Source organism: Oryza sativa, chromosome 1 (genome assembly GCF_034140825.1).
Source record: "Oryza sativa Japonica Group chromosome 1, ASM3414082v1".
NCBI lineage: Eukaryota > Viridiplantae > Streptophyta > Magnoliopsida > Poales > Poaceae > Oryza > Oryza sativa.
This window is the reverse complement of record NC_089035.1, coordinates 25,383,267-25,522,420: the sequence shown is the minus strand read 5'-3', so window position 1 is coordinate 25,522,420 and position 139,154 is coordinate 25,383,267. Positions and strand designations below refer to the sequence as shown.

Here is a 139,154-nt window from a genome sequence, read left to right as displayed (position 1 = left end):
CAAAAGACGTATAAATTGCACACCTTACAAGTCTGCAAGAATTGCAGTAAAGAATATATACTCCAAAATTATCAAGTGGATTCATTACTCGTCACCATTTCTCATGAAGCATTTACTATCTCTGTTCTAAAATATAAAAGATTTTGTCCATGCACTTACATAGATATGACATATCTATTATATTTTTAGAACGAAGATAGTAGACATTAAGCTATTATCTTCTTTGTGCTTCGCTAGTTGCCATCTACTGATCCACGTCTACAAATATCCGATGATATCAACAAATACATTAAACGAGCACATCTTTTTTGAATCAGTTGCATACATACAAGGGGAATGCACGGGTCTCCAACCACCAGTGCTGCAGGATCGGAGAGAGAACAGGGGAGAGGGAAATATGGCTAGCGGAGCATAGATTATTAAAGGGGAACAATCGAGGAAAGAGTACTGAAGAACCTGCATGCTGTACGTAAGATACATTAGGTGCTTGTTTCTAATTTTTTCTTCAAACTTTTAACTTTTTCATCACATTAAAACTTTCCTACACACATAAATTTCTAACTTTTTTCTTCAAACTTCCAATTTTAGCGTGAAACTAAACCAATTTTGGCGTGAAACTAAACACAGCCTAGCCTGCGGAATTGATTATTTTTCGATGGAAACTGAGCAATTATTTTTCGATCGAAACTCAAACAATTATTCTAACACTCATTGGTTGCATATATTTGTGTTAAGTTATTTTATTTTTGTTGTATGCATATGTACGTTTTTTAATCTAAGTCTTTGTCTATGTTACAATAAGATGAGTTTTTTTTTATATTGGACATAAAAAAAATACTCTAGACTTTCAGATGGGAGAGTAAACAGATAGTCAACAAACTAACTGTGAGCATTGTAGAGGCTACAATTAAGACGAACATCGCATTTCAGGGATGATAGGAGATACAGCACTACTTTGCAATATTAGTAAAACGACAGAGCATTCTGCACTTCGGAGCAAAGATTCAGATAACGTATTCTTGTGTCCAGATGTATCTTCCAAAACTAGGATAAAGTCTTAGACAAGCTAGCCTGTCACACAGAGAGCTTACAATATGGAAACGCAACGAAGAGCATCACACAAAATCCAACTTGACAATGATGCGCGAAATCTCCAGCCAAGTGATGACTCACGACGATAACGAATTTACAGCATGCACGAACCGAGATCTTAGTACTCCCATTTCTTAAGCTCCATCCCATCAGGTGGGCTTCCCTCTACCTTCTTCGAGCCAACATCTTTCCAATTGGTCGACAGAACAGTACCGTTAGATTCAACCTGCAAACAAGCACATCGTTGATGTATAAGTATACAAAGTTCAAACTTACTAAACGCACTTCTGTCAGCAAGGTCACTAGTTATAAACATTTCATCAATTGTGCTAAAGAAAGACATACAAAAGATTTCATCATTGCTCGTCGCATGTCTTCATCAGCATCACTGTAGATGTCACGGAAAAATTTGTTCAATGCAGCATCGCCTTCAAGCTTCTCCTCCTTCTCCTGTTGGAAATTCAAAGTCATGGCAATTCAATAATTACCAGAGTTCAAGGAATGTCCACAGGCAGTGAAACGTTGAACCATGTGCATCATACTAACCTCCTTTTTAACTTCAGCTTCCAGTTTATCCCAGTCTTTCTTGGATTTTGAGGAAGGATATGATGGCCTCTGGGCCGATTCAGCTGATAAAAGAAGGGCTATCAGTAAAACTGTAGGAGAGATGGGGAAAGAATAACAATTGAACCCCAAAAAAAAGCCAGACTTGATCTTGGTTGTATTCCAGTCATGTACAGTTCATGCTTAAGCCGATCTGGCAGTAAACCATCAGCCTCAACAAGGTATTAGCAAGATAACACTCAGAACCCTCTTCCATTTTCATTTAAATTCGATTACCAATTTTTTGTGACATTAATGTGTTCAACAAGCACAGGAACCAGCAAAATGGAAATGACTAGCCTGACATGTGAGCCAGCGATCAGCAAGTGCATAGAACGGCAGACCTTATTGATAACTACCACATGAATGGAAAAGAAGTCATTTCTTTCCATGGCTATAAATCAGCTCACCAGTTACTAACATAAAGCAGTAAATAATTATACCCAGCAAAGTACAGATATTTAAGGGGAACCTCTTATAATAAGATTGAACAGTGCAACTTTCAACTAACCACAAGAAGCAACACAATAGTAGGTTCAACAGTTTTCTGGAAATCAACTGCAATAGTTTTGCTTAGTTTGTTACCTGGAGGGATTATCTTTTGTGGAACAGCCTTTGGTTTTTTATCATAATCAAGTGAGGTCCATGTAATCTGTTCAGCTTTAGCCAGTCTTATTTCAACCTTCGTGGATAGCACTTGGTATCTGCTTTTCTCAGGGATGATCTGATAGTCAAGAGATTAGCAAAAGTTAAGAGGTGAGATGATTGGTACTGTGCATAGAAATCATAATAAACAGATGCTGAGTATTGGTTTTCAAAAAGAACTGTATGTATGGATCAACAGCAATGCAACCAAAGAAAATAGGCAAAGCAGTACACCCAGCTTTATTAGGTTTGGAAGCATATTTCAGGTAAATACCTTACAAATTAGAGGAAATGCACAAACATATTCAGGTCATAACAATATGCACTGTTTCCATTTCCAATGCATTAAGAAGAGAAATAATCCTGGTATTGCAGGGATTGCATACCTTAGAAAACAGACGAGGCTGAAAATGGTACGGCTCCTCTCCAGGGACTTCAATCGACACACTTAACTAAAATGGAAGGCTTAATTAGTGAGCACAGTAAATTAGTAAATATAGATGATTTGCAACAATTTATTGTTAAGGTACACACCATTTGTTCACCAAAATCAACAACAACATTCTCAGCAGGAACACCCTTTGCAAAAATTGTCAATACAACTTCTGTAGCACTGTTGTAGAAGTCGTGCCTGCAACACCAGGTGCATTTCCAGAAAATGTCAGTACCAAATCATTGGGGTTAAAATCCAGCCCTAAGAAGCACTTGGTTTAGTGTCTGAGAAAGGGTGTGGGACATTATCCCATATATTCATGTGGATTCTGTCAAGTGGTTTCCAAAATATAAAGTGGACCCCTCAATTCAGAATAACTTGATACTTGACTAAAGAACTGTATTGGGAAAAGAAGCACAGTGTTAAAGGATTCATGAACTGGTTACCTGTATTTTGGCTTCACTTCTACCATTGGTGGTGTATTATCCATGTTTGCAGCATCATCCTTTTCCTCAACAAAAGAAGCAACAGAGGGGGCAGCTGCTCCATCTTCAGCCTTCTTAACAGGGACTTCACTAAGCTCCTCTGAAAAGAAAATGCACAGCATCAAAGTATGAGAAAGATGTCTCGTGCATACATTTCACTTCAACTTACAGGACTGCTGTGGATATTCATCCCAGAGGACAAATATGTGTGAAAATGCATACTATAATATGGTAGTCTCACGTAATGGTATGCCCCAGGTAAAAATATAACACAATACTGCAAATGTATTAACCAAGCAATGGACTCAAAGGGACAGCTTACCAGCAATGCGCTCATCACACTCCTTCATTAGGCGAGTAAACCTTGAGTCACCAGATGCGAACGAGTAACCCAATTCAAGAGCTGCTTTTGCAGTTTGATACTCCTCCAGTCGTATACATGCAGCGCTAAAGATCATTTGCTTATCAGCCATCATAATAAATTAATGTGCCTAGTCTTTTTTCATAACATTAAATAATTTAGTCAAGACTGACCCTTTACGAAGATAAGCCTTGTGCATTGATGGGTCAAGTTCAATGGCCTTGTTAGCATCAGCTACAGCCTCTGCAAGACAAAGTGCAATTTGTTGCTTTAATATGAAACAGCATGATAATGTCTTTGCAAACAAAACAAAATAAACATGCAGCTAAGTCATTTTAGCACCAGCACCCTTATACTGAGGTATTTTAAGATATAGCAGTGCTGATAATTTAGGGCTACAGGCTACAAAACAACTTACAGCTATTACTGATAAGGATGATTAATGCCTTGTTTGGCAATAAAATTTTGCAACATTTCGGACAGAATTGTCAAAGATATGTGCAACCTGACAAATTTTTACAAAGATCAGAACCAAGGGGAATGATCAAACACTAGTCCAACCTGACTTTTTTTTACAAAGATCAGAACCAAGGGGTTTTCTGCTGGCAAGCAGCAAGTTGTCGCCAGATATCATTTTAGCACCAGCACTCTTATACTAATTCAATACTATGATAACAGACAGAAAACAGTAATCAGCAAACATGCAGGAGTATAGCATTTCCTTGAGTTGGCAAATTTAGCTGGGAATTCTCAGTAAGTAATAGCTGAACAATAACAACAGGTAGACCCATCAAAATCTGCCACGGCTAACTATTGCTCTAAAATAAGAGTAGACCTACTCTCCTACATAGCTAGCTAAACAGTCAAGCACACATATCTTTATAAATTTCTTGTTTTATCTTACTTTGTAAATCAAAAGGAACAGGCAAGATCAGCACACTAAGGAGTTAAATTTGATTGTTTCATCAAATTTTAAATATCTGTTTTTGTTTGCTATATGCAATCATTAGGCATGATATGCGGTGCAGATGAAATTTGGATATATAGAACAAGGGAAATTTTAAACAATCATTAACATGCATCATCTTGGATCATTAGTTGTCAATTTTTTCTACAGCGCACACCAGCTTTGTCATATACTCCCTCCGGTTCTATATTAATTGACATTTTGAACAAGATTGATGTCAAACTTTTATAACTTTGACCATCAATAACTTTAAAAATATTTAGTTTAAAGGAACTAGAACAACATATATAGATTTGTCTTTTAAAGCACTATAATAAAAGTAAACATGCATTTATTTATTATATATATTATAATAGAAAAATAAGATCAAATATATATCTTGTAGACCGTGTCATTGTCCAAAACATCAATTAAAATGAAACCAGAGGGAGTACAATAACTAGAAATAAACAAGCAACTAAGTATGGTTCACTTAATGAAGTCTGACTTCCATACAAAATGGTTAGTGGGTTCAATCAAGTATACTTTAACAGTTGAACAATACTTTCTCATCCTTTGATTTTTAACTACTCCAAATATCTCTCACGCTTCCAAACTCAATTTACCCCCTACCAATTCACTACTGCGCACCATCATCATTCATGCTTGACGTAAATCATTTAAAAGCCCTCTGAATTGTGCCTAGGATTCTGGTCAGAAGTGTCAAGTGTTTAGAAAATGGAGTATAGCAAGTCAACTCTCACCTATCGAACAGATTTCCCCAGTCCAATAACCCCCGACCTAGACCAAATCCAAATCACACAGTACGGCACGCGAACGGAATGGTTCGAATTCGAAACATGGTATTTGTGGCGTCCTCATATCCCCCACAAACAACTATGCTGCTTCTTTCGACTAGGATGGTACCTGCCACAATGCAGCTATGCCCTCCTTGCGCTCAATATCTCCTCCTATCAGCAAGTCAACTGTCACTAATAAAACTTATTTTGGCCCATCCCATGACCTTCACCCTAGATCCTTCTCCAAATCACGAAGCGCGATCACACACACGCACACGAATTGCTTGAACACGCAAAACAAACACCGGTTTGACGTAACTCCCGCAAATAGGCGCAACAAACCACGAATCAAAAACGCACAAAACCACACACCCCACGCCTCACGATCTCATCTACATCCACACAGACTCCCCAGACCACCACCACCACCACCGCACACACGGCAAACCAATCTAATCGAAGGAAGGGGAGGAAGGGGGAGATTGCGAGAGATGGATTACCAGTGTAGTTGCCTAGCTTGATATGGGCCTGGGCGCGGTCGGCGTAGAGCTCGGCGGTGGCGGGGCTGGCCTCGATTGCCTGCGTGTAGAGCTCGGCGGCGAGCTCGAAGTCGTCGTCGACGAAGGCCGCCTTGGCCTTGCTCTCCAGATCCGACGCGGCGGCGGTTGCCATGGCGGCTTGGCTTTTGCGGCTGCGGTGAGGAGGCCGGGGGATGCGGGTGGGGGAAGACCAGACGAAGACTTCGCGGAGGGGTAGAATAAGATCACGGTGAAAGGCCTTTTTAAGGGCCCGTGTGGCGAGTTTCTAGAGAGTTCGATGCGGGAGAGGCCGGGCCGACGCTTGGAATTTCATTTTTCTTCTCTCTCTTTTTTTCTTTGCCTTTTTTTTTCTCTTTATCTTTTTTTTTCTTTCGTGTGGGTCAAGTCGTCTCTCTGGTGGTTTGTTTTTTGTTATCCGGAAGCCAGGAAGTTTCCGGAATCATTTGGGTTTCATTGATGTTTAAGCGTTGCAAGTTGTGTGTTTAGTGCACTTATTCGGATTGTGATTAGGAAGCGACTACTAGCTGGCAGACCATCCTCCCTTGTCATCATGGTCTCATACTCTCATGTGGCGTTGAGAATTTGAGATCAATATCCAAAGTTCTAAGCGGGTTTTCCTGGTGGCTGGTGATCAAGTCGGTGATATGGATAATTCCCGTCTCCCGATCACAGCCACAAGCCATGCCAAAATTCAGCGTGTCGATCGGAGTGTCTGAATTCGTAGAAGTTACCACGATTGTGGAACTCAATTTCAGAGGACTTGTATCAAAAAGTAGCACACTTTTCGGTAGGAGCCACTAGTGAGTACTACTCCCTCCGTCCCAAAATATAAGAATCTAGAACTGGATGTAAAATTTACATGTCCAGATTAGTAGTACTAGAAAATATCACATCCAGTCCTATGTTCTTATATTTTAAAACGGAGGGAGTATCTATTTGCATAGAGCAAACTTTTTTTTAAAGATTAAGGTGGCAGGAGCTCTGCCGACTATATTAGAAGAAGTAAAACAAAAAACAAACAAACAGGTCCGAGAGTATATATTACATAAACATTACAAAACAGAAATTAATAACTTTAGGCCATGTTTACTTCCCACCTGGAACGTTTGAACACATACATAAAGTAGCTAAAAAATTAACTAATTGCACAGATTGTGACTAATTTGCGAGACGAATCTTTTAAGCCTAATTGCTCCATGATTTGACAATGTGGTGCTACAGTAAATATAATTAAAGGAATAGAAAAAGGAGCATCCACGTTCGCTCTCATGGCCTACAAATTCTCACATTAATCGGAGAAAAAAAAACAGAGTCCATATAGAAATACAATTTAGAAATAGCTGAAATTCGGAATTAAAAAATAAAGAATATTAAAAGAGGAGACTAGAGTCCATATAGAAATACACTTTAGAAATAGTTGAAATTTGGAATTAAAAAATAAGAAATATTATAATAGGAGTATAGAGTTCATATAGAAATACAATTAGGAAATAATAGAAATTCGGAATTAAAAATAAGGAATATTAGAAGAGGGGTATAGAGTCCATATAGAAATACAATTAGGAAATAATAGAAATTCTGAATTAAAAATAAGGAATATTAGAAGTAGAGTATAGAGTCCATATAGAAATACAATTAGGAAATAACCAAAATTCGGAATTAAAAATAAGAAATATTAGAAGTAGAGTATAGAGTCCATATAGAAATACAATTAAGAAAAAAATAGAAATTTGGAATTAAAAAATAAGGAATATTAGAAGTAGAGTATAGAGTTCATATTGGAATTTAAAACCAACTAAAATTCAGAATAAAAAGGAGCCTCCACGTTCGCTCTCATGGCCTAGAAATTCTCACATTAATCAGAGAAAAATAAAAAGCAGAGTCCATATAGAAATACAATTTAGAAATTGCTGAAATTCAGAATTAAAAAATAAGGAATATTAGAAGAGGAGACTAGAGTAGTTATTACACATTAGTAGTTTTGAAAAGTTATTGCAAAATTTAAAATTATGTTGTCATTGTAATATATTTTATAATAATATAATGAGAAAACATATATGCTTTTATATGAGAAAATATAATGATGCTAGCCGCGCAATCTACGCGGGCCACCATGCTAGTTTTGCTAATGATGAATTAATTAGGCTTAATAAATTCGTCTGCGGCTTACTGATGGATTCTGTAATTAGTTTTTTTATTAGTGTCCGAACACCCTATGCGACACTCTATATAATATCTGATATGACACACCAAAACTTTACAACTCTAAAGCTATACAACCCCTTAGACACAGAGTAAAAGAGGCTAGTAGCTGACTGGAAGCGTAAACGCAAGTACGCTTTGTTCTAGGTCTTCTATGATTAAGTTTATTGTCAGCTTCCTTGAATTCTCCCTGAAAAATTCTACTATTTCGTTGCAACTAGATATGCCACCAGGTTGTGAGTAGTGCCCCCGTCCTCTGGCGGGATTGTGCCTTTGTGGCGCTGTTTGTTATTTGAATCACCCAATCTATAATATTTTGGGCTTGTGCAGCCACGGACAGTGGTGGATCTAGAAAGAAATAACAATGGAGTATGAGTAAACTAGATAGCAATAGAGTCTCAATAAACTAGATAGAGTTACTAGATAGAGTTACAGTTCCCCCTTTCATCTACATATGGTAAAAATTTTAGTAGGGTTTTTTTTGGAGACTCTTATAGTTTTCACGCCAATAGTGAGGGTTCGAGACCCGCCATCCCATGCTAGATCCGCCCCTGGCCAGAGGATTCCTTCTTTTTAGTGAGTGTATTCCAGACTTGTCTTGTGTATGCGCAGTCACGGTACAGGTGGTCTACATCCTCAAAAGCTTCTCTGCAAAGGGAGAAAATCCAATCACAGGCCAATGCCTAATTAACAAGTTTTCTTCTATTAGGGTCTTTTGGTGCAGGATCAGCCAGCCCATGAAGCGTTGCTTTAGCTGTGCCGGCGTTTCCCAAACCGTGGTCACGAACTGTGTTTGTATTTGCATAAAACAAACTTAAAATATATATACCACTTCACAAAAATGTTGAGTCTAAACTTCACTCACATATCAATATTATTTTCTAAAAGAAGTCTAGCATTACGCATTTACTGTAATATTTATGCTCAGATTTATCTTTTCTTTTCTTAATATGTAGGTCAAATTTAAACTTAATTTTTGTGAATTAAATAAGTCATTACACTGCACATCATTAATTTTTTATACAACCATTTGCACTTGAATTTGCATTAATTCATTTTTGGAGTTTGAAATAACCAACACTCAATTAATCATGTGTTTATCTCGTTTTACGTATCTTATCATTTTTTTTCTTTTCATGTTCTATCAAACAAACCCTTTAGAACAGATACAATAACAGACTATAAGACAGCTATAAACACATATTGAGGAGATAAAAGAAGAGAGAGATAAGCAGCAGGCTATAAATCTGTAGCCAACTGCAATACGGACTATAAGACACAATGTGTGTATGACAGGTGGGACCAGATAATATGTGTATGACAGGTGGGACCAGATATTAATAATGTACTATATATTTATAGGTAACTATTGCATGAATTAACTATTAAATTGGTTGTAGATAATTTGGAGCTAGTGGTTGACTAGTATACAATTAAACTTGCTCTTAGTGAGCGAAGGTTGTGTTATCTAGTCTAAGTTCATAACTCATCTCTTATTTTCTGTATACACGTTTTCTAAATTGGTAACAATTTATAAGATAGTCCGATGGATGATGGGTCTATTCGCTGCAACTTTTCGGCAGCTGCAGCCGTTACAGTGACTATATTGTTTATACACATTGGTACTGTTGATGTAGTTGCAACTGCTGCAGCAGCAAGCTGCACCGAACAGAGCCGATAAGTCCAATGGATGAGAAGTCCGATGGGTATGCAATCTATCGAATGATTGTTCCTGTGAACTTTTATGGGGATGTTTTGCAAACTAGTATAATGGGTATAATGGGTTTATAGATGTTATTGTTCCTTCCAATGCCTAAGATTAGACAAATCGTCACAACCACAATTTGTGAGCAGATAAGAAACACGGTTGCATGGGCTGATGGGCAGCATCACCAGAGCCTGCCAAGAAAATACAGGGCCGGAGTACACATATCGAAGATTGGCACCAACTAGCTAGTATAATCTGAGCAATCCTAACGCCAATTAAATGGAGCAAACAGCAAACAACTGACAATGCTGCAACAAGATTTTCACCGTACGTACATTCCTTATTACACGCAAGTTAAATTAACAAACCACTTGGGCTATGCCCCGATGAATCAGAAAGGTTTTCAGAAGAGGAGGTCCCGGAAGGTGGGGAGCTTCATCTCACCCTCGGTGGCGAGCGGGATGGTGAAGCTGCCGACGACGGGGAGGTCGATGGTGATCCCGACCTCCAGCACGTAGTCGATGTCCCAGTCCCCGCTCACGTCCTTGATCAGCGACACGATGAAGTCGTACGGCACCTTCACCGGCAGCTCCAGATTTGTCGTCCCGCTCGCCGCGATCCACCCTGGGTCAGGCATCGTGCCGGACGCTATCACCCTGCAAAAATTGACGCAAATCGCGCGAGAACCAGCCAGCTGACTCTTTTTTAATTTGCTTCGGATAATTTGAACACGAACTAACTGGATGCGCCGGCTAACAATTATGTAAATAATGCACGCACTTGTCGCCGCTCTTGAAGGTGTAGGTGAGCTCGCAGATGGGGATGCGGTGCGAGTAGGGGTTGTTGACGTCGAGGTGGCTGTGGAGCGTGATGCACTCGCGGCTGACGCCCTTGAAGGAGACGCGGTCCAGCGTCGCGTCGGGCTTGGGGATTTTCGCGATCTTCTCCGCCACGAACCCCTTGGCCCTGTCCACCAGCCCGCCCACCCCGCCTCGCTCCCGCCGCTCCTCCTCTCCACCTTCCCCATCGTCCCGCTCCTGCCGATCTCCTCTCTCCTCCGCCGCGCTCATCCTCTCGCTCGCGCGCGCGCACGTCGTGACGGATCGGTACACGTCTCTGTTGCTCGTCGCGGCTGCTGCGCTCTCGCGTACGCGCGGCGTGTTCTGCCTGCGTTACCATTCCGGCCGTGTGCATGCGCACGGGTCGCGGGCTCGCGGCTAGGCGCGACACGCGGGGAGTGTGTCTGTGTGTGTGGATCGATGCACGCATGCGCGCGCGCGCACTGGTGCACGGCCACCACGGAAACGTTTGGTCCGCGAAGCGTGCACTGCGCGCGGCCTGTACGGCAGATCGGGCAATGATTGTTTACGCTGTCTTGCGCGAAACCTGGGAATAAAGCGGCGCAGGGAGCTGGAATCTTTGGACGTGAGATCCAAGGCAAGCTCGCGTGAGGGAGGGACCACTGTTCGTGTTGGGTGATTGGGTCGGCCGCTTTGTAAGATCGAAACAAATCTGCAAACCAGGGCCCGGGGGATTGTGGGCTTGTGATATTATTGTGTACATGGGTGGGTACAAACGAAAACAAAAATATAAATGAGAAAAAAAATGAAATTGAAAATGATTTTGCTTCAAACTAACCATATCCGACTTTTATTCTTATGGTAATTACCATATTTCATATTATGATAATTATCGTATTTCTAAATATGCATTTATGATCTATTTTCTTATTTGACATAGTTTAGAGGTCTATCAACTTCACAACCAAATCCTTAACTCGAGTACAAGATTAAAAGAAGATAATTTATAATTTACATAGCATAACCTTGAATTTATTTTAACATATTATATAGTTATGCAAAGTTAAATGTGTGATTTTATAGTTCAATATTTCCAATATTTGTTATGGCTTCCTATTGATACTGATATGTTTCTGTTCGTATAGTTCATTTCTGGTTTTTTAATTGTTTTTGTTTCCGCTTTTACCATTTTTTATTCAGTTTTTGGGAAAAAAACATGGCTATGGAAATAATCGAGATATTTTCCAACCGTTTTCATCCCTAATTGTGCAGCAGCAAACTAGGTGATCAAATCTGCAAGGGAGAAATGGATTCACATGAATTGAAGAGTGTACTTCCTTTAATAAGAAAAAGAAAAGCAAACATGCATCTGATGTCCACATTGTTTTGGTGTTGGCGCATCTCATTGTTTACTGTTTAAAGTGATTATAGCTGGTCATTTTCTGAAGAGAATAGTGATCTCTGAATTCTGGGCCGAACTGTCATATGTTGCATATTATGGCCGAGAACATGATGAGTTTGAACTACAGAAACAGAGCATAAGGATCACATCTTTTGCCTATAACGTATATGCCAATGTTAAAATTTAAATTTTAAAACTTACTAGTTGATTTTGAGATATTTTATTATATTTCATTTTTCAGCATTGATGTTTAAGTTATTTGTAAAAGTTTTAATTATAAATTATTTTTTCGCTAATACACTCTTTGGTGTATTATCCGTAATTGGCCAATCGATGGCATAGGATGAAGAAAATCTTCTAGCGTTGCGCTGCTCCGGGCCCAATACAGAATGGGGCTCAAAATGGATCGCGTTATCAGCCTCCATATACTTAAAATGGGCCTTCTGCAAATGGGCGTCTGACTTTCTGACTTGTAAACTCATAGATCGTTTTTTGTTCCATTTTCTCATGTAGTAGAACCCGTTCATGATTACAGGCTTTCAGCGTTGATCAACAAAACGTTCTTGCCCTCTTGATAAATGATAATCGACCGACTTGCCGCATTTGCGGATTGAGGGCTGCTATATACCGAAATCCCACTCCAAAATGGGATGAGGTATCGGGTGATACTTATCAGGTATCATGTGATACTTGCGAGGTATCATATGGTACCTATCAGGTATAATACGATTCTTACCACATAGAAGGAGATAATTGCGAGGTATCATGTCCTATAACCTAACCGGTATAGGGTGATACTTATAAGGTATCATGCGATTCTACCACGTATCAGATGATACTTGCGAGGTATCAGATGATCCTCGTCGTCTCCACTGCACCGCATGCCCATTCCTTCCCCCGGCGGCGCTCCACCACCACCAATGCATCGGCGCCCCAGCAGCAGGAGGAAGGATCCCTTGGAGTACAAGGAGTACATCGTCCTCCTGAGGCCGTGGCCGGACGCTGCCACCACCGGCATGGACGATGACGGCGCGTAGTGGAGCTAGTACATGCCCTTCCTCCCCGGCAACAGCACTGCTGGCGGCAAGCCGCAACTGGTCCGCTCGTACAAGCACATCGTTGACGGCTTCACCGCAATCGCTGTGTCCAAGAAGCCCGACTTCCGACGCTGCTTCCAGGACGGCATCGCTTGCTTGCATTGCTGGTTTAAACAGGAAGGAGGATGGCAACCTTGCCTGATCCGGCCATGGTGACGACACGCTATGCGCGCGGCGAGAGCACTCGAGGCAGAGCTGCTGCGGATGCACCAGGGCAGAGGCAACGGCGACGCGCCGCCTGCGCGGCGGAGTTCGGTGAGGTGGGAGGACGCGAGGGACGACGACGCCGCCATTCTCTCTCCAATCCAATCCCTTCGTCTCGCGCTGCAGGGTGGACGACACGGTGGACAAAAGTGGATCCTATCCCGTCCCGACGGGATCCCGCTGTTTAGCATTTATGTTGCGGATTTATCGGCAGCATCAAGTATTAGCCATTTTGGACTCGGTTCGTGTAATATGTTTTCAATAGGTTGTTTGGAACAAAGAAATGTCGACCAAAAATTCGTTGAAAGCTCTCGTACTATTTATCTATTTAAAAGAGATTGGAAATTTTAGAGGATAATGACAAGGAGGGCCTATACAGCCATTCGCTCGCCCGCGTAGCCTCCCGCACAGGTGACCCGGGTGGAAACCCTAGCCGCCGCCGCTGCCGCCCCCCTCCCCCAACCCATCCCTTGCCTCACCGCCGCTTGAGCGAGTGGCTGGCAAAGCCGACGGCCTGCAAGGACAGCGGTAGCAGGGCTCGCGGCTGCGACCACCATAGTTCCAGCGCGGGCAAGTCCATGGTGGAAGCTGGCCGAAAAGACGACAGCGTCGAGGCGGGGTGCCGGCGCTAGCGGGGCACCTGGATCTGGCACCCCCCACGTCGGATCCAGCCGTGGCGATGGCGACAGAGGACCAGTGGCGCTGGCGGCGACCGTGGCTGCGGCGGCTGTCTGGCGTCGTGGCCGTCAGATCTGGGCCACGACGTTGACTGCGGCGGTAAGCTGCGGGTGGTGGCATCAGCGGGGAGGCGTGGGAGATTGCGGTAGGCGGCGGCAGGAGCGACGGCGGCGCACGAAGGAGCAGGCGCCTGGCCGGCAGCAGGCGCGACGAATGTGCTGGCCGGTGGGGCTGGCGGCCAACACGGTGAAGGAGACTCGGCCGGCGCCGGCTAGGCGAAGGAGGTGTGGCCGGTAGCGGTGCAGCGCGAGGAGGAGTGGCCGGTGGCCGCGGAGTGAGGAGGTGCGGCCATGGCACGCCGAGGACGGCCAGTGCGCGAGGGCCTCCGCAGCGGGAGGTGAGGCTGGTGGAGGTGGAGCCAGTGAGGTGGTAGCACATGGAGATTGGCCGGCGGGGGGCACCGGTGCAATGGTGCCCACGTGCCAACGGAGGCTTAGATGACGATGGAGCAATGGTACACCTGTGGTAGATCGGTAGGTGATGGATGGCGTGTGAAAACCTAGCCTGGTCTTGACCGGGCTGGCAATGATGATGTTCGAGCGTCATTCCCCTCCTGGGAGCGTTGTTGTGTTGTCTCATCCCTCAAGTGTGGTTGCCTGGCGAAAGCCCAGTCTCGGCTCTCTTTGAGACCTTGACGGACGGCGGTGGCGGTGTTTTTCGTCACTTCTCTCCTTGGCGACGTCGTTTAGGCACCTCCTTGCCGAAACCCCCAACCAATTGGTGCAACCTTGCTCTAAATTTCATGCTCTTGTAGTGACATCCTAGTTTCTATAAGTTGGCCACGTCGGAGGGCCTTAGGGGGAGAGGAGTTCCATTCTTCTCTCTCACCCTCTCTCCCTAACTCCTGAAGACTTGGATAGAGTGGGGCTTTGTGTTGGTTGTAATGGTTTAGGTTTTGGGCGATCTCGGCTGTGTTCCGTTGTTGGCCTAGCGGCGGTCGTTCACGCTTAGCAGCGGCTGGTCCGGTGCTAGCCTTCTCCTGTATCTGTGAGTTGGCACTGTCAGTGTATGGGTAGTGGTATACCTTTTTCCTTTTCCTGGTTACGACCTTTCAAGTTTGTAATCTTGTAATTTTTTTTCTTGTTCTATCCATAGAATTTCGCACCATATCGTGCGAGTCGTTAAAAAAAAGGGAGAGGGGGGAGCATACATGTTTGGAAAGATAACAGCAGGGGGGTTTCCAGAAGGGATTAAATATTAAACATCTACTAATGCAGTCGCTTCCATCATTGTAGAAGAATAAAACGGTGGGACATAACACGACGCGAAAACAAACTCCAACCCTATCCACCATTGTCCCCATGGACCCCCATACTGTTTCTTGCTGCTAATAGCAGCTAACTTCGTAACTGGATAGGGACGCTAACTCCCCGCCGATTCCTGTAATGTAAAATATAATCTTGTTTATACTAGTACTGTTTTTTAGGGGGACATACTCAACAAATACCATATTCACGGTACCAATCAGGCACACTCACTCATGTACTGATGCACATGCATCTAGTACACATGTTCGAAAATTACGAGACACCAAATCCTATGTGAGCGCCGCAAGGATGCATGCATACCCAGACATACGCAATTATGCATGTTCATCTCTCTCAGAAACAGTGAACATGAATAATTTCTCTGTTTCACGTTATAAAACGTCTGGGGTTTTTAATATATTCATGTATGAATGTATGTATGAGTTTGAATTTATATGCATATCAGCGAATTTAGACGAGCATCTTATAGTGTGGATCGGAGGGAGTACTAGATATCCATGTTTGATGTTTCTAAAAAAGAAAAAGAAAGAACATAACCATGTTTGATGTAAAATAACATCACCTGACCATTTGGATACTATTTTTTTGAAAAAAAAATGATCATGTTCCTACTCCTACCTCTATGAATGAAAGGAACAAACCCACTGCTTATTTTTTTTCTAGGAGAACACGGAGACAGAGAGCGTCTCAACCTCCGGACTCCAGAGAGGTTTCTTGTGCTTGCAGGGCCACGTTGAGGATTTGCCATTGGCCCTGTTTTGATCCAAGGGTTAGAGTTAGTTTCTAGCTCTCAACTAACTCTGAACTAACTCTAGCCCTAGAGGTGTTTGGATGGAAGGGTTAGATTGACAATAAATATACTTTTCCAATCATTTGGCTCCTTTCCAACCGGATTTGGTGTGGCAGACTCATGTGTAGCCTCCTCCCTCTCACAAATGACACAAACAAATCATATTTCAACCCCTCCGCCGCCGGCGCCTATGAGTTGAGGTCGAAGCCGACGCCGGCAGAGGAAGCGGTGGCAGGGCCACTCGCCGACGGCTGCGAAGCCCACGCGCTGAGGTCGTCGAAGCCGTCTTCGTCCATGCGTGGCCGGCGGCGCAGATCGGTGGAGGCGGCGACGCGGATGGTCGGAGGCAGCGCGGCTCGGGGTTGGCGGCGGCGCGGTTGGAGGGAGGGCGCGGCGCGGGTAGTGGGGGAGGCCACGCCGCGAGGATCGGCGGCGGAGGCGCGGATCGGGGACGGCGGCGCGGATCTGTGGCGGCGGCGGCGTGGATCGGGGAGGCGGCGGCGTCCAGCGAGAGGATCCTGTGCGGGATCGGGAAGAGATGGGGATCCGGTGCAAGCAGAGAGAGAGAAAAGTGGCTTCTACGGTGGGCCCCACTCAAACTAGCTCCAATAAGCACCTCTTGAAGGGGCTAGTTTTTTTGTGGGTTAGATGCAACTAGCCCCAATCTAACTCCTCATGTTTGGATCCTTTAAGGCTATTTGAGCCTCAACTAGCTCAAACTAACTCTAACCCTTGGATTTAAACAGGGCCATTGTCTTCATTGTAAGTTGGAATAGGTGGTGTGTGGAGTGTGGACTGAGGAGTGAGGACTACGAGATGTGTACGCTGCAGTGCACGCAATATATTGCGAGGGTATATGGCGGCTTCGTGTGGAAGTGTGTGATCACACTGATGGGCTGATGGCGATCGCGAACGAAAATAATCCAAGATCTGGATCGGCCAAAAACCTTCATCACATGTTGCTTGCTCTGGATGATTGGTACGCCTGCTGCCAAGACGCGAAAGGGCAACTGGTGCTAGAAAATTCAACGATATTAAGGGACCCTTAACTTAAGTACTCTTATCCGGCATGTTTGCAAATCGGTTACTCCCTCCGTCCAAAAATATAAATATTTTTAGACTCCGACACAATCTTTGAGATACTACTTTGACCAATATTATTAAAAATATAAATGTTTTAAATAAAAATAGTTACATATTATGATTTTGATTAACGATAAATCTAGTAACACCAATTTTACATGATTGATCTTTTTTTTACTATTAATAGTTAAAATTAAAAATAGTTGACTTGACACTATACTTAAAAAAGCTTATATTTTAGGACAGGATATATATAAGTTAATATAATATATAGTTGCAAATCGACCGCGGTGCTGACGGAAGGGTGCGTCAAGTGACAATGCAGCTCTCGCTTTCGTTGTACTTCCTCCCTAATGCACAGTATAAGAGTTTCATCGGTTGTCTATATTCTCTAATAAATCAAAACGACTTATTAGATAAAAAATAATTCATAGATAAAAATTTTATGTGTTACATAATGATTTAAAAGCCAACGCTAAAAAAATAGGTTAAAAGAATCTTAAAACCAATCTTAAAATCATCATTAGGCAATCCAGTTAGTCACGACGACATGATGCCAGAATCAGTCCGCTCCCGCTTCACTCTACACGTTGCTGCACACGTCGCCGAACCCCCTCCAGTTTGTCCGAAATAAAAGGGCCTACCCACAGGCCACCGCATCGAACAGCAATCTAAGAGCAGTTCAATACTATAGTCAATCCATACAATATTTACCTATAAACATATACTACACATATCTGATCCAACATGTCATATACATACGTCTTAGAGTTCGTGTTGTAGCTAGCTACAAATCTATAGCTCACTCCTCTTCTCTCTATTCTTTTATCTCCTTAAAATATGTTTATAGTTGGCTTATCCTAGTCTGTTCCAAAAAAAAGCCAAACTCTAGCTATGAACCTGGACACATGTGTGTCCAGATTTGTAGCTAGGATTGAAACTTTTTTGGGACGGAGGGGTAGTTTACTATTGTACCTGTTCTAAAGATATCGTCATTGCCATCTAAAACTATAGTACACATCATTAAAGCTGCTCTCCCTCTTCAGAGATGGGCATCATTAACAACACCCACATTAGAGATGGCAATGGCCCCGAAACCCGACAGGTAATTACTCCATTAGGTCATTTCCAATCCAATAATTAGGATGGTGTCTATAGCATTAAATAAACTACCACATAAGATGAAAGATGATGTGGCAAATAAATAAATGAGGAAAGAGAAGAAAACCAGGTGTTGTATGAGACATAGTTTCTACACAACACCCACTAGTAAAAAAACACCCATAGGTGTCGGCCACAAAGGTGCCGGTTAGCCAAAAACCGACACCTATAAGTCATTTCCCGCCAATTTAGCAAAAAACCGGCACCTATAACGATTAATAGGTGTCGGTTTTGTTGGGAAGATCACTGGTGCCGGCACTAAAAATACTCCCGCCAACGGTCTGAAAATCTCATAGGTGGCGGTCATGGACAAAACCGGTATCTATACGAAAGGTGGTGGTTATTTAACCAAACTGACACCTTCATATAGGCCGGCGAGGGAAATATGTGCCGTTTTTTTATCCGAACCGGCACCTATATATTCTCACTATTATAGGCACCTATAATAGTATAACCGACAACTATATTATTATAGGCGCCGGTTATAGAACCGGCACCAATGACTTTGATAATAGGTGCCGACCAAAAGGTGTTGGGCTTGAAACTGGCACCTATAGGGCTTTAAAAACTGGCACTAATGACTGTTCTGTTTTTGTAGTAGTGATCCAAGACATCATGTGAGATAAGTAGCATTAAATTTAGGTATGGAAATGTGATGTTTGTATTGGAAGAGTAGTGTCTAGTACTAGTTTCTTGATGACGTGGAGTTTATAAAAACTATTTCTAGTGTCGACTGGTCTTAGTTTTTATCCACGTGGGTCTCTTAACGGGCAAAAGTGTCACCCGTCGGGTGGAGCGGGTGCGGGTCCATTATCTTGCCCCTGTACCTGTTAACCCTTGGGGCTGATATGCACTGCTTGTTTAATATGTGGCCCACCAGAATTTTTCACATGCATTTACTTGCCCAAGGCCCATGCGGAGAAGAGCTTTTCAGCAAAAATCAACGAACCCTACTCTCGTTCCTCTCTCTTCTCGCTGACTCGCTGTAGTTCACACGCGGACACGCCGCCGCCGCCGCCTCTGCACCACGCCGCCTGCCCACCGCGACCCCGTTTTGTCCGCCCTCCGTGCTACACCGCCGCCTCGATGCTGGCCAATAGATCGACGACCGGCGGCCCCAGGCGCACTGCGTGCTCGACCACACCGCTTCCTCCCGTTCTGCGCTGCTCCTCTTTTGTTGTTGGCTTGCTGTTGTGGTTGCTGCAGTCGGGTGGGTGTGTAGTAGACTCTGCGGGCCTGGACGGGGGAAATCTACACTTTTACTGCTACACCCGTATGCGGGGATGGGGATGGTGACGTTCGATTTTTTCTGCTGCGGGGATGGGTACGGGGTGGTCACACCCGACGGGTGCAGCCCGTTACCATCCCGCAGCACGAACTGGTTGACAGACAGCCCACGCCGGCGCGCGCCCGCATCAGGAGCCGAGCCCTCCACTTTCCCCGCCGCTCGGGCCGCTTTCTCCATTGCCAAGCCGTACCTTCGACGCTTCGCCTTGTCAGTCACTGTCCCCTTCGTGGTCGTCTTCGCCACTTCTCCCCCCGTCTCCACTTGCCCCATATCTGCGGCAGCCTCCCTCCTCCTCGCGGAGATTTGACCCCTGCGGGCTCGCCTTAAAATAGAGGCGCATCCCATTCCCAAGTGGCTGCTTCCTGCAACCACGAGGTCCGCCGCTCTCGGGAGCTCCAGCGAGCCGCGTCGCCTTCTGCGCCCGCCGCCCGGTGGCCGGCTTAAATTTGTGCGCGGAGGCGAGCCGTCGTCGGTGCCGCGGGGCTTCCTAATTCCTCCCGGGGGAGTGTGGTCGAGTGGGGGTTTCTGGGGTTCTTCGCCACTTCGCCGCCCGCCGGTGAGTTCGCTTCCTCTCTTCCAAGTTCCAGTAAGGGCTTGGGTCACTCGATTGATGCTGATTCGGCGCGTTTCGCTTGACTGGGAAGTTCGTCACGCGATTGTCATACGGTTCTCGCGTAATTGGTGGCGTGTTTCGATGAGAATGGCCGTTAGGCTTAGCTTGTAGACTGTGCAAGACTGTTTTTAGGCTGTTGCTACCGTGGTCTGTTTGGTGAGAAAATGGCTGGCCTTCCTGATTCCTTGTGGTGTTCGTAGTGGAATTTGATGGGGGTCTGATCGTTGTGGGGGGTCGCTTGCCGGTGAAGGAGGCTGCTCTTCGGCAAATGGTTGGGTGGGTGGGTCACTGGGTGCTCACCGTTTTCCGGATCTGGGATTCTGAGGTACTGAAGGTGGTGTCGTCTGTGGTTGGGGAGTGGTGCGGTTTTCAAGTTTAGGGGCGTGTTTAGGACCTGATGATGCAATTGTAAATTTGTAATACGATTTGCAACGTCCATATGTCCACAGCAACCCAAATTTATTGGTATAGCTCTGATGAAACTTCGGGAGTTTCATTTCAGTATCCCTGTTGGTGAAAATTATCTCTTCTTTCTTGTATTTTGTTCATGAAGAGTGATACAATTAATAGTATTGCCACTGTTACTGTTTTTTTCTGAAAAAATTTGGCGCCTTCTTTTGTCTTAACCTGCTTGGATGATACGCATAGTTAATCACATCATTAATCCATTATGCTGTAATGATGTGTGAATTTTCTTACAAACTTTGTTTTCTTTTGCAGTTTAGTAAATTCAACATTTTGGACCTACATGAGTTGATTAACAAGTCCATTCCATTGTCCTTCATGGAGGCTTCATCTTGGTTGTGCTACCAAGCTCGTGGTTTTGGTTCATCCAGAGTATGGTTATGGCTTCTTCTAGCTCTTGTTCTTCTGAATTGCAGCCTGGTACTCTCAGCCTCGCCGTATCTGGTCGGTATGGGGAGCTTCGACATAACAGGACCTGCAGCAGATGTTAACATGATGGGATATGCAAATACTGAGCAGATTGCATCGGGAATTCACTTCAGGCTGAAGTCACGTGCATTTATTGTGGCTGAGCCTAATGGAAAGCGTGTTGTGTTTGTTAATATCGATGCTTGTATGGCATCACAGATTGTGACTATAAAGGTGCTTGAAAGGCTAAAAGCAAGGTAAGAGTTAACATTTCTTGCGACCTTATTAATGCTTGCATGTTTGTTGCAACTTTATGTGATATGCGCTTATAGATCGTGTATAAAATGATCCATCAACCTTTCTACATGCATGGTATGTTCCCCAAAAAAGCAGACCCGTAACTCATTGTCAAGTTACTCATCATCATGGATTGAGAATTTGAGATCCTCTGACTTACTTCCCTTTGACTTGGAGTCACTGACATGTGGGCCCGCTACCTAAAGGGCCAACATGTCGGTGATCCCTGTCAGAGGTAAGTAAGTCATAGGATCCTCTTCCTCACCATCATTTGTTGATGGCCGTCTTATTGTTTTCAAAGATTGTTCAAGTGAGGCACTGCCTCAAAATCATTGGCCATTTTGCAATGCATGTTGCAGAAACATTGAGGAACCCAGATGCCCTCATGTTCACTGGTATGATCTTGTTTGAATCTGTTATGTCCCAAAGCTCAGTGAGGCATTATAGCACGCCATCATGTAGGCTGGTGCTGACAATGCTGTAGCTAAGGTACTCATGTTGCTTGTCTGTTGTAGCACGCCTAGAGTCTCAGTCGAGTCACTTTGTTGGAAGTTGGAACATTATCTCTTAAATCGACTACCTACTCAACATGGTATTGTATTTCCTATGGGTAAATAAACCAAATTTCTAGTTTATATTTTGTCCAACTGAACCTCAAAACCTTGACTTACAGCATCAGGATTCTTCCCAGTGCTTCTGGCCAGCCTTGAGACCCTTATGCAGCCATGCACCTAATAAAGTCTGCTCAGTAGTTTTTCATAACATCAGGGATCCTCAAATTTGCAGGTATGGTGATCTTTATAATGAGAACAACGTGGCTATCAGTGGCATCCACACTCATGCTGGGCCTGGAGGTTATCTTCAGTATGTAGTTTATATTGTCACGTCTCTTGGGTTTGTTCGCCAATCCTTTGATGTAATTGTTGATGGCATCGAGCAAAGCATTGTTGAAGCTCATAACAACCTCCGTCCTGGGAAAATATTTGTGAATAAAGGTATAAAATTAGCTTTTGCTTGGACTAGCCAAGGTTTTCCAAAACCGCCTCCGGAGCCAATTTTTGCTGCTGTTTAATTAATGAGTAAATTACACTTTGGTCCACCTTTTATTACCCAAGTTTCACTTTGGACCACCCTTAAATCTATCTTTTCAATTTGGACCGGATAAATTTACCATTGTTGCGGTTTGAAATACCATGAAAAACTTTTCTTGTCATGTCTAACTTCCCTTTCGGCAAACATATGAACCATACATAGAGGTGTTCGCCCGTATACAAGAGTTGATGTGTTTAAGGTTGTTGATTGTACTGAAAAAAAATCGTTTGTGGTGGTCCAAATCGCAACAATGGCAAATTTATCTGGTTCAAAGTGAAAAGATTTGTTTAAGGGTGGTCCAAAGTGAAACTTAGGTCATAAAATGTAGCCCAAAGCGTAATTCACTCTTAATGAGTAAATTACAATGCACCTGTTTTCTGTTATTTGTGACGGTTTTAATCTCACATATATGCATTTCATTTAGTTGCAAGTAGGCCTTCAAATGTCATTACTTGAATTCTGGTTATTTCTTTCTTATCATTCAGAAAGCTTTATAACAATAGATGACTTGAAGCCTGATTTTAGATGTATGTTGTGCACTTACGCTCCCCATATGATGCCTACTGAGCATACGTTGTTACTGCAGTGGTTCTTTTTTTAAAAAAAGGGTACTTGATTTCAGGTGACCTCCTTGATGCTGGTGTGAATCGCAGCCCAAGTGCATACCTAAATAATCCTGCCGAAGAGAGAAGCAAGTACGAGTATAATGTTGATAAAGAAATGACCCTCATCAAGTTTGTAGACGATGAACTGGGTCCAGTTGGAAGTTTCAATTGGTTTGCAACTCATGGAACATCAATGAGCCGTACAAATTCTTTGATAAGTGGTGATAACAAGGGAGCCGCTGCACGCTTCATGGAAGACTGGGCTGAACAAATGGGCTTGCCCAAACAGTCAGCTCATGCAAATTCTGATGATTTGAGATCTTTGCACAAGACATCTGTACTTCCTCGGAGAGTTTCTACTATAATTCCTGAACCAAATGAGATAAGTATGAACCTGAACCATATGCCCCTTGATCTGTTCACATATATCGGTGAAACATGTTGGGTCATGCCTGAACTTTTATTTTCTTCAATTGCTGTTCAGCTGATGACTTGATACAATTGGCATCATCCTATGAGGCCTCAGGTGGCAGGCGGTTGGCAGGTTCAAGTATCACTAGGCGCATTAGAAGTACTCAACAAAACAAACCTAAATTTGTTTCTGCATTTTGTCAGTCCAATTGTGGAGATGTTAGTCCAAATGTCCTTGGAACATTTTGCATAGACACCAATCTTCCCTGTGACTTCAATCACAGCACATGTAATGGGAAAAATGAACTTTGCTATGGACGAGGCCCAGGGTATCCACCATGCCTGAAAAGTTTAATAACCTTCCTGTACATCTGCTAGAAACTGTTATAAATGAGGTTCTTCTTTGCTGCTTTGCAGATACCCTGATGAGTTTGAAAGTACCCGTGTTATTGGGAATAGGCAATTTCTAAAGGCTAGAGATCTCTTTGATTCAGCTTCTGAAGAAATACAAGGCAAAATTGACTATAGGCACACTTATTTAGATTTCTCAAAACTTGAAGTTAAAGTTTCTACAAGTGCAGGCGGTCAGCAGACCGTGAAAACATGCCCAGCAGCAATGGGCTTTGCTTTTGCTGCTGGAACCACAGATGGCCCTGGAGCTTTTGATTTCAGACAAGGAGATGTCAAGGTTTAGCATGTCAATACATAGTAGCTTCAAAATTTGGGTAACATGCTACTCACTGGTTTATATATCTCTTACCAGGGAAACCCTTTCTGGAAGTTAGTAAGGAACTTGTTAAAGACACCAGGGAAGGACCAAGTTGAATGTCATTCTCCAAAACCAATATTGCTAGACACTGGTGAAATGAAGGAACCATATGATTGGGCGGTATGGCTTCTCTCTCTCTCTCTTTTAATAATAGTAGGCAGGCACATGTGGTACCTTTATATTTGAAACACCTAGTTCATTTACTCTTTGAGTTTTGATAGCAAAGGTCGAAGGTGGCCATTATTATAGAGCAAATGTTGCTGCATGAAATCAGTACTGCAGGTACTGATATAACATATAATTCTTAGTAACACTGATGACTGGCAAATGCTCTAATTCAATGATTCGGTTTGTTTGACCTTTTCTGGAATATTCAGATAGTTTCAAAGCTTAAACCATAGCCAGTATCATGATATTTATGACCAGCATGATTTGTTGTGCTAGAGGCAAAGCAATGACATCAAATGAGTTGTCACTTCCAAACCCAGTCATGAGTGAGCTCCATGACATGTGGACTCAGAAGCAAAATCTACAATTAAACTACTTAGTGAATTTACAAAAAAAATAAAATCTGTTTGCTGGTCCTGTACTGACTTCTGTAGTTTTATGCAGCCTGCGATACTTCCAGTTCAAATGATTAGAATTGGTCAGCTGGTTATCTTGTGTGTTCCTGGAGGTATATTCCCAACTCCTCGCCCCTAGAATTTCTACCAAGCTAAAAGTGCATATGATGTCTTATTCCAGTGGATTGTAATATGTTATCTGATACTCACGGTACAATAATTACTGTCATGTTTGGGTACAGAATTCACAACAATGGCTGGCAGGCGTCTACGTGATGCTGTGAAAACTGTTCTTACAAGTGGAAACAGTGAATTTGATAAAAATATTCATGTTGTTCTTGCGGGGCTAACAAACAGCTACTCTCAGTACATTACAACTTTTGAAGAATACCAGATCCAAAGATATGAGGTGTGTATAAACTTGGCCATCTGGTCTATACATTGACAACAGTATTGAATCAGGCAAAATAGACTCATCTCATAGACCAATTCATTTATAGCTATCTATGTGCATGTGGTGTGTTTATTAATTTAGCTTCTTTGCTACGTTAAGTTTGTACTTAATCTGCCATGCTTACATATGTCCCTGCTCAACTAGAAGCCTTAGAACAACTAGCTGGGTGGCCCGCGCAATTGCGCGGCTGGCACCCATACAAAATTATCTATTTTTAATATGATTTTACTTATAATTTATTCAATAGATATTTCATTGTCTTTAAGACTTTGAAAGACCAAACCATATCATCCCCGTATTTCTAATGTTGTAACTTTTATAAAAGTCACATCAGTTGTTACCCCTTACTTTTTTTGTCACCCTTTCTTTATTTGCTTGTTCGATCTACCATGGCTTATATTCATTCTCCTTTTAACCTTTAAAAATTGGATCTTATAGTTTTTTTGAGTTTATTGTCTCATTGGGTTTCATTTTTTTATTTTAAGAAGTCCCGTTAAAAGCTGCCAATATACTTCTCTACGGCCCATCTGCTGCTTCCTCTCTTTATTGTCATTGGGATTTTAAAAATCGAACATAATTATCGTTTGAGTTCAATTTTTACTTTCTAGAGTCCCACCAAACCGTTTGTACTCCTCTACGGCTCGCCCGCTTCCTCCCACTCTTTATTATATTTGAGATTTTAAAATCGAATGTGATTATCATTGAGGTTTATTTTTTAATTTTTTGGAAATCCCGCCAACCGTCGTGACCATTCTGCTTAACGGCATGTCCGTCGTCACTCCTTTTAATTGTCATTGGGATTCTATATGGGGTTTTGTTAATAGTTCTTAGATGTCTCATCAACTGTCACCACTCTACTCCTTTACAACCCTGTAACTTCTTCGATATTTATTATCATTTATCATCGTTGTGTTCTAGATGATTTTTTTTTGAAATTTCCATATTTTTCGTTCCGATAGATTTTATTTATAAATTATATTCCTAGTTGTTTTACTCTATTTTCAGAATTTATTTTATTAATTATTTGGAATTTTAATTAATCTCGTTATGTATTCTAGATGGTGTATTCTTTAAATAGTCTTTATTTTTTATTACGAATTTCAGTTACTTTTAAATTGCATTCCAAGTTGAACTCTTCTTTTATTTTCTTATTTCTAATTTCGGATTTTGTTTTATTTTTTATTTTAAATTTTAATTAATCTCGTATTGGGTTCTTATATATGGACTTGTATGAAATGAGGGCACTGTATTATTTTTCTGCTGCTGCAGCCTAAGCATGCTGGCTTGGTATCTCCACCCTATATATGTGCGGGAATGTATGTTGGTTTAGAACTCTATACTGTACAGTTCTGCAATTGATTTTTCTAAACGGACAAGGACTCCTAGTACGGATGGTATGATCTATAATTAGATTGATATGATTATCTTTTGTACAGTAAATCTATTTAGTAATTTTAAATTTGTATTCCTACTCGAACTCTCTTTTTTCTTTTCTTCTTATTTCAGCAATTTATTTATTTATTATTCTGAATTTTAATTAATCACGTATTGGGTTCTTATATGGACTCCTCTTTCAATATTGCTTATTTTTAATTCCAAATTTCAGTTATTTTTCAGATTGTATTTCTACTTGGACTCTTTTTTTTCTTTTTCTCTGATTAATGTGGGAATTTCTAGCCTCCACAGCGAACGTGGTGCCTTCTTTTCGAGCTGTCTTAATAATATAACTAGCTAGGTGGCCCACGCAATTGCGCGGCTAGCACCCAAATAAAATCATATATTTTTAGTATGATTTTAATTAAAATTTATTAAATAGCTATCTCATTGTCTTAAGACTTTGAAAGACCAAATCTTATCATCGTCGTGTTTTTAATTATATAGTTTTTTAAAAGTCACACCAGTTGCTACCCATTATGTCATTTCCTTCTTTATTTGCTTGCTCGATCTACCACTATTTCTAATCATTCTCCTTAGAACCTTTAAAAATTGGATCTTACAGTTTTTAGAGTTTATTGTCATGTTGGGTTTTGTTTTTATAATTTCTAGATGTCCTGTCAAACGTTGCCATTATACTCCTCTATGGCCTGTCCATTGTTTCTTTTCTTTATTGTCATTGAGATTTTAAAAATCGAACATAATTATCGTTTGGCTTCATTTTTACTTTTTAAAAGTCCCGCCAAACCATCAGCGACTTTGCCATTGTACTTCTCTACGGCTCGCCTGCTGCCTCCCTTCTTTATTGTCATTGAGATTTTAAAATCGAACATGATTATCATTTTTTTTTACTTTTTAGAAATTCCGAACCTTTAAAAATTGGATCTTGTAGTTTTTAGAGTTTATTGTCTTGTTGGGTTTCATTTTTTATAATTTTTAGAAGTCTCGTCAAACGATGCCACTATGCTCCTCTACGGCCCGTCCGCCGTCTACTATTTATGGTCATTGTGATTCTAAAAATCGAACATAGCTATCGTTGGAATTCATTTTTTATTTTCTAGAAGTCCCGTCAACCGTCGGCGGCTCTGCAACTATACTCCTATACACCCCGTCCGATGCTTCTCCTTTTTATTGTCATTGAGATTTTAAAAATCAAATATGTTTATCAATGGGGTTTATTTTTTTTTACTTTCTAGAAGTCCCGGCAACCGCCTTGCTCGTCTGCTTCACGGCCTGCTTATCGTCCCTCCTTTTAATCGTCATTAGGATTCTATTTGGTGTTTTATTAATAGTTTTTATATGTCGTATCAACCGCCACCACTCTACTCCTTTATAGTCTAGTTAATTTATCTCGTCATGTGTTTTAGATGGTCTTTTCTTTCAATAGTCTTTATTTTTATCACAAATTTTAGTTATTTATAAATTGTATTCCTAATTAAAATCTTGTTTTTCTTTTTCTAATTTCAGAATTTATTTTTTCAAATTTTAATTAATATCGTATTGTGTTCTTTCAATATTCTTATTTTTTATTTTCAATTTCAGTTGTTTCAAAATTGTATTCCTACTTGAACTCTCTTTTAATTAATCTCGTATTGGGTTCTTATATCGATTTTTCTTTCAATATTGCTTATTTTTAATTCCTAATTTCAGCTAATTTTAAATTGTATTCCTACTTGAACTCTTCTTTTATTTTCTTTTGCTAATTTCGGATTTATTTATTTTTATTCCGAATTTTGATTAATATCGTATTGGGTTCTTATATGGATTCTTATTTTAATATTCCTTATTTTTTAATTCCGAATTTCAGCCATTTTTGAATTGTATTCCTACTTGGACTCTCATTTCCTTTTCTAATTTTGGATTTTATTTTATTTTTATTTCGAATTTTGATTAATCTCGTATTGGGTTCTTATATGGAAACTTATTTCAATATTCCTTATTTTTAATTCCGAATATCTGCTATTTTTAAATCGTATTTCTACTTGGACTCTCCTTTTCTTTTCTAATTTTGGATTTTATTTTATTTTTATTTCGAATTTTGATTAATTTCGTATTGGGTTCTTATATGGAAACTTCTTTCAATATTGCTTATTTTTAATTCCGAATTTCAGCTATTTTTATATTGTACTTCTACTTGGACTCTACTTTTTTTTTCTTTTTCTCCGATTAATGTGGGAATTTTTAGCCCCACAACGAACGTAGTGTCTCCTTTCAAAGCTGTTTTAATAATATAATAGATAGATAGATAGGCCTATGTGTCAGCCTGTCAGGTACTCTACTGCTTGTTTGCATGTCGGCACTTAAATTACCATATCTTGATCATGCCCCTTATGGTGCAATATATGAAGTTTCTTAAGGCGATCTGTTCTGTTTGGTGCCAGAAAAAGGGTAAAAAATATGTAACTTTTTTATATATTAGACTCTGGACAATTATATCAGTTGGCAGTTATTGATGTTCTGAAGCTGAATATGCAATTTTTGTTTTACCCAAAATTTTCATAATCCTTCTGGCAGATAGTGTACTGTAGGATCGCTTGAATGAATTTTGGATACATAGTGTACTGTAGGATCGCTTGAATGAATTTTGGATACATGTTGTCTCATGAATCATTCGTTCAAATGAATACCTTTTTCACAGGGAGCATCAACGTTGTATGGTCCCCACACCTTGAGTGCCTATATCCAAGAATTTCAGAAACTTGCTATGGCCATGATTGCAAACAAAGAGGTCCCAACAAATTTCCAACCTCCTGATATGTTGGACAAGCAAATTGGACTACTTCCTGGTGTTGTTTTTGACTCAACTCCTCTTGGTGTCAAGTTTGGGGATGTCAACTCGGATGTTCCTGGTAACTCAACATTCAACAAGGGTAGTACTGTGAATGCTACATTTTATTCAGCATGCCCAAGGAATGACCTTCTTACGGATGGTACCTTTGCACTCGTCGAGAAGCTAGATGGTAACAATAATTGGGTTCCTGTCTACGATGATGATGATTGGTCATTGCGTTTCAAGTGGTCAAGGCCCGCAAGATTGAGTTCAAGAAGTTTTGCAACTCTAGAGTGGACAGTTCCTGAAGACGCTGCTGCTGGTGTTTACAGATTGAGGCATTTTGGTGCCTCCAAACCAATGTTTGGTTCGGTCAGGCATTTTACAGGAACCTCTCGTGCTTTCGCGGTGCGTTAGTTGATACGCCTTGAGCTTTTTATGGCTTATGAAGGTTTACAGCACCAACTTCATACATGGAAACCCTGCCATTATATCCATAGGGCTTATCTGCTTCTTATTTACTTGTATTTGAGGGTAATAACACTGTTCAATCTTATGGAAGTGTGAAACTGCTGTCCCAGTGCATGAACTAAGAATGGGAAATATACAGAATGTACATAGGTGCTCTTTTTATGTAAACATGCATGCTTCTTGTGATTTCCCGTGGGATTTTGGCCAAGAGATCTTGCATCCATTGATCTTCCTTTCTATACGCATCCCCGATCTGTTGTGGATTGATATATGCATGGTTTTTATAGAACATCCTTAAACTGATACAGATCTACTTTATCAGAGGGAGTTACAATTGGCGGTGATTGAGTGCAATTTTTTTTACACTGACTTCATACATGGAAACCCTGCCATTATATCCATAGGGCTTATCTGGTTCTTATTTACATGTAATTGAGGGTAATAACACTGTTCAATCTTATGAAAGTGTGAAACTGCTGTCCCAGTGCATGAACTAAGAATGGGAAATATACATATATTTCTCTGAACTGAACTCTGTCTAATCATCAGAACGGTCCGTGCAAAGTTGTGCGTGGAGCTGCACACGGCACAGGTCTACAGATTGGATGGGCTCATGAAAGCTTTCGTTACGGGCTATGGGCCATTTACTTGGGGCCTGTTTACAGATCCCTGACAAGTTTTTTTACCTTGTCAATCGAATGTATCATCGAATGTTTGATACATGCATGAAGTATTAAATATAGAAAAAAAAACTAATTACATAGACTGTGTGTAAATTGCGAGACGAATCTTTTAAGCCTAATTGCTTCATGATTTAACAATGTGGTGCTACAGTAAACATTTGCTAATAACGGATTTATTAGGTTTAATAATAAATTTGTCTAGGCGGATTCTCCAATTTGTTTTGTTATTAGACTATGTTTAATACTTTAAATGTATGTCCATATATCCGATGTGACACGATAAAAATTTTTACCCCTAGATTTAAACACAGCCTTTATGAATTATCGTCTTGACAAACTTCATCTCCGTGAAGCCTAGCATACCTTTATCATTTCACACTCGAAGAGGCGGCAAGCCAGCAAACTAGCAATGCACTGATGTCAACGAACTATGTCAAAAAGGAATACGAAGACATTTTTTTTATGAGAAAGGAGATGTGTTGGTAGGACTAAAAATGAAATCATATTCCATCCTTTCAGTTCTAAACAAGACTAATTCAGCATGGTCCACTGGAACGGCAATCATTCTTCATTATGCAACGACTAAGAGCAGGTACAATAGCAGGCTATAAGCCAGCTACAAACATATTTTAAGCAGATAAATGAGGAGATAAAAGGGCAGCGGGTTACAGATTTGTAGCCAGCTGTAGCATAGACTCTAAGACACAGTGTGTATGACAGGTGGGACCAGATATTAATAGTGTAGTATGTAACTATTGTATGAATGAGCTATTAAATTGGCTATAGATAAATTGGAGCTAGTAGTTGACTATACTATTAAACTTGCTCTAAACAAGATGTAAGTACAAATTTCCCAGAGCCTTCGTGTTATCCTTTACTAGGATCATTTGACTAGCAATGCCATCCTACACTTCTGTCTAGCGAGGAAACCGTATCTTACACAACCAAAAAAATTCATACAATACAATTTTATGGTCGGTAACTCGGTAATGCATCGGCTGTGACCAACTGACCAACATTCAAGGAATTTGAGTCCAGCAGTTGACCCCTTGCAAAGGACAAAAACTATAGCACTGTAAAGCGTTCATGTTTACCTATTGAAAGAGTAAAGAGTAGCCTCTGCCAAAGGAACCATGGAAAAAAAATTAGAAGACACTTTGGGAAAGCAAAAGCATAAAAAAGAAAAGAACTAAAAAATATGTTCCTTTTCCTAGGCCGAAGGTGAAATGCTGCTTCTTGTTCTTCCATGTGGAGAGCATATGTACGGTTGCTGCCTTTGCAAGCCATACAGTGTAGGAAGGCGCCATGTAATCTCACTCCAAAGAACCTGTGTGCAATTTCTTGGCATTGGGAATACTAGATCCCCTTATCATCTCGGTCCCATCCTTGTCCGTGATTTAGAGGCACGTTTGATACCCTAGAACCACGAAACCGAATAGTGATGTTCTTGCCCGATGTGACATGTGTTCATGCACCTCTGGACCCTCAAAACATGAACAGAAAACGTAGAACCCAAACAGTTCGTTATCTAAAAAAAGAACCCGAATAGTTCAGGCAACAGCAAGAGGCATATCCAAGGAGGCTGCTTGTTGTTCTGCAACAAGGTGAAGAGGTGATAGATCTCCCTCTAATTAAAATCTCTCTAAACCATCGTGTCTTACGGCTCCTGTCGAGAACGAGCAAAACGGGATTCATGCATCCAAATCCAAAGGTAGCAAACGTGGTGCAGTCTCATAATTAAGCTAGATATTCACAATCTGAAGAACTCATAGTTTTTTCATGGGAAAGATGTGTGTTGCTATGATCCAAAGCAGTACGAGTACTACTACTAAACTACTAAAACAAACCATTTCCCGTTGCTGCTCAAATAGCGCACGATTGTGAATGAGTGTCCGTAGTAGCAATCTCAGTTGCATATGCCATTTGCCATGATAGCCCAACTCTATGCTCACTAGGAAGACTGAATCGATTGCCTTGCCCCAACTCTACTGAAGTTCAGACTACTACTGCTATGCACAAGCACAATGAAGGCCCTATCTATCTACCGCAAACGAAGCATCTCTCCCCTCCTCTCCAAGCAGTCAAGATCCGCGAAATCCTGCACATCGCGTTTCATCATTGCACCCGCAAGTTTCTGCAGAGAGGGGGATGCAGTTTTGTCATCAGTACAAAGGCCAGCCAAGAACAAAAGAAGCCTCCTTTCGCAGAATATAAGATTAGAGACAATTTTTTTTCCATTGGGCATCATGGCCATGGCCCCCACATTAGATGCACGCTAGGCCTCCTCGGATTCGCTGCTAATGCTGACGACGACGATGCACGGCGTAACTCACGTTATCAGCGTAGCTTTTGCCAAGCTTTTGCGTTAGTTATGCCATGGCTTTCCTAACCCGAACGAGATTAAAGTCCTAAAGCCAAGCAAAGGTCAGACTAAACAATGCTCTATCTCTCTCTGGGCGTCGTCAAAGCTTTGGGCCATTCTCGTGGCCTTTTTTTCTCACCTTTGCTGCCTCGCACACAGGTGAACTCAGATGAGAAGGTACTGAAGGTGATGGGAGGGGCGGTAACTAGCAGTAGTGTGGTTGCACAGTAAACTGGTAGTGGTAAAACGGGAGGAACAGCAGCGGCAGAGCAGCAAAAGAAGAGGGGGAAGGGGAAAAAGAAGAGGAAAGAGAAAGGCTGCAGCGAGTTGCCGTGGAACGGCAGTGCGTGCTGGGGATAAACAAAGCCGAAAGAAATGGGCTCTCGCGGCGCGGCTCGAGAGGAGCGAATCATGCGCAGATCTTTGTCCCGCCCAAATGCCCACCCACCCCCACACAGCCCACAAATCGTACGTATCGTCTCTCGCCACCGTCCTGATCATGGCCGCCCCTGCTTCCTCCTAAACACATCTTGCAAAGCTACATTTTGGTGTATCGTATCATGTTTCTGAGATAACTGGTCATGTTCTGAGAAAACGGGCATGTGGGACACGGTTCGATCGAGTCAGAGAGAAGAATGCAGTGGATTTCAAGTGCCTAATTACAGGTCGTGTTGCGAGTAACAAAATATGAAAAAGAGGAGTAACAACAAGTGACATACAGAGCTGACAACTCCACGCTTGTACGTGAGGAGGGGAGTGGCTAAAGGAGCCTAAAAGGAGCTCTTTCCCCGCGCCTAAAACTACACAAAAGAACGAACTCAACTCACTCACTCGCACCAAAGAAGAAGAAAGGTTAATAAAAGAGAATTCTCTCGCTCGCTGAACCACCGCGTTTTCTTTTCTTGAGGCTTTTAACAAGCAATTCGTACTTGAAGGTTCCCTCGTCTTCTTCTTTTTTTTCTTCATCTCGCCTTCCTCCGCGAAATTCAGCGCGAAGCTTCTTCGGAGGCCTCTGCTTCGTCGAGAGAATTCGAAGCCGATTGGTACAGCTAGCTTCGTGGATCGCTCCGTGACCGCAGCAATGGCGAGTCGAACTCTGACATGGACGCTGCACGACGCAAGTGAATGAACACGGGGCGTCAGGATTCAGTGCACTTCGAGACGAGATCACGAAATGGAGGATCACAAGTGACAATGTGGCGCGGGGCGCGTACCACGGTGGAGCGACTCCTTGCAGTGCGCGATGGCGCTCGCGATGCCGTCCTGCTGCTCGAGGAGCGAGTCGTCGCGGCGAGGCGGCGGCGACTGGCACGCCGCCGTCTGCGCCGCGGACGCCGACCGGCTCTTCCGTAGCCGGAGGTCCGCGCCGGCGCTGGGGGCTACCCGGCGCAGTTGCCTCGAGATCTTGCTGAGGTACCGCCTGATCACGTCCCGCGAGGGCGTCCTCCTGTTGGCCTCGTCCCCCTGGTCCGGCGAGCCGTAGCCGAACGCGGCGAAGAGCCTGGCCGAGCGCGCGCTGTTGGAGCTCCTGGAGAAGCTGGCGCGGCCGCCGTAGAACGCGGCCTTGGCGGACCCGAAGCTGAGCGTGCGCAGCTTGCCGCGCCTGCCGGAGCCGTACCGCGAGGCGGCGTCGCTCGGCTCGGACGCGCAGAACTTGAGGTGCGCGGGCGCCGCCGCCGCCGCGCGCGCCCACCCACTACCGCCGCCAACGTAGAAGACCCGCTCCTCGTACGACGGCGACGCGGAGCGGCTCCGCTGCAGCGAGATGACGAAGTCTGACTCGCCGGCGCACGACGAGTAGTCCTCCGACTCGGACCCCGACTCGGCGCTCGACGCGGGCGCCGAGGCCGAGCAGCACGACAGGTCGAGGTCAAAGAACGGGCCCTCGTCCTCGCCATACCAGCCGCCGCCACCGCATGGCGTGGCCGGCGCCGTCGCCGTGATCGTGGACACCGCGCGGCGCCGGAACCGCCGCGCCGCGAGCAGCCGTAGGACCTTCATGTGCGCAGCTGCTGGTGTTCGGGACGGTGGTGCTCGTCAGGTCGGTGTTATTAGTGGGAGATGTGGAGGGGTAGTGGTGTTGGTGGGGGGAGGCAGGAGGCGGGGCGGTGGCTCGCTTTTAAACGGGAGCGGCAAAGGCCGCAGCGGCGGTGGAGGACGTGCGCGAGATTTAAGAAAGGCCCTACTGGGTTTTCTTGGGGAGTTTTTCCATGTTTCGGCGGTGTTTGCGGTGCGAAGTGTTGAAGCCGATGGCATCCGCGGCGTTTCGCGGTTTCGCCAGGCAACTTGGGTTGGGTGGCTCGGCGCGGTGTGGGTCGCGTCGCGTGGCGTGGCGTGGCGCGGCCGTTGCGTTGCCGTGGTTGTTGGCGTGCGCCGCACGGGCCGTGGATGGCAAGGGGAGCGTGCGTGCGCGCGCGCGGCGCGGTGCGTGGCAGTAGCGGCCAGTTTCGAGCGCGATGCCGCTCGGCTCCGTGGTGTCGCCGGCGTGCGTGCGTGCGGGCGCGCTGTTGCCCTGAAATCTGTGAATTAGTGGTAGTATCGGTGGGTAGGTTTCGTCAAGAATTCCGGATTTTTACTTTTGTCTCTTGCTTACCAACCCGATATCCAGAAGGATGGCTACCCCGTACCATTTTCGCGTTGTTAATGACGTTGTTGTGCCTAGTGTCTATGTAAAGTATAGTGAGCGCTAACAACTTATTACCAACAAATTAAGCAGAGTGAATAATACTTCTATGTACTACTAGTATCTTCGTGCACGTGTCCAATCAGTCACGGGCGCTCTCCTGTCAACATTTCTGAGCTTCTCTCGCACAAGATGAATTTTCCTTTTCAGAGAACAGCTGATGGTTATAACTCATCACTTCATGATCGATACTAATGACTAATGTCAACTACTCTCCCGTACAAATGAAAACAGCATATTACCCTCTCCAGGGGCACTTACATACTGTCATGCTGACAATCATGGTGCCCAGCCCCTGGGACTATTCGATGAACACCAAGCCTGGGAAAAGAAACATGAAATCAGGAATCATTCATTCCTGAGCCAAAAAAATTTCATGGCCTCACTAACAGAAGCTTCACAAAAGTCTGCAAAAACCATCCACTAGCTAGCTTTGCTTTCAAAGAGACTGTGGAGTGTGGGCAGCAAAGGAAGGGAGCTGCCAGATGGGAACTGACGGCTGTGAACAACAGCGTCGCTCAAGTGCAATGCAGTGCAGCGCCGTTGCAGCTAGTAGCTGCAGCAGAGGCAGCAGCAGCACTCGATGAGTCCAACTCCATGGCGCGAGCTTTCACTGTTTTCACAGCCTTTTTCACCGGTGGTCTTCGTCTTCTACTCTTCCCTCTCCTCGTCTGGTCCAACCCATCTACAGTAGTTTCAGGTCAAAAACCGCCATTATTCGGCTTGACCGGACCAGTCTTGAGAATGGCCTGCACTTGTCATATGTGACGAATAGATTCTGTAAACTGTTACCATAGTGTACTATATACTGGAGTTGCAGTACATTTATACTGTTATCTGAAAATGCTTTTGCCAGATTTGTTTAAGCTCTACCATTCCGTGTTAATGGCCGCTACATTTGCCGTTTTCTCAAGAAAGATGTGACGTGATGGATCATGGACGATGACTTTCAGAGCTAGATTTTGGCACCCTGTGCCAGGTAGGTCAGGTCAGGAGACCTGCCCGTGCGAGAACACATGTCGCCATTCGAAATAGAAGCAGCAGAGTTATAATCAGTGAAGTGTGATTACAAGAAAAATAATCCAAAATGGATCCAATGGTGTGCATGTGCTTGACTAACTAGTCTCATCATCGATTCAGAGCATAAAAGGCTTAAAGCGTCTTACCCTTTCTTTCCTGCAGATCTCGAACAAGTGTTTGCCCGTCTGTCCATGAGAGTTCAGAGAATGCGTCGGCGAGACTACCACAAAAGTTTGAACAGAGTTTCATAAATTTCTGTTTCTTAAAGCCAAGTACTGCAGGAACAGCAGCGCCAACGGCATGTACCACGTCTGAATTCTGATGGATCATTTCCCTGGACTGCAAAGCAGAGCAATAAATACTAGATCAAAGGACCAAGTTCAGATGAAATATTGATGGTTCAAAAGCTCGTCATCCACAGTCCACCAAAAGGTTCTTACATGGTGAATGGGTGATACTAGCAGTAAATCCCGTCATTCATACTGTGTAACATTAGTGCCTGAATTCCTGCCAATCCTGTTTTGAATGTGAAAGGAAAAACGTGAGGAACTGAAAAGGGGTTTGTCTATGGCTATTTGCAGAGTGAAGTCCAGAAGAAAATTTCAACGCAAGGAGTTCACATAACACAGAAAATAAACATACAACATCAATGTTTTCTTAACATATCAGAGTAACGATTCAAATGATTGCATGTATACGATGTTTTACCAAGGAAAAGTTTTACTTTGGCCCTAATTGGAAATTGGAAATTGCATGTATACGATTACAGATAAAGTATGTCCTTTATAATTTAACCTTACATCTATCCTCTACAAAACTACCCAAACTATTGCAGTCTACTACTCACATAGAATGTGTGCTTAATTCCGGGAAGCTGCATCCGGAAGTTTTGCTTCGACGAGTCAAGGTCATCCTGCGATCGCCTGACTGAACCTGTTCAGTCAAAGGCAACGATAATGGCAAGTGACAATATTGCGGGTCCTGCTCCAAACGGTGACCATCGTACAAGGATCCTAAGTTCCTACCACCTCCCGAACCAGAGAAGAAAGAAACGTCTTCACAATCCCATGAAGCCATGAACTACTACTGCTGACTACTGTATCCGTTGGACCCGCAGAATAGTTGGGATTAAGCAACTCCAACAATTGTTATCTTATGTATTTTGGAGCTGGACTTAGTGCTCTTGCTGACGTTGGCCAGTCCACACGAAGGGCAAAATTTCGGTTTATGAGTCTTGCAATCCAGTCAGACGCGTGCTGTACTGGTGTTGTATTTGTGCACTGAAGTCTACAAGTCAGTGGACAACTGAACAGGGTTTCAGTTCAGTAGACTGGCCAGTACAGGCTTTGAGGTTTCAGCATCACGACGTCTTCGGGTTCATGTATCTTCTTCGCTACAGAATTTATCATTTTCGCTTGTGGATTTATCCACCATTGGATTCCATATTCCAACTTTCGCTGTGTTTAGTTCTTGAAATTGGGAAAAAGTTTGGGGAAAGTTGGTAGTTTGGAAAAAAAGTTAGTAGTTTATGTGAGTATGCAAGTTTTAGATGTGATGTGATGTAATGGAAAGTTGGGAGTTTGGGGGAAGTTTGGTGTCAACTAAACATGACCTCATTAACTTCAGTACTTCAGTTCTGATTCCATGACGGCCCTCGGAGTTTGATCAGGTTGGGCGCCAAGGGGAAAGGTCCCCTGTTTGTTAGATATCTTGAGGTCCAACCGCGAGTGTTGGGCTTATGTACACTTTTCTGCGGCCCTGTATAAAAAGCCCATAATGGACACACTCGTTGCACGCCAGGAATAAGTTCACCTGCCGTCCCTCAACTTTACACCGAGTTTGTTTGACATCCCTAATCCTTAATACCAGAAATCGTCATCCGTAAATCCTAGTCAGCAAAAAAATGTATATGGGACCCACATGTCAGCCACCCTCTTATTCCTTATCTTTTCTTCCCAGACCTTCCGTTCGCCGGCCGCTCAAGTGGGCCAGTAGCAACGGCCACCCGGCGCTATCTGCTGCCGCTGTTGGTGCCCCCGGGAGCTGCCCCGACTCCGACCTCAGCGACTCTAGCCACCACAGTCTCCCCTCCAACAAGCCATCCTCGCCTCCACACCACCACCTCTCCCTCCCTCAATTTGTCTATCACCCGGTCGCAAGGGCCGGCGGGGTTGTCGACCCTCCTCCTCCTGCTCTTCTGGTGACGTCCCTCTCCATTCCCGTCTATGCCGCGCGTGATGCGCCTCCCACCACCGCGTGTCTCCGCCATGGAGGGACCTTTCCACAGCAACCTCTTCGGAGGTCGACCACAATGCCGCCGCCTCCGCCACGGCGTCCACCAAGGCCCCCACGCCACAGGAGCAGAGGTGGAGGGCAAGGGACGCCAAGCTGTCCGTGCTCGCGTCGGCCACCCGCCCTGTGACCGCCCGAGCCGCCGTGTTCTAGGGGCCGTCGGACGTGTCGTCGGCGGCGGGGTGCGGCGTTGTGTTCTTGCCCACGTGCGGCTGCGACTCGGTGGCAACCGGCTCGCAGGCCTCCTCTTCCCCCTCTCCCGCCAGCGCAGCCTGCCGCCTTGAGGGGCTTCATCAACATCCTCATCTTGCCGCCGCACTCGCGGCACCCATGCTTCCCCGACCATGATGCCACCACCTCCGCCACGGCGTTCGCCGAGGCCCCTGCGCCATAGGAGCAGAGGCGGAGGGCGAGTCCTCGGACGCGTCATCGGCGGCGGAGGGCTGTGACTCGGCGGCAAAAGGCTTGCCGTCCTCCTCTTTCGCCCTCTCCCGCTGGCATGGCCGGGCGCTGTGGTCTCCTCCTCCGCGGCAGCGGCGGGGGCCTCCTCCCCCGTGGCAACTGCAGGAGGACTCCGCCTCCCCCATCCGCCGCCGGCCGAGAACAGAAGCAAGGAGAGAAGAAAAGGAGAAGAAAGAAAAAAAAAAGAATAGACTTGGGGCCCACATCATTTTCTCTCACTTACATGTGAGTCCCACATACTTTTTTTTTTCTGACTAGGATGCCACATCAGCGAAACCAGACATCTAGACCTAAATTGCATGGTTTTGTATAGTTTAGTGGTGAAGATTTCTCATATTGTGAATTAGGGATATCAAACTAACTCGGTGTAAAATTGAGGGACGGCAAGTGAACTTATTCAGTGCACGCAACTGTATAAAAGCCCATAAGTTGCATCTTTTCGTTGGGCTATTATTTTTGCTCACTGCTGCAAAGTGCCACTATTTTGGTGTGGTAGCAACAAGTTTTACCACTCCACAAGTCCACAGTTCAAAACGGTAACTCTGATTGTTCAGTAGTGTTCTTTGCTCTAACATCTTTCTTTTTCCAACCAGTCTACCGATAGCGGATTTTAAGCTCTCAAAGTAACGTTTTTCGTTGTTTGTATATCACTTAAATAGTTATAAAAAAATTTAAAAATAAATTAGAGTAAATTGCACCCACGGTGTATCAATTGTCAGGTGGGTGTGCAATTTGATGCAATAACTTGAGAAATAAGCGTTCTAATGTAATAACTTGGCACGTATGTGCAATTTAGTATAAGAGTTTTTATAAGTGATCGCATAAAATACAGCAACTTGCAAGATATGTGCAAATTTGATATAATAAATTAAGAAGTTATGCGACAACTTAATTATTTGGAGCACTTTTTTTTATACATATTCAATTTTTAAGTACTTATTTTGACGATATACTTGTGGATTTGTATAAGCACATTCATATTTTTTATCCTCATAACTAATGACTAAAAGTGAATTAAACATCTAATTATTATAGTTCGGTTGAGATTTAGAAAGGTGAAGGAAACAGAAATTCTTAAAGGTAATTAGATGTGCGGTATAATTCTTAAAGATTAAATTCAATATGATAAAGTAATATCCGTAGGATTGCTATGTAATGGCATATTGACATCGTAAAGAAAACTCACATAGCATATGTTTAGCCAAGTTGATGCACAAAAATACTAAATTGTCAAGTTTTTGTACTAGAACGCATCCATTTGTCAAGTTGTTGCACTCGGACGTTCAAGTCTCAAGTTCTTGCACTTTATCGCACCCACATGCCAAGTTGTTATATGGTGGGTGTAATTTACACAATAAATTAAGATGTATTAACATGTGATATATTACTATACCAACATCTAACTTAAAATTCAATTTCTACATATTAAAAAAATAAATTTGACTATTAATATACGTTAACTAATTGTTATTTAATTTATTTTTTTCGTTACAACATGTAGAAGTTGAATTTTAAGTTGCATGTTTGTGAAGATATATCACATATCAGTACGCCTACTTAATGTTTTTTCAAATTTTTTCATAATTGTTTAAGTGATATACAAACAACAAGCGAATATCCCCTCGAGAATTTAGAATAATTTCCCCCAGTCTACCCTCAATCCCATCTCCCCTATATTCTTCCCCAATCCGGGCGACTGAGCTCAGAGGCAGTTGCACATCACTACGTCACCTCCCAAAATGATCCTAGTAATTTCCTAATCCATTTGGCTATTGGTGCGGCCGCCTAGTCCTGCAGTTTTATTAGGAATAGCAATTCCGTTTATTAAACTCCCCCGCACGAGTGACGAGATGCCGCTGCGCCTTGCTTCTCCGTGAAACAACCCCCGGCATGACTCCCCAGCGATACGTCCACACACACATACCACAAGTAGAGTTCCAAACTTGCCATATTTCCCGGTTGCTGATCATCAATCATCACTTCATCAGCGCATACGTCCGGGACGTGGATGGGAATTTGAAGCTTCGCTACATTCCACCCTGTTTCTCGCCTCTTGTCCCCTGCATCAACGCGACGACACGCCCAAATCTCTATCTGCTAACGCGATGCTACTCCTCCCGTTCTCCTGAACTCATCAGGCCAGGGCCAGCCACGCATGTGAGTTGCAGCCGCCAGTCAAGCCCAGGTTTCGGCTGCACTGCATGGATCGAGCCCGACTGCCGCAAGCAATCTCCTGACCAACACTACCACATGCCGACTTCGCCGCAAACCGCCCCGGCTAGCTAGTAGTAACATGGTGTCACGTTCGCGATGGGAGCTAGTGGCTGCGACTTTGGACTTCGTTACTGCAATCTCGCCAGGATTCTGGGGAAATCCGTTACGTGACAGTTGACACGCACCGCAACCTAGCACGCACAGTTCACATTCAGTTGCACCTCGAGCTCTATAAATGGCGTGATGCAGCGAAGCGAAATATGTCAGTAGCTAGCAGCGATCCGATAAGTGATAATTTAGTGGTGTTTTCACGCATGGCTCGGTGCAGCGTCTCCCGTGTTGTCTTGTTGCTCTTGTGTTGCATGCATCTGTCGGCTGCAGCTGCAGGAGCAGCAGTGTACAACGTCGAGAGTTACGACGCGAGACCTGACGGCCGGACGGACGCGTCCAGGGCATTGGCGTCCGCCTGGTCCGCCGCATGCCGGTCGCCGGAGCCGGCCACCGTGTACGTGCCAGACGGCGAGTTCTTTGTCAGCCACTCGGCCTTCGCTGGCCCGTGTTCCGGCGGCAGGATGACGGTCCAGATCGACGGCACGCTGGTCGCACCGTCCGGTTACACCGGCAGTGCCAGCTCTGGCGGGGAGTGGATTGTGTTCGACCACGTCGACGGCCTCACCGTGTCCGGCGGCACCCTCGACGGCCGCGGTGAGTCGCTGTGGGCGTGCAAGGCGGCCGGCCACGGCGGCTGCCCGGACGGCGCAACAGTACGTACATACTACAGCGCACAGTGTACTGATGAGCTTAATTGCAGGGAAACTTAAAAAACATTTTTGTGTTAAACCGACGTGTGTTGATGTCGACGTGGTGCGTGGCGTGCAGTCGATGAAGGTGCTGAACTCGAGGGACGTGGTGATAAGCGGGGTCAAGTCGGTGAACAGCGAGCTGTACCACGTCGTGATCGACGGGTGCGAGGGCGTGGCGGTGCAGGACGCCCGGATCGTGGCGCCCGGGAGCAGCCCCAACACGGACGGCATCCACGTGCAGTCGTCGTCCGCGGTCACCATCACCGGCGCCAGCATCCAGACCGGCGACGACTGCATCTCCGTCGGCCCCGGCACCTCCAACCTCCGCGTCGAGCACGTCAGCTGCGGCCCCGGCCACGGCATAAGCATCGGGAGCCTGGGGAAGGAGAGCGAGGAGGGCGGGGTGGAGAACGTGACGGTGAGCGGCGCGGCGTTCGTGGGCACGGAGAACGGGCTGCGGATCAAGACGTGGGGGCGGGCGGCGCGCTCGGGGGCGTACGTGCGCGGCGTCGTCTTCGAGCACGCGCTCATGCGCGACGTGAGCAACCCCATCATCATCGACCAGAGCTACTGCCCCAACGACGGCGGCCAAGGCTGCCCCCATCAGGTACCGTACGCGCCGCCGCCAACACATCGTATCCCATCGCCGTCGTGTCTAATGAGGAGGTGTTTAGATAGGGGTGTAAAGTTTTAATGTGTCACATCAGGTATTATATAGAATGTCACATCTGAGTAGTACCCCAAGGTCCTGGGTTCAAATCTCTTATGGAGCGAATTTCAGATTGGGTTGTTTGCGGGGCTAAGTTCCCTATTTCAATGGCCGTATATATCAGTTGAATGTAGAGGCCGGGTAAAAAATACTCTTCTCTAAAAAAAATATAAAAAAAATTATATAGAATGTCACATAGGATGTTTGGGCTAGTATAAAAGAACTAATTACAGAATCCAACAGTAAACCGTGAAACGAATTTATTTAGCCTAATTAATTTATCATTAGCAAATGTTAATTGTAGCACCATATTATCAAATCATAGAGCAATTAGGTTTAAAAGAATCGTCTCGTAAATTAATCGCAATCTGTGCAATTAGTTATTTTTTAGCCTATATTTAATATTTCATGCAGGTGTTCAAACGTTCGTTGTGACATAATATAAAATTTTTGTGTGGGAACTAATCAAGGGCATGAGTTGTTTTTTTTCTTGCAGAGCTCCGACGTGCAGATCAGCGGGGTGACGTACACCGACATCCAGGGTTCGTCGGCGTCGCAGGTGGCGGTCAAGTTCGACTGCAGCGCGAGCAAACCCTGCAGCGGGCTCGGCCTGCAGGACATCAAGCTCACGTTCGACGGCGGCAAGCCGGCGGAGGCGACCTGCCAACACGCCGACGGCACGGCCTCCGGTGTCCTCATGCCTCCCAGTTGCCTGTAACGCTTTACCGCCAAATTGGAGAAACAATTCTTGTAAACCGAGTACTCACTATTTACACATGGACGAAGATACAACGGATAGTATAGTGAATTAGTGATATTAACAAGATATTTGATTCGGTCCAACAAAAAACGGATAGTATAGTGAATTAGTGATATTAACAAGATATTTGATTCGGTCCAATAAAAAGTACCTCGACGTACCGGTAGTCCGGTAACTCACAGTACTAGATCCAACGATCGGAAATAATTTGGTACCGTGAGGTCCTGTACCTCGAGGTACTTTTTGTTGGACCGGAGCAAATCTCTATTAAGAAACTTCAACGATTCCAGCTCTAATCAGTAATCGACCAATTGTATTCCCGAATCAAGAAGGTTCAGCATTATTATTCAATAAATCAACTAGGGAATGACAATCAAATTATCGGGTCTGACGACTACTACTCCTAAATGCCTCTTTTTTCCCTATGTTCTTCTCTGCTTCAGTACATCCAGTCATCCGGGGGCCAGATGCCAACCACAAACACTACAAATGTATATACAAGTAATGAATTCTTCACTACAAGAAGTATGTCAGTTGCTCCCGCTTCCTCGACCCGCCTTTGCCGTAGAGCTCATTCCATTCCTTGATCTGATTCATCACAACGCCTTCGCTAGCGAAGCTAGCGGCGACCTGCATAGTGTTCAATGCGCAACAGCTTAGCAATATGTTCTTGCTGTGAAAAGGATAGCTAAGATAAGTACATTGCGTGTGTATCATGAAGAATCCGTCAGTGACTTACTTCATCCTTTGCCTTTCTCAAGTCCTCCATGTTTAGCGGTCTCAGGGTAGTCTCTCCAGCATCGCCTTTGTCTGATTTATCTTTCTTGTCAGCAGGCTTGTCTTTCTTACCTTCCTTGTTGTCAAGCTTGTCCTTTTCAGTCTTACTATCCGAACTTTTTGTCCCGTTTTCTTGAATTTTGGTCTTTTCTTTTGGTTCTTGCTTCGTTTCTGGTGCAGTTTCCTTCTTGACCTGGAGAATCAAAATTGCCATTAGTCACTGTGAGATGATGATTCGCTTTATCAAGCACCCGGTAATGGAGTTTGCAGGTTTCATCAGGGAAAAGTTAAATTATAGTTATCCGTTCCTCTTGGGTCTTACCTTGTTCTTTTCTTTCTGAAGTAGCTCTCTGACAGGATGATAAGCTGCCGTCACGCAAATATTCTGAAGAAAAAAAAGTACAGATTTAATATTTCAGAGAGTGACGACTGAATAAATCTTCTTTATAATACCAAAAGTCCAAAAGCAGTGTACAGACCTTCAAGTCACTGCTGGTGTATCCTTCAGTCATTTTGGCAAGCTCCTTGAAATCAATATTTTCAACCGTCTCTTTCGACAACAATGTCTTCAGAATCAGCTCTCTACTCTCCAACGTTGGGAGGCCGACCATGATTCTATTTAACACAAATGACTCATAAAAAAACTCATCTAGAGAAGCTGAATTTAATCAAATAGAAGTTTAGATACACATAAACGAAACATACCTGTGCTCAAATCTCCTTATCACCGCATCATCAAGGTCAAAGGGCCTGTTCGTTGCAGCAAGGACTAATATCCTTTCGTTGGACTTAGACAAGAGTCCATCCCAGTGAGCCATGAACTCATTTTTTACTCTGCGGGATGCCTCATTTTCGCTATGGTTATCTCGTTTCCCTAGCATGCTGTCTACCTCATCGATGAAAATGATTGCTGGTGCAAGTTTAGCAGCAAGGCTGAATAAGGCTTGGATGCACTTCTCAGACTCCCCGTACCATTTTGATGTCATACTAGCCATAGAGATGTTCAAGAAGCTAGCTCCTGCTGCGTTTGCTAGGGCCTTGGCGAGCATTGTTTTCCCCGTACCAGGTGGCCCAAACAGCAGAACGCCCTTGCATGGCTTCAAGAGACCACCTTTGAAGAAATCAGGTCGTTGAAGAGGAAGCATGACAAGCTCGTGAAGGCATTCTTTGATATCAGCCAGTGCTCCAATGTCATCAAATGTCACTCCTATTTCATTGGCTGGTATAACCGTTGGTCGGATCTTCTTTTCATACTCATTGTCTGGAACGACCTGTAAGTTAAGAATAGCAAAATTTTAAACATGTAATTAAACTAGGAAAATTACTTAATTATAACTTATTGTAGTTGAAACAATGTATTACCATCTCTGTCTCATCCTTTGCTTCCACTGTATCTTTCCCAAGGTCGTTGCTCTCTTGGAATATGCGTAATCCATGGGATAAGCTGTGAAAGTGCCATGTTAGCAAAAGCGAGATAAAGCAACAATGGACCACCTCAAACTCAAAGTAAATTTAGCTAACCTCTCCGAAGATATGACAAGATTCCCGTTTCTGTATTTAGGGTTCTTGTTATTCATCAGATGGTAAGAGACAGATGGGGTTATAATTTCTTCTAAGTAAGCCACAATGATTTTACAATCATCATCTGCATTGATCGAGCTCAAATCTTCACACTCAAGATTGTTTTCTGCGAGCACTTCCGCGATGTAGTTTTGAACGACTTGATTATTGTTATTATTCGAATCTTCCTCCATCTGGGTCTTCCATTTCTCAAGAAGGACCTTGTCTTTGGGAGGCTTTGTCTCCAGAATACAAGGGAAAAGAGCACACACAGATTCTTCAATATCTTCTCTATCCTCATCATCATCGAGGAATTGTGAACCAATCACGATTACCCGTCCAGATAGTTTTTTCAACATTTTCTGAAACATACAGTATGCTTTTTCTGAACTTCCAAGCAAGTCATCAACATCCCTTATGTAAAGAATGACTGGACTGATTTCAGAAGCAGAAACTATAATCTGCAAAAGCCATCCAATATCAGCTTGTACAAATAGGGCACGTAAATTTGGACTATACTGCTGAATAACTGAGTTACCTTGTAAAGGGATTGTATGAGAACCTTCTCATTCAAACTCCAGCATGGTTTAACTGATGCTGCATCAAAAGAGAGGGTGATCTACAGATAGCTAAAAACTAGGCAGGTTAGGATAACTGCAGATTTCAGTTGGAGGAACCCTCATGGGCAGGCACATTTGAATATACAGGTAAATGAGGATGTTGGGTTGTCTGAAACTAGTTGAAGCTGGCAACATATGCATTATACATCTAATGTGCACATGTGCAATTGGGGCATAAATAAACAAGAGAGCATAAAAAAATGGATTTCACTCACCAAGGTATTTAGAAGATTCGGGATCATGGTCCTTCTCGGGAGGTACCAAGGATAACTGAACCCGTACTGAAGGTGTGTTATGAGGACAACAAGTGCTGCAAAAGCAATAGCATAAAATGCTCAGAAAATCAATATCTAATACCTCTAGTTGCATATCCAGGCAGAGATATTACCTAGTCCTGAGATCAAGGATGCCTGTTTCACGGCTCAATGGTCCTACATTAGTGTTTCATGAAGACACAGTCAGAACATCAGAAAAGTTGGAGCATGGGCATCGCTTCAAAATCATGATTGAGAGAAAGAAGGATAAAGCATTGCAGAAAGTAAACAGGCAAAGAAACGGTGAGTGCACAACAGGAAGAAACAGGGTACCTGTTCCAGTTGGTTCTTCCTTCTTGCGAAACAGATTGAAAGCTCCAACCAAACTAGACACTCTATCGAAGGCTGCCTCTGTCATGGATCTCTCACGGGTCTGTGTTATGAACAGATCAGAATTGATTAGGTAAATCATCAGACAAATCCACGCCACTTCACAAAATTGTAACAAATGCTCCTGTTCGAAAAAAACTGCACATTCAGCAACTCTACTAGCTAAATTGTTCAGTGTGGACAGAGTAGACTAGGTTCTATCCTCCTCAAGTACCCCGTTTAAGTTGTGCAGAGGCCGGAATCGTAAAACGCTATTCCATAATCTAAAGAAAAGTACCCATTGTTTCAACAGGGACACCATGTTTTACTTTGACTCATTAAGGAAAAAAAAAAGGCCAAACTGATAAACAGAAATGAAAATCCTGAATTTCCCATGTCGCTTGGTATATCAACCAAATGTGCTATACAAGATGGAACTACCAGTTACCACCTAGAAAAAGAAGGCAGAAATAGGATACAGACCTGTGTATTGCTTGGACCGCCGTACTTATGATGGAGCTGCAATGGCAATCGGGAAAAGAACAGTTTAGGATCATAAGAGGCCAGGGCGACAACAAAGCTAAAATTTCTCAAATTGCATCTAACTGACCTTGCACGCGAAGTCGATGACATCGAGCAGCAGCAGGCGAGCACTGAACTGGTTTGCGAGAGCCTTCGCGAGCGACTGAAGGTACGCCTCTGCAACAGAGAAACAGCGGCTGTGAGAAAAAAAAAAGATCGCGCTTTTGGCGAAAACGAACAACGCACATTGCGGTTCAGGAAGCGGAGGGCGAACCTGATGGGCCGCAGAGCAGTATGGTGCGGCTGGACGCGGAGAGGACGCGGATGTGATTGGGCAGGATCGTTGGGCTCAGATGCACGAACGCCGTGCTGGTGAGGGCCAGCTTCGACTGCTCGCTGCAAGAAAACCATGGGAAACACATGCTCAATTAGCCGCCCTTCACCAAACACCGCATTGATTTCTACTGACGACGCAACGCGTATCCATGGGATCAGTAATTAAATCATGTGATCCTACCCGAAATATACCAGCAAAGTCATAAACTAATCGATAAAGCTACCGGTCAAAATAAGGGAAAAAAAGGTTTGGTTTTTTTTTTCCTTCTCCCACATTGGATTGGGGGGTTTTTGGCTCTGAGGATTCGCATCGACGACGGGACGAACCTGAGGTAGTACGGGAAGTCGTCGAAGGAGACGCCGACGTCGCGGCCGTCCACCACCAGACACCGCAGCTCCGCCTCCACCTCCGCCGCCGTGGCGCCGCCGCCAGTCGCCAACCCGGTCAGCCGCGACGAGACGAGGCCGATGCCGACCCCCACCCCGACGCCCACCCCCACGGCCGACGCGATGATGCTCCCGTGCTCCATGTGTCCTCCTCGTTCCTCCTCCCGCCGCCGCCGCCGCCGCCGACACGACGACCACACCTACGCGGAAGCCGACTTCGACAGCGGCATGCAAAACTTTCAGGGGCGCGGATTCGGTACGGGTGCGATCGAACGGCACAGACACGGAGGGGCGGTATTTATAGAGAGGAGGGTTGGAGAGAGTTCGGGTCGGTCCCGTCGCGTCGCGGCCAGGATCGAGCCGAGCGAGCCCACGGCACGGGGCACGGCGGCGTCACGGGGCAGGAGGGGGTGGTGCCGATTGGGATTGGGACGCCTCGCGGATGCCGATGCCGACGCGGATTTGGCCCAAAAAAAAGAGGGGTGAAATTTCCGGTGCACAAACACCTCTCGGCGGCGGAATCTCGTTGTCGCGGATCGAGTGGCCGATTCCTATTGTTTATTTCTATTATTTCGCTATACTAGATAGACTTGGTCTATGTGTAAAACTCAAGTCTATGTAAAATTCTCCTTTCATCACTAGGGTAAAAGTAGCACCTTTTTTTTCTCCGCCTTGTAACTCCGTCATGCCGTCATTCGATTCCCTCTGGGTTTTTTTTTTCTTTTTAATGCTTTCTGATTTGGCCGAATGTTAACGGTGACAGAATAGTTGTACGCTTTAGCACCACGGCAGATTGGCGAAAGGCGTGTGACACTTGGGCCTTGGGCTGTCAACACCACCAATAGCAGAGACGCGTGGGGGCGGCGGTATTGATGGATGTCATGAGATCATGGTTTTTGCCGAGTTGGGGACCACTAGTTCGCTTCTCGCTTCCTTTTCGAGCGTAACGCAGACAAACGTGCATCACGGCTGGTGTTTGAAGGTTGCGAGATTTCCCTTTCTTGCTATAACGTCTTTGGATGGTTGTATCAAGACTATTATGTGACACTGATTCTTATTCATCGAAAGTTCGAAACTACCGTTGGTTCCACACTTCCACTGTTTAACCACGGCGGGAGCAGGAGCGACCCAGCCCAGAGACAAGTCCCGAGCCAGCCTATGCTAATTTCTCAGGGTAATTCTAGGCAGAGGTATCTTCCTTGTAACTATGAGGGTGTTTGGGAGAGGTACTAATAGTCCCTCTCTCCAAAAAAATAAGTCCCTAGATTTAGTCCCTCTCTCCCAAACACTCTCTATATATCTCAACATGACATGATGAGTAGTCGGACTTCTGATCCTATTCAAAAACATCGGACGGTGTTTCATGGTTTCTTCGAATTGTGTTAGCATCGATGGCAAGGGGTGCTCCCTGTGCACCATCTTTTTCTGAGGCAGACATTGTGTCCCTTTCTTAAGAATCAGTGGACGACATGGCATGATCCACATGGCGGTGGACCCACGACGAGGTCCAATCATAACCATGACTAGTCGAGCGTGTCTGAAGAAGACCACCGAGCAATATGGCGATGCGACCCTTTTGTCACGTCATTGGGCTTACCACCCCTAGACTCTCGATGGTTGAATAGCTAGCTCGCTCAATGGTCTCCCTCAGCCACACCTAGTTAGTCATGGTTATGGTTGGATCTTACCATGGGCCCATTATTTGCGTGGACCACATCGTATGTCAATCACTATTAAAGAGATGCAAATTCTGTCACTCTCAGATAAATAAGAGATGAACATTACATATCTATGCCTGTGAAGCTGACATACACGCTATTTTTTAATCATCTATCGTCATGGATAGCCGCAAACCTATACAATAACCCCTGTGTATGCATGGATGAACTTCATTTCACTTCCGTATTTGTTGATCTAATAATGACACTACAGTTGCCCATGACATCATCATTATTTTTTTTTACCATGCATGACATCACTATTTCACTAAGATGATGTTTAATAGAGCTCCTGGGTGGGTCGGGGGCTTTACCACAGGATGAGGACATGAGAACTGTGGCAAATTACGCCGACAGGATGGGATGGCCACTATGAAGGGAAAAGGTGAGGAGGGCATGGCTAGTGTGCTTCTCGATGTGATTAACGGCTAAGCTAATATAACGTGAATGGCATTTAAGAAGAAATTTTAAAACAGTGGCGACCAGATAAGAATACTACTCCCGATAATATAACAACCTAAAATCAGGTGAAACATTTCAGAGTACAATGAATTTAGTCACGAGCTTGTCAATATTCATTGTATTATAAGGTAGTGTTTGGTTTTGGGACTATGTGGGATGGGATAGAACCATCCCTGATTTTTGAGTTGGGATGATTCCACTTACATGTTTGGTTTGTAGGATGGGATGATCCTAAATTTTTGTTTGGTTGAAGGGACGAGGGGATCAACGATCACCTGATTTGCCCCCACAGTCCTCCCCATCGCCGGAGGAAGAGCAAGAGGAAGAGCTGGCAGCGAGCAAGAGCAAGAGCAGGAAGAGAACCATGGCTTGCTCACCTCCCCATCACCGGATCCGCCGCTGCCCCTCGACCTCCTCCTCGCACTCCGCCGCCGCTCCTCCCTATCGCCGAATCCGCCGCCGCCCTATCGTCGGATCTGCCGCCGCCCCTCAACCTCCTCCTCGCATGCCGCCGCCGCTCCTCCCCATCGCCGAATCCGCCGCCGCAGTCCTCCCCATCGCTGGATCCGTCGCCGCCGCCCTCCCCACCACTGGATCCATCGTCGCCGAGTCCCCCGCCATCGCTGTCGCTGTCGCCCGAGCTGTTTGCCGTTGCTCTCGAGGGCGAGCGCGCGAGTAAGGCGCCGTCACGCCGTTCGCTCGTCCCAGGTGGGACGAGTTCGTCCACCACATTTTCCCGGATCGGTTGGACCCGGATCTGAGAGGAATATTCCTCTCTAGGGACCAACCCATCTTACTCACCCCTCAACCAAACACCCTTAAAAGTGGGTTCGTCCTATCCCATCTCATTATTGCAACTAAACACTACCTAAAATGTTCCATCCGATCCTAAATTGCTATATTATGGGACATAGAGTAGCAACTTTTAGGTCAAAAATAAGAAAGCTTGCCAAGTTTGAGAAGAAAAAGAAAAGATATTTCTCTATTAAATAGTAAAGATAAGAGTTAAATTGTCTCATTAAATTGACTATATTTCAACTGATTAAGTTTTTCTTTGGTGGAACATACCATCTGAATTTAAGTAATAAACTTGATAGTTGACATGAGTACTCGCATTCTGACTTTACCAATCTTAAGACACGGGGTCTAGCACCCTTCCTAGAAAGACCCGAGCTTATTTGGAATGATTTGGGGGGAGGGGGGGAGGGGGGCAAGTAAGGGTAGGGTGTAGTATTCTTCTCTACTCTGCCACTGTTTCTAGCCAATAGAACACATGTGCATACGCATGCGCACATCACACACGCGTGCGCGTGCGCGTGCACGGCAATGATGAGATATGCTAGTGAGCGCCGGTATTAAAGGGTTGTCTCATTTATTACAGGATCTATTAAGGTAAGGTAAGATATGCTAGAGTGTCTGAATTTATACTGATATTTTTAGAAGTAAAAAAGTTGTCTCATTTGTTGCACGATCTATCAATTGTTTAAAGGTTTTCTTTATAGTACTTCCCTAATATATGTCGTTTGAGGTATCACCTATAGAATTTATGGGACCCATCCTTTTGCTTAAGCCAAATGACATATTTGCAAACGAAAATAATGTGTGAATAAAACTTTTATATTTATATATATATATATATATATATATATATATATATATATATATATATATATATATATATATATATATATATATATATATATATATATATATATATATATATATATATATATATATATATATATATATATATATATATATATATATATATATATATATGTTTTTAGCAATTTAAAAGCAAAAGCTGAAAAATAAACTTCGATGAGAAAAACCCCAAAATTATATCGTTGATAATTCAAATTTTGACTGATAAGCATAAGCGAAAAGATGAGGTTATGTACTACCATATAATTATTTTCTATAATATATATCTCGTGATTACCAGTTTGTCACTAGAAACATACTTTTATCTCTTAACACGTACTCTCTTCGTCGCATAAGGAATAGGAAAACTTGAAAATGCGTAGTACACTGTGATTATTACTAGTACCTTAGTCCTTATCCGGTCAGAAACACCAACAAAAAGACATATAAAAGAGAGATAAGTGCGATATTCTGCACAAGCCTCCGACGTGGCAGAGCATGCATGTGGAAACCTTTCCGCAAAAGGCTCCGACGATGATGTACAGACGGACTCCAACATTCACCTCCACCATCCAATGAAGTAACAAATGCAACGAAATTTCGCCTGCAATCATCCATGTTCTTCCATCCCAAGTTTACTTGAGGGATCGGAAGACTTCGTTTGTCGTGTAGGTTTCACATGCGTACACATACACCGAATCCCTATCACCTATCATCACCATCACCCCGATGCTATCCTACAGCCGCCCGGTCGTTTACCTCCTCACCTCTCTTGTGCACGCTAACATACAAGTAGCTTGTTTTAATATTACCCGCGACGACCAGAACACGGCGAGTCAGTCAGTCAACGTGATACGGATGCGATTTTCTCCTGTAGTTGAGTAGAAAAGCTAGGAACAGAGACTAAGTTGGGTGTCGTGTGTGGTGGAGTCCACCATGGATCCATGATGCTAGCGCTGCTTGCTAATCCTGCAACGTTTGTTCGGTGCGTGTCCACGGTTGTTGCCCCGTTGGAGCTTAGCTAGTTGGCGACCACTCGATCGACATCCGATCAGGATGATATGTGTCATACGTGGTCCTGCCTGCCCCTGTAAAACCCCATAGCGGCAAGGGCCATCGACCGACCGGCCGCGTCCGCCGTACGTACTACGTTCGTGCGGCCGGCCTGCCGTCTCCGGCAGGAATTCTCCGCCGCGCGTGGCGGGTGCGCACGTACGTACGGGCGCGGCCGCTGGCGTTGGCATATTGGCATGGTCCATCGCGCGGACGAAACCGAGTCTTCGCTACCGTCGCTGTTGCGGTGGGGCTCGTATACAGTTTTGTGCTCGTTTCTCCCTCCGATCGAGTGCACGTTTCCCGAAGCAACGATCGTCTTTCATTTGGTGGTTGTTGTCATGTTGGGCTCGCAAGTGGGGGCGGCTCTGGGAGATTGTGTTCTCTTGGGCTACAATACGCTGGGCCACCATGAAAGGGAGGTCGGTTTTCCGGTATGGATCCGGACCTGGCCTGGCTGGCCCAGCATGTCATATGGTCCATGGCGCGGTGTGTAGTCCAGCGAAAACCATCACCCACCCATCCACCCACCGCACTTAGGGTTAGGGACGCGCGTTTAGTTAAGAGCCATGTCACTAAGGAACGCGTTAATTAATTTGTTGGTGAACGATTGAAAAGCCATAATAACGATTGCGTTCGGAGTTGCGGTTTGTCTGTATATCCAAATTAAGAGTTTTGTATAGGTTGCGTCAACTAGAGTTTGGTGCCCGCTCGCCTAAATAGATATATAGGTGTCTGTTTAAATGAAGTCAAGCGTCAACAACAAGAAACTGGAGTGTACTCTCTCCCCGTATCAAAATAAACCAATATATCATTGGAGGGAAGTAAAACTTGATGATAATAAAGAGATGCTCCCCTGCGAAATCACGCATGATTGCAGGACGGGATGCTTCAGCACGACATGGAAGCTCCAACTGATTGTCGAGTTCTCGATTTAATTAAACGGAGCACGGGAGCAGGATATCTCCTAACAGGACGGTGGTATATGAGACCGGAAATGGACCCTCTGACTTATTATCCTCTGACTTAGAGTGACTTTTGAATCCACATATTAGTGACACAAGTTAAAAATAAGTAAGTTTGAGGATTTTAATCCCTATTAGACGTGGGACGTTAGCTAGATGCTAACGAACAGTTGATCTCAACTCCTCAAGTCGAAGTCACGGTGTTGTGACTTTGTTATTCCCTCTGCTTGCATCAGAGGATCTGCGTTCACGGCACGCGCGCATGTTCGGCCATGCATGTGTGCACGGTGCAGGCCCTCAGGCCACACGTACGCGGTACGCGTTAACAGCTCGATCGATCGCCGTCGCGTGTGCGGGCCGGACATCTGATTGCGAGGTTGGCGATAGATGGGCCGTGTCCCGTGGGCGTATGTGACGAGATCGCTAATTAGTTTTTTTCCCACCACTTTCCTTTTTTTCTTTTGGCACATATAGTTTTTTTTCAGGTTAATTTAAAGTTTACGCGCCAAAATTTTATAAGTTAAAAGTTTATATATTCGATTCAAATTTAAATTTAAATATTTTTTATATAGAATATATATATATATATATATATTTTATACGTACGAAATTTACGGTATATATTTATAAGTTCTATGCACGTGTATAAGGGTATTATTATTTTTATTTTATTTTCTAACTTGTTTTTTATTAATTTATGGTGCATGAGGAGGAGGAGCGTGGGGGTTAGGGAAGGGAGGGGGGAGGGGGAGGGGGAGGGATCGCTGTGGGTGATCATCCGCCTATTAGCCCTCTCCCGTACGTGAGGCGTGGACTAGTCTCAGCCCGCGCGCTCGTCTCCACGAGTGTTTCGGCAGCTCTAATGTAACAGTCTATACTATAGTAATGGTGGTGTCTATTCTCACATCATTCCTACCATTAACATTTGGCTCCCATAATATATATTATTACACCCTTTGAACAAGTCCTCTCTCATTTCATTATAGGCTCCTCAAATTTTAAAATTATCTACTTGTATAATAAGAAAAATCATAGTACTACTAAGACTAAATAAGTAAGCTAGAAACTTAATTTGTTTTCTGTTGCAACTCACGGACTCTAGGCTTACTAGCTAATTAACGTACCCTTACGTCACGTAGGATCAAGTTATAGTGCTTTCACAGCCTACTATATAGTCCTTAGTTTTTTTAAAAAAATGTGTATTAAAACTTAGTCCATCCTATCTAACCCTTGAATTTTCACTAAAATTTGAGACCTATTTCCACACCCTAAGTACAGTATGCACGCTTGTCCATTCTCCCTACTCATGAGGGAGGGACACAGTAGATAACGGTATCCATGTCGACCCGGTTTAAGACTTAATTGTTTGACTTATGCTTGTGCTTTTAAGCTAAATTTTGAATTTTACAACTTAATTTTAAATTTATTCATTTTCTTATCATAGTTTATTTTACAATATTTATTTTTGAGTCATTAAGAACACGTACACAAAAGTATTACTCGCAAATACTTTTTTATTTGCTAATAAGCTGTTTAGAGCATCACCAACCGTATCTCTATATTCTATCCCCAAATAATTTTTATGGGAATCCTAAATAAAATTTAAGATATAAAAATAGTGTTCCCTCAAACAGACTTGCTAAAACTGACCTCCTAAGAACTAAAAAGTGGACCCATGAAAAATTACCAACTGAAATTGGCTTCTCTCTCCCTCCCATGAGATCATACCAGCCACGCGTCCACTGATCGTGCTAGATCACCGATCGGTGTCGGCCCTCTCTATATGATATAGCATGATCGATCCCATCCAGTGGCGTAGCTACCTAGGTGGCACTGTGGTCCATGGACCACCTAAAAATTTTATCGAGATTAAAACTATAGTATATGTGCTAGTTAATATAATAAAAATTATATAGTGTACTACCTATTAAATTGACCTATTACATATAGATGGACCACCTTTACTCTAAATTCTAGCTACGCCACTATTCCCAACTCCAGTTCCCCTGTAGCTTCCCTTGTTCTCTGCATGTCTTGTGTCTTCTGCTCCTTGCCCTTGCTGGGTAATCTTCATTCCCCTTCAAAGGAACAAGGAAAGATAGCCAAATGCTATGGTCAAAACCTTAACACCTATAGGAAATACATCACCATTTACTTCCTTTAAATATTTGTTGTTATAATATTCTTGTTCAGGCTGCAACTTGCAACCATCAACAGGTCTGCTGTTCCTCCCTGGTCTTTGTCGCCAAAGTTAATTGTTTGATTAATAAGATGCAGCTAGCACAATTGTACTGGTTGATCATACAATTTACTGCAAAATGACATGGCAGTGGGTATAGCCAGCTGCTAGCTATACTATTGACCTTGCTCTAAGTGATTTCATCATCTAAACACCAGCACACATCGCGGTTGGCTAGGAAAGGGAGGAGCCAACCCAACTCGAGAGTCAGGCAGTGGGGCACCAGGCTGATTCACACCGGCGCCTCGAATCGAAGCGGCAGTGGTGCTTGGGGGAGCGATGACGGCTGTCCACTGCCAGGCTTCGGCTGAAGTGCAGTTGCCACCATATCATGCGCCGCCACGAGGAAGAAAAATTGACACTAGGGAATCATGGGGGAGCTACAGACTTATTCCAGCCAGCCACGGGAAGACAATGCTGGTGACGGGATAGATCGACACGGCGGTGTACGAGAGCGCGAAGAGGAGAACATGTCGCCAACCACGCGCGAAGGAGTGAAGTACGATGTATTGGGAGGCAGACCTCGTCCCTAGAAGTGGAGAGCAAACAATCCAGAATCGGGATTTCCAACTATTGGGAGCTTCGCTAGGGACTCTGTTGGAGTCATTTTTTGAACAAAAATCTGATTGGAAATCATATACAGACACTATTGGTGATGCTCTAAACAACGTGACACTTAATAATAGCTTGTCAAGTAGCCTTCTTCCTGGAATAATGCTATCTTTTTCTCGATCGCTTCGTACGTGCCTACCACATAGCTGTTCTAAGAGATACTTAGGTTGTGTTCTTCCCCTATTTTCCCAACCCACATCTCTCATTTTTCGCACGCACGTTTTTCAAACTGTTAAATGGTGTGATTTATAAAAAACTTTCTATATATGAAAGTTGTTTTAAAAAAAATCATATTAATCCATTTTTCAAAAAATATAGTTAATACTTAATTAACCATGCAATAATACGTGCTTTGTTTTGCGTGCCGGGAAGGAAGGGTTCCAGCCTTAGGGTGTGTTCAGAATCCCCCTTTCCCAACTCACCTCTCTACTTTTCCGCGCGTAAGCTTTTCAAACTGTTAAACGATGTGTTTTTTTAAAAAAGTTTCTATACAAAAGTTGCTTAAAAAATCATATTGATTTATTTTTGAAAAAAAGCTAATACTTAATTAATCATGTGCTAATGGACTGCTCCGTTTTCGGTGCAGATATTTTAGTTCCAAACTCCCCACAGCGAACACAGCCTTAGATACTCCTACTCTATATCCATTCAGTTTTTTTTTCTTTTTGAAAACTATAACCATTCGATCAATCAGCGATTCAACGGTTACACGCACAAGTAATAAAGAAAACAACGTACGAGATCTAGTACTGCGTACATACACGGAGTTCCCAAATGTTTGGCGATCTTATCTGGGCCGTGCTTTGTGGACGAGAGCAACTATTCAGATGTACTCTCTTTTTTCTTTTCCTTTGGAATGCCAGTACAAACTTTATATAGCGTGAAGGAATCAATTGGGCTGTGTGGACATGAGTAGATCATGGGCCGTATTCGCCGCACTCTGTTGGTACTGTGGTGCATGGCTCATAAGCTTGCCAGATAGGACAGGTGAGAACGATACGAGACATCACAACTCGATCGCAAGTTGGCGAAACGAACGGTGGAATGGGCATTCGAATTAGAGGTGGAGCATGCGCACTACACTAAAGTGCAATAAGCTCCAAACTAAGTAACAGGCTCATCGTTTGTCCTATACTCCTATATGAAGTCCAGGCGTTGCTAAAAAACAAAATTCAAAACTTAGCTTTGAAGTTGATTTTAGGATGTTTTTCACGTAGTTTTTTATATTACCTTTTAAGTCAATCAATGGTACATATATAAGTAAGTCATTGGTTTCTAATCAACTCATGGCTAATCGATGGGGCTTTTGCCGCGCTGTGCTCGCCTAGTCGCCTTGCCGTTCATGCGTTCACGGTTGGAGCTTTGGTCCGATTGGGTTTCACATCTTTACGCAAGTTAGGTCATGTTTGTTTCAGCTTATAATTATTATAATCTGAATTATTAGAAGTAAGCTGAAACAAACAAATAGCTTATTATCTATAAACTAGATTACTATAATATGATAATCTACTCTAAAAATGTTTTTTTAATTATTGGATGGTTAACAGCTAACAAACATCTAATAAGCCAGAGAAACAAACAGCTAACAATTTATTCTATATCGGCTTATTATAATTCAGCTTATAGTAATTTGGATCAATAATCTAGATTACAATAATTTTAAATTGAAACAAACAGTGCCTTAAATGTAGGGCCGGGTTAAGACGGTTTTAATTATTTGAATCGAATTTGTGGACTCTAAAATCCTCACGTGTAGGACGGTTCTCAAATATGAATTCAGTAAGATCCCAGGACATAGTAGTACTAGTAATTTGTTATTAGGTACTTGAGTTATTTTGTAATTTTTTGAATAAGACGGACAATTAAACGTTATACATAGAAACCCACAACTGCACTTAAAATGAGACGGCGGGAGTAACAAACTCTTTGAAATATTGGAATTTCAAATGTCGATGAAAATTGCCCAAAAACCTGTAAGAGCAAATAAAAATTCAATTAATGTTCCCAGAGGAATCTATTCTGCACGCTAAGAACATATTCTGCACGGTCAGCTCCAGCACAGTGGCACAGCATTTCGCGTAGGCATGAAGTCCTAAAATACTTTAGTATTTTTCATCTTTTAAGACATGACTAAATCTTTTTCATACCCGTTCAGCATGGATAAAAATCAAAGTCTCTAGAATCTTCAAGGCTCCCAAAAGGCACGACGGAAAATAAGCAAAAAGGTGGTAAAAAAAAAGAAGAGGATGCAAGGAAAAAAAATCCTCTTGAACCTCGGAACGTGCCATGTGATGTGGACCGCAACATATTGTGTTCCGTACCGGCGATGTGATTAAGATGGTTTTAGGTCAAAATTAAGGGGCCCATTCCGTCCACTACGTGACGTCCAGATCAGAGGAGATCACGCACCTGTTCTCGTGTTGGCGTCACCACACATGGAAAAGGAGAATACGAGTATCACAGAATAAAAACGAGAGGACTAATAAATAGTTTACTGTTCTAAACATGGTTTATTAGTTCGTGAGTAAATGTAAACAAATATGACCCAGAGAGCATCACTTGTTGGAATTTGGAAAGTGGCTTGACTAGTTAAGAGCTATGACGTGCAGTACTATCGGATTCGTCCAAGTCTCTCTCTCTGTTTTTTTTTTGGGAAAAAAAATGGGGGTAAAATGAGTGTTCGATCTGTAGTACCCACCGTACGCATAGTCGTCAGTGTGTGCTACGCGTGCTACAGCGGAGACTGGAAAGTTGCACGCTCAACCGTGTGACGACCGTAAGTCTTCGGGACCCAGGAAAGTGAATTGGATTACTACATCGATGATGGGAGTCCAGGAAAAATCTGTTCGATAAAAAAGAATTGGCCACTCTCTGTTCGCCAGATTGTATTAGGCAGGTGAATGTAGGTACAAAGCACATATTCCAATCGTACGTATCTGCAACAGCATTACAGGTGCAAAGGTGGTTAGTTCTGGGTAATTTTGTTCGATTGTTCTTCTTTTATCCTTGTAATCAAGTTGCACCGACTGAACAGATATGTACGTAGACCATTATCTAAAGACAAAACAGATAATGTAGACAATGCAATTATTCTGGCCTCTCGATATATGCCTCAATGTACTACCTTGCTGCTAGCGATGGATCTGATTAAAATGATTATTTTGTGCTGTTTGGGAATTCTCGGTGATGCCTCACATCTCATCCATAATAAATTTCTCGGTACTACCTTGCTGCATGCTGAAGTCTGAGTACTATACTCCGTACTTCATAATTCATAAACTTCATTGGCAGATTAGGTCATAGACAGCGAAGCGGTGCGGACTACAGAAACATATACAGAGGACCCATGTCCTATAATCATGCATGAAAGGAACCAATCACTGGTGGAGAAGTGCTTTTTAGTTCCGGTTCGTAACCCCCCTGTAGTCCCGGTTTTCCAACCGGGACTACGAAGCTATCTTTAGTCCTGGTTCAAATCGATCTTTAGTCCCGGTTGCACACCAACCGGGACTAAAGATTTTTTTTCTTTTTTTTCTGTTTTTAATATTGAATATTGATTTCACACCATCCCCTCCCATATCCAAATCATCACATATCACAGAACATCTCCAAATCCTCAAATCCTCAAACAAATCATCTCCAAATACATCACAAACTCTTAAAAAAAATTATATCACAGGGTTCTAAAAAATTCATCACAGATTCACATCTCACACAAAAATGCATCACAGATTCACATCTAAAAAAAAAATCCGGCCGGCGGCCACTGCCGCCTCCCCTCCGCGCCAGCCGGCCGGCGCTGCACCGCCGCCACCCGCCGCCGCGCCGGTCGCCGCCGAGCGGCCCCCCGCGCTGCCGCCGCGCAGGCCGCCTCCGCGCGGGCCCCCGCGCCGGCCGCCCGCCGCCACCGCCGCGCAGGCCACCTCCGCGCCGTCCCCCGCGTCGCCGCCTCCGCGCCGGCCACCCGCCGCTGCCGCGGCGCTGGCACGCTTCTGCACCATGGGTGAAGGAAAAAAAGGAAGGAGAGGAGGGGAGTTAGAGATAAGGAAAGAGATAAGAAGTTAGAGAGGAAAAAAAGAGATAGAGGGAGGAGTTTGTTGTGTGGACGGGAAAAGAGGATCGGTACTATGGATTATATAGTGTGTTTTAATTTTTATTCCCGGTTAGTATCACCAACCGGGACTAAAAATAGGTTTTTAGTCCCGGTTGGTGTTACTAACCGGGACTTAAGATCCTAGGGCCCTGACACGGCCTGACATGGAATCAACCGGGCCTAAAAATGAACTTTAGTCCCGGTTGGAGTTACCAACCGAGACTAAAGATGATTTTTAGTCCCGGTTGGTAACAACAACCGGGACTAAAGATCTTCCTCTTATTAACCGGGACTAAAAATTATTTTTAGTCCCGGTTTTTAATGGAACCGGGACTATTGTGAATTTGGGTCGACCGACCAAAGATGGTTTCTCTACCAGTGAATTTTTAGTCCCGGTTTTTAATGGAACCGGGACTATTGTGAATTTGGGTCGACCGACCAAAGATGGTTTCTCTACCAGTGAATACGAACGGAGTAGACCAACACGAGATAGCATGTGAAGGAAAGGCTAGAGCGCGAGTCGATCACGAACGGCATACTACATCACATTGTTTTTTTGTCCCCGGAAAGAGAAGTGAAAAAAAAAGCGGTAACAATGGTTAAAAAAAGAAAAGAAATTAAAACAGAATGGACGGAAGTTGCTTTAGGGCTTTATTTGTCTAGTCTATATCTACATTTATGTATACTGATATATATCCCACATAGATATATAAGTAGAGCCCGGCCAGAACTATATATATATTTCATACACATGTCACGTAAAGTCGAAGCATATAAGGTCATCATATGCATATATTGGCAAAGGTTAACAAGGTGATATCGCTTTTCTATTCAATTCTACAAGTTGATCTTTTCTACTCTCAAGAAAAAGTTGATCTTTATTTTATTTAGAATTTATCAAGGAAAAGATATGCGGAGCGTTGTGCTTAAAGAAAAAAAAAAGGAGGAGCTTTAATTTCTAGTAGGAGGTTTAGCGCGCTGTCCACTTGTTCAGGGTTCATTTAGGATTTAGATGACTCATGCTTTGTCACAGTGACATGTAATTAAGGTGAGTTCCCCCAATTAACCAAGCAAATTTGTGTTAGATAATGAAATTCATCCATGCTTTACTTAAAAAATATATATAACCAATTATTATAATATAGGTTGCAGGAAGAACGTTTATCAATTACAAAACTACGCGGCTTAATTAAAAAACAAGAAAACTACAAAGCAAATATATATATATATATATATATATATATATATATATATATATATATATATATATATATATATAGACACACACACACACACACTAAAAATACGTGTATGCATGGCATCAGGAACAGGAATCAGGATGCTGAAATATTGGCACAATAAACTATATCTAGTATTTCAGCATGTGACAGTATGACAAGTTTACTTTTGAGAAACTGATTCCTGTATTTAAGCATACGTATGGAAATACAAGTATTTTTAAGGCAACCATACGTGTGTATATTAAGCATTTGAGAAATTATTATTGCTCATATTTCCAAAAGTTAGATTAGATCTGATTTTAAATGTTAAATATTTATAACTAGATGGAGTATCACATTTTTACGATGCAAATGGACATTTCATTACACATAAAAAAACAAGAGGACACAAAAATATCATGGTCCCTAGTGACAGCTAACACTCTTATAAGTAAGATGAAAAGGTATATAGCTCTCCATAATTGCGCTTTCAAGAAAGACTTAACGTTTGTTGTTGATATCATTCGAACCAACCTAAAATTAGTAATGGATTTTCGTCCATAGGCCTTTAATAACAAAATAACAAATAAATGATAATGCCGTCAACCCAGATAATTACCAGACCGGTATTTCTACCCCACTCAGTACCTCGCTAACATCCACGAACAAAGAGAGCATGTTGATATCTTCCACCCACCATAAAGACAATCAAAGAAAACCTCACACAATCTTCCATAACCATCTTAGCCACTTTGAACCGACCTCGAGTAACGCTCCAAATAATGATGGAGGGCACCACCTGTGTAGTTACCTCTAAATGATTGTCATTGGTTTGGTTGTTTTTGTAGAATCAGAACCCAAACACTAACTAGCGAAGTGCTTCACTCGCCAATTCACCTCCATTCAGGCCTAGGCGGATCGTGCTCGATGAAGGCACTTTGAATTTTCCTTGACTAATATTTCAATCATAAACCAAGGCACTACCCATACAGTTGCCTTCGATGGTAATTGGTTCGTTTCTTGGTAGAGGTTGAGCATGACCATATACTAGCGAAGAGCTTGACTCACCAATCCACCTCCATTTAGGCGTAAGCCGATCATAAGTGCTGATCAGGCGCTACCATTCCCTTCGATCATCATGCACGCTCCGATGGTTGGAGCGAGCTCCGCATCTCCATGTGCCCTTGTCGATCGAATTGAGAGGATGCCACTCCCATGGATGAAGAAATCAGTAATACCATTGGAACCCTAGAGACAATGATGTTAACGGCAAGAGAATGAGGCACTGATGGCACTAGGTTGGCTATTGTATTGAGTCACCCTACCGATAAGTGATGCAGGAGTTGTAACTAACATACTTGTCACTACATGCATGTGGTACACATTGACTTGAATACTTGGCGACATATCTTTCAATCCGCAATCATACCGAAGTTTCTAGTGTTTTTTATTTAAAGGGACTATAAAAAAATTGCCGCAATTTTTTTTGAATGACAAACTTTTAAATGTAACATAGTTGTAATATAATTCCACCACAAGTATACTATAACTACAATATAAATTAATATAAATTGTATATAAGAATTAAAAATATATATGCAATTTTATACGTAAGTTATACATATATTACAATATAGTTACATTGTAGTTAATATAAATATAGTGCAATTCTAGTGTAACTTACTACAATATAATTACACTGTAGTTACATTTGAAAGTTTTTGAAAAAGAATTCAACAGTTACTTTTTAGCAATTTCGTTATTTAAATTTGCATCTCTCACATACCAAGCTTACGTACCTGACGAGCAGGGGCGGACCTAGGGGTTTGCCGGTTGGCACTGGCATACCCAATTTTTTTTTTGGAAAAACACTAGGATGTAGTATGCAATCAAAGGACATAAAAATAAAATCCTACCAGAAAATAGAATATAACAATGATCACGAATGATCATGAATTGTCTGGAGATTTTGTAATCGTCAAAAAAATCAAATCAAGGGAAGAGAAAAGGACTAGATGAAGAGAAACAGTGGGGAAAAAGAAAAACAGCTAGATAGATTAGGACATGGATTGATTGTTCTAAATTTTATAGATTTTTCATGAATAGAACTTTGAAAAATTCGATCAAAATCTGCCAAAATTCTTCTATCAGAATTGGGTGTTTTCTTTTAAAAAAAGCTAGCATGATGGCCCGCAGATTGCGTGCCTAGGATCGTTATCTTTTTTTCTCACATACTAAAATATATATATTTCACATTTTATTATTAAAATATATTAAAAATGACAACATAATTTTAAATTATGTACTAACTTGACCAAACTGGCCAATGTGTAATATTTATATTGTATTGTATATGCGTGATAGTTATTAATTATTTTTAAATTTTTAATTTTAGTTATTTCTAAATTGTATTCTTATATATACTCTTAGACTCTTTTGGTATTCTTTATTTTTGTGAAGGTAATTATAGTTTTGTGAAACTTAATCAACTTGTTTTTACTACTCCGGAAAATGCATTAGTCGTGTTGCTTAAAGCCATCGAGACCATTAGCCTCTCCATGCTGTCGGGACAGGCGGCCTAGATGTGATCGCTAGTCACCCCTTCAGTGGTGCATCAATTTAGTTCATCTCAATTCATTGATCCCTCTCGATTTTCACACTGCTGTGTATGACCATTGTTAGGCTGGTCTACATGACCGAGAGCTAAACCTGCTTACAAAACTGATTAAATCTCAGCCATTAATCTAAACTGACCATAATCTATAGTGCTTCATTAGAGTTTTTTAATCCCATATAAATCTATAGTGCGATTGGTTTGTGTTTATTTTGTTTCACACGGTTTCCAAAAATTATTTGTCCGTTTCCACACAATCCTATAATTATATATCTTTGGATTTTTGTTTATTCTTGTCCGTTTCATATTCTAATCCTAGTATACTTAGGTTTTTCTATTTTCTAGGCTATGAGAGCGAACGTGGGGCTCTTTTTTTCATTACTTTAATTAGTTAATAGATATATGGTAGCGTGATCGCTAGAATGAGCACACCCAGTATAATTTTAATTTTCTGGGTCCGCCCTGACGAGTGATGACAAAGGTCACCCATTCACGTGTAACTGTGTAAGGCCTTGTTTAGTTCTCAACTTTTTCTTCAAACTTCCAACTTTTCTATCACATCAAAATTTTCCTACACACATAAACTTTCAACTTTTTCGTCACATCATTTCAATTTCGACAAAACTTCCAATTTTGACGTGAACTAAACACACCCTAAGTTAACTCCCAGCTCCCCGCAAGAAAAGAAAAAAAAATCCCAGCTAGCTTATTAATAGTGTCCATTTGCCGAGTCAAAAGGTTGCAAATATACCACCACGATCCCTACGCAAGCATACCGGCCGGACCAACGAAGCGATCGTGGTTACTTGCCGACTATTCCATCGAAACTGCTAATGCGCGCGATCACCCGGCGCTCTCCTCCCCCTATAATCCCTCTTCTCCCCTTTCCTCCTCCCCTTCTTCTCTTTCTACACCATAAAATTTTTTAAAAAATAAAAAGTTAGAAAAATTTATGTATAGAAATACTATATATAAACAATTTAAATTCAAATTCAAATTTGAATCAGGTATGTAAACTTTTGACTTATAAACTTCGGGTCTATAAACTTTAGGTGTATAAACTTTAGATGTATTGAAATACTATATATAGATAATATTTGAATTCAAATTCAAATTTGAATCAGATATAATTCAAATTCAAATTTGAATCCAGTATGTAAACTTTTGACTTATAAACTTTGGATCTATAAACTTTAGGTGTATAAACTTTAGATGTATAGAAATACTATATATAGAAAATATTTAAATTCAAATTCAAATTTGAATCATATATAATTCAAATTCAAATTTGAAACAAGTATATAAACTTTAGGTCTATAAAATTTAGGTCTATAAACTTTAGGTGTATAAACTTTAGATGTATAGAAATACTACATATAAAAAAATATTTGAATTCAAATTCAAATTTGAATCGGATATATAAACTTTTGACTTATAAACTTTTGGTCTCTAAACTTTAGATGTGTAAACTTGAGGTGTATAAACTTTAGGTGCTAAAATTTACTAAAATAGGAAAGTAACCTTTTCTCATTCGCATGCTTTGATTTGCCGAATCAAACGCTAGCTTAAGACACCAACAAGAAAGGCGAAACGCAAAAACATCTGCGCCGGAAATTTCCGATACGGAACTTTCTCCGGACCGGAGAAAAGCGCAGAGTCCGGGCCGGGCGCCGCGCGCCGAAACGCTAGAGGATGAGAGGTTGCTGTCCGCTCGACCCACTGAACATTCGATCCATCTCTCTGTCTCTCCCACCCCCATTGCTCCCAAGCATCCGACGTCGAAAGCGTGTGAGACAAAAGCGTAAAAAGCGAAGATAAAAGGGCACGAAAAGAAACGGAAAGTATTTTGCCGATCCATGCATCCATCCGCGCGCTAGTGGTGTAGTGTTGTACGTACGACGGCCGTGTACAACTACTGCGCACGATCCATTCTCGAGTGCGCGTCCCATTCCGGCGAAATTAGCGGATAGCATTCATGGTACCAGTTCTTCGATCTCCTGCGGATGAGCATGGGATTCATCGACGAGACGCAAAGCGCCAGGCCAAATGCCGGTGGCTGTCTGCCTCTAGCTCGCGCTTCGGCGCTTGTCGTTTTACCGGAACGCGCCGCGCACAAGGAATGAGTGCTTGATCTGCCAAGCACGAGTAAATATGGGTGCTTGATCTGCCATGGCTGTGTTTAGTTTCTTTCGAAGTTGGAAGTTTGGATTGAAATTGTTACAATGTGACTAAAAAGTTGTGTGTGTATGACATGTTGATGTGATGGAAAAAGTTGGAAGTTTGGATTGAAAGTTTGGGTTGGTTGTGTTTAGTTGGATCCAAAGTTTAGATTTTAGTTGAAATTGGAGATGATGTGACTAAAAAGTTATGTGTATGATAGGTTGATATGATGGAAAAAAACTGAAGTTTGGATACAAACTTTTAGATCTAAACACAGCCTATATCTACCGTTGTTGCTAAGTACGGGTGTACACACCACTGAATTGCAATCATATCTGAAGGAGTGGTCCCACTCCTAGCCCAGTTCGACGCGGCTGTGTGGTTCCAGTTCAACACGGCTGTGTCAGAAACTCGTCGTTAGAAGACGCGGCCCGGGCCCAACGGGCAGGTTCGATCGTACGCAGAGGGGACCTACCGTACATACGGCGACCACAGGTATCACGTGAATACACGCCATTCTACGAGATAGATTGGATGAAACATGTGCTTCACCATCGCCTGTAGGAGTATGTGTACACACAGTGTGTGCACTCCAAGACTCGCCTGTCGGTGCTATCCCCGACTCGCAATCTCTCTCGATGATCAAGATAATATATCTATATGGCATATACACGCGGCCGTCGTCGTCCCTGAAACCCTCCGGCCGCGACGAGGGCAGCGGCGGCCACGCGCAAACCCGGCCAGCCACCGCTCGACGCGCGCCTGCTCTTTTTCCCCCGTGGAAAACCAGTCAAAACCACGTACACTTTTGCACCTGTAACGCATCACGATCGAGGACCAACAAGTGCGACGTGATCGATCGAGCAGCACGCGCGCGCGCACCGGGCCGCCCGGCCGGTTTAGTATATCTCGTCGCACGAAACGCTCAGGGTTCACAGCCCAAACCAGCCATCAAGTTGTGGCGTCGCCAGAGATTGTGGCGAGAGAAATAATCGCCACAGCTGTGGCGAAAATAAGCATACAAATGAACTAGCAAAAAGTGTGGCTGCCACAACTCACGTATTAACCAAACATCAGTCAAACTGTTGTGGCAGCCGCATGTTTGGCGAGGCAATGTGTGGCGGGGATCCAAACACCAGCTTGGCTGTCGATCGATTTCTCGCGCGCGACGATATACACGCCGCATGGGCTAGTGTCTTTGTGCCGGCCGGGACGCCACCTGTCCACAACCCTCGCGACCGACCCTCACCTATACGCGCACGTATCTGCTTATCACCTCGTTATCCTGCAATATCTGCAGAAACTAACGTTGGCATTGTAGTACTCCACTAGTAGTACTCTATTACTGTATAGTATTATTATTATGTTTGTGCGGTCACATGCATCTTGCTACCCATGCATCGATATATATGACGTTCGATTAATTAATTAATTGAGTTTTGTGGCACATGCATCTTAACTTGTTTACTGATCGATCAGATCTATAATATATACTCATCCTCCATGGTGCACTTACACGTACCGGCCGTTACACGGGATGGAAAGTAGGCTGGAAGTAGATCATATCCATCGGATATGCATACGGCGTCGTCATGTTTTGATCGCTTTATTATACTCCCATTAGGTTTTAATAAATGATATGGTTGATTTTTATTTGATTATTCTTTTCATTTAAAAATGTTACGTAAATATGAAAAATATAAATCATTCTTAAGGTACCTTCGATGAAAAACAAGTAAAAAAAATGATATGCAATATTTTTAATAAGACAAATGATCAAATATATGTGTAAAAAGGCAACTATATCATCTATTTATTTAAGACTAAATGGAGTATTTGTACATATGGTTAACGCCACCTGTTTTTGGATTTCTTAATTCATGAGTTGCATGATTAATCTTATTCCATTATTTATGTTGAATGGTTTAAATTGTATCAAGATCCCTATCTCACTTTGTAACCCTATCTCAATCCATTTCCTCCACCCGTTGCTCCTGACCTAGACCCCACCGCTACTCATCGTAGATGTGCACGTCATTCACGTTGACTCACTTCGCCTTGCAAGCATGTATCGGTGCCAACAAGACTTCATCGCCACCCCATTCTACTATCTTTCATATACTTCCTCTTCCTCCTATTCCGTGGCGCCACCTTCACCCTCTAATAGTATTGGCAGGTTGTCTTGGGCTACCTCACCACCCACGCATCTCCAACAGCTCGCGCGGTCGAGGGAGTCACCATTGATAGTGAGTATTCTCATCCACCAGCTCCACTTTTCCATGTCTTGTGCGGGAGGTTGAAGATGAGTCCCTAACCGTTAGATATCAATCCAACAGCTAGGGTGCAAGTCACTGAGATCTGATTTGGCGAAATATTATTATAGACAAACGTATTACTAATGAATGATTTTTACAGTTTTTAGAAGGTACCAAAAGATACCACATTTTATAGCGTAAAATTTAGTATCTCTTATTATCTTTGGTATTAAAAAATACCAAAATTTGCACTACAGATATTAATACTTCTTGGTAGTACCTCTCAAGCAACCGTAATGTATCCTACTAAACTAGATAATAATGTGGGCCAAGGGTTTAGGTGGTAACAGTTATTACAAAGCTCACAATGTGCTATGCCTATTAGAGCAGGTACAATAGCAAATTATTAGCTGGCTACAAATATATTTTAATGAGATAAAAGATGAGAGAGAAGAGCAGCGGGCTACAGATCTGTAGCCAGCTGCAGCATGGACTCCAAGACACAATGTGTGTATGACAGGTGGAACCATATACTAATAGTGTAGTAAGCAATTATTGGCTATTAGATTGGCTATAGATGAATTGGAGATAGTAGTGGGTTATTATACTATTAAACTTGCTCTTATGCAAGTTAAGGTGGGGTCCATCTTAAAAAGAATCATTGTTAAACTATCTCTTCTAACCATGCTAGCACAAAAAGATTCACATATCTAAAAAAATATTGTTCTTTATTTTGTTACCGGCAGTAGCACAATAGCCCAGTAGCAGTTATTGTCTCTACCCACAATGCATCTTACCTTCTTTTGTTTAACATTGTGGTAGCCCTAACACACACTGTACACCTGTAGGCTATAGCCAGCTTGTCCAATACCACATGGCACTTTGATCACCCCTTCATTCTTACTTTGCATCATGGGTTTGCACCACCCAAATTGAAGTTTACGTGTGATTCCATTACGATTTACCCAGTCCTAATCTAAAATTGCCCTTTATTGATTTGTTAAAGCACCGGCTGGTCACCACAAATGTGAATATATATTGGTAGTTTAAAGTGTGCAAAAAGCAGGGGCAAGCAAACCAGGGCCTAATAATCACCTAACTAGTTGAGGTGTGCATCCACATGCACGGAACTAGTGGTCTACATGGGATCCCATGCAGACATATACGATGATATTTCAGAGAAAGAATAAGATGGTTGATTAATTAAACTACCAGCTTCATATATAGTAGGGATTAAGTAAGCGTCTAGGCTGCTTTGATCCTGGGTCTGTTTCGGTATGTCTGGCCAGTGGCCAGGTTAATTGGGTCGCCCACTTCTTGTTGGCGTTGTTGGGTCAGATCGATTGCTTTACCTGTTCTGGCCGGGCCCCGGTCGTATCGTAGCTAGCAGAATGGGAGCGAGACACTAGCAGAGTTCACAAGATCATGGTATAAACCGCGCGCTATATAAGCCGGTCAACTAAAAAAAATCAAACTAAAGTAAAGTTCAATTTTTTTAAAGAAGAATATCTGAATTTTCACCGGTTTTCATGAATTCTGATGAAACCACTAAGTAGTGGTTTTGGATCCAAGTAATGACTTTGTGAACCCTGAACCAGTAAAAACTAAGGAATTTGTCTACTACGTAATGAAAGCTCTTTCACATTGCCAACATAGAAAATAAGGAGAAAACTCATTGATTTTATGGAGACTCCTGCATGGCTGCATCTAACACACACACGAAAAAAAAAACATGCATGCTGTATGTTCTTCACATCTAAAGACTGCTAGTAAACAATCTCGCATATAAACATATAAAGTCATTGTTTTACTTATTCTGATACTGGTGAAATCAATTATAGTCTCTTAATTCTATAAATAAAAAATATAAATTATTTATTCAACGAGAAATAGAGAAAAAGTTACTCACTCCGATTTATATTATAAGTCGGTTTGATTTTTTTAATAGTTAATTTTTTTTATCTTTGACTAAGTTTATAAAAAAACATAGTAGTATATCCAACACAAAATATACATATAATAAAAAAAATCAATGTTACATTCAAGGGTACTAATTTGGTGTTTCAAATGCTACTAAATATTTTTATGAATTTAGTCAAACTTAAAAAAGTTTAATTAGAAAAAAATTAAAACGACTTGTAATATGAAACAGATAAAAGGCAACCGAAAAAGCTTTCAACCATTGAACCATACTAATGCAACACAAACTTATCAAATATTTCGATGTGGTCAATTTTCCACGCCAAAAAATCCATCAACCCTACTCCCCAGCTAGCTGTACGTACGTGCCATCTTTGTGCAACGCGCACCAGGCGCGGCCTTCCAACTTTTGGCCAGGTCTGCAGCGCCTGACCACTGCCGGGTTCGGGGGCCATCAGGCGGACGCCCGGTCAGGTGGGCGATCGACACGGCGTCCCTGGCGCCGTTCCGTGAGCGAGCCGCCTTGTGACCCGATCGACAGATCGACTGATGAATCGCACGAAGTGGTTTTCGGTGACTCTCTTTCGGTCGGGTCTTGAGTCAGGCGCGTCGGGCGCGGCATGCGATCAATGGCAATGTGGCTTTTACAATGTCGTGTGCTTTCCGGCCGTCTCGGTCCAACTGCGACGGCCGGCCGCCTCTTCCGCCGTGCTGGCCGCGCCGGTATGTTGGAAAGGTGCCGGTGCACTAGCTAGCTAGTGTGGTTAATTACCATCGGAAAGCAGACACGATTTCTCATCTCAAGAAAAAAAAAGAAAAGCAGATATACATTTTCTCATGCATTTTCACACACACCATATGCATCGGTCGGCCGGGGAGAATAAGGAAAAGGAGAAAACATTTCGGTGAATTTTCACAGGATCATATCAAATGCACAGTCGTACTGTTTTTTAACGACCACATGTGTCCAATCTGTTCCTTGGAATTTGGTTCCATTCTGACGTGTTATATGCGCTGAAGTACGTACTCCCCGTGGCTGTTACGTACGCCGCACTAGCACATATGGTTCGATATTCCTGTTCTAAACTTCAACAACATCCTGATTTTTCCTCGGTTTTCGTTAGCACGTTTTTCAAACTACTAAACGGTGTATTTTATGTGAAAATTTTCTATATAGAAGTTGCTATAAAAAACAAATAAATCCATTTTTATTTTTTTTTAATAATTAAAACTTTATTAATTATATGCTAATAACTTGTCTCGTTTCACGTGCGCACTTAATCTTCATCCCTAGCTCCCAAGCTAGGGCTAACCATGCCGGGTCGGATGGGATCCAACTTGGGCTGAAAACGGGTGTTTCCCAGGCAAATTTTCAGCATTATATTGACCACCATGCAACATACAAAGCCAAAGCTAGGCTGCAGAGTGGCGCCTTTTGGACCGGTTCTGGCGCATGCTAATTGCAAGCTAGCCTCCTCTCCTCCGGGAAAACCCATGAGCCGGACCCATGCCCATGATCGAAATCAATCGATCGTAGCTAGCCTCCCCACTTGCAACAGTTGCGGTGCACACTCTGCAGTACAGCACGCAGTACGAACACCACCTTTTACACATCGCTCCACGACGCACTTGAGTACTACTTGGCGGTGATCATGTCAGGATCACCGATGATTCCTCTTCATCAAAAAGAATCACTGATGATGATAACCTTTCCTTGGCCCTATGTCCGTGTCCAACCGATCGAAGAGCGATCGCCGATCGGAATTCACCTGCCCGAGTAGAAGCCTCGTCGCGAGCACAGGCTACAGGCGTGGTAGTATAGGGGCCGGGGCTAGATCCTGACCGTTCCTACATGGCACTAGCTCAGATCACAAAGTCACTGACCAATGGCCGCTGACGAAGATGGTGGCCACTATCTTTGCCGACTGGCTGACGCATATCTCCCGTAGCAGAGGGCCCCCCATCCTCCTTTTGTGCGTGAGGTAGGAGTAGATCGAAGGATCGGCAAGCATATGGCTGCCATCGTGCACGACCTAATTAAACCATCCCTCCATCCCAAACACACATCAGATACACACCACCATACACGTCGAGACCAGTTGTGGTAATTCAATTTCTCCTCGTCGTTTTAAGTTAATTAACTACTTTAATTAGTTCACCTTTTTTTTCCAAGCTACCCTATAAAAACGGCGGCCTGTCTCGAGCTCCCAGAGTGCGAGAAGCACTACGACCACTGCCTAGCTCGGACTAGCTAGCTGCCTTTTGCTTCGCTTAAATCTTTCCGCATTCACCGCGAAATAATCCCATCCATAATCCGGCATCTCTCTAGCGATCTCGCGGCGGCGCCGGCAGCAGCTAGCAGCAGCAGCAGCAGCCAAGAACTGCACACGCAGCCAGCTACCAACAGCGGGGCAGGTGGTCGCTGATTTGTCGTCGAGGTCGCGTCGTTTTCGCGCATCTGGCGCGCGGGCAGGGCACCGCGCCGTCGTCAACGTTAACCGCAGAGCAGCGGCGGCTACGCTTGGAGGCTAGCGGCCGGGCGGCGACTAGCCAGGTACGTACGGATATACGCCGAAGTATATTACTTACTGACTTCATTCATTCCCCAGTTTTTCTAACTCCTCTGCCGCTAAGCTAGCTATAGCTAGCTAATTTATCTGCCGTTTGCTTACGCGATAAGACATGGACGTGAACCTCTAATTTATCTGTGGTATGTATTGTACCATACATGCATGGCTAGATGAGGACGGCCCCCGCTTGTCGCTTGCCGAGTTCTCGATTTATTAGTCCGTTTTCACAAAAGGATTTGGTCGGCTTGTTGTCTGTTTGCTCGATCGTGCTGGGTTTACTTCCAGGCTCTGGAGCCTAGTTAAGTGTATCGTACGGCAATTGCTCTTAAGTTAATCCCGTGTCATAGCTGTCCACAACTAGCTGCGTACGCTAGCTTAGCTAGTATAGAAGCTACGGCTACCACTGATGTTTATATAGTGTACGGGTAGGTGATTTTTTTGTTGCTACTAGTCATGTTTCAGATGATGTAGCTAGGTCGATCCGGAGTATATATTTGCTTGGTTGGATCTATTCAGCTGCTGACCTTGCTCCCATTGTCAGCTAAGGAAAAAGAAAAAAGCTAGCCCTCCGTTCTTAAAGATAAATATAGTATTTCTAGGTTATTTAGTAAAATTCAAAGTTAAAAGAGAACTATAGGCTAAATTTAAAATTACATGATTTTTCTCTTTTAAGCACTTGATTGGCTGAAAATGTTTTGGATATCCGGAATCAGCGTAAATAAAATACTCCATATACTTATTTGTAACTAAAAAGCCAAAGCACTAGCAAACTACTAAGTAACTTCTAAATTAGAAGCCTAATTGGTCCCATGCTGGCTTTTGCCGCCTAAAATAACCTCGGCAACAATATTTAATGAGAACGCACATTTTCAATTTTCGACTAATAAAATACTTAAGTAATTATATTGTAAGCTCCTTGGAGACTTCGGAGTCTGACTCTGATACTGTAGTAGTAGCATTCACCTTGTCTCTACGTATAGTACTACTAGTCTTACCGAAATACATAGAATAAATTAATTAGAGATAGTAGCTTCACGTTGTGGTCAAATAGTTTGTTTGCGTATGGTTGGTCGGAGAGCTACGTATTTTTATATCCGCTGAATTCAAAGATGGATCGACTCAAGGGTCCTTCTTTCATATTTAAATTGATCCAGATCTGTTTATGTTCCAGCATTAAAAAATATATATGGGCCTGACAAGTGCCAGCAGATTTTAAGTTGCTTAATCAGTTCATATGAGTTTAGCAAGTATACAAGCTATAATAATTAATAAGTCCCCTTCTTGTGTTGGTCGACGTCTATGACGGTAACGTATGACATATACTCCATAGTAGATCCATACTACTTCCTCCGTTTCACAATGTAAGTCATTTTAGTATTTTCCACATTTCATATTATTGTTAATGAATCTATATAGATATATATATCTAGATTCATTAACATCAATATAAATGTGATAAATGCTAGAATGACTTACATTATGAAACGGAGGGAGTAGCTAGTATACTAGCTTACTACACTAAACCATCTCTTTTTGATGTTGTATATAAATTTTGTACTAAGTTTTGGACGGTATATACTCCTCGCTGATTTTTATGTATTTGCAGTAGTACCATAAAGGAGAGACATTGGTATGTATATTTTTCTAACTTAATTAGTACTCCAGGGTATACATACTCTTCGCTGATTTTTATGCATTTGCAGTTAGTACCGTAAAGAAAATAAATCGGCATGTATATTTTTCTAATTAACTTAGTAGTACTCCAGGTCCTATGCATTGGAGTTCATGTGTGCCACTTGTTTTTCAAAGAATGCATGCTGGAATTCCTTCAGCATATTTAAATATTGGTCACACAAAAACTGCGACGTGAATGTTTGGAGGGTCATTTAGGAACAAGGTACAGATTGAAAGGATTGGTTCATGATGGATTTGGAATTCCTTGTTAGACTGTTGATTTCCTTCTAGAGCTTGCAACATTTTTTTTCTCTATTTCCACAAGTATTTAGTGGAGGAAGATTACAGACCTGTCCACTGCATCATGGAACACACAACTATAGACTATTAAGGTCGGGTCTGAGTGAAAGCTCATTCAGGACAAACCGAGGAAAAAAAAACTGCTACAGTATATGCAGATAATATCGAGTTTACCCCAAATCTGTTCTTGAAAATACCAACACTTTTAAATACACCCCCTCCCCTCCGGAAAAAAAACAGCTAGAAAATGTACTCCAAGGTTAAGACCAAGTAAAAAAGCTCCTATCAGGACTTAATTAACAAGATTTTTTAAAAAAATTGTGTAGGACAGAGTACAACAACTATATGCTATCAGAATAGATTTGTCCCACGTTTTCCGAACTGTCCTTGAATGGACAATTAATCACAATTTTGACATAATGGCAGAATGAGTTCACAACAGACGCACTAATCGTACTTTCACTTATTTTCAAGCTTGAAATGACATAAGGGACCATGTAGCCAAAGACTAATGAAACCACGCAGCCTGTCCGGCTAAAATGATGTACGTGGACCGTCGTTTGCCGCAGGCACGAAGAAAACATTATTCTTATTTTTCTGGAGCCAACGTGAACCCTTGTTCCCAGGCACAAATTTCCTCGACTGAAAAGTTTTGCTATTTTTTTTCAAATTAAGACGAAATAACTATCAACCATGTACAATATTCCAGATCAGTCCAAAAAGCAATCACCCCTAAAGTAATAACCCAAAACACTACGGCTCCGGCTGGTTCAGCTGCGTATCGATCATAATCGAAAGTGATATTTTCTTTCAAAGTTTGATTATTTCTTTTAACAAAAAGATAACTTGCTCCGAACACCCCTGAATCCCTGATAATAGAAGAGTCAGAAGCAGCGAGATGCGAGGAAAGCTGTCGTGGGAACCTAGGACGATGTAAACGATCGAGAGAAAATATACAGTGCAAACCATATATACAGTGAAAACTTGGAAACTATCGTTGGATCGAGAAATTGATGTCCAAAATTCATCCACGTCACCTTGGAAGTTCACTGTATATGTGGTTTGCACTACATATTTTTCCAACGATCCAACTGAAAACATCATCGCTTAGAGCTTCAGTTTCTACTTTCCACTGCCCCTGTTACTGTAGCAGTCTCACCCATTTTTCTTCGGGGGCGGCGATGGGACACCAGTGCATTCTCCTCCCAAAATTCTCGGGAGAGGGTACGATGAGTACGTTACGTTTGCCTCGGCCGTCGTGGTCGCGCGCGCGCCTCGGCCCTCAGTTTTTATTTTCCTTTCTCTCTCTCTCTCTCTCTCTCTCTCTCCCCTCCTCCTCGACGCGACGCCCCAGTGACATCTCGGAAACGAACCGGCTCGCGGTCGCCTCTCGTACCCCCTTGGCCGGTGCCCGGTACACGGGCAAGCAGAGGCTACGCCGCGATCTCTCTCATTCTCTCGCGCGCTCGCGGATGCACGGGAGACGGGGACGCTGCTACGGCGGCGGAGGAATCGTAGGAAAGCGTAGGGAGCACGTGGTGGTGGTTTCGTCGCGCGGTGCGAACGGTCGCTCGCGATTGGTCAAGGCGGGGGCACGGGGAGGGAGACTGTGCCCGACTGTGCGTGGGCCCCCCCCCCCGAGGAGTACGCGGGTTGTTGTTCGTCCGTGCGTGCGCTCTCGCTCGCGCTTTGACTCGCCACCTTTTGTATTTCCACGCTGTCTCTGCGCCCTCTTATTCTTTTCTCTCTTTTCATTCTGTAGGTCACTCATTTTTTTTTCTCCCATTCTTTTTTTTCCGTCTTTTATTAAGAATGGTGAGGACACCCTGGGTGCCCTGCTTGACTACTTCTATATATACTCGGTGAGCTGCGGTTGCGGCTATCACCTTCCTCAGCAGCACATAGCAAGCAGCTTCCTCTGCTGAGTGCTGGGCTAGAGGCTCTGCTTCCTTTGCGAGCTCTTTCATCTGTGTTCATCCTCTTCCAGTTCCAGCTTCATACATCGTAAGAGATCCTGCCGTGGAGTGTCGCACTGACGAACAGATTCTTAGGCCCAAGGTAAAGTATGCAGAGGAGTATGTAGTATAGTATGATTTTAGGAACTCTGCAGCGGCGTTTTCCCGTGTTTCGGTGTCATCCCTGTCGGTAGAGAAGATGAAGTTTATCTTTGCCTGCGCTAGCTTTGAGAGGTCTAATTTGGTTTTAGAAGCTGCTCTAATTCTAGCACGGGTGTCCATGTCCTCATGTCCTGTAGAGTCAGTTCTCTGTTCGTTGTTGCATGGGCATGTCTAGCTCAGATATGGCTGTGCAAGAACGACGTGTACGCGATGGATAGCTTGCCAACCTACCCCCAGCATCCAGGCAAGATGTTTGGTGGTGTCCGGGGGACTCTCGGTCACATCTGGGGGAGGGTCCCGGTTCAACACTTTCGGTCGGTCCAATGCTGCCCCGTAGCTTAGACTGCGACGTTAATTCGCATGTTGTTTTCTTCCATGGCTAGTTTATTGCGTCACATAGTAACAGCAGCTAGTTTTCCGGTAATCTGGCGGCTCAGGGAGTCAGGGAGATCGACCGCAAAAAAGTCGTACTGGTGATCTACATATTCTCAGCGTGATCGATCTCTGAGATTGATGTGTCCGTGTGTCACAATCGTGTAGGACGTACTGGCCGGTCCGCCTATAGCCGGTCGTACATGTTCGGTTTCCACACGAGTCCGTCTAGGACCACACATTCTCATCTTGGTCTCCGGGCTCATATCTGTAACGAAAAACCTTTTGGAATTAGCGATATGTCATAATGTCAAACCAAGCAGAGCCAGCGACGGAGGCCGATCGTACGTTCGTACCCTGCTTGTCCAAGCCGATTAGTTATTGACTGATTTATTCCGGTTTTGATGTACTGTACTGTACCAGGGGAGACTGTAAGATTTTTTTTTTTACTCCTACTTTTCAGTCAAGGAGGAAGAAGTGTCGAATTTTGACAAGAAAAGACAACTGTTATTATTTTTCTTTTTCATTTTTCCCATTGCCGACGGCGATGTGCTTATTGGCGGTACACTGAACCTTCACGAACAGTGGAGACGAAAACGGCCGTCACCGTCCCGTCGCCGTCATCCGGCCGGCGGCGTGCTCTGCCGCTCCACTGGCATGCACCCACAGTAGCACACCCCGGCGCGCATGCGGGAAAGGAGAATATCGTAGCCAACGTGCATTCCGGCCTCGTGCTTCCCCTTACTCGCGCGCGTCTCTATAAATCGAGCACCGGTCGCGCCGTGCCGAGCTGAGCCAAAATCGAGCCCGAAACTCCGGAAGCGTACGGGAGAAAAACTTGTTGTTTGCGTTTAGCGAGCTGTGAACTGTTTTGATGGTGCATGCTGAACGCGTGTAGAGAAGTAGAGAGAAATCCAGGTAAGATTAACTGTAGGTAGGATAGGTTGATATGGCCAGGATCGCCATACGGGAATGCCCACCCGTGCTTCGGCCGAATTGGCGTGTGATCTGGTACTGCGGTACTTGATGATTACGTTCTTGAGAAATTATTAAAACTTTGCTTTTTTTTTTGTTGCTTTACTTGGGAGATTGATCGCTAAACGAGTCAATCTGTCGTTGTATGGTGTGCAGGTTTCGTGAACGGTATGGAGTTCGGCAACGACGTCCGGATCAGAATGGACGGTGGTGTGTACGGGGAGAGCGAGCAATCGTCCGGGGAAGCCGCTCTCCCGCGGCTGCTGATCGAGGTCCCCTCGCAGGTCATCGACGGCTTCGACTGCGTCGGCGGCGGTGGCGACGCCACGGCCACGGCCACGCTCAGCGAGCAGAGCAAGGAACTCGAAATGCTGGGCGAGGAGAAGGACGTCGTGATTAGCATCCCGGCGCCGGTGTACGCTCCACGATCCGTGTCGGTGTCGGCGGCGTACGAACACGAGGGCGCGCAGATACCGTACTCCGTGTCGCTGAGCATGCCGGCGTCGCCATCGGGGTTCCACTTCTCGCAGTTCGGGATGGCGGCGGCGAAGGCGAAGGCCGTCCACCGCGACGAGGCCCGCGTGGCGCCGGCGGAGACCAGGTTCGACGACGCGCACCCGCCGGCGGTGGGGCGAGTGCAGGCGCACTCCCCGCGGCTGCTGCTGAATCAGACGCGGTTCCACTCGCAGCCCATCCTGCACCTGTCCAAGAACGACGAGACGACGCGGCGGTGCGACAGCACGCGCGACAAGCGGTTCGACCAGTTCAAGACCTTCTCCGGCCGCCTCGAGCGGCAGCTCTCCACCCTGCGCGGCCGGCCGGCGCAGGAGCACATGACCAACGGCGAGGGCGCCCCCGAGCCGAACATCGCCGAGGAGGAGACGGAGCAGGTCCCCGGCGCCGACCGCTACTTCGACGCCCTGGAGGGCCCCGAGCTGGAGACGCTGAGGGCGACGGAGACGACGGTGCTGCCCAAGGACGAGAAGTGGCCGTTCCTGCTGCGGTTCCCGATCAGCGCGTTCGGGATGTGCCTCGGGGTGAGCAGCCAGGCGATGCTGTGGAAGACGCTGGCGTCGGCGCCGCCGACGTCGTTCCTGCACGTCAGCCCGGTGGTGAACCACGTGCTGTGGTGGATCTCGCTGGCGCTGATGGGGTTCGTCTCCTTCATCTACCTGCTCAAGGTCGTTTTCTACTTCGAGGCGGTGCGGCGGGAGTTCTACCACCCGATCCGCGCCAACTTCTTCTTCGCGCCGTGGATCGCCTGCCTCTTCCTCGTCCAGGGCGTGCCGCGGCCGGTGACGGAGGTGCACCACGGCGTCTGGTACGCGCTCATGGCGCCCATCTTCTGCCTGGAGCTCAAGATCTACGGGCAGTGGATGTCCGGCGGCCAGCGGCGGCTGTCCAAGGTGGCGAACCCGTCCAACCACCTCTCCATCGTCGGAAACTTCGTCGGCGCGCTGCTCGGCGCCAAGATGGGGCTCCGCGAGGGCCCCATCTTCTACTTCGCCGTCGGCCTCGCCCACTACATGGTCCTCTTCGTCACGCTCTACCAGCGCCTCCCCACCAATGTCACCCTCCCCAAGGAGCTCCACCCCGTCTTCTTCCTCTTCGTCGCCGCCCCCAGCGTCGCCTCCATGGCCTGGGCCAAGATCCTCGGCGAGTTCGACTACGGCGCCCGCATCGCCTACTTCATCGCCCTCTTCCTCTACATGTCACTGGTACGTAACACTTACGTGCAACGAGCACACTAGCTACTACAGTACGTAATTAATTAGTATTACTAAGCTCTGCATGCGTACTTAACAATGTCTTAATCCTGTGACCAGGCTGTGAGGATCAACTTCTTCAGGGGATTCCGATTCTCGCTGGCGTGGTGGGCGTACACGTTCCCGATGACCGGCGCGGCGATCGCGACGATCACGTACGCGACGGAGGTGACCAACGTGCTGACGAGGGCGCTCTCCATCGGCCTCTCCGGCATCGCCACCGTCACCGTCGCCGGCCTGCTGGTCACCACCATGTTCCACGCCTTCGTGCTCAAGGACCTCTTCCCCAACGACGTCTCCATCGCCATCACCCGCAAGAAGCCCAAGTTCAGCAAGATCCTCGCGCACTTCCGCTCATCCAGCTCCGACATGAAGGAGTATGTGCTCTCCATCTCCAAGCCGCCCAGCTCCGACTCCGACTCGTCGGTGTCGTCCAAGGCCACCACCGTGACCGATCCGTCGGTGACCAGAGTCAAGGCGGAGCCCTAAATCGACCCCAAGTATAGCTATCTCGTCGTTAGCTGTACATAAATTCTTTAAATTATGATGTCTTGGGACAAAGATCATCGCCTTAATATGGTTGGACATTACGAGTAGTTAGTAATATAATATAATACGATCACATATAGTATAATATCCTTGGAGCAAGTTCGTGATGATGAGGATATAGAGGTCGAACGGGCAGTTTGTAAATCTACGGATGTGTGAGCTATGTGAATTATATTATTAATAAGAGAATTAATTTTGATCATTTTTTCCTACGACCTTATAATATCAATCTTAGACCTAGGGAGAGACATCCCTCCGAACATTTTTTATAAAACAATTGTGAGCAATTTAGATATTGAACACGAGACCTTAGGGTTGAAACCACACATCTTTTGCCACTACACTATCAAGTGCATCTCAATTTTGGACCTCAAGCTTCTTCTTTTTAACGGACAGGCCATTACCGACGATTTATATTAAGAATAAGGTGTCCTATTTTAAGGAGTAAACGAGACCAAACCTTACAGTGCCCAGTTAATTTGGGAAAAATGAGCAAACCATAATTACAACGCCTCACCAACAGCTAATCTAACCTAAGCTACCACGACGGAACCGACACAAGGCATCTGCCAAGTTTGTCATAGAGACGACACAATAGCCCACATATGTTATCGTTGCCAAGCTTGCCACCCAAGCGACACAACAGCTTCGACTTCACTGCAATGCTACTCCAACGCCAAAAAGAGCAAACAGAAACGATACTCATGAAGGACATCAGTCCAAACTACCAAAGAACCATTTCCTGCACGCAACTAGCATCAACAATCCTATAAAGAGATTGCAGTACTGTGTCATCGTTGCCAAGCTTTGTCGCACCCTTACAATGAAGTAGCTCTGACTCTACCCAGCAGCAACCAAATAAGAATGCTGAACACCCACGGTAGAGCAAGGAACGGAAGCAAGGCAGCGAAGGCCTCGTCAAACAGCTAGACTTGTAGGGCTTTGGAGACATTGCAGGAGTCCATCGATGGCTACCATTGTGCGCGAAAGGTTCTTGATGCTAGGAGATGTCAACGCCAAAACGACGCCTCCAAGAAGGGGAACGACACCTAATGGCGTCGTCGTCATGCCGGCCCATGGCCTGGCAAGGCTTTCACCGGTGATTCCTATTCAAAGGTCCACACAACCATCGTGTACAACGACCATCGTCGGACCACCACACCAACCCTTTAGCACCCAAACCCAGTCAATGACCGTCGTCAGTCACCACCGCTACTGCTAGCACCCAAGCGACCCATGCCGGCTTCCTCCTCACGCAGACCCCTGCCAGGCATGGCCACGTGTCGCTACGAGCCTCATGCATCGCCGTCCACGGCGTCACAGTGACTCCACCGGCGTCGCCCTCGCGCCGCCACCAGCACGGGCACGCCGCACCGCACCTCCCGTCCATGCCCTCCTGTCCACGCCGCGCCGTTGCGACCTCCTGCCGCGCGTCGCCATCGGCACCGCTGCCCACGCCGGCTGCTCCCCGCCTAGGATTGAGCAGGGGTGCCGCCGCAGAAACTGGATCTGGGAGCTCCAGATCCAGCACTACCGCCGTCATCTTCGCTCTCGCGACCAAGCTCCACCGCCGCCTGCGTCTCCGTCTTGGCAAACACCGGATCCATCTCCGGGAGCACCGGATCCGTCGCTCCCTTGCCATCTCTAGCCGTCGTGGCGACGCTCCGTCCTCCCGCGCCGAGGACGAGTTTCGTGGGCCGCCTTGTCCACGTCGCCGCCTTCCTGGCTTGCCGCCCGGTTTTCTAGCGGCGAGCTCCAGGGGTGGCAAGGTGTCGAGGATTGGTGGGAGGTGGCGGCGTGGGAGGCTAGGGTTTCGCCCCCGAGCTGCCCGCGCGAGAGCGACGCGGGGACAAGAAGTTGGCAACTACTCCCTTCGTTTCAGGTTATAAGATGTTTTGACTTTGGTCAAAGTTAAACTATTTTAAGTTTGACTACGTTTATAGACAAATATAGTAATATTTTAATATCAAATTAGTTTCATTAAATCAATAATTGAATATATTTTCATAATAAATTTGTCTTGGGTTGAAAATGATATTATTTTTTCTACAAACTTAGTCAAACTTGAAGTAATTTGACTTTAATCAAAGTTAAAACGTTTTGTAACCTGAAACAGAGGGAGTAAATAACTTGGACCTCAAGTTTGCGACCTCTTTTAGTTGAATCGATTCATACATACAAAAAAAGACGATGTTTCCTGGTTCAGAAATCAGAAAGTGGACTGAGCACAGCCGGATAGCACGAAGCATTTAGCACGCATTGAGTGCGTTCCCGAGTAGTGCACTACTACATGCTGTTGACATGCACTGCAGCAACCGATCTCTCTGAACAGTGAACGACCAAATTCTTGTGGAAATCTAGCAGATGCTGATGATGGTCTGATCTGTAGTAACTGACAAAGTCGCCGGCTTCAGATGGAGAATGTGTTGTGTGTCGCAACACGCTAAACAAGCTTTATAAAAACACTTTCTGCATGCATGGTTATCCTCCGTACTGAATGACTGAATGATGAATTCCCTGAACGTTTTCCCAATTCTAGAACACGCAGCCTTAATTTGACTGCATTTCTCTGCAGTGTACGTTTGGCATCGGTTGGACCCTTGGATGTGTGCATTTCTCCTGGCATATTTTCGGCGAGCTGTCTGACTGGGCAAGGAGGCCTTTAAATAAGGATAAAAGAATTGATGTCATCACGTGCGACTGTACTGTCAAGGCTGATTAATCTGCACTCCAAAGTTTACCTAATGCTGATTGTTCTGTACTTTCAGGTAGTGTTGTCCAGCGGGATAGTAATCAACCAAAGGATGAGTTTTCTTTGTCTAGTCTGGCAGTCCCTGTGGGTGACAGTCACAATTCTGTATGGGCACTGGGCAGCATGGCTAAGGCATGAAGCATGAGATCGCGCAAATCGGTCCATTAGTGATTAGCTCAGGTTCAGAGCCCCTTCACAAAGTTAGGTGCGTATCCAGTCAGAGGCTACACATTTGCGGCACACCAGATTACCAGGTGGAATCGAAAAAAACGGGGACAAAACAAAATTGCTTCGAGAAAATTTGCAACGAAAATAGTCCTCTTGAAAGATACTGAACACATAGTGTCGTCTTGAAGTACTGAATACAGTGTAGGGGACAAGATATTAATTGTATCATTGTATGTTCAGAAATCAAGGATTCAGGATGGATATAGCTGTAAGGTAACGGAGAACTATTGTTTCTTGATCCATAGCTGAGCCCATTGAGCCAGCTATATGATCTGGAGGCCTTTGGGCCTCTTATTGGGCTACCTGGCTTTCTTGCTTCTCATTTCTCTTCGTTGATTTTCGTTTGTTTTCCTCGTTGCTGAATTCTGAAGACCTGGGGTCTGAGAAAGTGCAGCAAGCAAACCTGAAAGACTGAAACGTCAGGATGACCTGTGAAGAGGAAGGAACTAGTGAATTTCTACATTTGGATAGGACAACGAGGAAGAATAACTTATCAGAGGTTTTTTTTTTCTTTTTGCCCATGTCTTCGTCAGTATGGCTTGAAAGATCAAATATTTGATCATTTATTTCTCAGTCTTGCTGTAATAGTAATCTTGAAATAACCATCTGCATTTCAGTTCATCAATAGGGTTATGACACTGCAAACATTAGCCTTTGCTATAATGACACTGGACCCACATTTCATAGACATAGATGGGCCCATTTATCATCCACTCGGAGTCTCAAAACAGCGAAGCCCCCATGTTTGTAGTCCGAATATTGCAATTTTCTCATGAAAATGCGAGCTGGGAGTAAAACGAAATGCAGTCAGGTAGACCAGTGAGCCAGGGATGGTAGTACTCTGCAGTCTGCAAGAACAGCATTAACCTTTCCTCTGCATCTCAACTACTGCCTACTTGTGATTTTTCATCCACAACGCTAACTTCAGGCTCCAGATTACGAACGTCTTGATCTTTTCGCGAACGCACGAACGTCTTGATCGAACAAACAGCAACTGTTTACACTGCCACTGAACCGCTGAACCGCAGGTCGCCTGTAGCGAAACAATACAATTACCAGATCAAAATTGCTAGCAGAGGCATGCTCTCACTGCTCCATGCCACCAGGATGTCGCGCAATATTGTTCAGTTCCGATTTCCCGTGAAACCAATTGAATGCAGGCAAATCCTCAGTTCATTTACTCCATTTCTCCCCCATATCCCGTGACCACCATTTACTCGTCTCTCGCCGCATTCACCCGCCACGAACACTGCGGCCTCCGCGAGTCGGCGGCCTCGGCGCGCGCGCCTCTGACACTATAAAACCTGCGCCTTCTGCCACCCTCTTCCCTCCAAATTCCCAACGGTCGTGACCCTTCCGAGCGCATCGCGTCGCACGAGCGTGCAAGGTGATATGGTGGCCTCTGCGCTCTCCGCGACGGCGGCGGCGACGGTGGTGGTGGCCGTCGTGGCGGTGCTGGTTGCGGTGTGCAGGGGGGAGTTCACGGTGGTGGTGCCGGACTCGTCGTCGTCGGCGGCGCTGGTGAACGCGCCGCAGACGGGGCTGTCGGACCGGGCGCGCACCGATCCGGCGGAGCAGCGCGCGGTGCAGGAGGTGATGGCGGCGACGGGGAACGGGTGGGCGTCGGGCATCGCCGACGTGTGCCGCGGGCGGTGGCACGGCATCGAGTGCGTGCCCGACCGCGGGGAGGTGTACCACGTCGTGTCGCTCTCCTTCGGCGCGCTCTCCGACGACACCGCCTTCCCGGCGTGCGACGCGGCGCGGGCCACGCTGTCGCCGGCCGTGCTCGCGCTGCCGCACCTCAGGTCGCTCTTCTTCTACCGATGCTTCACGGCCAACCCGCAGCCCGTCCCGGCGTTCCTCGGCCGCCTCGGCCCGGCGTTCCGTTCGCTGGTGCTCCGGGAGAACGGCCACGTCGGGGCGATCCCGCCGGAGCTCGGGAACCTGACGGCGCTGCGGGTGCTCGACCTCCATGGCAACAACCTCACATCCGCCATCCCAGCCACCGTCCAGTCCCTCGCGCACCTCCAGCTTCTCGACCTGAGCTACAACCAGCTCGCCGGCGAGGTGCCACCCTTCAAGTTCCAGCACCTAAGCATCCTGGACCTCAGCCACAACGCGCTGCAGGGCGGCGTCCCGGCGAGCCTAGGGCAATGCCGTTCGCTGCTCAAGTTCGACCTCAGCCAGAACCGCTTCGCCGGCACGATCCCCGACGCGCTCGGCGACCTGTCCGACCTCATCCTGCTCGACCTCAGCCACAACGCGCTGTCCGGCCCGATCCCGGCGGCGCTCGGCAGGCTGTCGTCGCTGCGGTCGCTCATCCTCGGCGACAACCGGATGCAGTTCACGACGGTCCCCGGCGACATCTTCGCCGGGCTCAGGGCGCTGACGACGCTGGTCCTCTCCGGCATGGGGCTGGAAGGGTCGTTGCCGGAGTCGATCGGGGAGCTGGGCCACCTCCGGGTGCTGCGGCTGGACAACAACGAGTTCACCGGGGTGATCCCGGCGAGCTTCCGGCGGCTGGAGCGGGCGAGCGAGCTCCGCGTGGACGGCAACCGGCTGGTGGGGCCGATCCCGTTCGGGAAGCAGATGATGTGGCGGCTAGGCAAGAAGCTCCGCGTCGGCGGCAACGAGGGGCTCTGCTACGACGCCAAGCAGCAGGGCCTTGAGGGCGTCGTCGCGCTGGCCGGCGTCGCCGACTGCGACAGCGTCAGGAGCCGCACGACGCAGCACCTGGGAGGCCGCCTGAGGAACACCGGCGGCTTGCCGGCGGCGGCGGCTGCTGCTCCCAGCGTCGGCGTCGGCGCGGGCGTTTGTGTCGGGAGTTGGCACGTTTTCGTCGGCGTTCTCGTGTCGCTGCACCTTGCGAGGTTGTAACGTTCTGCCTTGTGTTGGTTGAAGCGTGCCTGCCAGCGTGGGCTGCACGCATGGACCTGACCAAGGTCCATGGTGTAAATTAGGGCGTAGGGAAATTTTGATCAGGAGGAATTGTACAGTGTTCTTGCTGATTGAGGTGTTGTTTGTTGTTTCGTCAGGAAATAAAGGGAACGTTCGATCTGTCCTGTCGTTCTGGTTTGCTTCTGTCGCCTGTCTTTTGCAGTTAATGTCTGACCCGTTTATATTAGGCCCATGGTGGCCCATCCGCGGTATAACGATGTGGATTGGAGTAAGTTCATTTTTGGTCCTTAACTTGACAGCGAGTTCGATTTTCGTTCCTGAACCAAATTACCATATACATCAACAGTCAAAACCAGTGCAAATAAGATTCCAATGTGGTTTGGATGACGGTTTCGGCTAACGTGGCACTTACATGACTAATTTGACTTAGTTCTTGTCTTACGTGACGGTGAAATGGCACCGGAAGCAAATTATAAAGATTAAATAGTATGTAAGACAAAAGATAAAAAAAAAAGTTGGACCCACATGTCAGTGGGTCCCACCCTCATCTCTATCTCCATGATCGATAGCACGTCAGCGCCTCCTTCTTCCCTCTTCCTCCCGGCCATCCTCGAGCTCCATTGTCACCGACTGACTGACTTTTTAATTTTTATATTAGGACGAGAACCAAGTCAAACCTGCTATGTAGACGCCACGTCAGCCACAAGGCCCGAAATCGTCTTAGGATAAATTAGCTATTAATTAAATGCTTACGACGTGATGAAAAAATAATGGCTAATTGATTACTACCTCCGTTCTCAAATATAACAACTTCTATCTATAAATCTAGACATATATATGTCCAGACTCATTGCTAGAAATGCTTATATTTTAGAACGGAGGGAGTAATTGCTTATGATGGTAATTAATTATTTAATCGTGCAAGTTCGTTCTGTAGTGCTGTGAGTTCGCATCCGTCCGATTTCCTTCGTGCAAAGCCGAGCACTCATCGCGCTAAGTCCTGATATAAAACTCGCCCCCTCCCCTCTCTTCAGCGGTAATAATATACTTTTGCTAATTTCTTCTAGAAAACCGGTGAAAATTATTTATTGAGTAAATTTCACAAAACTACATATACTTTGACCAAATTATCACAAAACTACAAATTTAGCAACAAATTTATCACAAAACTACATGTTTAAGACTAATTATCACAAAACTACATATTTAATAATAAAATTATCACAAAACTACATATTTTGGGGGTTAAATTCGTTGCACTAATATTATGTTTGAGTTGAAAATGTTCAAGTTTTATGATTAATTGATATTAAACATATAGTTTTGTGATATCTTTGTTACTAAAATTTATAGTTTTGAGATATTTTATCTTAAATCTGTAGTTCCGTGATAAAATTAGTGTTAAATCTGTAGTTTTGTAATACATCATGTTAAATCTGTAGTTTTCTGATAATTTGACCAAAATACCTGTAGTTTCGTGAAATTTACTCTTATTTATTTTTTTTTGAAACGTTTTAATTTTCATTAGGCTTGGAGCCTTGGACCCACTGGGTATTTTTTTTAAAAAAAAAACTGACACACTGGGTTAAGTGGGCACGCGTAGGTGTACGAGAGCGCAAGCATGTGGAGCATAGCATATGCCATGTGTAGGCCTTGCTTGGGCACATTCAATGACGATGTGCTCACACTGACCATACATGTGTATCTTCATGCTCAATATTATTCGTACATGGCAAGCCATCATGGTTAAATTATGACTACGGTTATTATGGGCATGTTTGGTTCATTGCCCAAATGAACCAGGTAAAAAAGGAATAAGTTCATTTTACATCCCTAAGCTTTTTGTTTATCTAAATACACCTCCTAGCTACAAAATCTATTAACTTATTAAAGAAATAGAAAAATGAGCCTCCACGTTCGCTCTCACGGCCTAAAATTCCCATATTAATCGAAGAAAAAGAAAAACAGAGTTGATATAGAAGTACAATTTAGAAATAGTTGAAATTCAGAATTAAGAAATAAGAAATATTGGAAGAGGAGACTAGAGTCCATATAGAAATACAATTTAGAAAGAGTTGAAATTCGGAATTAAAAAATAAGAAATATAGGAAGAGGAGACTAGAGTCCATATAGAAATACAATTTAGAAACAGCTGAAATTCGGAATTAAAAATAAGGAATATTGGAAGAGGAGACTAGAGTCATATAGAAATACAATTTATAAATAACTGAAATTCGGAATTGAAAAATAAGGAATATTAGAAGTAGAGTATAGAGTCCATATAAAAATACAATTAAGAAATAATATAAATTCGGAATTAAAAATAAGGAATATTAGAAGTAGAGTATAGAGTCCATATAGGAATTTAAAACTAATTAAAATTCGGAATAAACATAATAAAATTAAAAGTAGAGTTTAGAGTTCGTACAAAAATATAATTTACAAATAACTAAAATTCGGAATTTAAACAAAACATGGGAAGAAGAGTCTAAAGTCAATATAGAAATACAATTTAGAAGTAGCTGAAATTTGAAATTAAAAATTAAAAAATATTGAAAGATGAGTTTAGAGTCCACATAGAAATATAATTAGAAATAATAAAAAAAATAAGAATTAAAAATAAATAATATTGGAAGAAGATACTAGAATCTATATATAGAAATACAATTTACAGATAACGAAGATTCGGAATTAAAAAAATATTGAAAGACGAGTCTAGAGTCCATATAGGAATATAATTTACAAATAACTAAAATTTGATATTAAAAATAATTAATAACTAACACGCATATAAAATACAATATGAATATTACACATTAGTAGTTTCGTAAAGTTAGTACAAAATTTAAAATTATGTTGTCATTTTAATATATTTGAATAATACATTAAGAAAACATATATGCTATTATATGAGAGAAAATATAATGATGCTAGCCGCGTAATCTGCGCGGGCCACCATGCTAGTTAGGTATAATGCATCACCTAACTATCAATACTGAATATTTTACCCCCTCGAGTTGTTTTACTATAGTTTTGCTACACGTGGATATCTCATAGGATGCCAACTGTTCAATAAATCCACATCATCTAAACAATAGAGGGCTCACCCACTTCATCTTCTTCCTCCTTTCTCCCTCTCCTCCGTCTCTCTTACCCCACACAGTGCGGCTAGTGAGGCTTCAAGAGCGGCTGACGATGAGCGCTTTTTTCCCCTTCTCTCTACTCCCCCTTTGTTGCCGCACCCCTGAGCGCTGGTGAGCTTGATCTCTCCCTCCCAACTACCCTTCTGAGAGCCGGTGAGCTCTAGATCACCCTCCCCCGTCGCCGCCCCCTTGTCACTGCCCCATTCTGGGCCGAGCGTTGGCGAGCACAAGCTAAAGATCCAACATCCTGCCTCACTTCCTTGAGCTGGAGCACAAACACGAGCTCGAGCTACTTGGGGATGCCGAGTTCAGCGAAGGCGACTAGGCTTTGAGATGAGGAGTTCGAGCTAAACAAGGAAGAAGCGGATGCGGAGCTTGAGCTGGACCTTGTCCTTGACCAGGCGATGATGCCTTGTCAGATACCGCGCTGCCGCTTGACGTAGCTTTTCCCCCCTCCGTTGCATGTGCCTTGTCATGGATGGGCTAGCGGGGAGTGGAGGGAGGGAGCTCATTGGCTGCCTCCAACCTTCTATTCCTCATTTTCCTCATCACAGCCCCTCTTCCTTGCCCCTCTCCACACGTGACCGGTGAGATGGTTTGACTGGTGGGACTATGCTGATGTGGCGTTCAAATGAATCAAAACCAGTCTTAAAATTGCTCGAGGGCGTAAAATGATTGGTATTGATAGTTAGGGGTATATTATACCTGATTTTGTAGTTCGGGGTATATTTTAGGCAAACATAAGAGTTTGGGGGTGTAAAATGGACTTATCCCTGTAAAAAATCTATCATCCATTTGGTTTTGTTTTTTTAAATGGTATTGAAAAATTATTTGACATTCATTTCTTTACAATATTACAAATCTAGGGCTAGTTGATCTTGCCCAAAAAAAAGGAACACTCCAAACAACTTCGTTAAAGTTTTGGTAATTATTAAATCTTGTCGTAGACAAAAAAAAAACAAAATTGAAAGCCTAGGATTGACATAGAATAAAGGACTTGTCCAATTTGTAGCCACTCTCAACTCTACCTTACTAAAATTTGGTTGAACTTTGAAAAGTGCAAATATCTAGAATTATCAAAGTTTGGTAACATAGCTGATGTGAAAAACTACTAAGATTTCTAACATATGTTTGGTTTGTTACCCTACTAGAGTTTTATAAAGCCAAAATTTAATAAGGTTAAAAGTTACAATTAAGTGAATAAGTTTAAAATGTACTGTATGCACCATTGCCCTCAAGGGATGGTGTTGGTAGGACACATTTTGTTTTGTTTTTTTTTCTGCAGCTAGAGTTTCACCATGCCTTCTAGTTCTAGGTTAAAGGGTAAATTGGAACAATGTCATTATAATTTTGCAAAGTTTGAGATATGCCATCAGTATCTCAATGACATGTAGGACCCACATAAGTCAATGACATGTGGGTCATGATGGCATATCTCAAATTTTGAATTAAGTTGGAAAAAAACAGACAATATGCCACTCCACAAGATTGCAAAGGATAAAATGCCATCCATTAGAGTGCAAAGGATAAAATGCTACTCAATAGCTTATCATCAGTATACTTTGCCACTTTGAGTAGTTTTGAGACTAAAATACCCCTACTATGGAGAGAGAGGAAGGGAGAGACGAACGACGTCGGTCGTGCTCGTCGCCGGTGGGCAGCGAGCGTGCGGGGGTGGGCGGCGAGAAGGGGAGGAGGACTGCGCCGCCAGGGGGACGACAGTGCCGGCTCCATCGGGGGAGGGCGCCGAAGTGGGGAAGGATGACGGGGGGAGGAGGATGGCGCGGCGACGGGGACGACGGTCTGAGGCTCCATCGCCGTCGTCTCTTCCTCCACCCTGTACTCCTCCCCCCTGTCGTCCCCGCCGGCTGCCGCCGCCGCTGTCCGCGCGAGGCATCCGGCGCCGCCAGCCCGGCCCTCCCCAGCGCTCCTCCCCCTGCGTCGCCTCCTCATCCTCCCCCTACCCCCGCCGCTGCCGCCTCCTGGCGAACGCGCGGGTAGGCTCGCCGCGTTCCCGCGTCGTCGCCTCCACCGCCGTCGCCTCTTCATCCCCCCACCGGCCGCCGCCCTATCCTCCTCCCAGCCGGCCGCTGCCGCCACCGCCCGGAGAGGCCTCCACGCCGCCCGGCCGGCCCTCCCCTCTCCCTCTGTTCCCTCTCTCTCTCTAGGGGCATTTTGGGCACAAAAATCTCTAAAGTGGCATTTCATCCGGTAGGCAACGTATTGAGTGGCATTTTATCCGGTGCATTGTATTGAGTGGCATTTTATCCCACCCATCTTATAGAGTGGCATATTGTTCGTTTTCTCAACTAAGTTGTGGCGTTTTGTGTAACTACTTTTGTCCATTCAAAATCCACTTAGATCTAATATGCGTTTGAGCTAGGGAATTCCACATCATCAGGGCCGTGTGGCCGTGTTTAGTTCACCCCTAACTACCCCGAACTTCCAACTTTCCATCAAATCCAAAACTTTCCTACACACATAAACTTCTAACTTTTTTTCAAACTTTCAATTTTTTCTCAAACTTTCAACTTTTTTCAGGAACTAAACACAACCCAGATTTTGTATAGGGTTTGGAACAACTTCTATAGGGTTTGGACGTGTCTGTTTTACTCCATGAATTGAAATGTATTTATCATGAACAGTAACGGATACTAATAGTGTATGCCCCTTTTGTTTTGACAATGAAAGCTGCACTTGATGAGTTCTTAAATGTCATTGCGGGATTAGGTGCACCTAAATGCATCTAGTCAATCCATCAAGCAGCCAAAACCAAGAGCATTCATGAACTACTCTACCTGGCAACCACCGGGTTTGCCCCATGGAAACTTTGTACTTGCAACAAACATGGGACAGGACTCCCCTCCTTGCTTTTTCAGCAACCGATCTAAATTAAAACCTGTTTCCTATTGGCTATTTCTGCAGGTACATAGGGTCCGGCATCATCTCACTGTCCAGGCTAAAATTTCTTTGCTCTGAACCCATGTGCTTTCTTAATTTTTTTTTAAGCGGTAAGTCATGGACTTTGAATTAGTTGAATATATGTGTCCGACTGTCCCGTTGGACTTTTTGGTAGGACTCCAATTCAATAATGCAACATGCGCTCACTGGTGGATCCGTTTCTTAGGCTAGATGAACGGCTGACCGGGCTCTAACCATGTTTCATCGTCGGAAATTAACTGCCGTGAAAACATGGGTTGTAGTGCTAGTTGTTTGTTGCCTGGGCTTTTTACCAAATACCTGACTTTTCTATTAGTACGTAGAATACACAATATATAGAGCCGAGTGTCCTTTAAAATGGAGGATTTTTATAGAAATCTTAACTAATCATGCAAGTTAAGGCAAATACCAAAGCAAATAAAGATTGTACGAGCAAACACCATGATCTCGTGCATACCCATCTACGCTATTTCTTGAACGTGGTTAGGTGCGCCGCATCATAGTTACATGACATCAAGAGGCTAGGCTGATGGTGGAAAAGAGATGAAATGGGAGCTAGAAGGGCATCATAGCTAAAAGGGAGAAAAGATGAAACCAAGGATGGGACAATCTAGTCTTTCATTTAACTGTTCGTTGCTCTAGTCATCTGTTGTGTTGTTCAGTGTATATAAACATTGAAATGCGTAGAAATTGAACAAAATGTTGTTTATGTTATTTCAGTTGTTTCTTTTAGGTTTCTTTTCGCTGTGGTAGCTGCTGCTCTAAACCAGTTCATTTCAGAAATAAAATGGTGAACAATACTCTTTTTCTTCTTGTAATATGCAGTAGCCACGACCAGCACTACCTAGAAAAGCCATTGTTTTAGAGTTTATATTTTTCCTCAAAATACGAATTAACATTAAGAGGTTTGGTACCAGATCACATACATTTTTAAATCAACGTTTGAAAGGAGGCCCCGTACTCTTTTACACTCACTGTGCTAACATAGTTAAAACCTCTGTTACGAGGTATAAGTACTGTCATGGACTAATCTCCAGCAGCCCCTTGACAGCTCTCCCTCGCCGTGCTTGTACCCTGCAGCTTGTAGTTTACTCCAACCCAAGAACTAGTACTACCACTGCACTGCTACAGCCAAGTGGCCCAAACGCCCAGGACACATTGCTCCTCCCTCCTCAGAACAAGTACTATGGACCTCATACCTCTTGTTTGATATAGTACTTCCTCCGTTTTATATTAGAAGACTTTCTAACATTATCCGTTCATATATATATATATATATATATATATATATATATATATATATATATATATATATATATATATATATATATATATATATATATATATATATATATATATACACACACACACACTAATGAATCACATATATGAATCTAGACAACATATATATAAATATGGGCAATGCTAGAAAGTTTTATAATATGAAACGAAGGGAGTACCATGTAAGAGCCTCATGGGTTGCCAATATTACTTAATAAATCGTTTAGACTTATTAGGGAATAAAATTAATTTATAGGTAAATTTTTATACACTTGTTCGTAACGGCTTAAAAACCAATACTAAAAAGAAATTACATTGAAAATGCTTCAAAATCAAGTTTGAAAGTTCATATTTTGCCCTTTTGCTTTGGCTTATTAGGCATACCGATGAGGCTCTAAAATTACATAATGAGATAGAAAAGAGAAAAAAAGAAAGAAAGAGAGGAGTTGCCACCCCTTATGTAAAGGGTAGTCTCTATACAAACTCCTAGATAGATAAGGGAAAAAAATCAATGGATTGAATTAAAAAAAATAAGGTATGAGTAGTATATTGGGACAAGTGCATTAGAGGCAATATGTTGTATGGGTAATTTTATCATCCTTAATAATGTACCTAGAGGTACCATATTTTCTAGTGTAATATTTGGTGCCTCTAGGCACTGAGTACCTTAAAGTACCAAAAAAATTTAGAGTAAAATTTAGTTACCTCGAGGTTGTTAATAAAATAGATACACAACGGAGACACGAATTTTATGTGGAAAACCTTTGCAGGAAAAAACCACGGGCGCCGACCGGCAATGATCACTACAGAGGAGTTGGATACAAACGCATGGGGTACATTGGACTGTCGCACCCTCCCCGTGCGGCTTACAAGAGTATGGGGCTGTTTGGATCCATGCCACAGAATGCCGCACCTCATGTTAGTCAGCCACAACCGCTTAGCCCTTGTTTGTTTTGCTTCCATAGTTTAGCCTGCCAAAGAAAGTTAGGCAGCTTCTAGCTGCTTTGCCACACATTTTTGAGCCAAAGCTATGGCAAGGATTTCGTTCGCCACACTTTTGGCATGTGCTAACTTGAGGTGTGGTAAGTTGAAATACCCAACCAAACAGGCCCTATATATAGGAGAAATCTAGGAGTCCTAGTGGGGAAAGACTTAGAGTCATACTAGGAAACTAATCCTAATAGTCAACTTCTATTAGGAAACTAATCCGAATATATTGTAGGCCCAAAATTCGAATCACATATTTAAAAGAGATTTCTGAAGGACCATAAAATTCCTTATTTCGTATAAACTATCTCCTAATTAATAAGAAGATGGTGTGTGTAAAATTAGGAGAAACGCCTATAGGGTTTTCTGGTTAGCTCTATTTATTTGATATTAGGTCTTTCCCTAATAGTCATATTTTTTTTATAAAATTAGAAGCATGTTTAGCACAGCTCTAGCTCCAGCTCCAGCTCTACTTCTCCTAGAGCTATAACTAGCCAAACAGTTTCAGCTCTCTCACAAAATAAACTAGAGAGGTGGAGCTGGATTTAGGTAGCTCCACAACTCTACTCTAGACCCAACTCCTGTAACTAAATTTAGGATTTGGAGCTCTACCAAACAGGCCAGGCCATATGACCATCACCTCTACCGTGAAACTTGCTCTCATAGCCTGGGTGGCCATAGCGAAATCATGCGCTCCTCACTCCAAGTCGTCGTCGTCGTCGAGATGACGAGGAGAGACAAACACGCGCCTTTTTCTAGTGGCCGCAAGAATCAAGATCCATCCACCGGCAGAGAACCGAACCACGCAAGCTAGCTGGTCGATCGATCCATCCATCGACAGGCGGAAAAGGAGGCAATCGATTCCCTAATCTCGCTACCGCCATCCGCCAAGCGAAGCGAAGCGAAGCATTGACTCCTACTCCTACTACGAGCGGCTTAAAGTGACCAGTAACCACCACCACCACGCCGCGGCCGCCGTCGCCATCCGCGCGCGCCCCCACCTGCCTCCGCTCCCACTCGCGCACGCGGCCACCACCCCCACCGATACGCTTCTCCTGCCTGCCTGCCTGCTGCTGCTGCCGCGCGCCGGCAGGGAGAGGAGAGGAGGAGGAGCATCGCTTCCTTGCTTCCTCCTCACGTGCCTTGCCCCCGCCGCTAAGTAGCCGGCTTCCTACCGAACAAGAACTGCAGCGAGCGACTCGGGAGGAGGAAGGCGAGGGGATATGCAGCAGCAGCAGGCGTGGGCGGCGGGGCTTGGCGGCCTCGCGGTCGCCGGGGTCGGGGAGGAGGGCGGCGGGGGAGGTCCCGCTCCCACCACCGTCGACGAGGCGTCCATGGAGCGGAGCAAGAGCTTCGTCAAGGCGCTCCAGGTAGGCCTGCCGGCCGGCCGGGGACCCGGATCCGGGAGAGATCCCGCGGCGCCGCGAGGCTCGTTTTTTTTTTCTTTCTCTGAAATGAATTGCAGTTCTTGATTCTTTTGGTTGAACTGATGTCGCGCAGGAGCTCAAGAACCTGCGGCCGCAGCTCTACTCGGCGTCGGAGTACTGCGAGAAGTCGTACCTCCACAGCGAGCAGAAGCAGATGTGAGTTTTTTTTTTTGTTTTCGTTTTCGTTTCTACTGCGATTCGAATCCCAGCTCTAGCAGGCAAAATTTGTGGCAAGAATTTGTGCGTGTGGGCAAATTATTGGTTGCTTGATGCTACTATGGGACCATGAACTTGTTTATGATTGCTCTATCCACATAGTTTCTCGTTTGGTGCTAGAAAGGTTGCGGTTGGTGTGTAGTAGGTTTAAATGGTGAATCAGTTCAGAGTTAGCTGAGCATATACAAATAGCAGAAATGGATGAGGAAATTACTTGTGAACTAGAAACTTGGGCCACATTTGCGAGTTGGAACACAGGGACCTTAAATAATTCTTGCGAAATCTGAATTTTTTTTTTTGCATGCGAAATTCCTGCATTCATAACGATCCCTTACCGAGACACTGGTAGATAATTAATCTTGGTGCAGCATAGGGTCTGGAAATGTTGAGTTTACTTGCAATAATCCATCCGTTGTTTATTTCAGTCTACTTTGTACTAAGTTCTGATATCCTCACTGCATATCACTTGCTGTCAAATGGTTGTGTTCATTTTCTGCATCTGGCTGCTAGGATTTGAGTACACGAAAATGTGACAATCATTGGGAGTCTGATCTGATTTCATATGCTTATTTATGTCAGGGTTCTAGACAACTTGAAGGATTATGCTGTGAGGGCTTTGGTGAATGCGGTTGACCACCTTGGCACAGTTGCCTACAAACTGACAGACCTGTATGAACAACAGGCTTCAGAAGTTTCCACTCTTGAGCTGAAAGTAGCATGCTTGAACCAGGTACTGCTGTTTAACTCAGGAATTTGTGTTGATGCAGACCAGGAGTTAAACTGACATTCTTATTGCTCAATATCTAGCAAGTCCTCACCTGCCAAACTTACACGGATAAAGAAGGCATTAGGCAGCAGCAGATGACCGGAACCGCCACAAGACATCACAAACATTACATTGTACCGAGTAAGGACGTGTAAAAAAAGATGTAATTCTCTACTGAAGAAACTATTAGCACCTAATTTAACTTGCTATTTTTTCTCTATGAGCTCAGCTTTGGCGAACAAAAGAATGCAGGCTTTCTCTGAGATGCAAACTGATGCTGATATTGACTCAAGGCCTAGACCTTATCCCTCAGGTGCAATTTCTTGGCACTCAGCACACAATTAAATCTTGATATAAAGTACCTGCACTAAAATGGTTTTTTCTCTTCAGCAAAAACCCTTTTCTGGCATTTGGCTTCAGAGAAAAACTCCAAAACCAATGGAGCACGCCAATCTGAATTTGTGTAAGCATGCCAGCTCTATTTTGCCTATTGTGAAGTTGGTCGCTTACTCTATGATTCTTCCTGTGTAATTCTGTTGTCTCTATTTTTTTCAGCCTAGAAGAAACAAAGGCTACAAAACCTGCATCGAGAGGTTTTCCACCATTCTATTTAATTGCTTTTATTGCTTAGTACACCCCAGTAGTGTGATTTACTTTCATGATTGGCACTGAGTGTATCTTAGGCAGACTTCTGGATAGTTTATAATATTTGTACAGGTGGCTAACACCTCATTTGGAATTGCTTTTGTTTCAGGTAAGGAACCATCAACATCTCCATTGCCCAAGCATCTGCAGACAAACTTGGCCAGCTCTGATTTTGCTATGCATAATGTTGGCATGAAGGTAAACAACTTGATGAGTGGTTTAAGACCTGACTATTTTTATGCTGTAAAACTTGCAAATGAGCATTACATTCTCTAGGAATTCTTAATTTTCCAGGTTCAAATTATCATTTCCCACTAATGTGAAATCACATGTTCTGTATTTGCAGGATCAACCTGGTGTCAGGCATCTATCGTCATTTAGTTCTTTTGACAACCCAAGAGGGCGTCAAATCCAAAAGGCTCCCCTCCGTACCAAAAGTATGCTAGCTGCTTTCTTTGTCAAGCACAAGTCGGGAAAGATGAAAAACGTTTCTGTTCGTTGATCAATTTCAAGCCTCCAGTTTGTCCAGCCCTGTCACAACGAAGTACAACCACGGAATTCAGATTACATCTACAATATGTCTGTGTCTTGTATATTAGTGCTCTAGAGATGAATCTTTTGGATAAAGTTTTTATATCTTAATGTTAATGTCATCTTTCTGATGACTTAAATGTTTAATATATGGGTATAGAATAACAGTTTTCAGTATAAGTGGATGTAAAAGGAGTATGTCAACCATCATTTTCATTCATGTAGATTGTATGATGTGTTTGTACAGAAGAAAAAAAAAGCCAAAAAAGAAAAGCAGACTACTGAATTTTTGCCTCCTTGAAGCATGCTCGGAAATGAGGGATCTATTGGTTGCTTTATGACGCGTGCTTAGATAAATAGTTAAATACTGTAGATGACCAAATTGTTCTTTGCGCAGTGTGAGGTGAGAGTATGGTGCAAAGCGAAACTCCAGTAAACGCGCAAGCGCAAGGTTTGTCCTGACAAGAACAGCGAGAGCAATACTGCTGGACAGATCGAACGGTTTCAGCTCGAATAGCACGTTCTCATACGGCCGGGAAATTCAGAAGCAAGATTAAACTGTTTCTCCAGAATAATATAACCTTGCCTGATCTTATCACTAAAATCTGTTTTACAACACCTGATCTAATACAAACGATCAAGTGGCATATAGTCACAAGTCGCAACACGCTCGGAAGAGCAGTTGAACTGATCATCCCGTTGAGGTTACACTCCAAATTGAATGATGAGGCAACGAATAACAAAGCAGCACTCAGAAATCCATGATGGTCCAGGCATCTACAAATGATATATCGCGCAACTCCATTTGAGTACAAATGGGTCCAAGCCCTGGCAACAGGTGTATGGATCTCAGATGATCAAGCCTCTTAAGGGGTGTTCTTGGAATATAATGAGGAAAGATGTCCAAACAGTATTCTTTCAACAATTGTAAAGGAAGTTAGAACATGCGCCGCCGGTTGGGAGCAATCTCAGGGTTGTTGTTCCTCATCATGGCGACAAACTCCTGGTAGTTAATTCTTCCATCCTGTGAAAACAAAAAATGGAAAAATTAGCACTGTAATAAATGGGCCTCGCAGCCTGTGTTTGAGCTCAAATTCTACTTAAGAAAGGTACTTTAGGATTGGAAATCTTTGGCATTCTCCTTGTAGGATGGTTGGGACATGCACATTTTGTTATCAAAGAGCTTGCTTTAAGATGTGTTACGGAATATACTTACATGATCAGTATCTACTTCAGCGATGATTTCCTTAATCGTTTTATCGTCCCCCATATCATACTTCTTCAGAGCTTCTTCCAACTCATCTACTGTTATGTATCTGCTCAGAGAGATTTAAAATTAGCAAATTAATGAGAACTAACAAACAACAGATAGAACAAGACCCAAAAAAAATCGATTTGAAGTTACCCGCTGTGGTCCTTATCAAAATACTCAAATGCTTTAAGTATGTGGTCTTCCTTCTCCAATCTGTTCATGTGCATTGTCGCTGATATGAACTCAGCATAGTCAATGGTTCCATTTCCATCAACATCAGCCTGTTTGGGAAAACAAGGAAATAATGATATGATGGCATGTGCTGGAACCACCAGAACAGTTGTGTATACATGCTACTGCCAAATACTCAAATTCTTCCATATAACCATTCCTTTCAAATGAGCATGTTGTTACTGTCTCAGTCTACATTAAGCTTAATGTGGCTTCATTCTAAGTAGGATCAGCTGCTAACATTGATCCGGAAGAAGCTCAGCAGGCACTTGAAATAGCCGAAGCTAGGTAGCTAGAGACTAGACTGTTCCGGTCCCTTTGGGCAAAGCATAACTAGTATTCTCTCTCGCCGTGCACGCGCACGTGCACGCAATAGGCGCTCCGCAGTCACACATGATTGCCAGAGTCCAAAGATACTTTTAAGGCCGACCACTACATAGGAGCGATAGGAAACCAAGCCATGAGCGGGCGCTCCGAAGTAAAGGCCAAACACTTCGGCAGGATGCTGCTTTATGTTTAATTTATTTCGCTTTCTGTGGAAAACTTGTAATAAGTGATTATAGTTTTGTGCATCTATGGGTGCAGTGACTGGGATATTAATATTCCATTATCTAAAAAAAAAATCAATTGAAAGCTCAAGTGTCTGCCTGCAGAGCAAAAACATACCGCCTCCATCAGCTGTCTAATTTCTGATTCAGAAATTTTGGTGCCAAGTTTTGGTAAACCAGATCTTAGCTCCTCAAGAGTTATTGTCCCACTGTTATCAGTATCCAAGGATCTGAACATTTCTTTTAAGCCTGTAATCTCTTCATCTGACAAGTTCTCTGCAACAACCTAGTTTTATAAACAAAAGGGTCAGAATTATCTAATGATGCAATACTAGTTGGTAGCAGCGAAAATAAATACTCAGAAGACACCTTCAATGCAACTTTCTTAAGCTTGTTCATTGCCCTGAACTGCTTCATCCTGCTGATAACTGTAATGTCAAGTGGCTTGTCTGGGGCTTCTCCATCCTCTCTAATCCATGGGTGGTCTGTATATTTAAAGTATTAGGTGCATTAACTATATTTGCAAACAGTAAAAATGATAACTCGGTTTATATAGAAACAAGAGCAGAAATTATCTATTAAAAAGACCCGAATACTCTTTAAAAAAAAATGGGACAGTAAAAGTGAGCGTCTTCGCTCTGAGATACTACAGTAACTACTAGCTACAGGTCAAGGCTTTTGCATGAAAAAGTACAATAGGAAGAAACCAGAAGAATTGTTTGATCTCAATTTGCTACTGAACTACTAGACAAGTGTGCATTTTTCTGTTGATAAGAATGCCATTAAAGAGCTATGGTGGACTTACTCAAAATTTCAGCAGAAGTAAGGCGCTCTTTTGGGTCTTGCCGCAACATCTTCTTAACCAAATCTTTTGCACCATTGGATATCGAAGGCCAAGGTTCAGACGAGAAATCAATGTGACCACGTAATACGGCATCAAATATACCATCTTCACTCTCTGAAAAAATGAAGGTAGAACATCTATGTTAGCAACAGAAGCAAAAAAAGTTGACTGAAATAAGAAGCGGCAAACGTCACCTCACCTGCCCAAAAAGGTGGAACACCAGAAAGAAGGATGTAAAGAATAACGCCAGCACTCCATATGTCAGCCTCTGCTCCATAGTTTCGTTTCAGCACCTCAGGTGCAACATAATACGCACTTCCAACAAGGTCCTTAAAATGCTCCCCTGCAACATCCACAATAGGCATTTTCATTTACCATCTCAAGGAAAATCCTTTTCGTTCCACTTAGTCCTATTGAGTATTTTAGTGATAGGTTCTATAGGAACCAGACGATCCTATTTGGTCAAATACCTAATTGAAAAAAAAAATCTTATTTTCCTTCCACTAAGGTATGAGGCTTCTTATTCCACAAGAAAAGAACGAAAACACCTTTCCATTCTTTCATATACTGGGGGTTTTTACTTGGAAAGACATTGTTCCATACTAAAGAATTCGGGTCCATAACCACGAGTTCCAGTGCAATAGATCTTGTAGCACTTAGCAACGAGGCCCTACGGGACATATAGCACTCAGTTTGCACATGCCAAGTGTAAGAAAAATAAAGCCAAGTTCAGAATGAAGAATCCCCCACCATCATTGTAAAAGAAAAACACTAAAACAACAAAATCCTCCACCGTCACCAACATTTCTGCATAATGAAGAGTCAAGCTTCACCCACTAAGTTCAGATGGCATTTCTGATATTGCTGAGTGCATTTTTGAAGATCTTGCATGCTATGCCGCCAGCATTTAGCTACCAGTGGGGAAAATATCCAGTGCCTAAAGTGCAAATCATGCAAATGTACAATGCCATCTCGGTAAACGCAAACACAGAGATTGCCCAAGCTATAGTGGAGTAAGGTGGATGGATCCAATGCTAACTAGAACACTGCATCTGGAACATCTATAAGTATAAACATAATGGCACTTGCAGCGTTGCATCTAGCCCCTAATTCTAGTAACGGTGAAACTTTCAGACCTGTCAAACCCAACAACTCGATCTAAGTAAACCCAAAATCCTCATGAAGTCAAACACTGGAACAATGAAATATCTCGCGATCCATTCCTCTGTAATGAGATAGTGAAGCCTCGAGCACGCACCAGGCTTGAAGAAAACGGAAAGACCGAAGTCAGTGGCCTTGAGCGGCGAGTCCTCGCTTTTACTGAGGAACAAAAAGTTCTCCGGCTTGAGATCCCGGTGGAAGACCCCCATGGAGTGGCAGCTGTGCACGACGGCGACGATCTCGCGGCAGAGCGCGGCGGCGGCGCGCTCGGAGTAGTGCCCCCTGGCGATGATGCGGTCGAAGAGCTCCCCGCCCTCGCAGAGCTCCATGATGAGGTTGACCGAGTGGCGGTCCTCGTAGGCGCCCCGGAGCTCGACGATGTTGCGGTGGCCCGTGAGGTGGTGCATGATCTGCACCTCCCGGCGCACGTCCTCGATGTCGTCGCGGTGGGCGAGCTTCCGCGTGGCGATGGACTTGCAGGCGAAGCGCTTCCCCGTGGCCTTGTGGGTGACGAGGTAGGTGACCCCGAACTGGCCCCGCCCGAGCTCGCGCCCGAAGGTGTAGGTCGCGCGGACGTCCTCCATCGGCCGCCCCAGCACCCTCCCCATCGCCGCGTCCGGCGCCGCCGCCGGCGGCGGGGTCGGCTGCTGCGGCCTCGGCCACTGCTGCTGCTGCTGCTGCGGCTGAGGCTTCGGCTTGGGCTGGGGCGGCGGCTGCTCGGGAGCGGCGCGGTGGTGGCGCGACGTGCGGTTGCCCATGGCTACTGGAGGCTGGGTCAGTCGGGGTGGGGAACGCAGGCGATGTGGTGGAGCGTTGGGTTTGAACAGGAAGCAGAAGCGCACGAGTAGTAGACGCGCTCCGCGGAGACGACCGAGGGGCGACCGCGACCCGCCGCTGCGGTTATCGCGTGACGAGGCGCGCGTTGCGACTTGCGAGTTGTGACAGTGGGGATCGGGTGCGGACGGAGTGCGACGGCGACGCCGGCGGGGGATCGCGTGTGGCGTTCGGATCTGGCTTGGGGGTGGGGGTGGGGTGGAAACGCGTGGGTGGTCCCGGCCTCCAGGGTATGGTGGGGTCGTGGAGTCAGTGGGGAGTTGGTGGTGGGGTTGCGGAGTCAGTGGGGAGTTGGTGGGTGGGTGCGGTCGCGGTTGTCGATGGAGATTCGCTGTTCCTCTGCTCGCGGGCCGCGGCGGGTGGTGACGACTAGCGACTCGGCGTGGATATTTTCTTGGACAGCGAATCCGTGTGCCACGGACAAGTGTATTGTGGTGTGGTCCGGTTGGACGCTGCCGCCAGCGACGGCTAAGGGTAAAATCTCCCTTACCATTTACAAAACTAGACATTACGACGCGATGCGCGCTCTATCGGGGTTTTATAGTCATGCTAAGATTATCTTTTGTGGTAGCAGCGGAGTTGACATACCAACCACCTTCAGTTAAAAGAAAAACAGGTAAAAACCAATGAAACGATAACATAATACATATACAGCATAGCATATGCCCAAACATCCTTAGATTTCTATCATCACTTGTCTTTTTTTTTAAGAACAATCATCACTTGTTATGCATGTGCTGTTGTTTCTTGATCAACTCTATGTCTTCTGTCGGCTGGCTGCCTCAGTAGCTTTCCATCGATGGAGAGGGAGTCGAGGCCCCAAGCCTAGGGAGGCAAGAAAGGGGAGCTTCATGACCTCAAAAGGGAGATCTTGCAGGTCTCTTTGGAGATGAATCTAAAAAATAAAACCTGCACTCCATATGTTGTATCATTATAAAATCTCCCAGACATCATTCGTAATCCAATGACCAAATACATAAAAACTGATACATCTTTCTTATGCCACATAACTATAACTTGTAAGAGATCGGCCAGAAAGATGTGCCACACCTTGCAAGTAGGGCAAACTCTGTAAAGAACATCGACTTTACCTCTACAAACCTACAACAACACAATATAAAATGCATAGTAATTTTTTTGGAAAATGAAAAATCCTCAAGCTAAACATACCTACAAATAGGTTGAGTGTATAAAGTAAGAACTACCATGTTATTTTTGTAAGGATTGTAACAAAGAATAACAACTATTATTATTCCGATAGTGAATAAAATCTTTCAGAGTTTCCTTCTCTAAAGGAGAAAACAAAGGGTATACCCTTGAATTGTCTAGTTTGCAATCAGAATCAGATCCTTCAGTATCATGGGAGTGAACTGAAAGAATAGAAATGTGTGTTTAGAAATAATGGATGTTGGCACTGCCATCATTTTCAGAAAGAAGATAACTACTATCTAACTCTGGTTACCTTACAAAAGCGCAATCCAATTATTCCTTGAATCCTAAACCTACAGCATGACACTACTATTAATTTGTAGTAGCAATCAATAGTACTTTCTTCACTGGAAATTATGCATAGTCATATATGGATTATGGATATTTATTCAACTAAAAACATTATACATAAAACATTCTAGAACCTGGGTCCACATTAAACTGAATTGTTGTAACGAAAAAGGGAACATAATTGGAGAGCTGCACGTTGAGCCAAGAACACAATAAACAAATGACTATTACATGTTACAATAGCTAAAATAACTGAATTTAGAATCTCTGAAGCAAAGCTCTGCTTTGGACTTTTTGTTAGCTTCATTGCACAGAAGAAGCATACAACAAATCAGGATGGAGAGCAAAGACCATAGAAGATTTGGAAGCCAAAAAAAGAAAGGTGTAGATCGCGTCAAGGAGAAACAGAGGTGAAGGGGACTCACACCTCCAAATGGGAAGCCCCTAGTGCTTTAACTTGAAAATTGTCATAATGTCTTCTCAATTAAGTTTAAACAAAGAGGACAATTCTATATATTTGCTAGGAACTATGAGGAAAAAATATGGTCACCCTCCAAAGTATGCACATATCTTTCTTTAATACCGATTTCAGGGTTTTAACCCGGACCAGAGATTGGGCCACGTAGCGTCATATAAATCAAGCTTCGCCTCTCGTGAAAATCTGCCACGTGTCACCTTGCTCTCTCCCGCACCATTTCCTACACGGAAACGCCGATGAGCACCCAACTGCAGTTGCACCTGTTATCCTGACCATTTAGCCCGCTTTGAGATACGTGCTTGTTTATACCAATGAGCAGTTAAAGTGTTGTAGAGTGGCATGTAATTCCAGAAACTGTGCGATTAGATTCAATTGTTAGGCTTGGGACCCATGTCTTTGGGACGGGGCCATTTCAAATTTAAACTGCACCACGGTGCATGCGTATACAAACCACTGTGCAAAAATGGAGTACAAGTATTTGTGCATGATGCATGATTTAAAATAATGTTAAAAAACAAATGCTCAATGACCCAATTGGTAGAGCCAAGGTGCACATATATACATTTTCCATACGCCCTTTTCACAGAAGTTAAAAAATGATAATGTGGAAGTGAAATACATTTCCATGAACAGTATATATTATGCTGATACCAAATGAACTCTCAGATACATTTATATCACAAAAAAAATCATTTTAACATAGTAGTGCATACAAACATTCAGAAATGTAATAAAAAATATGATCTCCCAAAGTACATTCAAATTGCAGAGTATTGCGTAGTAATGATTTCTTCAACAAAAAAAATGGTGTACTTCGTTTCAAAATATGCTCTTAATGTATCTTTTGTTTCAGAGTTCTCCCGCTTTTTGAAAATTGTTGTACCATGAGTACTAGTTGCTTGGGTTTAAATTTAGATTTAAATTGCAACACTTATGAATTGCTCAAAAGGCAAATATATGTACGACATTGCCAGAAAACACAGAATACATTTATCTTTACAGCATCATATATAGATGCATTGTGTTCTATGTACATTTTGCACAAGGAAAAAATGTTCTTAATAATAACTTAAAATTTGAATGCACAGTAATATACACGTGCAAATTTTGAATGCACAGTAGTATACACGTGCATTCAAAATGTAATGCATTATTTCTCACCATAAAAAAATGCTACTACCAAAAACTTATATATCTGCATTAAAACTTAATGCAGTATTTTCTTACAGAAGAAAAAAATCCTTTGAGAAAACATTTGAATTGCATAACATTTATAGACAGATGCATTCGAATTGTGTTATTAAAATAATAGATTTTCTCGATTTTTATAGACATACAGAGGCAAGGGCGGAGCCACCGCCTGGCTAGCCCAGGTGGCCGCGCATGCTCACCGACAAAAACTCCACTAAATTTATATGTTATTGAATGAATTGATGATGAAATTTATACAACAATTACTAGAAGTGAAGTTTGCTTAGGGTTAAAAATCTTTCTAGCTCCGCCACTGTGAGGAGAGATAAAATGGGAATAAGCCGTTTCATTACTTTGGTTCATAGGAATTTGGAATTTTTGCGCATATATTCGACTTCCAACTTATGTCCATGAATTCAATGTCTTGCTGCTTTAAATTAATATATGAATAAAAGGGTAAAGTTTCATCATTTGAGGCATTAAATAAATAAAGAAATTAGGTGTACGTATCAGACTCCCTACATTCCATATTGATTATTATATAACTTTTTTCACCTAGACCAACAAAAAGTATTAACTTTCCTATATTTCATTTTAATGTAAGTATGTGATAGGGAAAAATCAAGAAACACGCACACTTTAACTCCTTCTGAGCCCCATATATAAGAAATGATAGCTTTACTACCTCAAATTCCTACATTCATGCGCAAACTCAATTTTGATGCTTAAATGCAATAATATTACATGTCTAACGAAGGGGGTGATGATCAATTTGAAAATTTTAATTTGTGTTAAACGTTGATCAATATGAAACAGATGGATTATTTTATACTGGTTGGTCCATTATGCGGCAAAGCCACGTCTATTTTCTAGTATATTACTAAATTAAAGAAATCTTTTCTTTAGAAAAAAACATTAGTTTGGGCTATAGCCTCCATCTATGACTAACAACAATTTTTCCTTTCCAAATAAACAGATTCCTCATAAACTTAACATTTTTGTGCTGGACCAAATTGCTAGACTATCATCAGCAAGCTAGCAATTAAAGGCCTTGTTGACCATGCAGAAAAGGAATGATCGATTCTCTGAGCTCATGACCAAAAATAAAACATGCATGCATACAAAATAAATGGTAAGTGTCAATCTTAAGTGTAATGAACACCCTGCACATCTGGTACTTAGAGTAAATTCAAAATTCAGTTGGATGATTGGTGTACTCAGAAAATCTTAGGCGGCTGAAAAATATAAGTCCATATTAACTATTTTGCATATGTTTTAGTCCCCTATCTTTACAATATTTTTTGATGGTGAGGAGTTTACAGGTTTATCGACACAGTTCGGTATGAAATCTGAAACTGTGGCACAAATTTATCAATAGACATGGTACCTTGTCACTGACCTCATCATTCAGAGATTGAGTACACCGTGTATTGTTTCCTTTAAAAAAAATCTGAAATTGATCAAAGGAAAATGTAAACATTACACTGCAAAGCTAGATAAAGGCTTTCAGCCAACTATTAAAATGCAGTACCCCAAGCATGCATAACAGCAGATGCTAGATCATTCTAGAGCAAGGGAAACCAACCTATATTATTCTACTTGTAGAAGATTAGCAATAAGCTAATACAACTTTTTTTCCTAATGGATATAGTCCAATTAAGAATAGAGAAACAGATCGATGGAATATAAGGAGCAAGCAAAAGATTTGGACAAACCTGATTCAAAGCAGGAGATGGTAGAGGAGGCAGCAGGGGGGTGATGAGGGTGGCCAGGAGATGCTGGTGGTAAAATCCCTTGGCTTGCCATCGTGTCCAACATCAGAGCTGCTCCGGATCAAGCGCTGCACCACCATATGGAGCCCTCCTCTGGATTATGGGAGGCGGCACCAGATGAAGCAGCGAGGGGAGGACGGAGGATGCAGCGGCGGCGGTAGGCGATGCGAGGCGGCTCGTGATTGTCTAAAGCAGGCGAGAGAAAGGCGCGAGGGGGACCCCCACCTTGGAGAACACCGTGCCGACGCCATCTTCTCGCAAGCTCGAGGCGTCCGCCTCCTGGGCCAATCAGTCTACACCACCACGGTGGCTGTCATCCGCTTCAGCTCCACCATCGTCGTGGGCTCCTCCCCCTCCCCCCGAGCTCGCCAAATCCGGCTACTGCAAGGCAGCCGTCACCAGATCTGAAGGCAGAATGGGCTTGGATTGTGGAGACAGGTAAATCGACGACGAGGTGATGCAGAGGACGAAGACCTAACCCGATTGAAAGCCAGATAGACTGACTCGTCGCCGACGGACGGAGACGGCCTCTCACCATCGAGCTTGAGCTCAGAGGAACCAACGGCAAGGAGAGAGAGAGAGAGGTAATGGAGGACGGGCAGCAGGGCGCGGCAGTGTCGGGCGCTTACATCATTGGCATCGCATGATTAAACATCAGCACGCGCACTTCCCTCCGTTTTCGATGCCGACAGGGGCGAGGATTGGTGCTGGAGAATGAAGCGGCGGCGCGGGGCGTCAATGGGGCGGAGAGGGGAAGGAAAGCAATGATTCTAGGGTTTTGGGGGAAGGGGTATAGGTATATATTGTTTTTCAAAAAAGCCCTTTGATGCTCGTTTTTCAGAGCGCGGTCCTATTTTTAGATTTCTCTCTTCTTCATGTAAGATTTTCTTGGTTATGGAGGGCTTATACGTAAAAGACCACAACGTCGCACCGTATTTCTTGGGTTCTAAACACATTAACAATGCAACGGAGGGTTTTTTTTTTGAAAAATTGCCACCACACTCTTGACGATGATCGATCTTAGCCGTCGCTGCGACGAATCGAACGGCTGGGAGCTGCACGGCGCGGACGCACGAGAGGGCGCGGATTCCGCCCGCCTCCCAGCGCTCGCGGGCGACGTGGATGCCTCTGCGTACGAACACGCCGCTCCGAATCGCTCTCAGCTCGCCAATTCCCAGTAGGTTTTAATATAACCGATTTCATCCGAAACATTATCTGTGTTATACTCCTTTATACTGTCTTCATTTTTTTATATAAACTATATTTTTTTATATAAGACAGTTAACATTTTTGACATATGTTCGGTCATTCGTTTTATTAAAAAAAATCGGACAAGTTTCACAAATCTTCAATAATTGAACAGTTTCTTGTTTTTCACCTTCCAATTACATGTGTTTAGTAATTTCCACTAACACAAGTTTAATCCCATCCTTGAAACTTTTGAGCATGTCAAATGTTTGACAGTAGTTTTTCTCTTGGGAAAAAAAATCTAAAGCACCAAAGCTCCCCAGAGCTTAGTTAACCTTGATGCTTCATGAGTAATTTGGATTCCTCTTTCTTTTGTTCATGGAAGAATTGAATTGAACTAAAACAAGAAAATAATCATTTTGAAGGTTTTTTTGGTGAGCCATATTGTCTATAAAAAAACCTTTTATATATTTTTTTGGCCATCTCAAATAGTCCCATCCATCCCATTTTGATCATTCCATAAACAAAGAGCAACGAAAGGACACCAAACATTCATCATTTTGAAATTGATTTAAGGCGGTTCTCTATTGTTTCGTTCCAATAAAAAATAACTTACACTTTAAATGTTGTGTCACGCCCTGAACTAGCCCCGAGCGAGACTAGCCCGTGACGCTCCAAATTAACCTGTTAATCGATACCAGTCCCAGGAAACAGTGCTGGTATCACAGGAAGACAGAATATCACAGCAACAGAGGTCTCTTTATTATAGAGTAGGAGTACAGTCATGTTGGGCTGCGGACAGATCCCGAGCTCACAACTGCATTACAAAAGGGAAGCGGAAGCCAAGACTTGGACCAAACATCACAGGCGCGACTTGGGAACTAGGCCGAAACCCTAAAACTCATCGTAGCCGGCTTGCTCCTGGAAGAACTCCTCGTCAGCGGGATCCGCTTCATCTTCTCCAGCAACTGGGGGGGATTATTTATATAGAGCAAGGGTGAGTACGGGAGTACTCAGCAAGCCATGAGAAATAAGTGTTTAATGCAGGCTTCAAGGAAAGGCTGTTGTTTTTGCAATTGATTTTATTTGAACTCTTTTCTGAAATCAACTAAGTGAGTGCTTCTCAAACGACACGGATGAGACAGTGCGTCTCGTCCGGTCGGAGTATGTGCAATGTATCAGTCTTTTGAATTGTTCAAGATTGGCACCCGGCCAACAACTTTCAAACGGCCACCCGGGCCTACAACTTTCAAACGGCCACCCGAGCCTAGCTGATCCCATCAGCTGCAGATTTTCCAAACATCGATCCCCTTTCCACAACAGCAATTTCACAAGCAGTAGTAAAACAAAACTACGCTAGGAATCACCTCACATCCGCCCATGACCGTGGGTACGGCTATTCGAATAGTTTGTTAACCTCTGCAGAGGGGGGTACACTTTACCCACACGACATTACTAACCTGGATCACCCAGCCCGTGGGGATCAGCCACGTCGGGAGACCTCCAAGCTTTCATGACAAGGCATTTTCGAAAGCCGACACAGGTTTACCATATGCCGACGAGAGGGGTCCCAGACCAACAACAGGTTAGGTCCCAGACCATACTGTGCCAGGAAGCCCGGGGGTCCTCCCCGACACCACCCCGGTGAATCCACATGTCTCTCGGCATCAAGGCTCCCCTGATAAGCTAGTTACTCAGCCAGGGGTGTCCCATTCCACCCATGTGGTCGTACTTGTCTTATGTTCGGATGAAATTCCAAGGAAACGATCCTTAAGTGCAAGAGCGGGAAACCGTACACCCGGTACGTTCCCCGGTCCGCGGTTTTGGAAATTCATTTAGTTCGCAAGCACCGACCCAGGTGTCGGGTTTTCCAAGTCTTTTGTAAAACCCAAGTTTTACCCAATATGTTTTTCAGATTTTAAGTTTGAAGGCGACCGTCGATACTCGTGCAGAGTGCACGATTACCGAGGCACGACTATGTGGTTACAAGGGAACATGATATAGCAATTAACAGAGGAAGGATCAATGCAACAAAATAGGTAGGTCCGCCAATCTGCCTTGCAGACGGGACAAGCAGATTAAGTGTGATCCTATCAATGCATAATATTTTTCAAGCAACATAATTAAGTTCAATTATAGGCTCAAGATGTTCAAAGGTGGCTTGCCTTGCTCGAGATCTTGAGCTTGATCCTCGAAATCCTCGCACTGCGGGTCTTCGGGCTCCGAAACTACACGCGAAACGGGACAACTCAACAAACGGCGAAAATAAGGCCCTATTAATGACCTCTCAGCGTGCCATTAGATAGATCTCGAGATTCGAGGAATTTTGGAAGTTGAACAGAGTCAAACGGACTTACGGTTGGGAAGATATTGAATTTCTAAGATTATTAGATTTTTGGTCTAAAGGAAAAAGGATTTAATTAAACCCTTTTGGAAAAGAAAAGGAAGATGGAGGGGAAGTAGACTTCCCTCGGGCGGCTAGGGCGCGGCCCGAGAGAAAAGGGGCGGCTCGGCCGAGCTAAATGGGCCGGCCGGCCCAAGAGGACACGGCCCAATAGGGCGCGGGGAGGGGAGAGAGAGGGCGCCGGTGGACCGAGTCCATCTCGCGTGGTCCCGGGTGGGACCCGCTTGCCAGCGGCTCGGCTCACCGTGCGGAGGGAGCACGTGGCGCGGCGCTAGGGTGTGGAGCGGGGCGCGGTGCATGCGCGTGGTTCGCGGTGGACGCGGATGCGGCGGGCCCACGCGCAGCCTCACGGCTCGCGGTGGACCGCGCCCGCGAGCGGGGCCGGAGGGAGCGGCTGACCGGGGTCGGCTCGACCCGGTCTTGGCCGAGCTGGCGCCTACGTGGCAGCAACGCGGGCCGGCGGGAGGTTGAAGAAGACGCCGGCCGGAACGGACGGCGGACGGCGGTGGCGAGCGGCGGAGCGAAACACGGCGATCTAGGCGAAAGAGAGCACACCGGGAAGTTGCGCGGGACGAGGGGAGTCGAGCCAACGGCTCGGATTCGCTGGAGGGAGCTCGACGGCGGCGGATTGCGGCGGCGGCCACCAGCGGAGAGAAAAGGGGAAAACGGCGACGAGGTCACGAGGGGCCGATTCCCGGCGGCGAGAGCATCTACGCGGCTACGGGAATCCGTCCCTTGCGCCGGATTAGGAGGAAACGCATCGAGGAAGGCCGGCGACGAGAGGCGTTTCCGAGCTCGGGCGGCGACAGCGGCGAGCACACGGCGAGCGACGGCAAAGGTCGGGGCGGCGCTGGCTAGCTACGAAGAGGCTACTCGTGCTACTACCCGAGTCTAAGGGGAGGAGATGGAACGAGGAGGGAGAACGGAGGGATGCACTACCGTGCGGGCGGGCGCAGTGACGAGAGCCGACGGCGCGAAACGTGATCGTTTCGGCCTCGGGCCAAGGAAGAGGAAGAAGAGGGCGCGCCCGGAGTCCCCTTCCGCGTCCTCGCTCGTGTCGGCTCCTCCGACACGCGCGACGACAAACGGTGACGGCGAACAGAGCACGGGAGGCGGCGACAATGGAGTGGAGGCGATGGGACAACGAGAGGAGAAGAGAGGGAGGGCGCCTGGGCTTTATAGGATGGCAATGTCGGTTTGGGAGAGGGGAACCGACTTTGGACGGTCAAGCCAGCGAGCTGGCGCTCCGGCTAGCGGCCAAATCGGCGACAGGGCGGAGGGAGGATGACGCCGGCGGGAGGAAAAAAGGGAAAAGGAGGGAGAGAAAGGGGGCTTGCCCGTTGCCTCTTTGAGAAAAGGAGGAGGGGAGCGGGGGCGACGCGGCAGAGGGAGAAGGAGCTCTGCCTCCGTCCCTTGGAGGCTAGCGCGTGGAGTGGCGGGGGCCGGGCGATGACGACGGCGATGACGGCGGGGGCGGTGTGGAGCGAAGCGGCGACACGGGCGACAGGCGCGGGCAGGCGCGGCAGGGCTGCGGGGCCGGATGACGCAGACGGCGTAGGCGTGGCACGGGCGGCGACCACGCGGGCGCGCGCGCGAACAACGGCGCGCGGGGGCCGATTTCGCGGGCGGGGTGCTCGCCAGGGATGGAGGCGGGGAGGGGGGAGCGAGGGGAGGGAGGAGGCGCTCGGCGCGGCTCACGCGCACGCCCGCGCGAGCGGAGAGAGAGAGGGAGATAGAGAGAGGAGATGGGAGATGGGCCGAGAGGGATTCGGCCCATCGAACCCGAGGGAGGCGAAATAGACTTTTGCGGAGGGATTGATTTGGAAGGATTTGGATTCGGGATTGAATTCGACGATAGATCGGGGATTTGAGATCTGAGATGGCACGGACACTAGATCACAAGCAAAGAAACAGCTTTCGCAAATAGGGTTTTTAAGAGATAGTTTTCCCGCTAGGCGCCATGACGGAACGGGCGCTACATGTTGCATGAGTTGAACCAATTCAAGTTAATATTGATTGGCTACACGCATATAGTTGCACGCATGCATGGTATTCCACGATGCACATTTATAAATAAACATAAGGTATTTTGTTAAAATAATAATTTTTTTGAGAATATCTCTAAAATCTTATGTGATGAATAAATTGTGATGGATGAAGTACTAGTTTACAAAAAGTTTCCACATATAAGAGCAACACATGGAGTATGTTGCTAGAGTTGTGGGTGTCCAATGCCACGTAATAAAAGTCCAAAAAAGGGTCAAATTTTGGCAACAAAATGGATTAGGGCCAATGTAAAAAGGGACCTTATTCGAAATGTTTGTAATACAAAATAAATAAAGGCTTGAAATGAGTTTTTTTTTCTCTTCGTACTAGCCACGGTGGCATGCCAGGTCCTTCCCCGTTGGCCCACGAGGCCACGAGGGCGCGGAGGCGGAATCCGCACCAGCAGTTGCTCCTTCTCCACCCAAACCCAAACTCCCGACCCCAAGCAGGATTAGATAAGCAAAACAGCCACCTAAGCCCACGCCGCGAAGTCGCCGCCACCGCCATGATCTCCGCGACGGCCACCGCCGCCTTCCTCGCCGCGGCGCCGGCCTCCTCCTCCTCCTGCACCACCCACCGCCGGCGCAGCGGCCTTCCCGCCATCTCCGCGTCCCTCGCAACCGCCTCCTCCACTGGTAAAACCAACCGCCCTGCTGTTACTACTCTCTCTCTCCTCCAGTTTTCCTCCATTTTCGCCCTAATCTGACCTGCATCTGGGCCTCCCGCATGTCCAGAGGAGCCGCTGCTGGTGCGGGCGGCGAGGGGCGAGGACGGGCTGCCGCGGCCGCCGGCGTGGATGATGCGGCAGGCCGGGCGGTACATGGCGGAGTACCAGGCGCTCGCCAAGCGCCACCCCTCGTTCCGGGAGCGGTCCGAGACGACCGAACTCATCGTCGAGATCACGCTGCAACCGTGGCGCGCCTTCGCGCCCGACGGCGTCATCCTGTTCTCGGACATACTCACGCCGCTGCCGGCCATTGGGGTGCCATTCGATATCTCCGACTCCAAGGGGCCTGTGATCCAGTCTCCCGTGAGGTCCGAGGAGCAGGTGAGGGAGCTCACCCCCATTGACTTCGAGAAGCTCCGGTTCGTCGGTGAGTCGCTCAAGATTCTACGCACTGAGGTAATGCGCAGCCATTTTTGTGGTATGGAAAACCCCCTTTCTGTTAAAATTTGTTGTATGAAACTCGGTTTGGGGGCTCATGATGAATTGGTACAATGTAAATCTAGTTATATGAGCTGGCAGTTATTGTGAAAGTAAAACGACAAGCTGTGTTGGCCTTTACAGGATTCAAGTAAAATTTGGTTCAGCATTATTTTTATGAAAATGCTAATAGGGGATAGAGGTTTTTTTACATTCTAGTTCTATGCTGGCGTAGTTAGCTGATTCACGAAAGCTACTTCGTTAGGCTAGTGGCGTTGTATTGTCGCCACTAAACTCACCTACTTATATAAATACAATTTTGTTAATGTTGGTGCAAGTGGTGCTGAAATATAGTATGCGTATTTGCTGGCAGCGTGTCATGTTTATAGACTAAGGTGATTTGGAATCAATAGTGCATAATTATTATCAAGCCCGCTGTGTAGCATCTGCAAAACAAAACGGTAGTGGAATTACCCGGTGTTCATTAGTAGAGTCGAGTAATTCTTCTGCCGTTCCTGACAACTGACTAAAATTAAATATCAGGAAAATTTGGCTTTCATAAACACTAAGCAAGTTAAGGAAGTCTTGACATTTTTGTGGACCTATCATTGCTGCACCGTCTCTTCTAAACATCGATCACATGCTTATTTCCAGAGTCTGCTCCTTTACTATGCTTGATTTGAATGTTTGTGATAATAGTTGTTTTAAATTTTTGGGATTCATGATATTGTGTGATTCACTTAAATCCTTCCAGCAACCAGTGAGTTGCAGACCAGGTTAGACCAGGTTGTGACCAAACATTGGTAATTTGGTTACTGGTGTCTGCTCTACTTGTATATTTTTCTCCAATTTCATAACTGTTTGGGAACATCAACAATGTATAAGTATCATTCTGTGAGAGTGTATTGGATTAAATTCAGTTTTCCTATGCAATTTGATCCAGTATTATTTTGGTTCTTATACATCTCACTTTCTCCTCTACCCTCTAGATTGATGGACAAGCTGCTTTGCTAGGATTTGTGGGGGCCCCATGGACAATTGCAACTTATGTTGTTGAAGGGGGGATGACCAACACTTACACAAATATAAAGAGCATGTGCCACACAGCACCAAATGTGTTAAGGGGACTTTTGTCTCACCTTGCAGACGCCATATCTGAATACATTATTTACCAAGTAAACTCTGGGGCTCAATGTATACAAATATTTGATTCATGGGGTGGACAACTTCCACCTCATGTGTGGGAGCAGTGGTCAAAACCATATATCAAGCAGGTAGCTTACTTTTACTTTTCTCGGTCCTGTTTGCTTCCTTAATCCTTATGACTAATTTCATGATGGGTGGCTGCTCTAAGGTTAATCAGGTTGGATCTACAATGTATAGTACTGCATCAATGAGCATACCCCCTAAAATTTCTGAAGTTCTTTAAAATGTTGAGAAATATGCCTCTATGTATTTAAACAAATACTTTATCAATTGATTGGATTCCACACAACTTCTGGCAGCGCATTCGAGCTTGGTATGGTTATGGTTGCAAGTTACTACATAACCTGTGAAGAAACACATAAATAAACAAGGAGTGCATAAAGAACCAATCCGTTGTAAGCAATCAGAAACAAATGTAAAATGCTAATGCTAGCTTCACGTTGTCATATACATGCATTTGAATGCAATGTTTCACTATAGTTTAGCTGATCTGCAAGACTGCATATTGACTTAGTTTCCCATTGATCTTGGCATCTTGCCCTCCAAAACATTCCAGTTTGTAAAGTTTGTGTGAGTTTGAATTTTGTTGTTCATTCTGTTCTTTGAATTTCATGGAACCATTTCATTGGCAGATTGTGAATAAGATTAAGATTGAATGCCCCAATGTACCACTTGTTCTCTATATAAATGGAAATGGAGGCTTGCTTGAGCGAATGACGGACACAGGAGTCGATGTTATTGGTCTTGACTGGACAGTGGATATGGCAGATGGAAGGAGACGCCTTGGTAACAAAATTAGTGTACAGGGGAATGTTGACCCAGCATTTCTATTTTCTCCATTACCAGTACTGACCGATGAAATTCATAGGTTAGTTAAAACTTCATTGTGCATTTTCATTTTCTGTTCATTTAAGTTTCTAATACTTACATTTGAGAATGCTTCATCAGTGAGGTCTCCAAATTGTCCACACTGTGTTTTTGTATCATGTGATTATGGCACTCATATCATTCATCTTCTAGTGCTGCCATCTTTGATTAACTTGGTTCATATATGTACAGTTTGCGCAAGTGAATTCGTTTATGATCTGTGTTTTGTGGTTTACGAATGATTTTTTTTTTGCAGCATTTACCCTTGAATGTCTTAAACTCTTGATTATAGAACAAGTAATAGATGAACACCATGCATTTTTATTATTACTAGTCAGCTTGCGCACGGAACGCACAGCCAAGAAAATAAAGCAAAACGAAAATACACTAGAGGGGGAGGTGTAGGATGTGGATATGGGCACCAGGAGGGGTGAGGAGGTGTTGAGGTTGGTTTCGCTCAGTGTGTGGGTGGCATCACTGGGTGTCAGGTGGGTGGTGTCAAGGTGTGCTGGATAGTATGACTTAATCAAGAAAGAGAATTAATGTACAAATTAAATATTTAGGATGGATTTGGTGGTAAGGATCCAACCACAGATCTCAGATATATGATTAAATAGCAGCCATATAGTTCCAACCATATAGTTACAGATCTCAGTTATGATTAAATATTTTGGATGGATTAGGTGTACCAACCATATAGTTATTTCACAATTTCAAATCTCATGCTTTTTTATACTGTGGTATAAATGTGAAACATGTATAAATACAGCTATGCTCACTGTTAAGCCCTTGATATTTGTTTGTGGTCTAGTAGGAGTTGTATCTGTTGATGGACTGAACCTTCTACTCATTCATTACATTCCAAATACATTTCTGGAACCAGCACTGGAGGCTGCTAATGGTTCTTCACCCAATCTTCTGCTCTGCAGGGTTGTCAAATCAGCTGGTCCAAAAGGTCATATACTAAACTTGGGCCATGGTGTTCTTGTAAAAACACCAGAAGAAGCTGTAGCTCATTTCTTTGATGTCACGAGGAGCTTGAGATATGACACACTTTTCCAAGGTTGTGTTACTGAAGTTTTGGAGCCTGTTGCTTAACAATGGCCAATTGTCAGATATTTTTTTTAATCAGCTGATCCATGGTGTACCATCGTAGTTTTGTCTGCAAGCTATGTTGCTCCTTTTGTTGGCCATGTCTTTGTAGGAATATCACGATTCGTGACCAGGTCAATTCAATTTTATTCATTACTCTTAATAGCTGTATTCCTTCATCCATCCACAAAACAAAAACAAAAAGGCATGCCACCTGGTTTTACAAGAAAAGCCAGAGTAGGTTCAAGGTGTTTTGTCCATTTGTCTTTCTTGAGTACGTTGCATCTGTCTTTATTCAAGTTTGGAACTAGGATGAATATGCTGCAGTTACTGCTATTTGTAGCATATCTTCTTCGCTGGTATTATATTTTAACCTACCTAACATTAATTAGATTAGTACCAGATCACCTGTGAAACTATTTGTTCCAGTGTCAGATGCCCATGTGTTGACATGCCGTCCAAGTATAAAATATCACCGTTCTTTCGTTTTGGCCATTTGTTTGGACATTAAGGATGATGCAACAACTAAACAAAAGAAAATGTTTACTGCCTTTGTACCAAGTTCACGTCACTTTCAGTCGTGCATTGTTATACATCTTTGATGCATTAGCTTGAGTTTGTTTTTCCTCTAAGTTCCTGTTATCTCATTGTGCCTAATAACTGTTTGATACTGGGCTTCTTTGTTAGATTATACTCCCTCCATTTGAAATTATAAGCTCTATATTTTTTATACGGTCTTCAATGATATAATTTGACCATTAATTTATTCCAACTTATGTTCCTAATAAATATGAAATTAGCATCACATGAAAGTACTTTAAAATATATATCTAGTAATATAACATGCATAATACTTAGCATGTATATGGTTAGTATGATAAATAGTTAAAAGTTATCAAGTTTGATTTACTTTAAAAAGAGAACGCCCTATAATTTGGAATGGATGAGGTAACTTTGTAAGACTGATGCCCTTTTTGCAACTAACATATGTTTTTTTCTTTAAGAAAAATTATAATCTCGTTGATAGCATTTGGTCTCATATTTGAGTCCCATACTAAAATTGCCATGTTCATTGATGTTTGATAGCATCTGTTCCCAGCACATGAGCTTGGATTCTCGTGGAATGCTGACCAGGACTGGGCTGAAATAGAATCACTGGATATACAGAGTTATCCACAAGCTAATTTTGCTACAGTGCAGGATAAGCTCGGAGCTGAGATATACTGATATTTGCCACCGGTGTCCGCGATTTGTGGTTCTGCCGCTGAGCAGGAACTACAAGTGTCGGCAACTTTTAAGAGGGGTGGGTCAATCGCCTTGGTGTCTTTGTCTCGATAAATCAAATATGATTGCCTTTTCAGAAACAGCACAACGGAGAATGGACCATATGATTTTGATTCCTGTGGGGTATTGCCCTACCTGCTCCATTTGCTTTTTCCTAGCGTCCTGGTGGTCTGGTTGATATTACTGGTTAGTTTACCACAAACATTTTCAACTTTGCATGATTAGTACATGTGGGTCGTAAATAACCAAGCATGAATTTTACAAGAATTTGCATGAATTAGTTCAATTCATAAAAAAAATTCTCCAAAATTCATCCGCTTGAAAGGAGACCTTATTCCGACCAGTCCTGTGAGAAACTGAGAATGTATTGCATTCTGTTGCAAACTGTCATCTGAGCTGCCGTTGGTCTAGAACTGCAGCACACGACTGGGGCGGTGAATAGACTGTTGTGATCTACAGTACACGTTCATGATGGGAGAGCGCATTGTTGAATGCTTAATTATTGTGCTTGGATTGCCATGATTAAACTGACTGTTTACTTGATTGTAAAGCAAACTGATTACTGATCGGATACATCAGTCTCGACGATGAGTGGTTTTAGTGCGAGCAGATCTAAGGGTGTGTTTGAGAAGAAGGGATTGAGGAGACTGAGAAGATACGCAAAACGAGGTGAGCTATTAGTTCATGATTAATTGAGTATTAACTATTTTAAATTTTAAAAATGGATTAATATGATTTTTTAAAGCAACTTTTCTGTAGAAAATTTTTACAAAAGACACACCGTTGAAAATTTTTACAAAAGACACACCGTTTAGTAGTTTGGGAAACGTGTACGCGAAAAACGAAACAAACAAACTCACTCTCTCACCCTCTAGAACGCTGCCTAAGAGATGGTGACAATCTCTAGCCTACTTGTGATGGAGCCCCTTTTGTCCAAAATCTCACTCCACTACCAGTCTACCACTATGCAAATGAGCAAATCAATGTCAGCTGCCGTGCAGATAGGTCCTCCTCTTTGCACGCTTTGGCATTCAACACGCACATGACCGCGCAATTTGCATGCTTATATTCTCCAGCTCATATTGGCCATTAGTAGCTAGGAAACCCATGAAGATTTTGTTTGCACGTGTTAACACGCTACTCCGTTAGTCGCTAACGTCATTAAGAACTAAGCATCCAACGCCCAAACCGTACCGTCCCACTTAGTTTAGTCTAATGAGCGAATCCTCTTAATTCCCAAAGACAATGAACTGCGTAATCTAAAATGCCCACTTACAGCTGCAGGATTATAAATTTCCAGCGGATTCTCTTTAAGTTTGAATCCATGTTAGTATATTCTTGCTGACTTGTGCTTTCAGTGGTAGGCGACGTATCCGTCGACAGCGAGGCGTCTGTGGTGACTTCGTCAATCTCTTCAGGATTTGCCGGCAGTCTTCGAAGATGCTTGTAGGGGTAGAATTTGCGTGCATATTTTCATAGGGATGAATGCGCGTGCGTTGTGAGTGTCTGCATTGTACTGTGTAATTCTAAAAAAAAAGTCTCCTTTAGAACACAAGAATTTTGTATAACTTTCTTTTAACAGAAATTAGTTTGTTTCTTTTGAAATTTCCGCTAAATTCCTCGGTTCCCAGGGAGGCCAAACTACAAAGGCGATGCTTTCTACACATTCTCCAGCCGCCATTGCGCTCTGCATCGGCCGGCCGCCTGCACATCCACACTTTGGCACGGCCACGGTTGCGATCTTTCCGCCTTTCGGTCACAGAAACGCTTCTGCTGTGGCTGTGCTGAGCTTTCACAGTCACAGCCTCATTTTCCCCGAAAAATAAAGATCTAAACCCCCGTGTACCCCACCCCGCTGAAAAACTTTACGGGCGGACCAATCAAAGCTGCCGCCACCACCTGCAGAATCCTTTCCTCTCAAGATTTAGTTCGTGGTAGTAACACTTTTCCATTGCGTGCCAAGAAACGATAATGACACGGAATTATCTTACTAAGCCCGGATTAATTATTTATTCCATTTCCATCACCTTCCAGTTCCACCACAGCGCTGCTCGAGAAAAACATCTCGTCGAAAAGACCGAAACGTGACCCCCGCCCGAGCCGCGAGTAGTATTTCTCACCTGCTACACGGGCTTACCCAGACACTGCAGCTGGGGCCCGGACGGTGCGTGGTCCCACCTGCCATACCTACCCCGGCGAGGCGAGTTGGCGACAGCGCGCGGAGCCCCAGGCGGCCGTGGCCCGTGTGGCCCCCATCCCCATCCGGTTCCCGAGACAGCGGGGTCCATGCTCCGGGCGCGGGAATCCCCCGCCGTGAGCCGTCGGATCGAGATCGGACGGCCGCGAGCTCGCCTCGCCACGCTCGCGTTGCCTTAAACGCCACCACCTTCCTCGTCTTCCTCCTCCCATCCCCATCTCCAAGACCAAAGCGAACGGAACGCCTCGCGGAGAGGAGAGAAGAGAGAGAGAGAGACTTGTACTGCTCACGAGTCCAGCACAGTCGACTGCCACCACCACCGCTGCCGCCGCCGCTGCTGCTGTTGCTGCTGCTACTACTGGTTCATGGCTTCGGCTAAGCCCTAGCGTAGCAGCCATGGGGTCCCTCGAGGACGGCGGCGGTGTGGGTGCGGGTGCGGGTGCGGGGGCGGGGGGATACAAGCGTGGCCACCCGCCGCCGCCGTCGCCGCTGCTGCGCTCCGTGGTGGGGCCGACGCGGCGGGGGAGCGCGAGATCCCGGCTGGCGCGGTTCCTGCTGTTCGAGAAGGTGGACTACCTCCAGTGGATCGGCACCGCCGCGGCCTTCTTCTTCGTCACCATCCTCGTCGTCGCCTTCCTCCCCGGATCGGCCGTCTTCGAGCGCCCGACGATGCTGCTACCCTCGCGGAGAGCTGGCGGCGGGAGGGGAGGGGGAGCTGAGGCGCTGCTGCCCCGCGGCCTCGGGGTGGTGGAGACAGGCGAGGGCGTGGCGTTCGAGCCGACGAGGCTGAGGGAGAGGTGGGCGAGGGAGCGGAGGGAGGAGGCCGACGGCTTGGCGAAGCTCGGGAATCCCGTGAGGAGGTTCGGGGTCCGGAAGCCGCGACTTGCCATGGTGAGGAGTTGAGCTGGGTTGTGTGGTGTTGTGGGTGGAGGATTTGGGCCAAGTTTCTTCTCGCGACGTGGGGTTTTTGATTCGTTCGCTGTTTGTGTTTGGACTCCCTTGTAGGTGTTTGGGGATCTCTCTCCCGGTGCAATGCAGCTTCAGATGGTTAGCGTTGCCTCGGTGCTAGAGGCGATGGGCTACGAAATGAAGGTGCGTGCTGAACTGGTTCGCTCTGAATTCATTACTGCGTAGTGAACTTACCGGTCGAACGAAATGAGTGCAACCTGTGTCTCTTGTTATGTTTTCCGTTAGTTTTTTTATTATCGTAGAAGTTGGGTATATTGTTGCTTTTGCTTTTGTTATCGCATTCTATACTTTGCAATAAGTTCAGGTTCCATCATGTGTGAATTGTGATAGTATCCAGTAATGTAAAAGTTGCATATGCTAATATGTCAGTTCTGGGCTTCTGGCTTGCAAAAAGAAAAAAAAGTTGGAATGAAGAGAAGTGTGCTGAATGAGAACATTATGCATGAGTTTCTGACACTGGTAGCATCCGTAGCATGTTGGGTGCTAGAATCTGACCTAACATTTGTTATTTGATCTATAATTTCGCCAAAAAATAGTTTTGTGATTTTGCCCTTGACCCCCTTTACAAATTATTGTTGCAGGTTTTCACATTTAAGGATGGTCCTTGTACTAATATTTGGAGAACTATCGGGGTCACAGTTGACCTTTTACCTGAGGACACAGACTTACATATATCTGTAGATTGGCTAGAGTAAGTTTCTGAAGTATATATCTCATTTTGTTGTATCCTGCAATACATTTTTTCTCGCTTTGTACAATTGCATAACATGTGGCCTCAGCCTCACTTCGTAATCATTTCCTCATCAGGTTTATTTGCATTATTTCTGCAGCTATGATGGCATACTTGTAAATTCTATTGAAGCAAGACCGGTATTTTCAAGGTAGGTATGAAACAACAGGTTCTATAGCTGTTTGTTGATTTGTTTAGCATTATGATATACCTTAAAGTTTACACAAAATCTATTGTTTGATTTAGACTATCTACAGTCTTCTGCAGGAGCCTTTCAAATCCATACCCGTCATTTGGAATGTTCAAGAAAGTTCTCTTGCTCATCGTATTAGTGAATATAATTCTAGTGGAATGATCCAGATCTTAGATGGTTGGAAAGAGGCCTTCAGTAGGGCGAATGTTATTGTTTTCCCCAACTATGTATTGCCGGTATTTACTTTTGGATCATATAACTTATTGTCATTGAATATAGTCGTACGACCTAAAAATAGACTGTTTAACTGTATTTGCATCCTGCAGGTGATGTATGCTGCATTTGATTCTGGTAACTATTTCGTGATTCCAGGTTCCCCTGCAGTACCATTTCAAGATAGAATTTCAGCCAAAAGTTATGACCAAGATGTGAGAGTCAGTATGGGTTTAAGTCCGAGTGATTTTGTAATTTCTATTGTTGGTAGTCAATTTTCATATGGTGGTTTTTTGATGGAAGAAGCACTTGTCTTACAAGCAGTAGGGTCTCTGTTACAACAGTATCCTTCTGAGAATAGCACACAACTTGAACTCAAAGTGAGAATCTTGGCAGAAAACGTAACTGAGAAGCATAGGATGGCCCTTGAGGTTATTATTTAGCGCTCCTTCTGCCTTTCTTCACTAAATTTGCTTTTCAGAAGTTTTAAAGCTTTAAAATTTGGTCTAATTGCTTGTGCTGTTTGATTATTATAGGCTGTTTCTTTAAATGTTGGCTTTCCAAGGGGTGCAGTGGAACATGTTGCTTCTGAAGATAAGGACAACCTCCTTGGTATATCTGACCTTGTTATATATGGTTCTTGCCTTAACGAGCAATCCTTCCCGAGTGTGCTAGTCCAAGCTATGTGTCTTGAGAAGCTGGTTATAGCTCCAGACCTTGAAATTATCAGAAAATATGTATGTTCACGGATACATATCATATTCTATCAGGATTGTACTTGTCAGCTCAAATACCAGTTATTGTAGATTTTAAGATGCTAACTGACACATTTATCTTGATGTCTTAGATTGATGATGGGATGAATGCACTTCTTTTTCCAAGTAAGAACATTGGCAAGTTAACACAAGTTCTATTGCAAGCAGTATCAAATGGGAAGATATCTGTTCTGGGGCAAAAAATTGCATCAGCTGGAAAGGTCCATGCCAAGAATCTTATGGCTTCAGAAACCATTGAAGGGTATGCTGTGCTATTGGAAAACGTTATCAAGTTTCCTGCTGAAGTACTAACCCCATTAACTGCTGGGGAGATTCCTGTTGCTTTGAAACAAGAGTGGAAATGGCATCTTTTTGAGGATGTGAAGCACTTGTACCATATGAATGGGACTTTGGCTGGCTACAATATACTCCAGAAACTAGAGGAGAAGTGGCGCAGCAACCAAATGGAAGATCATCACAGTAATGCATCAAAGATTGATGATACGTTCTCTCTTATGGCATGGGAGGAAGAGAGAGCAGATGAGATAGCAAACATTAAAAAGAGATTGGAAGAAGAGGAGGTAAGTACAAAACTACAAATGCAATTGCTTTTAAATTTGACATGCAGTTTACAGTTTTGGAAAGAACACTTGCAAGTAAGTGGATGGATTGATATTATGCAGCTGAAAGAGAGGAGTGAACAGCCTCATGGAACATGGGAGGAAGTGTATAGAAATGTCAAAAGAGTAGAGAGGATGAAGAATGACTTGCATGAAAGAGATGATAAGGAGCTGGAGCGGACAGGTCAGCCACTTTCTATATACGAACCTTTCTTTGGGGAGGGGACTTGGCCCTTTCTGCATAGAAGCTCCCTTTATCGTGGAATTGGTCTGGTAAGTTTTTGTTGTCTCTTTGCGCTTTACCTGAATGGTCGAACTAGGAGTTCATTGAAACCATTTCTGATGTTATAAACGAAAAAAAGAGCAGTAGTTGTAGATTCCAAAATTTTGGACCACTCCTTTCTAAACTGGTATATACCTGATTTCATGACTTGTTACATATGTTCACCTAATATGGAGTGGGAATTTCCAACTTTTGATGAAAACCTAACAGTATTTCTAAATGTTAACTTGGAGATAACTTGCAAACTGTCGCATGTGGCTTGAAGAGCCACTTCAGGAGGGAGAGATCCTCATGATTTCTCAATCTTTGAGGGGATTATTCCAGAATTATAAATCCATTTAGCTCTCAAGCTTCTGTATATCTAATCCATCTAAACTTTATCCTAAAGTCTGAGAAGAATGATGTATCATAAAAGGGTAATTGATGAAACATATATATGGCTAGCCAAATATAATTGACTGTTTCCAAATATTCCAATGACTTACATTGATCAATGAAGTTTATTTTTTTGATTAGTCTTCAAAAGGTCGAAGGCCTGGCGCAGATGACATTGATGCTTCTTCTCGTCTTCCACTGCTGAACAATGGGTACTACAGAGATATTCTTGGTGAATTTGGAGCTTTCTTTGCTCTAGCCAACAGGATTGATCGAATTCATAAAAATTCTTGGATAGGATTTCAGTCGTGGAGAGTGACAGCAAGAAAGGTAGAAGATCAAATTTTATTTGCATTTAAGCCCCCTTAATTTTAATCGACGTGTATGATTGGTAAATCATGAATTTACTTGATGAATGAATCATTGGTTAACCATGTTATTCATATGCTTTGATCCTTTTAAGAATGCAAAGCAGAGAGGTCTTGCATAATGATTAAGCCAACAATTTATACTGAACAGGCAAACTTGTCGAAAAAGGCTGAAACTGCACTTTTGGAAGCTATTCAAACTCAAAAGCATGGAGATGCCTTCTATTTTTGGGTTCGGATGGACCAAGATGAAAGGAACCTAGCAAGCCAAGATTTCTGGTCCTTCTGTGATGCGATCAATGCTGGGAATTGCAGGTTAACCATTTATACATGCTGCATAGACTGCAATTCCAGTATTACAAATGCTCCAGTTTAAAATGATTTTGTTTGGATTGGACATAACTCATAAGTTTATTCTACTATTATTACTAAACCGCAAGACTTTTTTCATTACTTTTCTGTTTATGAATATCAATATTCCAACCAAAAGCAGTTAGCTTCATCATATAGAATTTCCGATGATGCTGCCAAACTGAACTGAATGCTGTTATGGATGAACTAATCCACTACACAATTACTATCTTGAAGGTCAGCTGTTCTGAAAGCTTTTCAAAGGATGTATGGCGTGCAGCTTGATGATGATTTGCATACCCTGCCACTAATGCCTAATGATGGAGACACTTGGTCTGTGATGCAAAGCTGGGTTTTGCCTACGAGATCATTCCTGGAATTTGTAATGTTCTCAAGGTGCACATTATCTCTTTTGGAATTCAATAGTCAACATAGCAGTATTAAGTGGAAGATGTCACTAGCTAACTGTTGGTGTATACATTTCAAAGCACAAGTACACCAACACTGCTACTAATATTTGCTCAAAATAGCTAAATGCCTGTTATCTTTCTACTAGAGAAAAATGAATCGTACATGTGATAATATTGTTTGAAACAAAGAGTTTTTTCAGTGAACACACTTCACATTATTGTTACTTTTGTTATTATAGGGAGCACTTAACTTCTTTTTACATTGTTCTAATTGCAAATTACCATTTCTGTGATATGTATATGTGATGATTTTGTAATCATGGACCTTTCCTTGATAAACTTGAGTTTTAGGGATGGAAATATGAAATTAGCAATATTTAGAAAGACTAAAGTGTAATAGGATTCACTGCCACCAACTACTGTTGCCTTTTAAAAACTTGTAAAATTAGAATTTGTATCACAGTGATAAGCTTGCTGTAGAGACTGAAATTAGAGATTAACAATATGCTGAAACGTATAACATTAAAGTACGCAGAATTGGTGTGGTGGCAATGAATGTTAACATGAATACTTTCAAATGTTACAGCGTAGCCTGTGATTACCTGGGCAGATATTGGGCGGTCTAAAGTAAACTCTTTCAATTTCAATTGGCATGTGGTCAAAGTAATTCTTGCTATAGTAGCATCATGGTAGGCATCTAAATAGCCTTTTCTTCAATTGATTTGTTATATAGCTGCATTGCTCGTCTTTTATACCCCACCCAATGTGATTGTCTTATAATCTACTCCCTCCGGTCATAATTAGTTGACGTTTGAGACAAGGAATTTACAAAGAAAATAAGCCAAAACTTTTGTCTGAAACGACAAATAAAAGTGACCGGAGGTAGTACAGTTTTAGCTACTTGGTTGCCACTACTGATATGCTGCAATTTTCCAGAATGTTTGTAGATGCTCTGGATGCACAAATGTACGACAAACATCATGAAACAGGGCATTGCATATTGAGTCTTCACAGGGTGCGTCCATCTCTTACTTTATTTAGATGAAACAAATTTCATTTTAATGTTCTTTCAGTTGCAGCGCAGTTCAGCTGAATTCAATGAAATATGCTCACACGTAGTGTCATGTATAGATCTGAAAATTTCAAAACATAGTGAGAGTTCGAATGGATACTATTATACTTCCATTAGTTTTCTTTATGGCCTTCTCTAATTCTGTCTCGTTGCTCTGTTGATTTGCACAGGACCAACACTGTTACTCCCGTGTTCTTGAGTTGATCGTAAACGTTTGGGCATTCCACAGTTCAAGGAGGATGGTTTATGTAGACCCCGAGACTGGTGCGATGCAGGAGCAACATCTGCTCAACGGCAGGAGAGGTCAGATGTCAATCCAATGGTTCTCCCTCGCCACTCTGAAGAGCATGGACGAGGACCTGGCAGAAGAGTTCGACGAGGATCATCCTGACCGGAGGTGGCTCTGGCCGAAAACCGGCGAAGTGTTCTGGCAAGGCGTGTACGAGCGGGAGCGGAACATGAGGCAGCAGGAGAAGGAGCGGAGGAAGCAGCAGAGCAAAGACAAGATCCAGAGAATCAAGAAGAGAGCTCGACAAAAAACTTTAGGGAGGTATATAAAGCCACCGCCAGAAGACGCTGGTAGCTTGAATGATACTAGGACGGTAGATCGGTAGCACTTAACCACATACTTAGGGCGATGATTCTTTCAGCAGGAAATTTTGTTCATTCTTTGCCTCGACTAATGTCCTAACCGGTCGCAACCTGATGGGTGTGATTGTTTTTGTCCAGTTTTGTCCTGCCCCGCTGATGTTCGAGGCTTTGTAAATTTGCCCATTTGATGGGTGTGATCATCCAGGACATCGAGTTGCAATCCTAGATTCTGTAGATTTGGCTTTGCGCCGGACCTTGTGTTGATCTCGCATACTTTTTCTTGTCATTCTCTGGACCGAAGATTATCAACTCAATAACGGGAGATTCCACTCAACTGTCCGTGCTAAATTGCAAAGAAAAAATAATTGTATTATGGCCTTGCTGTATCTATGAGAAAGCCTCTTCGGCAAGAAAGAACAGAACGATCAGCTGCAATAATTGTAAAACAAGAAACGAGCGTATTAACAGCTAGGCTTGCAACGAAAAGGCAATATATATAATCTATCAACAAAAATACACGACAATTTTCCAACAGCAAAGCAGCAAGGCAAATCACTGACAATACAAATAAACACGAAGTACCAAGATTACATGAATTCTGACAGAAGGGCAGTTCAACGACATCAACTACAATAGCACGGAAGACAGAAAGCCCGGTACTCCACGCTCTACGAGCTCCTTATTTATATATAGCACACGGGAGAGGGCCATAACAACAAATCCAAGCATCACAAGAACATCTGGTGAAATGTGAAAACACTAGTTTTTCCCGTCCGTCACAGCACAAACTCTTGGAAACAGATCAAAACTGCGAGCCACCAATTTCTTGAAGAGAATCTCACTCCCATGTCATCATGGTAGAAGGGCGCCATTCTTTGAGTTACCTGCATTCGCATGGTTTCCACCCCGTGAAAGTAAGGCCAGTAGCCCACCACCATGCACTCTTCCTTCAGAAAATCGATCCGAGGTGATCGCCGGTACAGCAGGAGGATGAGCACCACCGAGATGAGACTGGTCGTCGCTGCTTGCCTGCGCGTGAGGATCTCCCTTCACTGGGGTGACTTCCATCTCGTCGAATTTGGCATCAGTTGCGAACTGGAAGGTTGCAGCGCCTAATGTACCACCACGGACACAATGGTCCTGGACTAAAGCACAGTGAGCTGAACAGAGACCAGTCTTGCTCCGAGCAAACTTATCACACTGTGGTGCGCCGACACCGAAGTTCAAGTCAACCTGGCCCCATGAGCAGCGCTTACCTCCACCATGAGCCTTGCAGAAATCGGTGCTCCCCTGCGCACTCTTCGCGCAGCCCTCAAACTTGCACCTCTTGCCACCTCCATGGCGCACGCAGTACTCTGTACGCCCTCTAGCACTCTTGGTGCAACCAGAAATAGCACACCTCTTCCCACCACCATGAGCAACACAGTATTGAGTTCCGCCATGCACGCTCTTCGGGCACACACCACCACCCTGAAATAAGCATCGCTTGCCTCCACCGTGGCCCTTGCAAAAGAGAGTGCTGCCTTCAGCTCCTTTGTTGCAACCCGAGAATGTGCATCGCTTTCCTCCACCATGCGCCTTGCAGAACTTTGTGCTTCCCTGTGCACCCTTCGTGCATTCTGGAAATTGGCAACGCCTCCCACCCCCATGAGAGATGCAGAAGCCTGAATGACCTTCGGCGCTCCTGATACAGTTCTCCTTCTGACATCTTTTGCCACCTCCATGCCTGATGCACAAGCCAGATTTGCCACGTGCAGCCCGGGAACAACCATCATGACTGCAGCGGCGACCACCACCATGAGCTATACAGTGGTCTGTGCGCCCTTCGGCACTCTTTGTGCATCCAAGAAATTGGCATCTCCTTCCTCCACCATGGGCCTTGCAATATATGGTCCTTCCTTCAGCACCCTTCTGACAACCAGGTTTTTGGCATCTCCTACCACCGCCATGGGCTATGCAATGCCCCGATGCCCCTCTGGCTCCTTTAACACATCCTGGAAACTGACAGTTTTTAGTGATACTGTTGCGTTGTTGGGGATTAATTGACCCAGAAGTACAGGCAACTGGGCTTTTCATACTTGTTACCAAGGTTGACGATATGACTGGAGAAGACATAGCAGCATCCCCTGTTTTGGGTACCTTCGAAAATGGGAAGGTATATGTTGCTTCAGAGGCATACGAAGATGAAATCACTGACTTCTCGAAAACCCAAGTACAGGGTACAGATCCTTCCCCTATAATAGCTGGTGAACAGTTGGTAACAGGTATCTCCAAGCCACCGTGAATAATCGGTGACACCATATTTGTGTTGGTGACAGCTGATTCAGGTGATCCAGTAGACAAACTCAGCTGAAGATCCAATTTATGAGAGTTTGTCAATGGTGAATTCTCAGCACCAACAGGGGATTTCTTTTGACAATGTACCATATCATTGCCAAGGCAAAGCTCAAAATTCAGGCCAAGATCAGCTGATGACTCCTCATCAGCCTCTTTCAATGAAGATGGAGACATTGCATAAGCTGTGGCAGAACTAACTTTGCTATTGTCAGATGAACTTGGTGAGTGCCCTAAACCCAAAGTAAGTAATGGGTTTCCAGTACCTTCTGGTCCTGCCATAGCACTTCGCTTCCTTTTTAGTGTTTTTGAGCTTGCAATAGAAAAACTGGAATACGTTGAATAGTCAATTGTAGTAGCTTTAAGCCCAGAAGTATGCTGAACAGTGCTCCAATGACGGGACGTGTCTAAGGAGTTGATACTATCACCAAACCCAAGGCCACATGATGCTTTGTCCATTCCAGTTAACAAACTTCAAACGTCAACCAAATAGTAAATGAAAAGAACCAGTTGCCTGACTTCTGTATATCATAACTCTATTATCATCTGCTTCGTCAGAAAACTCAGAAGGCCTTGCAACCTCCACTTACGAAACCAGCTATATCATCACGATCCATTTCTCGCCACTTTCTGAGTATGAAATCAGTATGATGAAGTTCCAAACTAAGCTTCAGCTTCTACCCAGAAGGTTCCAATTGCATTCACTCAGGCAAAACAAAAGGCCAATGAACCTGCTAATTAAAAAGTTAAGCCACAGTCAAGAATCTCATCCTGTGCAATGCTTTGAAAATAATGTCTACAGAGGGCCATAATAGTGAAGGATCATGACAGTTGAAGAACAAAGGGAAACCAAAATCTATTTAAAAAATTCAGTGGACTTTTGACATGATCAACACTAGTAGATCACATGGTAAATGGTCTTTACAGTTTAATTTGGATTCAATTCAATGTTTGCATATCTTTAAAGCAAATCCTTGTGTATGTACAACATTCCGTTACTCAAATATACTGCATTCGTCTGTAAGTGAATCATTTCGGACATTAGTGTCTCCACAATTAACTTTAACCATTAGTGGTTACATGCATATGTTAACAAAAGATTGAAAGTTTCAAATACTATGATTGATGATATTCTTTTATAATGTATACTTCTATATCGGTATCATTTTCATGCATACAATATTATGGACATGCTAATGCTCAAAGTTGGGCTCCATTGGTAGATGCCATCTGGACTGAATTGAATGGTTTCACTTACTTAACAGGTAGCTAAACCTAACAGCTTCGCAATTTTAACCCTGACTATGGGTACCATATCAAGTTATTACTCTTGGCAACTTTAACCGCGACTATGAACACATTTTCTTGTTATTGAAAGCACAAAGAACTGAGATTAGTGTGTCGTTGCATATAACGTGAAACCATGATTAACGATGTGAGTACCAATGGTCCAATGAAGAAAATTGTAGCTACTCTGGGCAGAAAATAGAAGATAGGAAAGGTGAGTGGTACCAAATAAAGCAAGGTTCTCTCAGTGTAAACTGGCTTTCTTGAATAACAGACGGAGGAATGCAAGTACCAACAATATCCTGCAAAAAAAAGCATATTGTGAATATCAGTAACAAAACATTACGACTTATATCAAATACTTGTATATAACACTGTTTCGTTTATTTGTAAAGTAAATAGGAGGAGGGAATTGGCAAAATCTATGTAACATCGAATATATAAGTCAGGTTATTTGTACCCCATGGTATTGTGCAGCATAACTGGTTAGGTATTAGCCACAGGGTAATTAGAAGAACACCAAATTCTTTTCAGATTCCATTAGAACTAATACTAGATAGCCCATCTATCAGTTTTGCAGTCTCCATCGAAACAAACAAATGTCTTCAGTAGGTGTGTGAAGCCACTAAACACTCACTTCTATCAAGTATCAACTATTAAAGGCATTATACCTATTATACTATTCTAAGTGACATTTTCTATCAGCTACTAAAGAGTTTTGTTTTTACCGAAAATATTAAGAGTATTATACTATAATATATTATAGTGCCATTTAGCACAGCAGATTAACACTGCAAATGATATTCCACTTCCCTCATCAAATGGAATAATTAACTATTTGCCACTCTTACGAGTGGTGTCATCAAATCAACGTAAGTAACCCCAAACAAGTAGAAACTGAAACATATCAGATGAATTTGCACATCCTGCAGTGAAGGATTCATAAAAAGGACCTAGAACCATGAGAGAAAAGGACCAAACCATCAAATTTGGTGGCGATATCACCAAATTGCTCACCCTGAACAGAAACCATAAAAGAGGGCAAAAGGAAAAGGTCCGGAATGAACACAGACCGTCCAAATAAAGGGAACCCATAAAAATTTGGCCCTTTTAAGAGCAAAAAGATCCTTGTAAATACAAAGAAAAGAACAAAAACTTGTACTATTACAAATCGCAAAGGAAAAAAATACAACCTACCGAGAAATCACTCGATTTACAAGAGGCTGAGGCGAAGAACACCAACCTGTATTTCAAAAAAAGAATCGCCCAGAAAGCTTCGAAACAAACTCTACGAGATCCAAACAAGAACATACACAGATTTGAGCAGGGGAAACGACAAAAAAAAACTAACAGCCCCGACCCACCGCTGCATCAAACGGTTAAAAAAAAAGAACTCGGAAAAAAAATCAACATGAACAGGGAAGAGAGAACAGAGGATTCGATAGCCCCCGCGCACCTGGAGGAACGAACCGAATGGCCGATCCAATCGAAGGCCCTGACCCGGTCGCGAGGGCAGCTAGGGTTTTGAGGCTGCTGTTGTTGCGCGCGCGAGAGAGACCCGCCGCGGCGAGCAGCGCCCACGGCTTTGTAGGAAGAAGCGGAGGAGAGAGAGAGAGAGAGAGAGAGAGAGAGAGAGAGCGGTGAAAGCGCCGCGGAGAAAAACCGAGAACGCATACGCTGGTTGTTGCTATAAAAGAGATGGAGAGGCAGCACGGGGGCACCACAAAATCGCTGAGGCCACCCCGCGGGCGTGCACCTAAATGGGACGCGATGGGAAAAAAGTGCCAAAAATATTCATTAAAAATACCAGTGTCGTGGCGGTGAATGTGGTCGTGAATGTGAATGTTAGTTTTGCACCTAGCACGACATACTGTCTAAGTACGAATGGTGGTACAGCTTTTTTACATCTTCGGTGTTGCTTATAATCTTGGACGGTTCTCATGTTTTAGAAGCTAACTAGCATGGTGGCCCGCGCAGATTGCGCGGCTAGCATCATTATATTTTCTCTCATATAAAAGCATATATCTTTTCTCATTATATTATTATAAAATATATTACAATGACAACATAATTTTAAATTTTGCAATAACTTTTCAAAACTACTAATGTGTAATAACTACTCTAGTCTCCTCTTTTAATATTTCTTATTTTTTAATTCTGAATTTCAGCTATTTCTAAATTGTATTTCTATATGTACTCTGCCTTTTCTTTTTCTCTGATTAATGTGAGAATTTCTAGGCCATGAGAGCGAACGTGGAGGCTCCTTTTTATTCCGAATTTTAGTTGGTTTTAAATTCCAATATGAACTCTATACTCTACTTCTAATATTCCTTATTTTTTAATTTCAAATTTCTATTTTTTACTTAATTGTATTTCTATATGGACTCTATACTCTACTTCTAATATTTCTTATTTTTAATTCCGAATTTCAGTTATTTCCTAATTGTATTTCTATATGGACTCTATACTCTACTTTTAATATTCCTTATTTTTAATTCCGAATTTCAGTTATTTCCTAATTGTATTTCTATATGGACTCTAGTCTCCTCTTCTAATATTCCTTATTTTTTAATTCCAAATTTCAGCTATTTCTAAATTGTATTTCTATATGGACTATAGTCTCCTCTTCTAATATTCCTTATTTTTTAATTCCGAATTTTAGCTATTTCTAAATTGTATTTCTATATGGACTCTGCTTTTTCTTTTTCTCTGATTAATGTTATCAGAGCAAACGTGGAGGCTTCTTTTTTTTTTCCAAATTTTAGTTAGTTTTAAATTCCTATATGGACTCTATACTCTACTTCTAATATTTCTTATTTTTTAATTTCGAATTTCTATTTTTTTTCTTAATTATATTTCTATATGGACTCTATAATCTACTTCTAATATTCCTTATTTTTAATTCAGAATTTCTATTATTTCCTAATTATATTTCTATATGGACTCTATACTCTACTTCTAATATTCCTTATTTTTAATTCCGAATTTCTATTATTTCTTAATTATATTTCTATATGGACTCTATACTCCTCTTCTAATATTTCTTATTTTTTAATTCCGAATTTCAACTATTTCTAAAGTGTATTTCTATATGGACTCTAGTCTCCTCTTTTAATATTCCTTATTTTTTTAATTCTGAATTTTAGCTATTTCTAAATTGTATTTCTATATGGACTCTGTTTTTTATTTTTCTCCGATTAATGTGAGAATTTCTAGACCATGAGAGCGAACGTGGAGGCTCCTTTTTCTATTTCTTTAATTATATAATAGATGTTTTCGCGTTAACATGATGGAAATGATATGTTATTTTGGAGGAAAGTTGCTTCTTTTCAATGAAATATGCATCCTTCCAAAAACATAATGAATATTTATTGGTAACAAAATTTATTTCTTGCAACAAAAAGTTTGCGACAATTTTAATCACATATGAATGTTTCGCAAACTTCGAATATAAAGTTTGTTTATAACAAAAATGAAGTTTTAGAGTATGTGGATTTTAAATATTAGTACTCCCTCCATACTCATAAAGGAAGTCGTTTAGGACAATGTTTAAGTCAAACCTTGGGAATATAAATCATGAATAACTCTCAAGTTGTTGAGTTTGAAAATATAAAAATTATATGAATAGATTTGTGTTGAAAAATAATTTCATAAAAGTATACATATATCACTTTTCAATAAATATTTTTATAGAAAAAAGAAGTCAAAGTTGTGTTTTAAGACCATGTCGCTGTCCTAAACGACTTCCTTTACGAGTACGGAGGGAGTAGATGCATATACCTGTCTTATTAGAGAAAAGGTAATGGAAACAAAGTAGAATCATGCCTTTTTAGAAAAATCCAATATAGGCCGTGTTTAGACGATATTTTGCGGTTGCAACAGTTTTATAAGTGCTACAGCTTTTAGCGACTTTTAACAATTGTAACGGTGGCTACCAAACAAGGCGATGTTGGTTATGAGGAACACAACAATGGAAAAAAAATATACTAGGATAACTCATTTAGCAAGAATCCACGTGAAAACAGAAACGGTTGCATCCACATGAAAAAATCCATATCTTATATGTATATATTAAATCTCATTTGACAAGAATGCGCCACTCCAAGCAATCACCGAAATCCAAACCAAACCTTACTTGTCAAAAACATTTGCTAGTGGCACCTGATCTGCACTGTACAGTATACTCCAGCACGCACGAATCGAAGATTCATTGAACCTGGCCCTTTCAGCACCATCCATCCAAAAAAGGCCACCATTTATCCGCCCAGGTTCCCGTCCGGGTACACTCAAACGGGTGCGCTGAGCGTAGGCGGGCGCAAGTTGGGGGTGCGTGCGGTAGGAGGCGAGGCGGCGCGGCGCGGCGCCCGGACGGAAACGAGTCGGGTGAGGAGCGTACTACACCCCCGGCTTCGATCGCTTCTTCGCCCAACCAACCAACCAAACCACCCGGCGCGCGCGCTGGGCTCAGAACCGAAGCCGTCGAGCAGCCGCGCGCCGCGTCGTCCCGTACGTACTCGCGTGGTGTGTGGGGTGGCGTGCCGACGCGCGCCCCGTTTGGTGGTGGTGGAGGAAGGGGGGGCCCGCGTGTCATATTCCGGCCTCGGGGCGCGACGTCACGCGGGGCGTCAGGGTCCACGTGGGCGGCAGGCGCCCTCGCCTCGCCACCGTCCGTGGTGCGCTGGGCTGGGCGGGGGATGCGGGGCGGGGCCCACCGCCCACGGCCCCCCAAAGCTCGTGGCCTCGTGCTGCCACCTTCTTTTTTTTTTTCTTTTCTTTTCAATTCTTTTTTTCCCCTCCTGCCTGTCTGTTTGCTAAGGCGTGGCAGAAAAAAAATTGTTTTAAGGTGTCGGATATAAGGATACATTTTCAACGTATTAAACGTTGTGTAATAACAAAATAAATTACATATTCCGTATAAAAACTGCGAAACGAATTTATTAAGCCTAATTAATTCGTCATTAGCAAATGTTTAATGTAGCATCACATTGTTAAATCATGGCGCAATTAGCCTAAACGATTCGTCTCACAATTTACACGCAATCTGTGTAATTGATTTTTTATCTATATTTAATATTTCATGTATGTGTTCAAATATTTAATGTGGCAGGGTGAAAAAATTTGTTTTGGAAGTACTTTTTTTTTTACTTTCTTTTTTTCAGCTGAGTTATCACTGCTATGTTTTTGGGATTACCAGATGAGATTTCTCGTACAGTCGTACACTCTTATTGCCAGTACTAGTACACGTAATAAAAATTTGAAAGGTGTTTTAGTACCTGTACGTCATTAATTAATTACTCTATCCTAAAATATGTTAACTTTCATACATAAATTTGGATATTTTCAAAATAAACCAATTTTTTTAAGGAGGTAGACCTAGTAGTAATGGGACTGGGGCTGTTTGGTTGGTTGCCACACTTTGCTACGCCACACTTTAGTTATGCCACAATTTCTTAGGTATGTGT

General features: G+C 43.9%; 12 protein-coding genes, 3 long non-coding RNA genes and 1 pseudogene across 20 annotated transcripts; 7 read left to right on the top strand and 9 right to left on the bottom strand.

The window, feature by feature from the left end:
* Window positions 1-933: 933 nt before the first annotated feature.
* On the bottom strand, window positions 934-6,061 carry LOC4326682 (protein SGT1 homolog). The gene is made up of 10 exons (NM_001398280.1): window positions 5,866-6,061; window positions 3,793-3,862; window positions 3,581-3,705; window positions 3,220-3,358; window positions 2,875-2,971; window positions 2,727-2,792; window positions 2,281-2,419; window positions 1,639-1,721; window positions 1,438-1,542; window positions 934-1,318 (listed from the first exon to the last, which is right to left on the bottom strand). Exons 1-10 carry the CDS (start codon window positions 6,035-6,037, stop codon window positions 1,211-1,213), a joined length of 1,104 nt encoding a protein of 367 aa, NP_001385209.1. The 5' UTR covers window positions 6,038-6,061; the 3' UTR covers window positions 934-1,210.
* Window positions 6,062-9,949: 3,888 nt separating this feature from the next.
* On the bottom strand, window positions 9,950-10,959 carry LOC4326681 (late embryogenesis abundant protein Lea14-A). Its single transcript, XM_026027221.2, has 2 exons — window positions 10,595-10,959; window positions 9,950-10,470 (listed from the first exon to the last, which is right to left on the bottom strand). The coding sequence occupies exons 1-2, from the start codon at window positions 10,882-10,884 to the stop codon at window positions 10,218-10,220; spliced, it is 543 nt and encodes a 180-aa protein (XP_025883006.1). The 5' UTR covers window positions 10,885-10,959; the 3' UTR covers window positions 9,950-10,217.
* Window positions 10,960-19,771: 8,812 nt separating this feature from the next.
* LOC4326680 (neutral ceramidase-like) lies at window positions 19,772-30,235 on the top strand. Its single transcript, NM_001398279.1, has 10 exons — window positions 19,772-20,201; window positions 20,979-21,388; window positions 22,215-22,423; window positions 23,143-23,511; window positions 23,610-23,865; window positions 23,954-24,224; window positions 24,300-24,425; window positions 24,918-24,981; window positions 25,111-25,277; window positions 29,395-30,235. Exons 2-10 carry the CDS (start codon window positions 21,042-21,044, stop codon window positions 29,941-29,943), a joined length of 2,358 nt encoding a protein of 785 aa, NP_001385208.1. The 5' UTR covers window positions 19,772-20,201; window positions 20,979-21,041; the 3' UTR covers window positions 29,944-30,235.
* A 3,430-nt stretch (window positions 30,236-33,665) lies between these two features.
* On the bottom strand, window positions 33,666-35,188 carry LOC9267700 (uncharacterized). The gene is made up of 2 exons (XM_015786463.3): window positions 34,257-35,188; window positions 33,666-34,150 (listed from the first exon to the last, which is right to left on the bottom strand). The coding sequence occupies exons 1-2, from the start codon at window positions 35,041-35,043 to the stop codon at window positions 34,092-34,094; spliced, it is 846 nt and encodes a 281-aa protein (XP_015641949.1). The 5' UTR covers window positions 35,044-35,188; the 3' UTR covers window positions 33,666-34,091.
* Window positions 35,189-41,972: 6,784 nt separating this feature from the next.
* On the top strand, window positions 41,973-44,425 carry LOC4326679 (polygalacturonase). The gene is made up of 3 exons (XM_015765802.3): window positions 41,973-42,477; window positions 42,593-43,123; window positions 43,722-44,425. Exons 1-3 carry the CDS (start codon window positions 41,974-41,976, stop codon window positions 43,941-43,943), a joined length of 1,257 nt encoding a protein of 418 aa, XP_015621288.1. The 5' UTR covers window position 41,973; the 3' UTR covers window positions 43,944-44,425.
* Window positions 44,279-49,080, bottom strand: LOC4326678 (uncharacterized). Its single transcript, XM_015765801.2, has 15 exons — window positions 48,751-49,080; window positions 48,362-48,483; window positions 48,176-48,264; window positions 48,049-48,084; window positions 47,530-47,629; window positions 47,331-47,373; window positions 47,158-47,252; window positions 46,861-46,919; window positions 46,284-46,783; window positions 46,125-46,206; window positions 45,468-46,033; window positions 45,242-45,377; window positions 45,085-45,147; window positions 44,725-44,955; window positions 44,279-44,615 (listed from the first exon to the last, which is right to left on the bottom strand). Exons 1-15 carry the CDS (start codon window positions 48,951-48,953, stop codon window positions 44,502-44,504), a joined length of 2,439 nt encoding a protein of 812 aa, XP_015621287.1. The 5' UTR covers window positions 48,954-49,080; the 3' UTR covers window positions 44,279-44,501.
* A 24,904-nt stretch (window positions 49,081-73,984) lies between these two features.
* On the top strand, window positions 73,985-82,290 carry LOC4326677 (S-type anion channel SLAH2). Of its 4 annotated transcripts, none has more exons than XM_015766336.3 (3): window positions 73,985-74,319; window positions 79,930-81,491; window positions 81,600-82,290. In XM_015766336.3, exons 2-3 carry the CDS (start codon window positions 79,944-79,946, stop codon window positions 82,026-82,028), a joined length of 1,977 nt encoding a protein of 658 aa, XP_015621822.1. In that variant the 5' UTR covers window positions 73,985-74,319; window positions 79,930-79,943; the 3' UTR covers window positions 82,029-82,290. The 4 variants fall into 4 exon arrangements, with proteins under 4 accessions (XP_015621822.1, XP_015621823.1, XP_015621820.1 ...); XM_015766337.3 differs by lacking the exon at window positions 73,985-74,319 and adding an exon at window positions 78,191-78,367; XM_015766334.3 differs by lacking the exon at window positions 73,985-74,319 and adding an exon at window positions 79,591-79,716.
* A 4,056-nt stretch (window positions 82,291-86,346) lies between these two features.
* On the top strand, window positions 86,347-88,125 carry LOC107276638 (protein TOO MANY MOUTHS). Its single transcript, XM_026022563.2, has one exon. The coding sequence runs from the start codon at window positions 86,461-86,463 to the stop codon at window positions 87,943-87,945; it is 1,485 nt and encodes a 494-aa protein (XP_025878348.1). The 5' UTR covers window positions 86,347-86,460; the 3' UTR covers window positions 87,946-88,125.
* An 8,976-nt stretch (window positions 88,126-97,101) lies between these two features.
* Window positions 97,102-100,164, top strand: LOC4326639 (probable protein ABIL1). The gene is made up of 9 exons (NM_001398275.1): window positions 97,102-97,687; window positions 97,818-97,900; window positions 98,540-98,690; window positions 98,768-98,867; window positions 98,956-99,039; window positions 99,117-99,189; window positions 99,282-99,319; window positions 99,481-99,569; window positions 99,718-100,164. The coding sequence occupies exons 1-9, from the start codon at window positions 97,541-97,543 to the stop codon at window positions 99,871-99,873; spliced, it is 921 nt and encodes a 306-aa protein (NP_001385204.1). The 5' UTR covers window positions 97,102-97,540; the 3' UTR covers window positions 99,874-100,164.
* Window positions 100,165-100,474: 310 nt separating this feature from the next.
* Window positions 100,475-104,810, bottom strand: LOC4326638 (calcium-dependent protein kinase 1-like). Its single transcript, NM_001398043.1, has 8 exons — window positions 104,036-104,810; window positions 102,977-103,120; window positions 102,739-102,891; window positions 102,303-102,418; window positions 102,052-102,219; window positions 101,308-101,435; window positions 101,119-101,218; window positions 100,475-100,926 (listed from the first exon to the last, which is right to left on the bottom strand). The coding sequence occupies exons 1-8, from the start codon at window positions 104,694-104,696 to the stop codon at window positions 100,840-100,842; spliced, it is 1,557 nt and encodes a 518-aa protein (NP_001384972.1). The 5' UTR covers window positions 104,697-104,810; the 3' UTR covers window positions 100,475-100,839.
* Window positions 104,811-105,435: 625 nt separating this feature from the next.
* LOC136356928 (uncharacterized) lies at window positions 105,436-106,020 on the bottom strand. The gene is made up of 2 exons (XR_010741952.1): window positions 105,823-106,020; window positions 105,436-105,681 (listed from the first exon to the last, which is right to left on the bottom strand). It is a non-coding gene; the product is annotated as an uncharacterized lncRNA (long non-coding RNA).
* A 3,148-nt stretch (window positions 106,021-109,168) lies between these two features.
* Window positions 109,169-109,925, bottom strand: LOC136356924 (uncharacterized). Its single transcript, XR_010741947.1, has 2 exons — window positions 109,657-109,925; window positions 109,169-109,391 (listed from the first exon to the last, which is right to left on the bottom strand). It is a non-coding gene; the product is annotated as an uncharacterized lncRNA (long non-coding RNA).
* LOC136356926 (uncharacterized) lies at window positions 109,922-110,476 on the bottom strand. Its single transcript, XR_010741951.1, has 2 exons — window positions 110,193-110,476; window positions 109,922-110,117 (listed from the first exon to the last, which is right to left on the bottom strand). It is a non-coding gene; the product is annotated as an uncharacterized lncRNA (long non-coding RNA).
* Window positions 110,477-115,794: 5,318 nt separating this feature from the next.
* On the top strand, window positions 115,795-119,936 carry LOC4326635 (uroporphyrinogen decarboxylase 1, chloroplastic-like). Its single transcript, NM_001398042.1, has 5 exons — window positions 115,795-115,986; window positions 116,086-116,474; window positions 117,485-117,769; window positions 118,334-118,569; window positions 119,498-119,936. Exons 1-5 carry the CDS (start codon window positions 115,857-115,859, stop codon window positions 119,664-119,666), a joined length of 1,209 nt encoding a protein of 402 aa, NP_001384971.1. The 5' UTR covers window positions 115,795-115,856; the 3' UTR covers window positions 119,667-119,936.
* Window positions 119,937-123,351: 3,415 nt separating this feature from the next.
* LOC9271596 (uncharacterized) lies at window positions 123,352-130,327 on the top strand. 2 transcript variants are annotated; one of them, XR_001548564.3, is made up of 15 exons: window positions 123,352-124,032; window positions 124,147-124,233; window positions 124,692-124,801; window positions 124,941-124,991; window positions 125,098-125,269; window positions 125,360-125,677; window positions 125,783-125,983; window positions 126,094-126,582; window positions 126,685-126,894; window positions 127,421-127,609; window positions 127,799-127,962; window positions 128,236-128,394; window positions 128,995-129,097; window positions 129,345-129,423; window positions 129,651-130,327. XR_001548564.3 is itself a non-coding variant. In XM_015795739.3 (14 exons), exons 1-14 carry the CDS (start codon window positions 123,538-123,540, stop codon window positions 130,092-130,094), a joined length of 3,168 nt encoding a protein of 1,055 aa, XP_015651225.1. In that variant the 5' UTR covers window positions 123,352-123,537; the 3' UTR covers window positions 130,095-130,327. The 2 variants fall into 2 exon arrangements, 1 of the variants encoding a protein (XP_015651225.1); XM_015795739.3 differs by lacking the exon at window positions 128,995-129,097.
* A 218-nt stretch (window positions 130,328-130,545) lies between these two features.
* Window positions 130,546-135,356, bottom strand: LOC4326632 (uncharacterized; annotated as a pseudogene). Its single transcript, XR_010741938.1, has 3 exons — window positions 135,149-135,356; window positions 133,918-133,994; window positions 130,546-133,139 (listed from the first exon to the last, which is right to left on the bottom strand). The product of XR_010741938.1 is annotated as an uncharacterized protein (transcript).
* Window positions 135,357-139,154: the final 3,798 nt, after the last annotated feature.

What these genes read in the sequence shown, in the direction of transcription:
- LOC4326682 (NM_001398280.1), bottom strand. Translation starts at nt 6,037, where the DNA reads ATGGCAACCGCCGCCGCGTCGGATCTGGAGAGCAAGGCCAAGGCGGCC. An exon ending in GAAGTGAAGCCAAAATACAG is followed by an intron (nt 2,972 to 3,219) that starts GTAACCAGTTCA and finishes CTGGTGTTGCAG; the next exon opens with GCACGACTTCTACAACAGTG. An exon ending in ACAAAAGATAATCCCTCCAG is followed by an intron (nt 1,722 to 2,280) that starts GTAACAAACTAA and finishes TTCTTTTATCAG; the next exon opens with CTGAATCGGCCCAGAGGCCA.
- LOC4326681 (XM_026027221.2), bottom strand. Translation starts at nt 10,884, where the DNA reads ATGAGCGCGGCGGAGGAGAGAGGAGATCGGCAGGAGCGGGACGATGGG. An exon ending in ACCTTCAAGAGCGGCGACAA is followed by an intron (nt 10,471 to 10,594) that starts GTGCGTGCATTA and finishes CAATTTTTGCAG; the next exon opens with GGTGATAGCGTCCGGCACGA.
- LOC4326680 (NM_001398279.1), top strand. Translation starts at nt 21,042, where the DNA reads ATGGAGGCTTCATCTTGGTTGTGCTACCAAGCTCGTGGTTTTGGTTCA. An exon ending in TATCTTGTGTGTTCCTGGAG is followed by an intron (nt 24,982 to 25,110) that starts GTATATTCCCAA and finishes GTTTGGGTACAG; the next exon opens with AATTCACAACAATGGCTGGC. An exon ending in ACCAGATCCAAAGATATGAG is followed by an intron (nt 25,278 to 29,394) that starts GTGTGTATAAAC and finishes CCTTTTTCACAG; the next exon opens with GGAGCATCAACGTTGTATGG.
- LOC9267700 (XM_015786463.3), bottom strand. Translation starts at nt 35,043, where the DNA reads ATGAAGGTCCTACGGCTGCTCGCGGCGCGGCGGTTCCGGCGCCGCGCG. An exon ending in CAAGGAGTCGCTCCACCGTG is followed by an intron (nt 34,151 to 34,256) that starts GTACGCGCCCCG and finishes TGCGTCGTGCAG; the next exon opens with CGTCCATGTCAGAGTTCGAC.
- LOC4326679 (XM_015765802.3), top strand. Translation starts at nt 41,974, where the DNA reads ATGTCAGTAGCTAGCAGCGATCCGATAAGTGATAATTTAGTGGTGTTT. An exon ending in GCTGCCCGGACGGCGCAACA is followed by an intron (nt 42,478 to 42,592) that starts GTACGTACATAC and finishes CGTGGCGTGCAG; the next exon opens with TCGATGAAGGTGCTGAACTC. An exon ending in GCCAAGGCTGCCCCCATCAG is followed by an intron (nt 43,124 to 43,721) that starts GTACCGTACGCG and finishes TTTTTCTTGCAG; the next exon opens with AGCTCCGACGTGCAGATCAG.
- LOC4326678 (XM_015765801.2), bottom strand. Translation starts at nt 48,953, where the DNA reads ATGGAGCACGGGAGCATCATCGCGTCGGCCGTGGGGGTGGGCGTCGGG. An exon ending in ACTGCTCTGCGGCCCATCAG is followed by an intron (nt 48,265 to 48,361) that starts GTTCGCCCTCCG and finishes TCTCTGTTGCAG; the next exon opens with AGGCGTACCTTCAGTCGCTC. An exon ending in TGAGAAAGGCAAAGGATGAA is followed by an intron (nt 44,616 to 44,724) that starts GTAAGTCACTGA and finishes AACACTATGCAG; the next exon opens with GTCGCCGCTAGCTTCGCTAG.
- LOC4326677 (XM_015766334.3), top strand. Translation starts at nt 79,680, where the DNA reads ATGCTGAACGCGTGTAGAGAAGTAGAGAGAAATCCAG. An exon ending in AGAAGTAGAGAGAAATCCAG is followed by an intron (nt 79,717 to 79,929) that starts GTAAGATTAACT and finishes TATGGTGTGCAG; the next exon opens with GTTTCGTGAACGGTATGGAG. An exon ending in TCTTCCTCTACATGTCACTG is followed by an intron (nt 81,492 to 81,599) that starts GTACGTAACACT and finishes TCCTGTGACCAG; the next exon opens with GCTGTGAGGATCAACTTCTT.
- LOC107276638 (XM_026022563.2), top strand. Translation starts at nt 86,461, where the DNA reads ATGGTGGCCTCTGCGCTCTCCGCGACGGCGGCGGCGACGGTGGTGGTG.
- LOC4326639 (NM_001398275.1), top strand. Translation starts at nt 97,541, where the DNA reads ATGCAGCAGCAGCAGGCGTGGGCGGCGGGGCTTGGCGGCCTCGCGGTC. An exon ending in AAGTAGCATGCTTGAACCAG is followed by an intron (nt 98,691 to 98,767) that starts GTACTGCTGTTT and finishes CTCAATATCTAG; the next exon opens with CAAGTCCTCACCTGCCAAAC. An exon ending in CAAACATTACATTGTACCGA is followed by an intron (nt 98,868 to 98,955) that starts GTAAGGACGTGT and finishes CTATGAGCTCAG; the next exon opens with CTTTGGCGAACAAAAGAATG.
- LOC4326638 (NM_001398043.1), bottom strand. Translation starts at nt 104,696, where the DNA reads ATGGGCAACCGCACGTCGCGCCACCACCGCGCCGCTCCCGAGCAGCCG. An exon ending in TTCCGTTTTCTTCAAGCCTG is followed by an intron (nt 103,121 to 104,035) that starts GTGCGTGCTCGA and finishes TGGATGTTGCAG; the next exon opens with GGGAGCATTTTAAGGACCTT. An exon ending in TTAAGAAAGTTGCATTGAAG is followed by an intron (nt 102,220 to 102,302) that starts GTGTCTTCTGAG and finishes TTATAAAACTAG; the next exon opens with GTTGTTGCAGAGAACTTGTC.
- LOC4326635 (NM_001398042.1), top strand. Translation starts at nt 115,857, where the DNA reads ATGATCTCCGCGACGGCCACCGCCGCCTTCCTCGCCGCGGCGCCGGCC. An exon ending in TCAAGATTCTACGCACTGAG is followed by an intron (nt 116,475 to 117,484) that starts GTAATGCGCAGC and finishes TCTACCCTCTAG; the next exon opens with ATTGATGGACAAGCTGCTTT. An exon ending in CAAAACCATATATCAAGCAG is followed by an intron (nt 117,770 to 118,333) that starts GTAGCTTACTTT and finishes TTTCATTGGCAG; the next exon opens with ATTGTGAATAAGATTAAGAT.
- LOC9271596 (XM_015795739.3), top strand. Translation starts at nt 123,538, where the DNA reads ATGGGGTCCCTCGAGGACGGCGGCGGTGTGGGTGCGGGTGCGGGTGCG. An exon ending in CGATGGGCTACGAAATGAAG is followed by an intron (nt 124,234 to 124,691) that starts GTGCGTGCTGAA and finishes TTATTGTTGCAG; the next exon opens with GTTTTCACATTTAAGGATGG. An exon ending in TTGAAATTATCAGAAAATAT is followed by an intron (nt 125,984 to 126,093) that starts GTATGTTCACGG and finishes TTGATGTCTTAG; the next exon opens with ATTGATGATGGGATGAATGC.